We start from the raw sequence: 144,179 nt of genomic DNA on the forward strand, positions 1-144,179 counted from the left end.
ATCTTTAATCTAACACATACCTAGCTAGATTACTTACTAAAAGTTCTAAGACTCCATTCCTGGTCTATCCCCGGCAGAAACCAGCATATAGACCGACTATAGACAGACACACAGACCCTTTGTTTCTCTCCCTCCTCCCAGCTTTTGAAAGTATCTTGTCTCCTCATTGGTCATTTTGGTCAGGTGCCAGCGAGGTTACCTTTAGCTTCTTAACCCTTTACAGGTGAGAGGAGCTTTCCCCTAGCCAGGAGGAATTTCAAAGGGGTTTACCCTTCCCTTTATATTTATGACAAAGGGTCTTCCTACCAATGACATCTACACTTTTCCCTTCCTTATCAGAGGGAGCAGAGTGTGATTGAGCACCTCTTGACCTCTGAAAAGTCACCTTTGCAACCAATGGATTGGGATATAGGTGGGTGTGGAACGTCACCAAACTTTCTGAGGAAACTAGTACAGTTTTTCAGCCTTCTTCAATAAAAGTTGAGAAAATGAGGGATCCCATCTCCCAGTTCATTGGTTGTAAAGGGAGATTTACAGAGATCAAAAGGTGCACAATCCTTCCAATAAGGGAAGTGTAATTCTTTGTCTAGCAGCTGCTCCCAGTATATCAAATACAGGATGAGAAGATGCATCAGTTGAAACTAAGGAATATCCAATGTCTTTTCCATATGATCCACTAACTCATGGGATGCCACCACATCTTCTGAAGGTGACAAGACTGACTTGTCCCCTACATTCTCATCTGGGGATGTCATTTCTCCAGATTCTGGATCTGACTTCTGCACTTCCGTTGATTCCTCTTCTTCTGATAAAAAATCTCTCCCTGTTGTAGGAGATTTAGCAGGGCTTATGTATTCTATCTGATCCATATCATTTAGATCTGGGACGTGCTCATTTCTAACTGCAGAAAACCTATTCCCATACATAGGGAATTCTTGGTAAATTACTGGAGAAGGCCATTGTGACATTCGGATCCAAGGTAGTAATTGCCAGTTAGGCCCGAAGCCCACATCTAGATCCAGCGAAATATATATATGCCCGGATGGATCTGAGATATATAGGTGTATGTGTCCATAATACTATCTCTCTTTCTCTCTTTCCCTCCCTCTATGGATCCAGTCCACGATTCATTTTCCTTCTCTGATGTGAGAATATTCTTGGTTCAGATGGAACCAGAGATAGCAATACCTTTGGCTGAACAAGAGAAATTGGGGCTGGGGGGATTTCTCTGGGAAACCAGAAGGTGGTTTAGGTGATCGAAGGAGAGAAGAAAATTTAAATTCCTCTACATGACCTCCCCTTCCTGTGGAAACACACGTTTGAGCCTTTTTCACCACATCCTTCTTTTCATTTGTATAACTGATACAATTTTTAGTGGAGTTGGGGATGGATCCTAACTATGCACCTGTGTCTCAACTACTGTCTGCTGCAGTACAACACCACTATCAGTCTCTAGCAACATAGTATTCCCTGGCTTTGCTGATTCCTTATTCCTCCTTTTTTGACCAACTCATCCATATCGGAGAGTATTGGATCTGAGCAGAAATGTCTCCTCACCTTCCCAGGAGGAAATACATCACTGCTCAACTCCTTAAACATATCTGATTCAGAAGAGTCTTTCCCCTGTGGATTGGCTTTTGTCAGAGAAGCCAATGCCACTTCAGGCTGAATCCTCATGCCTGCCTTGCCCTTCCAGTTGTTATTAACAGGATTGCCTCTAGTCCTAGAGACTGACACCTCAGACAAATTCTTTTTCTGATCTTGACCTCTGGATCCTTTAGTATTATGGGTTCAGAAAGATGGTTTACTTTTCCTCCCTGTAGATTCATCGGGAGTCACTGCTAGTCTGTGAGCTTTCCTGGAACCTTGTGCTGTCCCAGTTCCAGATGGTTTTGGAACATAAGTGCCTGAAGCCTATTCTGTCTTTCTTTCTTTGCTCTCTTGGTAAATGTAAAGCAAACTGAACACTTGGAGGGTGAGTGTCCTTCACCTAAACATGTATCTGATGCTGGGAACACCACTAGACAAGATACACACCTTTTGAAACTGGGTTTCTTCTTCATTTCCGTTCAAGTAACTATCTAATCTCCTATCACTAAATGTTAACTAATTCCGAAATATTTGATAACCTATGTTTTAACACTACCCACTAATCACGGATGCAAGCTCCACATAAAACTATTCATCTGGTCACAGTGAGAAGGAGCTCACTGCCCCTTTTGTACCCTGGCCTTGGAATGCTCCAAGTTTACGGAGGGGAGAGGTGAGGGAAGTGCATGAGCACTTCAGTGGTTATGATTGGCTAGAACTCAACTGTTCAGGGCTGCACTGGTCTGGAGTGTTCCCATGAGTGAGAGTATGCAGAGGACACTTGAAGAAGAAGAATCTCTCTGTGGATGGTCCAGTATCCATGGATAGAGCCTGCTTTGGCTTCAATTTTTAGGTTTTCAGGCAGCACAATTTATCTCCTCTGTGAGCTGGGAAACCCATCCCCCTTGAGAGGACATTCCCCAGGAGAAGCTCATAGATTTCCCAGCAGATGTGCCAAAAATGGTAACAAACTGTAGCTTCCTGTGACAATCTAACACTCCCAACCCAGCACAAATAACAGCCACTCCCAACAATCCCCCGATGAATAATGATCAATGTAACCCAAGTACCAGCTGCAATAAACTTCTCAAATCTCCCTCCCGTTCAACACTGCTGCCCTTGGTTCCTTCAACAATAATATAGTTATATCTAGCCAATATCCTCTCTCCCCTCAAGAGTAGAAAGCTGCACAACTCGGTGCTAACTTACCCCTTTGTCTCTGAAGCTCATCTGTAAAAGAATGACACACATTTGAGTAATTATAAAAAGAAAAGGAGTACTTGTGGCACCTTACAGACTAACAAATTTGTTAGTCTCTAAGGTGCCACAAGTACTCCTTTTATTTTTGCGGATACAGACTAACACGGCTGCTACTCTGAAACTTGAGTAAGTATGTGATTTTTGCCCTTTTCTTCAAGCATCTTTTAAATTGCTTTATTTACCCCCTCCTGATAATTAAGAATGAAGGAGGATTCATGGACAGAAGTACTGTACTGAATTTGACTATCAACCTCTAGGTCCTTCTGGAGAATTTACTGTTGCTGGACATTCAAATACATGCTGCTCCTAAAGATTCCTTCTCAAATCTGCGGGTGGATAGGAGGCTGTGGGCAATATTGCGCATATGACTAATGAAATAATTACACCACCACCACCCCCCGTGCGCTGTAAACATCTGAATACAAATGGAGAAAAAATAGGTTGGAGTTTTACAAAAATCCTAGGGGCTAATTTACCCAAGTGTAACTACATTGACATCACTGTAGTTTCAGATGGGATGAATTTAGCCATATCTATGCAGTGGAATGTTTTCAGAGAGAACCGATTTCTAAACAACAAATACACAGCATCCACAATTCCACCATATAGCCTCTCTTTTTTTTCTTTTGCTTGAGTAGAAGGCTATATAAATCAATTAAAACTTATTCATTTCTCTCCGTTGTTGGTCTGCAAAAGAATGACAACTATTTGAGTAAGAAAATAATTTCCCTCTTCTTCAAAAAAATTCTTTTATAGAGGTTGAGAGGGGGTAGATGTCTGTTAGGTGAGAGTTATAAAAAGACAGCAAATTTTTTTCTTTATTTTTTAGAAAGGCCTAATTCATGATTAGGGCTTAAATAGGGTTGCCAATTTTCTAATTGCACAAAACTGAACACATGAGCCCCGCTCCTTCCCGAGGCCCTGTCCCCGCTCTCTACATTACCCCTCCCTGTGTGGCTCACTCTCCCCCACCCCCACTCACTTTCACTCTGCTGGGGAAGGGGGTTGGGGTGAGGGAGGGTGTGAGGTCTCTAACTGGTGGTGTGGGTTCTGGGGTGAAGCCAGAAATGAGGGGTTCAGGATGCGGGAGGGGGCTCTGGGCTGGGGCAGGGAGTTGGGGTGCAGGAGGGGGTGAGGGCTATGGCTGGGGATGTGGGTTCTGGAGTGGGGCTGGGGATGAGAAGTTTGGGGTACAGGAGGGGGCTCCAGGCTGGGGGGTGGGGCCAAGGGATTCAGAATGTGGGAGGGGGGTGCAGGTTGATGCAGGGGGTTGGGGTGTGGGAGGGGACTCCGGGTTTGGTGGGGGGCTCAGAGCTAGGGCAGAGGGTTGGGTCTCGGCATTGGGGCACAGGATTATCTCATGTGGCTCCCAGTCAGCAGCACACCCGGTCTAAGGCAGGCTAGTCCCTATCTGTCCTGGTACCGCGATGTGCCCCGGAAGTTGCCAGCACGTTCGGGTGCTGGGGTGTGGGGGCAGAGGCTCCACGCATTGCTCTCGCCCACAGGCACCACCCTCCCTTCTCCCATTGGCTGCGGTTCCTGGCTAATGGGAGTGTGGAGCCAGTGCTCGGGGAGGGGGCAGCACATGAAGCCCTTTGGCCACCCCAGCCTAAAAGCCGGACTTCTGGGGTGCAGCGCAGTGCCAGGACAGATAGGGATTAGCCTGCCTTAGACTGCCTGGACTTTTAATGGCCCGGTCGGCGGTGCTGACCGGAGCCGCCAGAGTCCCTTTTCAAACAGGCGTTCCAGTCGAAAACCGGACACCTGGTCACCCTAGGCTTAAATTACTGTGAGACTGCACTAGAAGCTCTGCATTTTCAGCAGGGATACATCTGGCTACGGCTGTGCAGCAGACTGTTCTGTGAGGGAGGGGCACTCCAGTCAGCAAATATAAAGCAAATGTAAGTCCATCATGAGCTCCATCTCTACATCAATGGAAGGTGTAGTAGGAAGAGGGCCTGAAACATAAGCCCATGTATCAACCATAAGCCCAGGTATCAAAGGCCTGGTATGAGGCCTGAGCTAAAGTAGTTAAAATCTTGCTGCTATAAAGCAAAGTTAAGTTGTGAGCAAGAGGCAGGCCCTGCTCACAGAATTGATTGCAAAGGTATAGCTTGTGTTATAAAAGACTTGGTCCCTACTACATTGTAAACAAACTAATTTAATCTGTGTATTAAATTTGGGTTACTGAAAACAAGAAAAAATGTAAAACAAATAAACAATTTTATTATGTTAACTAACTTAAGCTGTTTAAGGTTGCATCCCACAGATAAAAGAAAACAGGTGATATCACACCCCGAACACACCAAACTTACCCATTTCCCCCCGTAGTTGGGCTGTAAAGGAATGACACACATTTGAGTAACAGCAGAGTTTTTGTTCTATCCTGTAAACAAATGTTTTCTACATAGTATGGCTTGGCAAAGGTGGCTGTTAGGTGGGAGCTATAAAAAGGTGCAGGAAAAGCGTAATGGTTCAGGATGCTGATGGATAAGGAATTAGCTCCCCCTGCATCTTCTACTCATACCAGTCGCCCATGAATATTACTGTGACAGATATGGCAAATTCCTAAAATATCTTTGGGATATCTTACTGCAGTGTTTTCTCTGTAATGCTTTCACTTTCCAAAGAAATGTGTTTACAAATAAAAAGCTATGCAGTAACCGGTGCCTGCTGGCAATTCCAGCTGCACATAGCCTTTGAAGAGAAAGTAAAGTACAGATGCAGGCCAGTTTAGGCAGTCTGACTTGCTGGGGATATCACATTGTAGGCAGGGAACTGTGCAGCCTGGACAAACCCCAGACAGGAGGGAGAGAGACAGAGATCTCTGCCCTAGAGAGGTGATGGCTGATGAGCCCTCAAGAGACCACAGAGGGGTAACACAGGGAGAGTTGCCCTGAACTGTGATAATCATGTCACAGTTTTCAAAATGCAGAGCAAGTGGACAACCCATTCATTTAGCCTGGCTTTCCCATAGCTGCAAAAAGGAAAACAAAGAGAGAAGTAGGAAATTTGCAAAAAAATGTTTAATAATTATTGCTTGCTAGCTTCTGGGAGGCATATAGACAATATGAGACACTTTATCAGAGTGACAGGTTTCAGAGTAACAGCCGTGTTAGTCTGTATTCGCAAAAAGAAAAGGAGTACTTGTGGCACCTTAGAGACTAACCAATTTATTAGAGCATAAGCTTTCGTGAGCTACAGCTATACCCACCTGCAGAAGTAAAGAAACAGATTGATAGAGCCAGAAGAGTTCCCAGAAGTTACCTACTACAGGACAGGCCTAACAAAGAAAATAACAGAACGCCGCTAGCCGTCACCTTCAGCCCCCAACTAAAACCCCTCCAACGCATTATTAAGGATCTACAACCTATCCTAAAGGATGACCCAACACTCTCACAAATCTTGGGAGACAGGCCAGTCCTTGCCTACAGACAGCCCCGCAACCTGAAGCAAATACTCACCAACAACCACATACCACACAACAGAACCACTAACCCACGAACTTATCCTTGCAACAAACCCCGTTGCCAATTGTGCCCACATATCTATTCAGGGGACACCATCACAGGGCCTAATAACATCAGCCACACTATCAGAGGCTCGTTCACCTGCACATCCACCAATGTGATATATGCCATCATGTGCCAGCAATGCCCCTCTGCCATGTACATTGGTCAAACTGGACAGTCTCTACGTAAAAGAATAAATGGACACAAATCAGATGTCAAGAATTATAACATTCATAAACCAGTCGGAGAACACTTCAATCTCTCTGGTCACGCAATCACAGACATGAAGGTCGCTATCTTAAAACAAAAAAACTTCAAATCCAGACTCCAGCGAGAAACTGCTGAATTCATTTGCAAATTGGATACTATTAATTTAGGCTTAAATAGAGACTAGGAGTGGCTAAGTCATTATGCAAGGTAGCCTGTTTCCTCTTGTTTTTTCCTACCCCCCCACCCCAGATGTTCTGGTTTAACTTGGATTTAAACTTGAAGAGTGGTCAGTTTGGATGAGCTATTACCAGCAGGAGAGTGAGTTTGTGTGTGTATGGGGGTGGGGGGGATGTGAGAAAACCTGGATTTGTGCAGGAAATAGCCCAACTTGATTGTCATGCACATTGTGTAAAGAGTTGTCACTTTGGATGGGCTATTACCAGCAGGAGAGTGAATTTGTGTGGGGGGGTGGAGGGTGAGAAAACCTGGATTTGTGCTGGAAATGGCCCACCTGATGATCACTTTAGATAAGCTATTACCAGCAGGACAGTGGGGTGGGAGTAGGTATTGTTTCATATTCTCTGTGTATATATAAAGCCTGCTGCAGTTTCCACGATATGCATCTGAGGAAGTGAGCTGTAGCTCACGAAAGCTTATGCTCTAATAAATTGGTTAGTCTCTAAGGTGCCACAAGTACTCCTTTTCTTTTATCAGAGTGGTGATTTGTAAGGTGATCAGACACTCTAGAAATGAAACTGCTGGACATTTTGAGGTAAATGAGACAGAATAAGTAAGTCAATAAGTAGAAAGTTTAGAAATATAGGATACACATTGCAAAGCAGAAAAAAATCTGAATATCGCTACTTACAAATCAATGCAAACTTATCACAATCATTACGGAATTGGACTGCAACAGATTAAATTAGATTTTTTTTTTTTTATTCTTGAACGTTTGGTTAACAATACATTTAGCTGACTGAATTTTTAACTTTGTGAATAGCACCAATCAACCTTATTCAATGACCCACATAGGGACAAATATCTTGTACTATGTATATATTTTACCACCATCCTGCTGTTCCCATCACTGGTTCTTTCTCATGTCCTCCAAGAAAATGTAATTTTTTTTTTCACAATATACCATGGTCACTGCATTAATTACCTCTCCCACCTGTATTTAATATTTGCTTCTCATACGATCAAAGTTTAGCACATTATGCAAAGATTAGCAGAAATCCACTCTATGGATTAGCCCTCTTGCAAAAACTGTCATCTAATTCATCCTTGCTATAATCGCACTGACTTCACAACAGGGATGAATTTGGCAACTGCTGTGTAGTAGACTCCACTGATATGGAGCAACACTCTAGATAATAAATATATATCACATACAGTTCCTTCATGTCATGCCACAGCTGCAATCAGCAAAGAAGCTGAGGCTAGATCTCCTTAATATAAAGTTCCTGGGGCTTTGGAATACCCTCCTGACCTAGGTCTGAAATAGCATGGATTGCCAAACTTTCAGAGCATGCTTCAGAACTCACCAATATGTTGAGATGTTATCAGACAGAAGGAGTGAAATTTTTATCTGATTTTGTATTTTGAAATAATTTGCAGGGTGCTCACAGCTTGCACATGGGCACATTGTTTAGCTGAGATAAAATAAACACATTTTTACAAATATATTCTTGCTTTTTTGAGAGAAAAGGTGGGTGAGGTAATATCTTTTATTGGACCAAATTCTGTTGTTGAAAGACAAACTTTCAAGCTCACACAGAGGGGTTCTGCAGAGCTGTTCCCAGATCTGAAAAAAAAGAGCTCTCTGTAAGCTTGAAAGCTTGTCTCTTTCACCAACAGAAGTTGGTGCAATGAGAGACTTTACTTTACCCACCTTGTTGCTCTAATGTTCTGGGACCAATACAGCTTCAATAACTTTTCCTTGTCTTGGTAGCTTGAGTAGAAGCTTACAGAAATCAATGTAAACTTACCCCATTCCCTCTGCAGTTGATCTAAAAAGAAAGTACACAATTTTCTTTAGTAAAAAATGATTTAAATGGGAGGAGGGAGTGAGTTGGGATAGGGGTTTGTTAGCTGCGATTATAATAAGATTGCAGAAAAAACCTTGGGGCTTATTTTTCCCTGGTGTAACTACACTGACATTACTGAAGTTACAGCAGAGATGGACTTGGCCACCGCTGTGCAGTGGATTGCTCTGAAAGGGAGCACTGCTTTGATCAGCAAATATGAAGCACCTGTAATTCCATTATATGCTCCATCCCTTTCTACTTGAGTGGAAACCTACATAAATCAAGTCAAACTTACCCATTTCCATCCGTAGTCGGTCTGAAAAGGAATGACACAGATGTGAATAATGGAAGAGTTTTTCTCCTGTTCTATAGGCACTGACTTTTTTTTTTTTGGCCGGTGGGTGCTATCGAAGTGGTGTGTGTGCTGAGCAGGGTGGTGGTATACTCTGCCAGTTTTGGGGGGAGGCTATTTTCAGCATATTTATATACTTCTTACCTGTTCTAATTATTGAATGTGTCTATCATTGCTATCTTTACTATTTTAATAATGATTAAATTGTTATGAACTACATAATTACATTATCATGAATTACATTATATTAAAACCATTGCAATCACCTACAAGCTGTCTTAACTAATGTCCCAATTTAAAGACATTATGTCTCACTGTAGCTTTCTGGATGAAACTGTCAATCTTATTTACATCTAGTTCCCTGGTATTGTCTTGATGAACATTAGGACAGTTACATTATTCAGTTGTGTCTGTCCCACTGATGACTGGAGATAATTTTTAAGTCTTCTGAAGCTGGAGTATGAGTTCAGGATGATACAGGCACAATGAGAAGGATTCTTATAAATCTGAATTACTCTGGAAGCATAGTTATACTCCATATTCTTTATGAAAATATGCTTGTGGTAGGAATATGACATAATTAAGATATGCTTTATGCAAGATAACTCTTGTAAGGTATCATTGGAAAAGTTATAATGTACTGAATATGATTATCCTATTTGTATGCCTGTATCATTTCTGTATCTGAAATTAGGAATATTGACTCTGTGTCTATATTTCAACTATGCTACTTTGGATGACACCCCCTGCTAATACTTCAGGTACAATGATGAAAAAGCTGGACAGTGCTGATGGCCAACCAGCAAGAGACAATGGACTGTAAAAGAGCTTAGTCTTCCTGTGAACTTGTGGGTCAGCCTGTGAAGAATAGCCACAGGGGCCCAACAGAGGCATGTGACCATGTCACCTGGTGCTGGAACCCATCTTGAATTCTGTACTTTTCCAGGAGAAGCTGGTGTGTGTGTGTCAAACTAGGAAACAAAGGACTCCCACCTTATGCAAATACTATTTAAGGGTGGGAAGTGAGGTAATCCAGGTCATCAGTTCTCCCCTCCTACCCCATCCAAGATGACTGCTGGAAACAACTAATGTTGGGGGGAGGGATAGCTCAGTGGTTTGAGCATTGGCCTGCTAAACCCAGGCTTGTGAGTTCAATCCTTGAGGGGGCCATTTAGGGATCTGGGGCAAAAATTGGGGATTGGTCCTGCTTTGAGCAGGGGTTTGGACTAGATGACCTCCTGAGGTCCCTTCCAACCCTGATATTCTATGATTCTATGAACTGGGGGAAATAACTGGCCCCAGGCTAGAAGGGCATCTGGCCTGTGAATAAGATTATTAGAATCACATTTAGGGTGAGAGCTTACATACAACCAGTTTCTTTAGTGTATTAAGCTTAGTTTGCATGCTCTGTTTTATTTTCTTAGTAATCTGCCTTGTTCTGTCTGCTACCTCCTTAACGACTTAAAATACACCTGTTATAGTTAACAAATTTATTTCTGGTTTACAATATAACCCAGTTTGTGTGATTTTTAACTGGGGGGGGCAAGAAGTTGTGAATACCCTCCTCCACATTGAGGGAGGAGGCGAATTTCATATAATTTTGGGTTTGTACTCCAAAGGGGGTGGACATCTGGCTGTGGCAAGCCCCTTAAACTGAGCCTTCCCAGCGTGGATCTCTGTCCCTCTGTGCAGCTGTGTGTGGCCCTGCCTGTGTGCTTCGCTGGAAAAGCTAGCCCAGCAAGACCAGGTAAAAGGGGGCCGAGGCTGGCAGAATAGTCTGACTCAGTGGCATCCCTGTACACCAGGTGACATCCCAGGGGGTCTAGGCAGCTAGATCAATTAGACAGCTCAGTAAAATAGGATATACATTTCTGAGAGAGAAAAATATCTGAGATCAACTGCTTAGAATCATTGCAAACTTACCATAGTCATTGCGGGATTGCTCTGCAACAGATTAAATCAGTTCAAAATGTGCGTTTTGTCATTGGAAATTTGGTTTAACATTACAATTGGCTGATTGAATTCTTAACTTAATGAATGACATGAATCAGCCTTATTTAATGAGCCACATATGACGGAGTATTTAATCTTTAATACTTGTTTTATGTTATACATATATAGCCACTATTTCACTCTCTCACTATCTCTTGTACCATCAAGCAAAATTATCTATTCTTCACAGTGTAGGATCACTGTTTTCATAATATCTTCATCCAAATTCATGCTGTATTTGAAATCTGGCTCCTATCATATCATAGAATCATAGAATATCAGGGTTGGAAGGGACCTCAGGAGGTCATCTAGTCCAACCCCCTGCTCAAAGCAGGACCAATCCCCAACTAAATCATCCCAGACAGGGCTTTGTCAAGCCTGACCTTAAAAACTTCTAAGGAAGGAGATTCCACCACCTCCCTCGGTAACGCATTCCAGTGTTTCACCACCCTCCTAGTGAAAAAGTTTTTCCTAATATCCAACCTAAACTTCCCCCATTGCAACTTGAGACCATTACTCCTTGTTCTGTCATCTGGTACCACTGAGAACAGTCTAGATCCATCCTCTTTGGAACCCCCTTTCAGGTAGTTGAAAGCAGTTATCAAATTCCCCCTCATTCTTCTCTTCCGCAGACTAAACAATCCAAGTTCCCTCAGCTTCTCCTCATAAGTCAAGTGTTCCAACCTCCTAATCATTTTTGTTGCCCTCCGCTGGACGTTTTCCAATTTTTCCACATCCTTCTTGTAGTGTGGGGCCCAAAACTGGACACAGTACTCCAGATGAGGCCTCACCAATGTCAAATAGAGGGGAATAATCACATCCCTCGATCTGCTGGCATATCTAGCACTATGCAAAGGTTAGGTGAAATCCAACCTTCATAGTTATCCTCTTTCTGGGAATTAATGACATTACATTTGTTCCAATAGGAATATCCCAAATACTTTGAAAAAATGCTGCAACCTAGTCCTTCCTTTTTCTAACTGTACTGACTTCACTGGAATTACAGTAGGGATGAATTTCACCAGTGAAGTACAGTGGACTACACTGAGAGAGAGTTGCGCTCTTGTCAATAAATGTAAAGTACACACAGTTCCATCAGATGTACCATTTAACATTGGCCTGCTTAGAAGGCTACATAAATCAATACTAACGTACCTCTTTCCCTTTGCACTTGGTCTGCAATGGAAAGACAGAGTTGAATAAATACATATTTTTGCCTTCTTCTGTACACAAGTGTTCTGTAGGTGTGATCCTGAAACAAAGCTGGTCACTGAGAGCTCATGACCCTGGTACTTCACATTGGCACCCCATAAAATCCTGTCAAATTCCAGATCAAGACTCATCTTTGAGGAAGTTTTTGATATGTGCACAAGATGAGACAGAACACACTTGTCAACCTTACAGCAAGATCTCTCTTGAGGACTCCCACATGAACAATGAAATGGTCAACCACACATGTTGAACTTGTGAGAGCAGCAGCTGTAAAAAGACCAAGTAGCTGCCTCTAAAGCAGGCGAGAAGGCCTCAGATCTTACTGGTTCCAGAGCAAATGTAGTTTTCCCAGCCACAACACAGAGAAAGAAGGGAGGAGGAGAAAAAGATGTGAAAAAAATATTTTTGCAAAAAAGAGAGTTAGATTAGGTAGGCAGCTTATGTCGATAGCTCTGTGTGTCACCGCCTGCTTCTGTGAGGTACTGAGCACCCTCAATTCACATTTGGCCAAACCCATAAGTCTTATTCAGATGTAACTCAGATAAAATTCTCAAAAGCATAGATAGTTCTCGGAAAACATCTGCTCAATGTGCATCAGCAGTCAAAAAAGCTAACAGAATGTTAGGAACTGTTAAGAAAGAGATAGATAATAAGACTGAAAATAACATAATGACACTATATAGATCCATGGTATGCCCACACCTTGAATACTGTGTGCAGTTCTGGTCACCCCATCTAAAAAATATATATATGTTAACATTGGTAAAAGTACAGAGAAGGACAACAAAAATGATTAAGGGTATGAAACAGCTCCCATACAAGAAGAGAGTTAGAAGACTAGGACTGTTCAGCTTGGAAAAGAGATGACAAAGGGGGAATATGACAGAGATCTAAGAAATCATGAATGGTGTGGAGAAAGAGAAAAGGCAAATATTATTTACCCCTTTGCATAGCACAAGAACTAGGGATTACCTGATAAAATTAATAGGCAGCAGGTGGTTTAAAACAAACAAAAGGAAGTACTTTTCACACAACACACAGTCAACCCATGGAACTCATTGCTAGGGGATGTTGTGATGGCCAAAAGTATAAATAAGTTTTAAAAAAATTAGATACGTTCATGGAGGATAGGTCCATCAATGGCTATTGGCCAACATGGTCAGGGACACAAGCCTGTGCTCTGGGTGTCCCTAAGCCTCTGACTACCAGAAGCTGGGACTGGACAACAGGTAATGCTGATAAATTGCCCTGTTCTGTTCATTCTCTTTGGCACCAGCCACTATCAGAAGACAGGATAGTGGGTTAGATGGATCATTGGTCTGAGGCAGTGTGGCCATTCTTATGTTCTTCATGTTTAAGAAAAAGAATATTGTGCCAATAAAGACTAAATAAAACCAGCATTTGGTAAACTTAATCCAATGGACTATTCAGGTGGGTAAAATGAGCTTTCACCCAATTGAGCATTTGCAAAATCTGAGCCCTACAGTGAAAGGTTTTGGGGGTTTGATTGTTTGTTTGTTTTTGAGTTCCTCCTGCAAAGTGGATTATTGAGCGACTAGTGTGGAGAATTTAAATGATAGTAAATACATTTTTTCAATGAACCAAATAGAAAATTCAAACAAAATCTGAGTGCAACTCCTTAGAAATGAGGCCAGACTCACCAATCACATTCTGGAACTGGCCTGTAAAAGATTAAAATTGATCAATGTACTTTGTTCGTGTTAAAATTCACTAATTGTATTTTAAACATCATGAACATCATAAATTAGTCACCTTCAGTGAGGTTCATGTGGACAAATATTTGGATCCAGTAGTTTTGCTATCAGTAAATTTGACCAGCATTGTGTTCTCTCTGCTGCTTTCAGTCAGCTTCTCCTTGTTTCTTTCAAGGAAAATTAACCTCATTCACTTGCAATATGACAGTTTTTCCATTGATCCCAATGCCAAAAGAGACCATTCTAATAATGTAGTCTGATCACCTGTAGAACGCAAGCCAGAGAACTGCCCCAAAATAATTCCTAGAGCAGAGTTTTTAGAAAGGCATCCAATCTTGATTTAGAAATTGTCAGGGATGGAGACTCCACCGCAACCCTTGCTAAATTGTTCCAATGGTTAATCACCGTCACTGTTAAAAATGTACACTTCATGCAAATTAAACAAACAAAAAAGTAAGTTAACTTACTTTTGCATTTTCCAAAAAAATGTTCGACAGTCACAGCAATAAACAGCAAGAAACAGATTAAGAAACCTACTGAAAGATAGAACATGTTACTATCACCACAATGTAGCCTCAAACATGGGAGGTATTTCTAGGTGTTACAGTTTTGGACCTAAACAATGATGGACTTTTTTCTCATTCTCTAAAGTATGGTTGTCTTTATACCTTGATAGAGAATGAGAGAGACTATATTTCATATGGAATAATAGAGGCCTGCCTTCAGTGTCCCAGGGAATTATAACAAAATCCAAAATACATGTACTTACTTTTGTGTTGCTAATTGCTCTATCAGACTACGCTGTGAACATTTACATTAAGCTTATAAATGAGCTAAACAGCCAGTCCCAGAATGTTTTTTTTTCCTTCACACAGAACTGCATTCCCAATCTTATGTATTCTAATAACCTCCAATTCACTTCATAGTGAACTGGCCCTCATCTAGAATATTTATCATTCTTCTGGTTCTGTGTGAGACCTGACTCTCATGATGGAGAGTGTCTCTTCCAAATGTCTGTAGCCATGTAGCTAGTCTTTAGGTTTGGAAGGATTCAATTTTTACTGACAAATGTCAATAAACTTCGGTTTCATCGTCCACAAACAAACTGAGGGAAAACATTTCTACCAATAATAATAAAAATGTGTAAATAGACAAAGTAAGAAAAATGTTGCTTGAGAATTTATTAGAGTCTGAATAAGGATATTTTACTTGGTATATTTTGACATACAATGTTCACAATTTGTATTTTAATGGTTATAAAGCTCTATCTTTTTTGAATTTCAACATCTACTGTCATTAAATAATTATTGTCTGACACCCCCTCTCTGAACCCACCATAATTTTCCCTAAATGTGAAAATTTAAGTAGGTAAACATCTAAAAACCCCTTAAAATCCATAATTTTGCATAACTATGAAAATTTAAATGATAAAAATAAAAATTGCTTAAAAATAAACATTGATATTATACATCAAAATTGTAAAACAATAAAAAATCTAATTCTACCAAGCCTATTTATCTTTGGTATTACGATGGGCTATCACTAAAGATGAGTGAATTGTGAAGAATATTTCACATGTATTTGTTCAAATTTAAAGACTAATTTGGATTTGGCCATGGTCTCAACTCTCTCATGTTTCCTTTCTGAGAACTTTCAAGTTAGTATGAATACTCAGGAAAAACAAATTTTAAAGCTGAATGCTCTTATATTTATTATAAAGTGTGTTTCGAATTACAGAACCACTTATATTGAAAATATGCCCTGTGCTGATCACTTTACAAAAATCATCTATGCAGTGTTGTAGCTGTGTCGGTCCCAGGATATTAGAGAGACAAGGTGGGTGAGTAATATCTTTTACTGGAATGACTTCTTGGTGAGAAGAAAAGGAGTACTTGTGGCACCTTAGAGACTAACCAATTTATTTGAGCATGAGCTTTCGTGAGCTACAGCTCACTTCATCGGATGCATGCCGTGGAAACTGCAGCAGACTTTATTTATACACAGAGAATATGAAAAAATACCTCCTCCCACCCCACTGTCCTGCTGGTGATAGCTTATCTAAAGTGATCATCAGGTGGGCCATTTCCAGCACAAATCCAGGTTTTCTCACCCTCTACCCCCCCACACACAAATTCACTCTCCTGCTGGTGATAGCCCATCCAAAGTGACAACTCTTTACACAATGTGCATGATAATAAAGTTGGGCCATTTTCTGCACAAATCCAGGTTCTCTCACCCCCCTCCCAAAAACCACACACACAAACTCAATATCCTGCTGGTAATAGCTCATCCAAAGTGACCATTCTCCCTACAATGTGCATAATTAAGGTGGGCCATTTCCAGCACAAATCCAGGTTTTCTCACATCCCCCCCACCCCCATACACACACAAACTCACTCTCCTGCTGGTAATAGCTCATCCAAACTGACCACTCTCCAAGTTTAAATCCAAGTTAAACCAGAACATCTGGGGGCGGGGTAGGAAAAAACAAGAGGAAATAGGATACCTTGCATAATGACTTAGCCACTCCCAGTCTCTATTTAAGCCTAAATTAATAGTATCCAATTTGCAAATGAATTCCAATTCAGCAGTTTCTCGCTGGAGTCTGGATTTGAAGTTTTTTTGTTTTAAGATAGCGACCTTCATGTCTGTGATTGCGTGACCAGAGAGATTGAAGTGTTCTCCGACTGGTTTATGAATGTTATAATTCTTGACATCTGATTTGTGTCCATTTATTCTTTTACGTAGAGACTGTCCAGTTTGACCAATGTACATGGCAGAGGGGCATTGCTGGCACATGATGGCATATATCACATTGGTGGATGTGCAGGTATACGAGCCTCTGATAGTGTGGCTGATGTTATTAGGCCCTGTGATGGTGTCCCCTGAATAGATATGTGGGCACAATTGGCAACGGGGTTTGTTGCAAGGATAAGTTCGTGGGTTAGTGGTTCTGTTGTGTGGTATGTGGTTGTTGGTGAGTATTTGCTTCAGGTTGCGGGGCTGTCTGTAGGCAAGGACTGGCCTGTCTCCTTGGTGAGAGAGACAGGTCTGAGGAAGAGCTCTATGGAGCTCGAAAACTCTCACCAAGAGAAGATGGTACAATAAAAGTGTAACCGCCAAGGCGCTTACCTAGGTTCCTGGGGCTCTGTGTGCTAGTAATTCAGGGAGAGGCACTGTCCCTGAGAGGAAGGGGGGCCAAGGGCAGATTCAGAGCCTGTTGGCAGCTAAGAGAGAGACACTATTTAGAGCATCAGGAGCCTAGTCAGTGTGGGGAGAGTAGCAGCTCTGCCTGCTCAGAAGAGTGGCAGTGTCTGAGAGAAAGGAGGGGGAAGAGTCAAATGACTGACAAGTGAAAGCCCAGGAAAAAAAACTAACCTTACACATAGGAAGTGAGATGCCCTCCCCTGGGAGCCCTGGAGAGGGGAGGAGCCATTTTTGAGGAGTCTGGGGTCAGCCACAGAAAGGGTGGGACTGGCTGTGGGGGCTGGTGAGTCCCAGGCCTGCATGCAGAGCCCCCTGAGAACTGGCATCTGGGCACCTGGCAGCAAAATCCCACAGCTTGGTCCTTTCCCTCTTCAAGGTGACTCCCGGTCTGTAGCGTTCTGTTGGGAAAACTTACCACCCAGCCAGGCTGAGTTAGCCTTTCAGCTGACTCAGCCTGGGAAAAGCAGTCACCACATGGTATCTCTGCTCTGGCTGTTGGTTCAGGGCTGCCTCCTGCTGTGAGTGTGTCTGAGCACTAGGGTGGGAGACTTAAGTGAGGATTTTAGTAGAGCTGATGTAATCTGCACCTTGAGCCTTGCACCCCTTTGTGGTGAGGGGAAATCCTGGGACCAGAAGTAGCCCAACTCCTGCCAGCAGCGATCATCAGCCCCTCTGCTGTGACTGAGGAGGCCAGATCCATCTCTGAACCTGAGGATCATTCATGGAGTTGTGAGTGCGCCATCCTTTAGTTAGATAGTCAGGGAGATTGTTTGAGAGACCCCCTAGTCCCTGAACTGTGTCCTCAAGCCAGGGGGTAAGGGTTTGGAGATTTCACTACCTGCTGCCTATTAAACATGTGGAGGAACTTACCGCCTTATCCCACATGTGAGTCATTTGGGCTGCACTGAGCCCATTTAGCCAAATTGCTAACTGCTGCTGCACAGAAGATATCGTTGTCACAGGTCATCAAATGTCCCTACAAAGTACACATACTAACAGGACTCTAATTTTTATGGGTATTATCAGTATGGGGATAAAAAAATGAGGTCTGTTTGGGGAAATTCATGGATATTATCAGTATGGGCACCGGTGACTTGGAGAGTAGGGTTTTACCCAGTTATGTTATATTTACTTCCTGTTTAATATAATTACTTTGTTGAATATGTTGTGTGCGTTTGTGTTATTTCTTGGGAGACTCCAACTATCTGGCATGTAAGTGGGAGTTACTCTGTGGTTAGAATGTTCTTTCTAAGCTGCCCTGGTGACCTTGCCAGGAATGCAGGAATGTGTGAGGGGGACCAAATAAATTCATACAGGAAGAAAACAAAGAAGTTACACACTGCTGAGCTGGAGGTGGGATCCAGATGAACCCAGGCATGTCCATCAAAACTTGTAAGGAGACTAGCACTAAAGGAGGTAATTGGGTAGATAGAGGATATTATAGAAGATATTACCTCACCCACCTTGTCTCGTGAATAATCTAGCCACATAACATAAACAATACCACCTGAGTTATTTAACCAATATACCGTGGAAGTTGAAGCTCAGATATAAAATATTCACAAATGCATTTGTGAACATTAGGAATTCCCAATTTTGTTAAAAAAATCAGCAGTTTTGCCTGAAAAAAATTAGGTTTGGGGTGTCTAATAAAACATCGAAAAAGATAGAGGGAAGCAGACACTTTCGACACAAAAATTAATTTGGTCAAAACCCCAATTTTCTACCAAAAATAGTTTTGATGGAAAAAATTTTGACCAGCCCTAGTACAATATGAGTGATTTGCAGCATTTGACCAAAATATTCAAAGTTGGGACCTAAAGAGAGACTCCAAAATAAAAGGTTTCAGAGTAGCAGCCGTGTTAGTCTGTATTTGCAAAAAGAAAAAGAGTACTGGTGGCACCTTAGAGACTAACAAATTTATTTGAGCATAAGGTTTCGTGAGCTACAGCTCACTTAATTGTGAGCTGTAGCTCACAAAACCTTATGCTCAAATAAATTTGTTAGTCTCTTAGGTGCCACAAGTACTCCTTTTCTTTTTGCAAAATAAAAGCAGATATTCTTGAGTGCTGTTCACACGCTGCTCCCATAGACTTCCATGGCATATGCATGGGCGCAACAACTCCGAAAATGAGGTCACTTATCTGGGTACATAAATATGGCTGAAATTCATCCCAAAAAGTTTAAGCAATTGGTGTTTGTGATAAGCTCTAGGTTTTGAGGGCAGTGTGTGTGAGAGTGTATGTGTTTTTGAGAGAAAGAAATACACAGGTGATGGGAAGAGAAGTTGTAGTCGCTCTCTGATCCGACTGTATACATATATGTACTATTTACTATTCCAGTAGCTCCTTTCCTAGACCATTGATGAAACTGTTGGCAGGTAGCTACCCCTCCTTGGTGTGTACCCACTAAGCAATCTCTCATCCTGAGTGACCCCATAACAGAGGAAAGGCCAAATTCTATCCTGACTGGCAAAAGCTGCAACACTTTGAATGAGATTGAACAAATCCCTCTCGAAGTAGAAATGCCTCACCCATCATAGACATGCAGTCACATCTGAGAGGAGTGCAGATGCAGTTCTACATCAGAAACACTGCATGCTGTGGTGTGATCATCCTGTAAGCCCTTCATCTGTTAGACTCCCATAGATTTCAAGAGCATCCATTTGCCCCTTTAATCCATTCTCAGCCACAATCAAAACTAACACTGCAAGATGATACGATGGGAGATGAGGGTGCTGAGCAGGTCACAGACATGTGGTCAGCATCTTGAAGAATAGAGTCCTAACTTGTTACAGATGAATTATTTGGGGATAGATATGAGTTAAGATTCAGAATGTAAAGATTTGTGTTTGTTAGTAGGCAGGATGATGCCCCATAGACCAAATAAAAAAAGCAGTAACACTTGCTCAGAAGAGGGCAAGTTTTCTGGAATAATAATAATAACATACAAAGTTACATACCAAAGTCTTGAGCAGTTGATTGTTGAATCATCTCTGATTCTGTGTTGACGATGTCACAGGTAATCTCGGGGGTATCACATGACACAGCAATGGCGCTTGCTACTGTGAAAAGATTCTGCTCATCCTGCACTTCTGTTGTCTCAGCCAATGAGTTTATGCTTTGTCCTTTGTGATTTCTCCAGAAGACAATGGGCTTTGGATACCACCCTTTCCATTTACATTCATATTTGCAAACTTTCTGCAGATGCATTTGTAAAGAAGTTTCATTCCCTACCCCTGTAAAAAAGGCAGCATTATCACAATGGATGCATGTCTGACAATGCCGAGAGATGCTCAGAGAGGGTACAGTGTGAAAAGATCTCAGGGGCATCTACATATTTGTTCACTGTTTCATCTCAAAGCGAAGAGTGAATGTTTTGGTTAATATGATTTAAGATAAATCCCAGTGGAAACAATGGGAAATTGTTCTGCCTGAACAAAGATGAAGGTTCAAGTATTGCTCTCATTTATACCTTTACAACCTCAGTGAAGCTAATAGTTCTGCATGGATGGCAGAATTTGCCCAGAATATTTACACTGAGCAGAATGTGCTCCACAAAGAGAAAGACTGAGCTCCAGCCAAATCCCCAATCACTGCCCCTTTACATAGTGTCTCTCACCCTGAATAACCCATCACACTTTACAAACTTTAAAAGAAAAAAATAAACCAAAAATAAGCTTTAGTGTGAAAAGATGGACACATATCGCTGTTCTCTGTCATTAACAGATGGCTGCCATACTAACCCTGGCATAGTTCAGCAAAAAGGCACATGAAGGACTCATTTTGTGTAGGAAGAAGGGGGTTCAATTGCCACCTTCTGCTTATAGATAAATAGGTTATGTTAATAAGATGGCAGAAAAAGAAAGAAAATATGTGGAATTGCCACAGGACTCTATCTGCAGTTAAATGACCGTAACCTGCTGTACGCCAATATATTACACTAGGGTTACAGAATCCTATACCTGTTCCAACCCTGTTCTGAAGCCCTCTCCTTCCTGGCCCCTCAAGAACCAGTGTATCTTGTATATCTCTTTATTCTGAATTTTAACTTCACACACTAAGAGAAAACTACAATTCCATCGTAACTCATTTGCTACTCTCAGCCTTTGGTTTTGTGTATTTGCTTTTGTATCTCTTCAATAACACCTAGATCCATCAACACGTAGATAAGTGAGTTCAAGTTTCCAGATGAGCAATTCAGAAAACAAAATTACATGAATGGACAAAAAATGTTTGTGAAACAGCTAGATTAAAGTAGGGAAGGGACGGACAGAGAGTGGGCCAGGAGGAAGTGGCAGCAGAGGTGGATGGCACAGGGGCTCCTCCTTTGCTGCATGTGCTTCCACCTGCATTGATCTGCCTGTCTAGACATGTCATCTGATTCCTTAGTTGAAACTGAGGAAAAAAATGTTGTTCTTCTGAGGGCTAGTGTACACAAACTCAGGGATTTCAGCAGTGCCCTTGAATCTTTTAGTGTTGGCAGTGCTTTATCCATCTTCAAAGAAAATAAACTACAATCCATAAAGGGGAGCTCTTCAATGGTCTGTTGTATTTCTACAGAAATCCCCAATGACTGAAACCATGATAAGCAACAGATGGTAACTGCCATTACCATGACTCTGGCAGCTGACTTGGCCACATCCAGAGAAGCCAGCAATGCAGACCTTGCAACCAGTTGACCTTCCAGCAGGAGGGATCAGCAATTAAAACTACCCTTTAAGCTGTGGTGTGCGAAAGCATAGGTGTCTGGCCTCTAGACTGTTATGCCCTGAACAACTGAAACACCTCTGTGCAGTATGCCCTGTTTACAGCAAAGCTGCCCTTCTGCTTTTGCCCTGAGACCTGGACTGCTTCAAGCCAGAACAACTGTGGGTTCAAATTGAATGTGGTAATATAATGATTTTTTATCATATTCTTAGGTGACCATTTCATATCACCTCATGGAAGGCAGCTCCAGAAAATATCATGCTGACAACTGAAGCCTGAACTGCTAAGGAGAAAACAATTCTCACTAGAGAGTGGTTCTGCAAGAAGATGCTAGACTTGCATAAAGCATTCAGCATCCTGAAGGACAAAGTCCGAACTGACATGGGGTTGGGGATAGAGATAGAGATGACCTAAGTAGACAGCTCAGAATATAAGCCTCCATGGTTATTGGTAGGCATGATAATGTAATACGTAAGGGCCAAATAGAACAAGAACCCCATTGTATGCCTGGAACAGCCTGTAAACACTAGCAACAAGAATTAACAAAGTGAAAAAAATAGCTTGGTATAAAAAAGTTACATAGCAAACTGGTGGGTGCTTGATTCTTGACTGATCTTTAATTCTGTAAAAGGAAAAGGAGTACTTGTGGCACCTTAGAGACTAACAAATTTATTTGAGCATGAGCTTTCGTGAGCTACAGCTCACTTAGCTCATGAAAGCTTATGCTCAAATAAATTTGTTAGTCTCTAAGGTGCTACAAGTACTCCTTTTCTTTTTGCGAATACAGACTAACACAGCTGCTACTCTGAAACCTTTAATTCTGTGTTGATGATGGTGCAGGTAACCTCAGAGGTCACACATGGCACAGTAATGGAGCTCTCTGCTGTGAAAAGTTTCTGGTCATCCTCTCTTAGGGTTGTCTTAGCCTTTGAGGTTATGTTTCCCCCTTTGGGATTCCTCCAAAGGACTTTAGGTTTTGGATACCATCCTCCTGATTTACATCTATACCTACATACATTCTCCTTCTGATCCATTTGCAGAGATGGTTTATCCCCTAACCCTGTAAGAAAGACTTCCTTATCACAATGAAAAAACATCTTCTAGTGCAGAGAAATGGAAAAGAAAATGTTCAGGAAGGACACATTGCTAAGAGATCTCAGCAACATGACATCTGGATATTTATTCACTGCTTCACCCCAAATCAGTTTTCCTTTTTATACCAAAAAAGGTGTGTGTGTATGCTGGTGGATTATTTTAATAGTGATTTAACATAAACACATTGGGTAAAATATTGAGAAGACAGAAGTTGCTCTCGTTTACTATCGTATGACCTTTCTGAAGTCTGTAGTGCTACAGGGGTTTAACTAAGGGCAGAATTTGCCCATACAAGCTTTCACTAAGAAGAATGTACTCCACCAAGAGAAAATCTTAGCTCCCATCAGTGTACAAATAAAAAATCTCTCTATATATCACATTGTCAATCATTATTATTGATACCACATATTAATATTCATTAAGCACACAATTTCAATATAACATTATACTGTATACACATTTCTCGTAGTTACATGCCCAGAATGGACGTATGTATTTTTTATAATCCTGTTCATTAATGCTAACTATCCTATAATACTTAAAAGCTGACTTCAGTTTTGGCATTAGAAAATAAGAAACTTGTCAAAGGCAAAACACATTAATGTTTTGCCCATATACAAGCAGGAGACTGGTACCTGGAATGGTTGTATCCAAAACAAAGATAAGGAAGATACAAAACAGCTAGTTAAGGAACCGGGATGAATTGTTGGGTTGGATTTTAGTGATGTGTAAAGAGTTTTTTAACTTGTAAAATCATCTTATGAATACTCCAGGCTGAAATGTGTAACTTTGGAAACACAATGCGTAAGGCAAATTTAACAACAATGCATGAGACAGCGTCCCCAAAACAGGTACCACATTTTGAACCTTTCTTCCTGTGCACACTATTATTGACTTTTAGCAATTAACCTGACTGACATTGGTTATTTTGTATTTTGAATATATTTCATACCGAATCAAAGTGTGGTTTAGCAATAGACTATACAATTTACCAGCACTTCCCTTCCTAGATACAGTCACTTCATAATAACCTGTTATAGACAGTAACAGAAAAATAGCTGGTTACTGGTAGTAGAAATTTCCTCATACAAGGATGGCATGGGTCAACCATTGCTCTAGTGCTTGCTCCATAGGTAAAAAGTATTTTTTAAAAATATCTTAAAACTGATCAGAATTCTATAGAAAGGAAGGATGGGCTTACGGTTAAGGCTTTCATTGGACTAGGATGCAGATGATCTGGGCTCTGTTCTTGGTTCTACCACAGACTACCAGTGCGACTTGGGGCAAGTCACTTACTCTCAGTTCTTTAGTTCCCCTTCTATAAAATGGGAATTATAACACTTCCTTTCTTCCACCCATTGTCTGCCTTGCCTATTTCATTATAAACTTTTTGGGTCAGGGACTCTTTCTTAGCCTGTCTGTCTCGCACAAATAATAATAATAATAACCACTTTCAAAGGTGATTTATGTACTTCTGAGCCTAAAGGCAGGTCTGCACTTAAAATGCAGGATTGGTGCAGCTACACCGATGCAGCTACGCTGCTGTAGCATTTAAATGAAGACACTCCTACATCTAATTGGCATAGTTAATACATCTCCCCAAGAGGCAATGGCTATATCGGTGGGAGAAGCTCTTCCATGGACACAGCACTGTGTACACTGGGGGTTAGGTCAGTATAACTACGTCGCATGGGGTGTGGATTTTTCATACCCCTGAGTGACATAGTTATACTGACATAGATCTATAGTGTAGACCCAGCCTAAGTCTCCTGAAAAATTAATGGGATTTAGTCTCCAAAGTATCTAAGGGCTTGTCTGCTTGGGAACACTCAGGAAGGTTGATCTGAATCAACTTTTAAAATGGATTAGTTAAACCACAGTAAACCCATGTGGGTGTTCTTATTCAGAATTAAAGTGGCCTTAATTTGATTTAGCTTAGTTCACAAATCGAATTCAGGCAACTTTAATTCTGAATAGAGATGTCCACACAGGGGGTTAATGAAATTTAACTAATCCACTTTACATTCAAATTTTAGTTAATTGGGATTAATTTTCCAGAGTGCCTCTGTGTAGACAACAACTAAGTAACTTTTGAAAATGGGACTCAAGATCCTAAATCTTTTTGCCACTTTTGAAAATTTTATCCTCATGGAATAAAATGTATTTTTTCAACCTGAGTGTGGAAAGAAAAACATCTGTTCTCTGTTGTAAACAAATTGTTGCCATAATAACTCTCATAATAACTTCTTGAGGTCCTTTCCAGCCGTACATTTCTTTGATTGTATGTTGTTATGGCTTCTACTTCTTCTTATTATTATTATTATTATACTTCGAAAAGGCTTGTTAAAAAGTAGTTTAAATTTCACTCTCACATCCCTTTAATTTTTGGGAAATAGATTTACTAATACGGCTCCAAGAATTGTCATTTTAAAGGAAAATAAAGGGGAGAGTGATTATTATTGATACCTCTTCTAATAGCAGACAGTCTGAAATCACTTCTGAAATCAGGAAACTGATCTCACAGTGAGATGCATTAGACCATGTAGTAGCTTCCCAATGGAAGAAGTGGAAACTCCATTATTTAGGAGTTTTAAAGCAATAATAGACAAAGCAATAGAAAATGTGCTGTAGAGAAGGGACAAACCCATGCTGGCTCTTGGGGAGATAGAATAACAGAGTTCTGCTACATTTGCTTTCTCCAGTTCCAGGCTTTTCTTACCTATAACCAAGACTTCAATGATGATCTCTCTGTGAAAAAAGTTGGCTGAGGCAGAGCATACATATTTCCCTTCATCTTCCACCTGAATATTATTCAGTTTCAGAGAAATATTTCCTTTCCCAAACTCTTTTCCTTTAAAAACTTCTGCCTTTTTTTCATATTCCTTCCTGAGCCATTCTCTGCTGTTGTCTCCATTTGGAGACAAGTAGCTCATTGGGCATTTGTCACTCTGTGGATAAGAATTAACCAGGGGTCTGCTTTCATCATAGAGATAGAAATAGATTAGCTTATCCTTTCCAGGTCCAACTTTCCTCCATTGCAACTCCATGCTAGGGGGCAGATGTTTCGTAATCAGCTGGCAGGGAAGAATGGCATTTTCTCCAGTTACAGTGGTAATTATGTCATATTCTGCCTCCACATCAAAGAAACCTGAAAAATGTTCAGGGGGTTATATTTGTACCAGCAGCACATAATGCCTCATATTAATGTGCAAGAGAGAGAGTGAAAAAGAGGCAGCCCTAATTCTCCTCTTATTGATACTGTTTTTACAATAGTGTAAATTCATTAGCTTCAGGGGGTCAATCACATATACACACAGATAAGTGAAAAGAGAATCAGAGTTCTACTATCTTTTACATCTGTGGTGAACTCAAGAATAGTATTTGAAAAGAAATGCTGAGTTGTACAGGTCTTCACTATGCTGTACCAAAGGCTTGTCTACACAGTGGGGTAATGGGCACTACAGAAGTGTAATTAATAAAGTGCACCAATGTGTTGTTCATTAATTGCTCTGTGTAGACCTTGATGATGCACACTAAAAGTTCCCTAGTGTGATTTACCATATTACTGTTTCAAACAATAATACAGTAAAGCACTCCAGGGAAACTTTAGTGAGTACCAGCTGGATGTCTACATGGACTAATTAACGTGCAACCCATTAATACACTTTAGAAATCACACCCCAATAATGTGTGTTGGTGCTCCATGTAGGCAAGCCTTGAATGACATGGTTGGCCACAAGGCAGATGCGTTTAGCCCGATTTCGTAAGTAACAGCAGGAATATTTACTTTGACAGTACTGCATCTCTTACCTGAAATTGCAATAACTTGTTTGCGGTGCCTCTTCAGCAAGGGGTTTCTTATAGTGCATGAGATAGTGTCAGAAGCAGTATCTGCGACCCTGAGCGTACTGTGGATTTGATACAGATCTGTCCCATCTTTTTGGATTCTTGTTTCAGCCATAGCAGTTATGTTTTGTCCTGTGCTGTCAGTCCAGCATACTTCAGGTTGTGGGTACCACCCTTGGGACGTACACCTCAGAGTGACTGAATTATTCTGCTGATGGTCTATAGTTAGGCGAGGTGCAGATCCAAAACCTAGAGTGAAAACCAATTTCAGAAAATGTTAAACAGGCTGAAGAACTAGCTAACAAACCAAACAAAGAGTGCTAATGATGAATGATCACCACTATCATTACAGTCACCATGACCTATTGAATCTACACTATAATTTTGCATTTCCAAATATCTTAAATTCATGCAGAGAGATTTCCACCTCAAGAGATCACCAAACACTTCACAAGCTGATCCCAAACTGTATCTAGACATGACTACATCGTATGTATGTGACAGCTTCACTTTTGGGATGGTAGAAGGTCAATAAGGAAACAGTATTTTCAGAAAAAGGGAGATCCACCTTTGTGCTCCCCATATTTTGGACTCATTCAGGGGCTCTGCTAGGTCCCAATGTAAGTCATAGCAACCTTAGGGCTATTCTACCTTACACTTTGCTTCCCATGGTCCCCTATGATCCCTGGGTAGCAGAGCATAGCCAAAGCACAGTGAGCTCCAGCCATACCCCTACCAGCCCTTAGCCTGCTCCCTCTCTCCCACAACCCTGACATGCCCCTTACACCACGTCCAGAAGCAAGGCCACTATAGAGCCCTTACATCAGCGCTACACTGGCCAAGGAGAACCTTCTCTGTACAAGGGGTAATGTCAGCGGTTCATTTCCCTGTAAAAGGGCCTTTGTGTAACTGAGAATCAGGCACCGTGCATACAAACCACAGGTTGACAATGACCTCACAATCCCACCGGACTCTGTAATTTATTGCCTGGATGCATATGTGCGTGTGACGGGAGGTAATGGCCCAGCTTTGCCCCTGCGCTTTATTCATTTTATTGCTCTTGTGCAACAGCAGCACACACAAGGCAGGTGGATGAGGATTGCACATGCCACTAGCAAAAAGCCAGAGAAAAATGTACATGATGTGTTCATGTTGTGTGCATACACTGGGTATAATTTGCATATACTATGCGAGATGGACACCAAACTGCTGAAGCTTCCCTGACTCCCAGTCCTGCACTTCCTCTGCCCACCTCCCATAACATTGCACACACATGTGTGTTCATCTACAACAGATGCTGTTTCTCCTTCCCTTGCCAGCTGCTGAGCCCTCCATGTTGGGAGGAAAGGATTAAATGGAAATACAGCTGGCCACACACAGTGCACTGCAATGGAGAATTAGCGCCACTGTGATAAGTGCAGCATTGTTTACTGCCAGCAACACTTCTGTATGAACATATCCATGCTTACCTGCAACAATCACCTGGGCAATAGCTTCTTGATAGACACCATTGTTTGTCACCGCACACACATACTGCCCACTATCTTCTACTTGCACTGGAAAAAGCTTCACCCTAACGACTCCATTCTCATATTGTCCTTTAGGAGCATCACCCCTGTGCTTGTCCCCAGCCTGGCCCAGCTCAGTACCATTTTCTGTGCTGTTGTAAAAATATAACGTCATATTTTTGCTCCTTTCCCATTTATACCAATGCACTTGAACGTTAGTGGGGTTGTGGCCTCCGGGCTGGCAGGACAACATCACACCTTGTCCAACCAAGGCAATTGCAGGATCAACATGTACAGTGACAGTAAAACCATCTGCAAGAAAGAAAATAAATCATGATCATCAATTTTCTTCAAAGGCTTGACATTGGTGTTGAGAGAACAAAAGAAAAACTAGACACAATTACTGAGACACAACAGCAGAATTATGTTTCATGGTAGAAATGTACCTCATCTAACCTAATTATCCCCCTTCAGAATGGAGAGAGCATTTGAGGTTCTCACTAGTAGCTCAGCTATGCACAGATTTGAGCACGAGGTGGCGCAGACTGAACTTCTCAGGGGTCGGTGCAGGATGCATAGTCCCCCCTGAAGCTCCAGGCAGAGTAGGAGCCTGTGCCGTCATTAAAGATGTTACAGTGTGTTCTCCTCTCAGTGGCTGGCCAGCATGGGGAGGTGGACAGCAGAGCTAGGGTTAGACTTGGCAGAATTCTATTTTTTTAAATAATTTTGATGGATGATATCAATGTTTATTTTTAATCAATTTTTCTATTTTTATCTATTGAAATTTTAAGAGTTTTGCAGACTTATGGGTTTTAAGAATTTTTTTATTTGTATCAATTTAAATGTTCACAGATACAGGAAATTATGGAGGAGCACAGAATGGGGGCAGGCCAGACTATTATTTAATGACAGTATATTCTGGGATTCAAAAACTTAAAGTTTATAAGCATTAAAACACAATTGTCAACAGAATATATCAAAAGTGTAGCCTGAAATCAAACTCCAACTTCTTACTTTGTATCTCTGAATATTGAGCAGCAATGGAAGTATTTTTCATCGGTTTGTGTGCGTACAAAGCAATCAACATTTATCAACATTTACTGATAAAAATCTAAGCCTAGTTATTGTCCTGCTTTCTGCCCAACCCTTTTGGGTGGCTTGTGCCTCTGTAAGAAGTAGGAGGGAGAAGTCCCTGAGTACAGGAAAAGGAATTGTACCTGGCCACCATTGTGTGAAGTGTGGGTGTAACGATCTTTCTGCCACTTGGAATATTAACAATTATTCTGTTATTTTAGGCTTCTTCAAACAATACTCCTGGACAGGGTAAATGTCCCATCTAAGCATCAGTGTCACTGTGCTTTCATCCTGATATACGGCTCTCTGTACTTTTTCATAGGTTGAGGAGGTGACTAATGATAACTTTAGCATTGTGTAACAGACATGGAGTATGGTTAATCCCCCTGCTTAATGAAGCAAGGTCACTGAGACTTTACACACACCTGAGATCATGTAAAAACAACCAGGGAGGTAGACAGGCTCCAGCACACAATGATGTTAATCCCAGCTCAATGCCATTAGAGTTCCCAAATTCTCTTTGGGTTTCCCCTCTTCAGATTGCATCATGGTTTCCATACACACTGTTTACACAAGCAGCAATGTATACATTTATTTCCTGATCAGTAGTTAGGAAAAATGGTGCTCTTACCCCAAAGCCATTTCCCAATTATATAAACAAATGGGATGGCGATTGATTTGATCCATGCAGTCATTGTGAAGTGATTGCAGTCTTATCCATCCAACTCTCTGCTAAGGGAAATAAAAAACATTACAAACTGTAGCATGAGGTTTACACACAACTAGAGCTGGTCAGGAATTTTTCTACAGCGGGGCTGCATCAGAAAATGTTGATTTGTCAAAACCAAAATATTTCACGGAAACAGCACACCTCACCAGTTTCAGGAGAGTCTGGGCTTCCAGAATCCATGGTTCTGGGGTGGCTCCCCATGCAGCCCAGGGAGACTCCAGGAGTCGAGAGCACTCAGCTGCTTTATTTCATATTGGGAAAATTTAATCAAAACCATTTGATTTAAAAAAAATGTTTTTCTGAATTTCCTTTATGTGAGAAATTTCAAATTTTCCAGTTATGTTTCCAAATCAAAATTAAATTTTTTTCAAAATTTCAGAATTTACAATGGAATGGAAATTTTGAGTTTTGGCCAGCTCTGCACAAAACTGCATTCATTTTACATGGCCACTTCTACTTTCCTGAATAGTGAAACTCTAAGCTAAAATTATCTTTTGTGGAAGCAGATTGAGGGAAGAAAAGATAATTCATCTGATATTTAGTTAACCGGGGACACTTTCACCTGTCAGTGGCTGCATGGATCAAAAGCAGGCCAAGCTGTGGGTGACATAAATTCAGCACCATTCAATGACTCTTCTGAGCTATGCTGATTGTCCCAGACAAGTTTCTGATAGAAAAATGTTCCCATGAAAAAGTTAAAAAGCAAATGAGTAGTAATCTGGTCCTTTGCGGGACGGGGCTTATATAGACATGACATAACATTCCCCAAAGTGGTCTCTCTAGATCTCGGTTTGGGAATTTGTGCTTCTTCCTTTACTAATTCTGTTCAGATATTATCGAGAAATTTAGTCTCCATTAATCTCAAATGCACTGGCACTGATTTTTGGTTTTGCCAGTGGGTGCTCTGTCCCGAGAACCCGCTCCCACTCAGCTTCTTCCCCAGTGGCTCTGCCCCTACTCTGCCTTTTCCTGCCCCTGCTCTGCCCTCTCCCCCAAGTGCCTCCCACCTGCCACACGCTCCTTTCTGCCCCCTCCTGCCTTAAGGGCGAGTGATGGAGGAGGGGCGGAGAGGAGCAAGTGGTGGGAGCATTGGGAGAAGAGGTAGAGCAGGGGCAGAAAGAGGCGCAGCACGGGTGGGGCCATGCAGGAACAGGCCCAGTGGGGACAGGGCCTCAGGGCAGAGTGCAGGCCTCGGGTGCTGAGCACCCCCTATTTTTTTACCATGAGTGCTTCAGCCCTGGAGCACCCATGGAGTCAGTGCCTAAGCTCAAATGGGAACTTTTCACAAACACAAAAACCATTTAAAAGAAAAAAAATTCAACTTCAAACTCAAACTTCAAATTTGCTGTATTTTTCCCCCAGAAATGCTGACTCAATATCTACTCAGATGACAGTCATGCACCTGGTATAAGACCCTATTTAAAGAGGAAGTATTGTAGAAGTAAGGACTGAAAGTCCCTATGAGCGAGCCTGGAAGAATCAGGCCATGTAGTACAATTTATGTGTGGCTACTGCAGTACTTTTCACGTCAAAGACTTCACAAACATACCCAACACAAATATCAATTACTTCCTTGTTCAAAGAACAAAGTACAATGCTGCTAGAACAGGAATTTAACACTTCATTCACCTGAGACTACAACGGGAATTTGTGTAGACAAGCCCTGGTTAACACAATTGTAATTTGTCTAAGACAGCAGGGTTAATACACTGACCATTACAAGAACATACCACAATATATGTCACATCACGTCCAGTAGGATGTTACCCCTTCATACTGTGCTATAGTAGCAAATTGTATTGTCAGAGTGGGTACAGTCAATCTTCCTATTTCCAGTTACCCTAAATAAGAAAAGCTGGTTTATGCAATGATCACAATATTGACATTAGTGAAAAGTAAAAGGGCTGGGCTGAGACACTAGTTTCTCCCCCCGTCATCCCCAGAGCTGGCGTTAGACAACAGCTCCTCCCCCCATCACCCCCAGGGCCAGGCTGAAACATCAGTCCCTCCCCCAACCAACTGCCATTTACCACCTGCCATGGAACCACCCATCCCCATGTGTCTTTGGGCTGGTTCCACCCGTCTCTAGTCCAGGTCCCACAGGCTGCAGGGCCCAGTTCATACCCAGCAGCCCCTGCCCAGATACAGCCCACACACACACTCATCCCATGCAGACCCCCAACACCATGCAACACCCCCGCATCCCCCACCATGTGGAAAGGCATTCAGACCCACAGCCCCCCGCAGAGATCCCAGCCCAGAGCCAGATGCACCCTGGTCCTGATGCCAGGGACAGCACTAGCCAGGGGGAGATAGACACAGGGCAGGGCAGCTGCCGCAGTGTTACGGTGGCAGGGGCAGGAGCTGATTTTTGTGGATGGTGGGCAGTAAGTGCTTTTGGGGTGGTTGGGGGGAAGTGAGTAATTTTCGGGGTGGGAGGGGCAATGAGTGATTTTGGAGTGTGGTGGTAATGGGCAACAACTGATTTTGGGGAAGGGGCAATAAGTGATTTCTGGGGACAGGGCAGGGGACTGTGACTGTCTCATGGTGGGGAAATAAGTGTGTGTGTGTGTGTGTGTGTGTGTGTGTGTGTGTGTGTGTGTTAGGCTCCTAGAACATCACTGTAATCCAAAAGTCGGTGTTTGGCATCCAGGATCCACATTCAACAAATGGAGGGAGGGACACGCCTTAAATTGAGATTCCCAAAAGCCCATGCACTAGGTGGCTCTTCGTTTAAACTAGGCAATGGGGGAGGCCTAGGTGAGTGATGTGCGCTAAGCCTTCCCCTCTCTCAGAGACAGGTGCCTAAAACTGGTTTGCGGTCAGGATTTATTGGTGACTCATGGGGATAAATTTTAGACAGTAGATTTTCCCTTTTTATGCTTAAAAGTCTTGTATGTTGTGAAGGCTATTTGTTTAAAAAATCCCCATGATGTAATCATGAGGGATAATAAACATATATTTGGTTTTGTTTCATTTCAAATTGAACTGTTCCATTTCTTAATAACCAGAACATCTTTAAAAAATCAAACATTTGGATTTCTATTTCTTCCACTTTCTTTCTCTTTTCCCCTTTTTTGCCACTGAATGCAATAGACTGATTTAGTGAGGTATAGGGTTTGTTTGCTTGTTTATTTTTTTCCTATGATTTTTTTTCTGCACTCTGTAACTTTGCAAAACAGCTGTCAGAAATAAGCTATTAAGAAATTAAACTGATTCATTTTAAGTTTTTTTATCAGTTTATTTCTTCAAGAGAAAATATGTCAAATTTCACAACATGTAAAATAACTCATTTCTTCTCAGCAGTGGGTGAATGCATCCTCTTCATCAGAATTTTTGGTACTTGTGTCTCTATTAAGCAGAATTTATCCCTATATAACCCTTCCAGGATGCACATGCTCCCTGGTACAGTTTCCAATACGGCAACCAACCTTGTTTAAAATCACTCCAATTAAATGGACTAAACTGTTTCAGCTATAGTTAAATGTGGTTCTTTCTAGTATTTTCTTTTAACACACTTTGTTGGGAAAGGACTGGTAACAGATGGAAATCTTTATTTTAAGGCACAGAAAGGAAATGTGGTTTGGGTGCCTAAATCCCTTAAATCCCTTTAGAACTCCCAATCTAATGCATTCCTCCCCAAATGCAAATACAGGTCTAGATGCTGAGCTCTATTTTGCTGCTAAGTAAGGAGGGGAGGTTAGGGTCTCTTCTTTCCCACCAAGTCTTGATTGTGTAATGCACACAACATGTATAGACAGGGGAAATGCAGGGCTGCAAAATTCCGGGGGGAATGCTGGGAGAAGGGCTGACCAAAATTTGTCCATAAAAACATTTTTTTTATAAAAAATGAACTTTTTGAAAACACAAAACATTTCATAGAAAAGGTCTGCTTTCCTAGAAAAGTTCTGATTTTTCACCAGAATGCTGAAAATATGAAAACTGAACATTTTCATCGAAAACCCAAAGATTTCCCAGTTTGTGACCAGAAAATATTCAACCGTCAGCAGTTTTTGGCTGAAATATTTGTTTTTCAGAATTTTGATATTTTGGTCAAAAAATCAAATGTTTTCTGCTAAAAAATTACCAGAAATTATATGGGTTTTTTTCATCTTCACACTCATTTTCTGCTGAAGGGGGCAGATTGCCTCCTAGGACTCCCTGGTGCTCAGGGATCTAGCACTCCAAACTACACTCCTACACGGGATGCAGACTATTCCCCTCTGAATGACTGGCCCGCTGGGTTAAAAAGGGCCAGAACCATGGCAGGGGTAGAACCACCGCTGTAAAGATAGTGCTCAGTTTTGAATGTCTGTAGTAGTGCTGAGCAAATTATGCACAGAAGGTAACATATTTATATCTTTTTCTGTTGGTGAATTATCTGTGAGCATTTCTCACTTTTCACAAACCTATTCACTATTCAGAGTTATTTTCCAAATAATTGCAACAAAACAATTCTTGGCTGTGAGCTATTCAATGTGAGTAACTGACATTTGATATTTGAGCTGCCCTGGTTAGAATTGTTTGGACGGATAAGCATTCTGTCTTGATTGGGTCCCGGGTTCAGCAAACCATCCCTATTCTGCAAAGAAATAGGGTTCACTAAAGTCTAAGGAACTTAAGTATAGTCTTAAATTTTGCTGAAGAGGGATGGCCTTTGCTGCATTCTGCCCTAGATGATCATATCATTTGACATCAAGTTTCTGGTGTGCATATTTGCATTTACTCATTCAAAATTTACTTCCCAACAATATTCTGTCATCTTTGCTTACAATTTATCATTTCCATTAACATTGCTGGTAGTAAATTAGTTCACTAGATACCTGATGAAAGTGAACATAAAATGGACAAAAGCACAGCCCTCCTTTATTTATTTTTTTATTCAAGTCAATATTTACTGAAAAATTATTGGTCCATTTGACCAGTCGTAGTTTTTACTCAGGTCATTTCACTGGCAATTTGCCTGGGTTGGGGTTATGAAGTATCTGTTTCGGCCTTTGGGCCATCTTCAAACATGTTAAAATTTTACCATTCCCCCTTTCTCTCTCTCTCTCTTTCTCTCAGATTCTATATTAACTAATTAAACCCTTCCCTTTCTTCTATATTGGTTCAGGTTTCCTGGTTCCCCTTTCTCCTCTCTCCTCAGATGGAGTGAATTTAAAATTCCCATAACTATTATTATTATAATCAGCTGCAGCGGCACAGGAGCTAGCAAACAGAGCTGTAAACAGGGGAGTTTGAGTGGGAGTTCTGTTGGAGGAGAAGGTATTTGTGTTTGTTTGGTTTTGTATTGGTAGTATCTGTATGTGTAGAGGCTTGTAGGGGCTTTGTGCTGGGAGAGAAGCTGAGCCCTGATTAGGGGGCGGGGCTTCACTGACTAGGGGTCCTATAAAGGTAGCAGCCAGTCAGGCAGCAGCACAGGAGCTAGCAAACAGAGCTGTAAACAGGGGAGTTTGAAAGGGGAGTTTGTCTTGTGGTGCTTGTGTGGGGTTTGGTTTTGCTGTGGGTGGTGGTGTTTTGGTGTGGTTTGTGTTTCCCAGATTAACAGGATTTAGGTGGGAAGGCTATGACAGATTCAGAGGTGGCAGTGGGAGTGACCCATGTAGCAGATGACACAATGAAGATGACTGGATGTGGAAGCTGTGGTATGTACATGATCCTGGAGGGGGCACCTGGTAAGAGTTTTGTCTGCATGAAATGCCGTTTGATAGAGCTGATGGAGGAAAAGATCAGAGGTTTGGAGATGCAGGTGGAAAGTCTGGTAGAGTTTAGGAAGGGGTTTGAGCAGATTATGGAGCAAAGACATGAGGTATCTGAAGGGAAAAGCTCAGACTTGCAGATGGAAGCAGGACTAGGGAATTCTGAGGGGAGACTGGGTGAGGAAAGTGGTCAGTGGAAGCATGTGACTAAAAACTAGGCAGAGGAAAAGACGGGCTAGTGAAGGAGAAATAGAGCTTCAGAATAGGTTTGCAGAGTTGGAAAATGAAGAAGGGGCTCAGCAGGTAGTCACTGAAGGTGACAGGGCAAGGAAGAAGAGAAGAGCAGTTAGTCCTATAGGAAAAGGGGAAGAGTTAATGGAGATTACACCAAATATGAGCCCCAGGAGGATACAGGATGGGTTAAAAAGGATTACAAGAGAGAATGGGAATGGAAAAAACTTGCAGCCAGAGGGAACAGGGGAGAGACTGGAGAATAGCACCGTCACTAGGAAAAGGCAGGTCTATGTGATTGGGGACTCTTTACTGAGAAGAATAGATAGGCCTGTAACCAGAGCTGATCCAGAAAATAGGAGGGTGTGCTGTCTTCCAGGTGCTAAGATACGGGATGTAGACCTGAGGTTGAAAAGGATTCTAAAGCGAGCGGGAAAGAATCCCCTAATTATCCTTCATGTGGGAACAAATGATACGGCTAGATTCTCGCTGGAAAGTATTAAGGGAGACTATGCTAGGCTGGGGAGGACGCTTAAGGAAATTGAGGCTCAGGTGATCTTTAGTGGGATTCTGCCTGTTCCTAGAGAAGGGCAACAAAGGTGTGACAAGATTATGACTATCAATAGATGGCTTAGGCAGTGGTGCTATAAGGAGGGCTTTGGGATGTATGGCCATTGGGAGGCATTCATGGATAGAGGACAGTTCTCTCGGGATGGACTTCATCTGAGTAGGGAAGGAAATAGACTTCTAGGATGGAGGCTGGCACAATTGATTAAGAGAGCTTTAAACTAGGAATTTGGGGGAGATGGTTGGGAGATGTCCAGGTAATCTCCATGCCAGAATTTAGCATAGAGTGGAAAGAAAATGAAGTAAGAGTGGATACAGCTGTAGGTAGGAGGAAGGGCAGTGTAGATACAAGTCTAATAGGTTATACTGGTAGTAAAATAACCATGCCTAATAGGGTACAGAATGTGAGTGAGGCCAAACAGCAAAAATTAAGATGTTTGTACACTAATGCAAGGAGCCTAGGTAACAAAATGGAGGAACTAGAGTTACTGGTGCAGGAAGTGAAACCAGATATTATAGGTATAACAGAGACCTGGTGGAATAGTAGTCATGACTGGGCTACAGGTATTGAAGGGTATGTGCTGTTTAGGAAAGACCGAAATAAAGGTAAAGGTGGTGGAGTAGCACTGTATATCAATGATGAGATAGAATGTAAAGAAATAAGAAGCGATGAAATGGATATAACTGAGTCTGGGCAACAATTAAATTGGGGAAGAAAACTATTAGAGCCTCCCCTGGGATAGTGCTTGGGGTGTGCTATAGACCGCCGGGATCTAATTTGGATATGGATAGAGCCCTTTTTAATGTTTTTAATAAAGTAAATACTAATGGAAACTGTGTGATCATGGGAGACTTTAACTTCCCAGATATAGACTGGAGGACGAGTGCTAGTAATAATAATAGGGCTCAGATTTTCCTAGATGCGATAGCTGATGGATTCCTTCAGCAAGTAGTTGCTGAACCGACTAGAGGGGATGCCATTTTAGATTTGGTCTTGGTGAGTAATGAGGACCTCATAGAGGAAATGGTTGTAGGGGATAATCTTGGCTCAAGTGATCATGAGCTAATTCAGTTCAAACTGAATGGAAGGATTAACAAAAATAAATCTGCAACTAGGGTTTTTGATTTCAAAAGGGCTGACTTTCAAAAATTAAGGAAATTAGTTAGGGAAGTGGATTGGACTGAAGAATTTATGGGTTTAAAGGTAGAGGAGGCCTGGGATTATTTTAAATTAAAGCTGCAGAAGCTATCAGAAGCCTGCATCCCAAGAAAGGGGAAAAAATTCATAGGCAGGAGTTGTAGACCAAGCTGGATGAGCAAGCATCTTAGAGAGGTAATTAAGAAAAAGCAGAAAGCATATAGGGAGTGGAAGAAGGGAGGGATCAGTAAGGAAAGCTACCTTATTGAGGTCAGAATATGTAGGGATAAAGTGAGACAGGCTAAAAGTCAAGTAGAGTTGGACCTTGCAAAGGGAATTAAAACCAATAGTAAAAGGTTCTATAGTCATATAAATAGGAAGAAAACAAAGAAAGAAGAAGTGGGACCGCTAAAAACTGAGGATGGAGTGGAGGTCAAGGATAATCTAGGCATGGCCCAATATCTAAACAAATACTTTGCCTCAGTCTTTAATAAGACTAAAGAGGATCTTAGGGATAATGGTAGCATGATAAATGGGAATGAGGATATGGAGGTAGACATCACCATATCTGAGGTAGAAGCGAAACTCAAACAGCTTAATGGGACTAAATCGGGGGGCCCAGATAATCTTCATCCAAGAATATTAAAAGAATTGGCACAAGAAATTGCAAGCCCATTAGCAAGAATTTTTAATGAATCTGTAAACTCAGGGGTTGTACCGTATGATTGGAGAATTGCTAACATAGTTCCTATTTTTAAGAAAGGGAAAAAAAGTGATCCAAGTAATTATAGGCCTGTTAGTTTGACATCTGTAGTATGCAAGGTCTTGGAAAAAATTTTGAAGGAGAAGGTAGTTAAGGACATTGAAGTCAATGGTAAATGGGACAAAATACAACATGGTTTTACAAAAGGTAGATCGTGCCAAACCAACCTGATCTCCTTCTTTGAGAGAGTAACAGATTTTTTTAGATAAAGGAAACGCAGTGGATCTAATTTACTTAGATTTTAGTAAGGCGTTTGATACTGTGCCACATGGGGAATTATTAGTTAAATTGGATAAGATGGGCCTCAATAGGAAAATTGAAAGGTGGATAGGGAATTGGTTAAAGGGGAGACTACAACGGGTCCTACTGAAAGGTGAACTGTCAAGTTGGAGGGAGGTTACCAGTGGAGTTCCTCAAGGATCAGTTTTGGGACCAATCTTATTTAATCTTTTTATTACTGACCTGGGCACAAAAAGTGGGAGTGTGCTAATAAAGTTTGCAGATGATACAAAGCTGGGAGGTATTCCTAATTTAGAGAAGGACAGGGATACCCTACAGGAGGATCTGGATGACCTTGTAAACTGGAGTAATAGGAATAGGATGAAATTTAATAGTGAGAAGTGTAAGGTCATGCATTTAGGGATTAATAACAAGAATTTTAGTTATAAGCTAGGGACGCATCAACTAGAAGTAACGGAGGAGGAAAAGGACCTTGGAGTATTGGTTGATCATAGGATGACTATGAGCTGCCAATGTGATATGGCTGTGAAAAAAGCTAATGTCGTCTTGGGATGCATCAGGAGAGGTATTTCCAGTAGGGATAAGGAGGTTTTAGTACCGTTATATAAGGCACTGGTGAGACCTCACCTGGAATACTGTGTGCAGTTCTGGTCTCCCATGTTTAAGAAGGATGAATTCAAACTGGAACAGGTACAGAGAAGGGCTACTAGGATGATCCGAGGAATGGAAAACTTGTCTTATGAAGGAGACTCAGGAAGCTTGGCTTGTTTAGCCTAACTAAAAGAAGGTTGAGGGGAGATATGATTGCTCTCTATAAATATATCAGAGGGATAAATACCAGAGAGGGAGAGGAATTATTTAAACTCAGTACCAATGTGGACACAAGAACAAATGGATATAAACTGGCCACTAGGAAATTTAGATTAGAAATTAGACGAAGGTTTCTAACCATCAGAGGAGTGAAGTTTTGGAATAGCCTTCCGAGGGAAGTAGTGGGGGCAAAAGATCCATCTTGCTTTAAGATTAAACTCGATAAGTTTATGGAGGAGATGGTATGATGGGATAACATGGTTTTGGTAATTAAATATTCATGGTAAATAGGCCCAATGGCCTGTGATGGGTTTTTAGATGGGGTAAGATCCAAGTTACCCGGGAAAGAATTTTCTGTAGTATCTGGCTGATGAATCTTGCCCATATGCTCAGGGTTTAGCTGATCGCCATATTTGGGGTCCGGAAGGAATTTTCCTCCAGGGCAGATTGGAAGGCCCTGGAGGTTTTTCGCCTTCCTCTGTAGCATGGGGCAGGGGTCACTTGCTGGAGGATTCTCTGCTCCTTGAGGTCTTCAAACTACAATTTGAGGACTTCAATAGCACAGATATAGGTGTGAGGTCTTTTTTAGGAGTGGTGGGTGAAATTCTGTGGCCTGCATTGTGCAGGAGGTCAGACTAGATGATCATAATGGTCCCTTCTGACCTAAATATCTATGAATCTATTAGATCCAATGTTTGATTTCAGAGAGAGGTTAAGGGGCTGGGGACACTGACAGGGCAGATTCCTAGATATTGCTTATCACTGCCAGGATTGAAGAATGGGTACAGTTTTCCCTGAGACTCTTCAGTGATGGACACAACAGGGCACATTAGCTCTACATTATAGAATGAGAGAATTCCCTCTTCCCAGTCCAGAAAAATGCCAACCACTGGGCATTTTTTATCCTCAGAGGTGATTGTGTCACTTTTCCAACTACAATGATATTGACCCTCAGACAGCCGCAAACTCCAGTATTCCTTCTCAGGAGGTTTCTCCATCTTCTCATTTTTCAGTTTCCCTCTTTCATTCTGAGTCAGCACTCCCAGCTCCCACTCTGGCTTGTCCCCCACCTCCACCTCCCAGTATTGTTTCTTCTCTGAAAATCCTTCATTTGCCACCACTATCAAATCCCTGCAGGCTTTCTTCTCTGCAGTGGAAATGACTCGATTTTTATCCTTGAGTGAAAGTTTGGGATGTTTACAGTCAGAATCCAGAGTGATGTTAACTGGAGGGAGGAATAAAAATGTTCATTTCATCAGTAACTAGAGACTTAGTAACTCTCACTGAAATAAACAAACAAATATCAAAGCTGGTGAGGAAAATTAAAGACACAGTAGAGAGACAAACAATATTAAATATCTCAGCAAAATGCACTGCCCAGAACAGAACTGCCCAGAACAAGAGCATATGTAATATATGTAATAGCAAGGGCACATACAGCCCTGGATGGTTATAGCATGAATTAACAAACACTCCTGGCCCAAATCATCTCCTCTCATAGTAAAAGCCATGGGCACAGAGAAAAGAAATCTTTGATCTCATAAGAACAGTCATAAGGGGTCAGACCAATGGTCCATCCAGCCCAGTATCATGTCTTCTGACAGTCGCCAATGCCAGGTGCTTCAGAGGGAATGAACAGAATAGGGCAATTTTGAGTGATCCATCCCCTGCCATCAAGTCCCAGCATCTGGAAGTTGAAGGTTTAGGGACACCCAGAGCATAGGGTTCCATCCCTGACCATCTTGACTAATAGTCATTGATTGACCTGTCTTCCATGAACTTACTGAGCTCTTTTTGAGCCCTTTTATAGTTTTGGCATTCACAACATCCCCTGGCAACAAGTTCCATGGATTGACTGTGCATTATGTGTGAAGAAGTACTTCCTTTTGTTTCTTTTAAACCTGCTGCCTATTGATTTCATAGAGTAAACCCTGGTATTTGTCTTATGTGAAGGAGTAAATAACACTTCCTTATTCACTTTCTCCACAGCAGTCACAATTTTATAGACCTTTATTATATCTCTGTCAAGGTTCCTCCCCCACTCTGAACTCTAGGGTACAGATGTGGGGACCTGCATGAAAAACCTCCTAAGCTTATCTTTACCAGCTTAGGTCAAAACTTCCCGCAGGTACAAAATATTCCACCCATCGTCCTTGGATTCGCCGCCACCACCACCAAACTAATACTGGTTACTGGGGAAGAGCTGTTTGGACGCGTCTTCCCCCCAAAATACTTCCCAAACCTTGCACCCCACTTCCTGGACAAGGTTTGGTAAAAAGCCTCACCAATTTGCATAGGTGACCACAGACCCAAACCCTTGGATCTGAGAACAATGAAAAAGCATTCAGTTTCTTTTAATAAAAATAGAAGTAAATAGAAATAAAGAAATCCCCCCTGTAAAATCAGGATGGTAGATATCTTACAGGGTAATTAGATTCAAAAACATAGAGAACCCCTCTAGGCAAAACCTTAAGTTACAAAAAAGATACACAGACAGAAATAGTTATTCTATTCAGCACAATTCTTTTCTCAGCCATTTAAAGAAATCATAATCTAACACATACCTAGCTAGATTACTTACTAAAAGTTCTAAGACTCCATTCCTGGTCTATCCCCAGCAGAAACCAGCATATAGACAGACACACAGACCCTTTGTTTCTCTCCCTCCTCCCAGCTTTTGAAAGTATCTTGTCTCCTCATTGGTCATTTTGGTCAGGTGCCAGCGAGGTTACCTTTAGCTTCTTAACCCTTTACAGGTGAGAGGAGCTTTCCCCTGGCCAGGAGGGATTTCAAAGGGGTTTACCCTTCCCTTTATATTTATGACAATCTCCTCCTAGTCTTCTCTTTTCCATGCTGAAAAATCCCAGTCTTTTTAATCTCTCCTCACATGGAAGTTGTTCCATACTCCTGATCATTTTTGTTGCCCTTCTCTGTACCTTTTCTAATTCTAATATATCTTTTTTGAGACGGGGTGACCAGAACTGCACATAGCATTCAAGGTGTGGGCATACCAGGCATTTATATAGTGGCATTATGATATTTTCTGTCTTATCTATCCCTTTCCTAATGGTTCCTAACATTCTGTTCGCTTTTTTAACTGCCACTGCACACTGAGGGGATGAATTCAGAAACCAATCCATAATGCCTCCAAGATCTCTTTCTTGAATGATAACAACTAATTTAGACCCCATCATTTTGTATGTATAGTTGGGACTATGTTTTCCAATGTGCATTATTTTACATTTATCAACACTGAATTTCATCTGCCATTTTATTGCCCAGTCACCCAGTTTTGTAAGATTCCTTCGTAACTGTTTGCAGGCTGCTTTGGACTTAACTGTCTTGAGTAATTTTGTACTGTCGGCAAATTTTGCCATCTCACTAGTTACCCCTTTTCCCAGATCATTTATGAATATGCTGAGCAGTACTGGTCCCAGTACATACCCCAGTACATAAACAGGGGACACCACTATTTACCTTTCTCCATTCTGAAAAATTACCATTTATTCCTACCCTTGTTTTCTGTCTTTTAACCAGTTACTGATCTATGAGAGGACCTTCTCTCTTATCCCATGAATGTCTACTTTGCTTAATAGCCTGTGGCGAGGGACCTTTCTGAAAGTCCAAGATGTTTGTCCATTGGAAAATGCCAGTTTATCGAACTCTGAATTTTCTGCAGGAATGTGGAATTCTGCAATTCTGAAGAAATTTTGTTTTTGAAAATAAAAAAAGCTCATAAAGCACTTTCCACTTCAGCATTTTTATAATGGAATATTTTGATATTTGCCTTAAAATAATTTTCCCTTTCAAAATCTATTTCATTTTATAATGTAAATTTTAACATAAAATAAAAACTTTTAAAAATCAAAATGAAAATGAAATATTTTATCAAAAGGATAGGTTTCAACTAACCCAAAACAATTTTTAAAAAAATTCATTTCACAGAAGATTTTTAAATATGATTCTTTCTTTACAGGACAAAACCATTACAAGACAAAACCAAATCTCTAAATGTCAGTATTTGCCATTAAAATGAAAATTTGGCTTCCTGCACAGTTCTAGTTGTACGATGTGAGAGAGATGGAAGTTTTCCGCAATAAGAAAAGCAGTACTTGTGGCACCTTAGAGACTAACCAATTTATTTGAGCATGAGCTTTCGTGAGCTATGAAGTGAGCTGTAGCTCATGAAAGCTCATGCTCAAATAAATTGGTTAGTCTCTAAGATGCCTCAAGTACTCCTTTTCTTTTTGCAAATACAGACTAACACGGCTGTTACTCTGAAACCTGTTTTCCGCAATGTCCTTGAAAAATTTTATTGCATTAAGTTTAATTATCTTTGGAATCCATTGCATTATATGCAAAGATTATGTATTATTGTGGGCTGGGATTGCATGTAACCTCTACAAGGGGGAAAGTGAGGTGAACCCTGGGAAGTGTTATGAATTTCAGAGATCTGTATTGAACAATGTGCCAAGCAAGAATGGACTTTTAGGACAAACAAGTTCAAGTGGTTTGCCTGGGAAAACTCTGGGGGAAGATGAATGGAAATTCCCCACCTCTGGCTATACAAAAATCTAGGTTTTTGAAGCTACACCCAGAGTCAGGGACCATTTGTCTGCTGATTATCTGTTCCCAGAGACTCAGGATCAAAGCCGCCTACTGTATAAAGGAGATTTATGGATGTGCTAGTTCTTAATTAAGGTTGTTTTGAATTTGTAACCACAGGAAAGCTCCTGTGCATTTTGAATGACTGATCACCAACCAAAACCAGAGGCAAAAGTTGGGATGACCTCTAGTAAATTTATTAGCCTATTTGTAGGGTCTTTTTATTGTTTTAAATGTTGTCTCTGTAATGACAACCTTAAGAATAAATGTGCTTGCTTAGAAAGAGCTGTGTGGTAACTTTTGGCTGTGAGCAATTACAGCTGTTCATAGACTCTAAGGAGAAAGCAAAGTGCAGATGCTTTCAGGCAGTTTGGCTTGCTGGGACCAACACAGTGTAGGCAGGGAACTGTGCAGTCTACAGAATCTCTGGTCAGGAGGGAGAGAGACATGGGTCTCTGGACAAGCATCTTGATGGCTGAGAAGCCAGGAGCCTTGAGCAGGTGTCCTCAAGGGACAATGGAGAGCACATAAAAATGCAGTGGCCTTGAACTGTGACATAGGGTACCTTGAGACAGGGGCTTTCGAAAATATGAATAAAATAAATAAGCAATGCTCATGTGAATTGTGTAAGAGAAAAAACAGATGTGTATTAAAGGAATGGATCACATTTCAAAAGATTCTTCAAGGGAAGTTGCATGGCTAAATACATTTTCCTGAAGTGAACGGGAGCCAAAACATGAAGGTCCCTATTCTGCTTCCATTACTCACCTGATCCATGGATACCAATAGAGTTACTCACATGTGTAATGCCAGGAGCACTGGGTCCTAAGAACTTTCTTCACAATGGCAATTCATAGTCATTCATGATGGCAATGGAGTGTTAATGGACCAGGGAAAGAGAGTGGGAGAGACTACAGCCCAGTAGTTAGGATCTAGGAGTCCCAAGTTAAAGTCCCACATCCAATTACTATTTAATTATTTATAAGTGGAACAGCTACCTCCAACATGGGAGACCCAAGCTTGCATCAAGCAAAGGATGCAACTGAACCTAGGTCTCCTACCTCCCTGCTGAGTGCCCTAACCACTAGGCTATAGCCTACGAGAGGTACAAGGGCCTCCCCCTTCAGCCATTTTGTGAATCTGGTCCTCCTTTCCTTTGTTTTTGTCAGAATGCCTGAACATCTAAACAAAATTTTTCAGGTTGAAATGAAACATTTTGGCTTTTTCAATGAAGTTGAAATTCTTCAGCTAACTCAACACAAATTCATGAATAGTTTCAGTAGACTGGAAACTCCTTTTTTCAACTGTTAAACTATTTGTCCTTACTCGCTCAACTACAGTCACCAATTCTTTTATCAACAAATATCGTCCCTTTTTTCTGTAGCTAGGTGCCTAGTCAAATGTCTATTCAACATTGGTGAGGCCTCATCTGGAGTACTGTGTCCAGTTTTGGGCCCCACACTTCAAGAAGGATGTGGATAAATTGGAGAGAGTCCAGCGAAGGGCAACAAAAATGATTAGGGGTCTGGAACACATGACTTATGAGGAGAGGCTGAGGGAGCTGGGATTGTTTAGCCTGCAGAAGAGAAGAATGAGGGGGGATTTGATAGCTGCTTTCAACTACCTGAAAGGGGGTTCCAAAGAGGATGGCTCTAAACTGTTCTCAATGGTAGCAGATGACAGAACGAGGAGTAATGGTCTCAAGTTGCAGTGGGGGAGGTTTAGATTGGATATTAGGAAAAACTTTCACTAAGAGGGTGGTGAAACACTGGAATGCGTTACCTAGGGAGGTGGTAGAATCTCCTTCCTTAGAGGTTTTTAAGGTCAGGCTTGACAAAGCCCTGGCTGGGATGATTTAACTGGGAATTGGTCCTACTTCGAGCAGGGGGTTGGACTAGATGACCTTCTGGGGTCCCTTCCAACCCTGATATTCTATGAAATCCCAGTCACATTGCTCTTTCAGGGCTGTTGAGCAGACATTCTTTATTCCTTCTTTCAGAACTCAGGGCATCAAAAATATTTAATCAAAATATTAAACTTCTGGGAGAAGATAACCTGTGTATAATTCCAGATACAAGGCATCTTACCTGCATTGTTACGAGCCCTCCTGAAGTCTACAACAAAAAAAAAGAATTCAGAATTTCAGCTATAGCATATGGCTTATTTTACATTGAAATAATACAAGCTGTGTAATATTAAACATGGTCTTTCAACTCACCCAGCTCAGCCATGGCTTTTTCTGAAATGGAAAAAGATTGTTACATCATGCTGCTTCATTATTCCCTTGTTAATTCTGTTTTGTAGGAAATCTTTACTCCTTACATGGAATTACTCAAGTAAAATAGACTCAGGTGAGTAAGGGTCAGGTTCTAAAGCCCCAAACCTGCAAAAATCTACATCCATGCTTAATTTTAGATGCCATGAGTCCATTGTGTTAAATGGAACAACTCAGTGTGTGTACAAATTTAAGCATTTGTCTAAATCTTTGCAGGATTGGGTCTAAACATTTATCTTTTTGCCATATTAGCTGCAATACAATATCTACTATGGTATGTTCAATGGCATCCTCATACAAACTAAACTATGCAAAAACGGTGGCTAAATCTTGAAGTCCATGTTGCATTTAAACAATGAGAATTTGCCTGAGTAAAAATAATGTAATAAGAGAATAAGAGTCAGCTTCGTAATGATATTAAGCACCTAAAGATGCAACTAGGTACCTAGTCGGATTTTGAAAAGAGGTTAGGTGTCTAATTCCCATTGGTTTCAATGAGAGTAAGGCACTTAGCATGATTTTCAGAAATGTCAAGGTGCCTATCTGTGTCTTTACAGAGTAAATACTTTTTTAAAATCTAGCCCTGGATTCTTTAGGATTTGACCGGCTGACCTGCTGCTTTAAAGTTCTCAGCTTTTTTGATGTATGAATATAGTGTTTTGCTTTGGTTGTTTTGCACTTGTCATAAATATAAAGGGAAGGATTAAGAAGCTAGGATAACCTCGCTGGCACCTGACCAAAATGACCAATGAGGAGACGATACTTTCAAAGCTGGAGGGGGGAGAAACAAAGGGTCTGGGTCTGTCTGTGTGATGCTTTTGCTGGGGACAGAACAGGAATGGAGTCTTAGAATTTAGTAAGTAATCTAGCTAGATATGCGTTAGATTATGATTCCTTTAAATGGCTGAGAAAATAAACTGTGCTGAATGGAATGGATATTCCTGTCTTTGTGGCTTTTTGTAACTTAAGGTTTTGCCTAGAGGGATTCTCTGTTTTGAATCTAATTACCCTGTAAGGTATTTACCATCCTGATTTTACAGAGGTGATTCTTTTTACTGTTTCTTCTATTAAAATTCTTCTTGTAAGAAACTGAATGTTTTTTTTCATTGTTCTTAAGATCCAAGGGTTTAGGTCTGTGGTCACCTATGCAAATTGGTGAGGATTTTTATCAAACCTTCCCCAGGAAGGGGGGTGCAAGGTTTTGGTGAGGATTTTGGGGGGAAAGATGTTTCCAAACTACTCTTTCCCAATAATAAACCCGGTTAGACGTTTGGTGGTGGCAGTGAAAGTCCAAGGGCAAAAGGTAAAATAGTTTGTACCTTGGGGAAGTTTTAACCTAAGCTGGTAAAAGTAAGCTTAGGAGGCTTTCATGCAGGTCCCCACATCTGTACCCTAGAGTTCAGAGTGGGGAAGGAACCTTGACAGCACTGAATTTTCTTCTTTATGGAAAAAGAGATAAAAAGAGCTATGTGGATTTTTTTTCTAAAAGTGATGCTCTAGAAATGGTTTTGTGGAAGTTCTCTGGTCTATGTGATACAGGAGGTCAGACTTGATGACCACAATGATATCTTTTGGCCTTGGAATCTATCTATGAATACAGAGGGGGGAAACAAACCTGAAAAAAATGACAAAGTTGGGAGCTGGCCACCACCAAGGGGCCAGTAGGCTGCGATGTCTGTTACCAGTAGGATGCTAAACTAAAGAATAGAGCTGGTTGAAACTATTCCAATGAAACACTTACCAAATTTCTCCTGTATTGTCTGAATTGCTACAAAAAAACACAATTAAACTGTTAATCAAAAGACAAGAGGAGTCCGCAGATGAGAGAAACTAAACAGAAATTTTTAATATAATCAAAATACATTATGGAGGTCATTTTGGGGAGTGCAGAATGCATTGATCTGCATGTAGTGACCAATATTTGACAGATATTTGGCTTTCACAAACACTTAGGCTATTTCTGTACTCATGGTAGTGAGTACATACATTTCACGCCAAGCTAGCATGGGTATAAATAGAGATGTGGTCAGTGAGGCACTGTTTAGGCAAGTAAAGACACACTAGAACCTTAGGATATATTCCCTACAGGGCTCTCCTCATGCCCAAGAAGTTCATCCCACGTCTGCACTGCTACTTTTAGCAGTGAAGTTGTTACACCCCAACAGCGGGCGGGATTGAACCTGGGACCTCTGCAGCTAAATGCATGAGACTCTACTGCATGAGCTAAAAACCACATAGCTGTTAGCTAAGGCTGTAGAGCAGCCTCATTAATCTCTCTCTGTAAGTGGTCTCAGTGTCACTCGATGGGACAGAACACCATACCCAGGCGGTGTGTGGGTTACATACTTTGCCTAGCTGAGGAAGCACATCCCGAGCTTCAGAGACTTCCCAGTCGATATCCCAGATGAGCCCCTACTTGTCACACCGTCAGACCCCAGTCATCAGCAGGCAGGATTGAACCTGGGACCTCTGCAGCTAAATGCATGAACCTCTACTGCATGAGGTAAAAACCATACAGCTGTTAGCTAAAGCTATAGAGTAGACTCATCAATCTCTCTCTCTCTCTCTCTCTCTCTCTCATATCTCGGTGCCACTAGATAGGACAGAACACCACACGCAGGATGTGTGTGGGTTACCAAGTGTCTCACTGCCTCCCCGCTGCCAGAACCTTTCACTGCCATGTGTAGTTACACACTGCAGTGCGGACACAGCCTGCTTTTCACTGTGGTGTGTAGCTACATGTACCCAACACACCACTGCCAGCATAGACAATGCCTTAGTTTTATGAAGGCCAGGAATTAAAACAGTGCACTCATAAGAGCAGGAAAATATGGACTTTCCGGTATTGTAGAGAAAAAACATCACCTGTACTTTAGGTGAATTACCTGTACTTTTGATTTATTGTTTTCATTAATCTAGAAAGAAAAAAGGTAAAGTCTCCATGTGTGAAGTATAGTGTGTTTCTTCTTTGTAACATGCTGAATTTTCCCCAAAATGCCCCCTATTCCTGTTTATAAGACTCCTAGAAATTTCAAAACTCTAGCTGCTACATAGATACAGTAAATTCATCGCATTTATCCCGTTTATTTACAGTTAAGTCCTGGGGCAGAGGTTATCTGTATTTTTGTCTGCCATGATGGTGCCTATCAACAGGGCATTTAACTCTTCCTATAGTTGGTCATTTGCTGTCTGAGATTCACCTTCTAAAGTAACATTTTCACCTACATCATCTTCAAGCCTGAATCATCTTCCTCCCCAGTAGTGATATGGACACCCCATTTGAAGTCAAGCCCTTTCTTCGTCTCATCCCCTTTCCTTGTCTTGTGACAGTTGATTAATTCATTTCTCTATTAGCTCCACTCTTGCCTTTTCCAGCTATGTCTCTGGTCCTAGTACATTCCTGAGAACACTTTTACTCCATTTCCTTTCTGCCCCATAATATCGTACAGGTGTAGGCAGAAAATCCTGGCAGACATGTGGAGCTTTATCCCTTTATGCTGTGCTGCTTTTCAGACATTTCCTTTGTAATATCTGTGCTAAGTCAAATTTAGTTGGTAAGTGAAATTTAGTAATGACTCTGCTGGAGTTTGGTCAAAGTGTTTGTTATTATTAGGTGATTGAGAAGCAGAAAATAAAATCTTCAGGTTAAATTTTCATGTTTACTGTGGGTCTCAGATATAGGTGGTAAAAAAAGTAAAAAAAAGTGTATTTTTTTCTCATTTTTTCAAATATATCTAAACTTAAATCAAGGAATTATGATGTGATTGGAATAACAGAGACTTGGTGGGATAACTCACATGACTGGAGTACTGTCATGGATGGAAATAAACTGTTCAGGAAGGACAGGCAGGGCAGAAAAGGTGGGGGAGTTGCACTGTATGTAAGGGAGCAGTATGACTGCTCAGAGCTCAAGTATGAAACTGCAGAAAAACCTGAGTGTCTCTGGATTAAGTTTAGAAGTGTGAGCAACAAGGGTGATGTTGTGGTGGGAGTCTGCTATAGACCACCGGACCAGGGGGGTGAGGTGGACGAGGCTTTCTTCTGGCAACTCATGGAAGTTACTAGATCACAGACCCTGGCTCTCATGGGAGACTTCAATCACCCTGATATCTCCTGGGAGAGCAGCAGATTTTTTTTGGAAAGTGTAGGGGACAATTTCCTGGTGCAAGTGCTGGAGGAACCAAATGGGGCAGAGCTCTTCTTGACCTGCTGCTCACAAACCGGGAAGAATTAGTAAGGGAAGCAAAAGTGGAAGGGAACCTGGGAGGCAGTGACCATGAGATGGTCGAGTTCAGGATCCTGACACAGAGAAGAAAGGAGAGCAGCAGAATACGGACCCTGGACTTCAGAAAAGCAGACTTTGATTCCCTCAGGGAACTGATGGGCAGGATCCCCTGGGAGAATAACATGAGGGGGAAAGGAGTCCAGGAGTGCTGGCTGTATTTTAAAGAATCCTTATTGAGGTTACAGGGACAAACCATCCCGATGTGTAGAAAGAATAGTAAATATGGCAGGCGACCAGCCTGGCTTAACAGTGAAATCCTTGCTGATCTTGAACACAAAAGAAGCTTGCAAGAAGTGGAAGATTGGACAAATGACCAGGGATGAGTATAAAAATATTGCTCGGGGATGCAGGAGTGAAATCAGGAAGGCAAAATCACACCTGGAGTTGCAGCTTGCAAGAGATGTCAAGAGTAACAAGAAGGGTTTCTTCAGGTATGTTAGCAACAAGAAGAAAGTCAAGGAAAGTGTGGGCCCCTTACTGAATGAGAGAGGAAACCTAGTGACAGAGGATGTGGAAAAAGCTAATGTACTCAATGCTTTTTTTTGCCTCTGTCTTCATGAACAAGGTTCAGCTCCCACTGGGCAAAACAGCATGGGGAGGAGGTTACCAGCCCTCTGTGGAGAAAAAAGTGGTTCGGGACTATTTAGAAAAGCTGGACAAGCACAAGTCCATGGGGCCAGATTGCACTGCATCCGAGAGTGCTAAAGGAGTTGGCGGATGTGATTGCAGAGCCATTGGCCATTATCTTTGAAAACTCATGGCAAGTCCCAGACAACTGAAAAAAGGCTAATGTAGTGCCCATCTTTAAAAAAGGGAAGAAGGAGGATCCTGGGAACTACAGGCCAGTCAGTCTCACCTCAGTCCCTGGAAAAATCATGGAGCAGGTCCTCAAGGAATCAATTCTGAAGCACTTAGAGGAGAGGAAAGTGATCAGGACACTCAGCATGGATTTACCAAGGGAAAGTCATGCCTGACTAATCTAATTGCCTTCTATGACGAGATAACTGGCTCTGTGGAGGAGGGAAAAGCGGTGGACATGTTGTTCCTTGACTTTAGCAAAGCTTTTGACACTGTCTCCCACAGTATTCTTGCCAGCAAGTTAAAGAAGTATGGGCTGGATGAATGGACTATAAGGTGGATAGAAAGTTGGCTAGATTGTCGGGCTCAACGGGTAGTGATCAATGGCTCCATGTCTAGTTGGCAGCCGGTATCAAGTGGAGTGCCCCAAGGGTTGGTCCTCAGGCCGGTTTTGTTCAATATCTTCATAAATGATCTGGAGGATGGTGTGGATTGCACCCTCAGCAAGTTTGCAGATGACACTAAACTTGGAGAGGTAGATACGCTGGAGGGCAGAGATAGGATACAGAAGGACCTAGACAAATTGGAGGATTGGGCCAAAAGAAATCTGATGAGGTTCAACAAGGACAAGTGCAGAGTCCTGCACTTAGGACGGAAGAATCCCATGCACCGCTACAGACTAGGGACCAAATGGCTCGGCAGCAGTTCTGCAGAAAAGGACCTAGGGGTTACAGTGGACAAGATGCTGGATATGGATATGTGCCCTTGTTGCCAAGTAGGCCAGTGGCATTTTGGGATGTATATGTAGGGGCATTGCCAGCAGATCGAGGGACGTGATCGTTCCCCTCTATTCAACACTGGTGAGGCCTCATGTGGAGTACTGTGTCCAGTTTTGGGCCCCACACTACAAGAAGGATGTGGAAAAATTATCCAGTGGAGGGCAACAAAAATTATTAGGGGACTGGAACAAATGACTTATGAGGAGAGGCTGAGGGAACTGGGATTGTTTAGTCTGCGGAAGAGAAGAATGAGGGGGGATTTGATAGCTGCTTTCAACTACCTGAAAGGGGGTTCCAAAGAGGATGGATCTAGACTGTTCTCAGTGGTAGCTGATGACAGAACAAGGAGTAATGGTCTCAAGTTGCAATGGGGGAGGTTTAGGTTGGATATTAGGAAAAACTTTTTCACTAGGAGGGTGGTGAAACACTGGAATGCGTTACCTAGGGAGTTGGTGGAATCTCCTTCCTTAGAAGTTTTTAAGGTCGGGCTTTGTCAAGCCTGATGAGGTGATTGGATGATGTCTTGGATGATTTAGTTGGGGATTGGTCCTGCTTTGAGCAGGGGGTTGGACTAGATGACCTCCTGAGGTCCCTTCCAACCCTGATATTCTATGATTCTATGAAATGAATTTTTTTTTGTTGAAAATCTCAATTGATCTCAACAGGATTGGTTGAAATCCCCTTCCTCCACCAAATTGTCTTGATCTGACAATGCCATCTCCTGTAACATAATTGATAAAGTGCTAAAGACCTCAACCAAATCTACAGTTGTAATTGCAGGTAAATGAGAACTTGTATCAGTGTCTCCAAGGAGGAAAAAACACAGGTTGTCTCAAAATGATTCCAAATCTTTTAGATGAACACAATTCCCAACTCCTCCAGAAATCATCTTCATTGATCTTTTCCTCTTTTTTTGTTACACAGTACCACCACTTACAAGTATCTATAGGTAAAAAGTGAAATTCATTGAAGTATTATTTTTAATAAATTTAACAATAACCTGTCCTAAGTGTGGAGTTGCTTGGTAGAAATTAACTCCACCAGTGGGCAGCAGTGTCTTTTGACAATTTCACTATTTAACAGACTGATGGAGAATGCCATCTCTCTCTCTCTCTCTGACACCAGGTGGGCAAGGTAATAATTTTTATGGGACCAACTTCTATTGGTGAAAAAGACAAGATTTGGAACTTACACAGAGGTCCAAAAGGTACTTAGAGTGTCTCAGCTAAATGCAATGTGGAACAGATTGTTTAGCATATGGAGTTAACACATGCCTCAAGAGATCATTCAAGGTAATATGGATAGTTTGCACCTCTGTAGTCATAGGACGAAAGAGGGTTAGTGGGTTGCAGATTGTTGTAATAAGCCATAAATCCAGTGTCTTTATTGAGTCCATGATTTTTAGAGTTTAGCAAAGTTATGAATTTAAACTCCCAGGCTTGTCTTTTGCAGGTGTTGTGCTGGTTTCCCCTGAGGATGAGGACTGAGAGGTCAGATATGGAGTGATTGTTTTGTGACAAGTGTTTGGCCATGGGTGATATGGTGTTCTTGTCTTTTATGTTTTTTCTGAGTAAGTTCATTTGAGAGCACAGTAATTGTCTCATTTCACCTACATAGTTGTAATTGGGGCATTTAGTGCACTGGATGAGGTACACCACATAGGCATATGTGGGACTCATGGCTCTTGAAAGGTGTGTTGTGATGGGTATTGATCGTCTAGCAGTGGTGATATGTCTGTAAGTTTTCATCTGTTGTTGTGGCAGTGTCTGGTGCTGCTTTAAGTTGGTGTCCAGGTCTGTGGGGAGCTTGCTTCTGTTGTTGAACTTGGTGAGGTTAGGGTGTTTGTTTCAAGTCCAAAAGTGAGGATTCAGGAAAGATTTCTTTCAGGATGATGTTCCCATCGAGTTTGGGTTGTAACTATTTAAAGATATGCCGTATGGGTTCCAGTGTGGGCTGGTAGGTGACAGTGGGTGTGGTCAAAGGGTTTTTTCCATATTGAACCAGATTCTTTCAGGATATTTGGGTGGCCTGTTCTATGAGGTGATCTACTTCTCTGGTGGAGTGTCCTTGTTTCGTGAAGGCAGATTTAAGTGTGTTAAGGTGTGTACCTCAGGCTTTCTCCTCAGAACATAGTCTGTGGTATCTGAATGTCTGGCTGTAAATAGCAGAATTCTTGGCGTGTTTGGGGTGTTTACTGAATCTGTCGAGGTAGGTGTTGTGATCCATGTGTTTCTTGTATATAGTTGTTTGTAGGGTTCCATTGTTTAAGCTGATTGTTGTCTCCAGGATGTTGCTGCTGGTGTGGGAGTGTTCCAGAGAGAGTGGTCTAATCTCTCTCTCATGACCATCAGCATAGTATCTCATCATGGAATTTTCAAAGGTGCCTCTGGGTGTTAGGAGCAAAGCATGGACTTTCAAAGGGAGCAGTGCTCCTAAATTCCTTGGACACATTTGAAAATCTCATCCTAAAGACCAAATCCAATGCAAACTGAAGTCAATGGAAAGACTTTCGTTGCCTTCCATGGCTGATCATTAAGGCCTTGGAGATGGTTTTTCAAGAACAAGCTCAGTACTGATATAACTCTCCTCCCATTCAGATCAATGGGAGTTCTACCAGTGACTTCAACTGGGACAGAGTTAGGCCAATACTGAATGCTTTTGAAGATCCCACCTTGAGTGTTTAACTGTATAGCCTTTCAATGCAAATCCACCCCTTCATGCATAAGACAGTCCCTTCAATATGTTCTAAAGAGAGTTCAGATCTCACCTGCTTCTCATGAAGATTTAATTTAGTTTTGTCATATTTTGAAAAAGTTGAATGACATGAGAGAATAATGGACACTGTGAACTGTTCTGCAGATGTTTTCTTCCCTGCCACCTCCCCATGGATGACTGCCTTAATTCTGATATTGCTGATTAGCACAGCCCTGGTTATCGCTGCAATTTATAAGCTGAAAAGTACATTTTCCTATTCATGTTATTTCAGCAAACACTAAAGAGTCTAAACACTGTGATATGAAAGAGCTTGGGTAGAAGATGTGACTCATTCCCATGTACAGCCTGTACCCCTTGCAAACCATCCAAAATTGCTCAGTGAGGCTGTTCGGGCTAGATTCACAAAGAAACAGGTGGGGGGATGCTCACAACATCTAACTTTCAGGTGCCTGGATAATCAATGGTATTAACAAACCATGTGTGAGGTGCCCAGGCTCCCTGTATAGTGAATGGAAAGAGCTAGGCACCTCAGAATGGGATTCACACAAGCGAGCCCTCTACACATATCTTCACCTAAATCATGCCAAGGAGTGTATGCTGAGCCCTGCCCTTCATAGAATCACAGAATTATAGAATATCAGGGTTGGAAGGGACCTCAGGAGGTCATCTAGTCCAACCCCCTGCTCAAAGCAGGACCAGTCCCCAACTAAATCATCCCAGACAGGGCTTTGTCAAGCCTGACCTTAAAAACTTCTAAGGAAGGAGATTCCACCACCTCCCTAGGTAACGCATTCCAGTGTTTCACCACCCTCCTAGTGAAAAAGTTTTTCCTAATATCCAACCTAAACCTCCCCCACTGCAACTTGAGACCATTACTCCTTGTTCTGTCATTGGCTACCACTGAGAACAGTCTAGATCCATCCTCTTTGGAACCCCCTTTCAGGTAGTTGAAAGCAGCTATCAAATCCCCCCTCATTCTTCTCTTCTGCAGGCTAAACAATCCCAGTTCCCTCAGCCTCTCCTCATAAGTCATTTGTTCCAGACCCCTAATCATTTTTGTTGCCCTCCGCTGGACTCTTTCCAATTTTTCCACATCCTTCTTGCAGTGTGGGGCCCAAAACTGGACACAGTACTCCAGATGAGGCCTCACCAATGTCAAATAGAGGGGAACGATCACGTCCCTCGATCTGCTGGCAATGCCCCTACATATACATCCCAAAATGCCATTGGCCTTCTTGGCAACAAGGGCACGCTGTTGACTCATATCCAGCTTCTTGTCTACTGTAACCGCTAGGTCCTTTTCTGCAGAACTGCTGCCTAGCCATTCGGTCCCTAGTCTGTAGCGGTGCATGGGATTCTTCCGTCCTAAGTGCAGGACTCTGCACTTGTCCTTGTTGAACCTCATCAGATTTCTTTTGGCCCAATCCTCCAATTTGTCTAGGTCTCTCTGTATCCTATCCCTACCCTCCAGCGTATCTACCACTCCTCCCAGTTTAGTGTCATCTGCAAACTTGCTGAGGGTGCAATCCACACCATCCTCCAGATCATTAACGAAGATATTGAACAAAACCAGCCTCAGGACCCACCCTTGGAGCACTCTGCTGGATACCGGCTGCCAACTAGACATGGAGCCATTGATCAGTACCCGTTGAGCCCGACAATCTAGCCAGCTTTCTATCCACCTTATAGTCCATTCATCCAGCCCATACTTCTTTAACTTGCTGGCAGGTTATGGGTTTAAAGATTAAGAATTAGCATGAGGGTTAGCCTATGTGCTTGACCAGAGGTGATGGAATTTAGTAATATGTGCTTGGCACATGTTAAATAAACTGCAAAGGAACAAGAACACAAGATTGTACAAAATAGTAGATTTTTAGGTCCTTTTGCAATAAGGTAATTATGAATTTAACCACATTTACATTTTAAAACTATTGGGGCATTAATTGACAAAGGGAGATATTAACTGGCGGAAGCTTCACTATGGTTAGCGGGAATACCACAAATGGTTAGTCAGAATGCCACATATGTTCAAGAGTCAAATGCCGATCAGATATGAGCTCAAACATGTGTGGAGGAATAAAACGTGGTTATCCAGCCTGTTGTTGGGACACTAGAGATGACTGAATGGCAATTTCCACTTCCTTTTTCATCTATCTTTGTGGTTTAACAGGCTCTACGATGTTCTAAGTGCATCAGCATTGGGAATTGTTTTATCCTGTACCAGCCATAAGGCTATACCTATGCACGACCCAGGGGGTTATTTTCTTATCCTTGTCTTGCTAGATTTCATTTTTCTATTGTTTCAGTTATACTTGTCTGTATTAAATCAAATTTATAAGGTATCTATATGTGTCCCACCAATTTCATCTTTTTAATTAATTTTAAGTAACCACCTAGATAAAGAACCTGTTATTAGTAACAAGTGCGTTTAGAAACCCAAATTAACCAAGGCTTCAGACTGCTTTTTATTTTATGTTTGTACAGCACCCAGCACAGTGGGGTCCCAATTCTGAATGGAGACACTGGGTGAAACTGAATGCAAATGGTAACTAATAACAACAACAATAAAATCTCCTGATGCACACTGGAAAAAGAAAAACTAGGAATTAATGAAAGCAATAGGGAGAATGATTTTAGTTCCTTTAAAGATAACATGCATTTACCTCTCGGTCGATTTAAAGAATAATTCTATTTGCAAATGGCTAAATCCTGACTCATCTTCCCAGTGAAGCTGATGGGAGTTTTGTCTCTGTAATGTCTGAATAAAGAGCCCTTCATTTGGCCCTAGACATGTTATAGTTACAAACTTTGCATGCGACTTTCACAGAAACACACTTACTGTCTGATTCTTTTCCCACTTATAGAAGTCTCATACCTTTGTCACTCCCTTCATTACACTGGAGATACTGATGGTTTACTTTGGTGTAAATGAAATAAGAATCAGGCCGTTAGACCATAAATAAAAGGACCAGGATGCCACTAATACTGAATTTCCAGAGTGGCTCAGCACATTTAACTGGGACTAGGTTTCCAAAAGTGCTCAGCTCACAGTTAGGCACCTAGATAAGGGCCAGATGTTCCAAAGGGCTCAGCTCAACTCCCTCTGTGACATGCATGGCCAGATTTTCAAAAGAGCATCACATGGAGATGATTAAAAAATTGATTTTTTGTCTTACAGGAAAATCTGAGATTTGGATATTTGTTTTTCACCCTAAATTGGAACAAAAAGTGAAAATATCTAAACTTTCAAAAGAATGAAAAGTTCTGAATTTTTGATTTGATGAGATTGAAACGTTTCATGTTGTGTCAGTTTGAGCGTCTAGTGTTGCAGTTCAGATGCCTCATGCCCCATTCTCCTCTATGGACCACATCTCCCATGATCCATCAGGGTCTTGGGACTCCCATAGGACATCTCAGCAGCTCAGGGGGTCCATTAGTGTCAACCCAACCCAAAACAAAATGGTTCATTTCAATTTTTCTCAATGGAAAATTAAAGAAATAGGCAAAACTGACATTTTTCTACAGATAATTTAAATTTCACAGAAAACTTTTTTCTATTGGGAAAAAAAAACATTTCAATGGAAAATTTCCAACCAGCTCTCTTCAGCAGGTAGGGTGCTGAGGCCCTTTAAAATCTGGTTGCTTATTTTGTTGCTTAAATTAAAGCTGGTTTCATTTGAAAATATTGCCCTGCTTGAAAAGCGCTTGAAAAGCTGGCTCTCAGTTCTTTTAGGAATGGGGGCCTTGGATCTACACATTGCATGCTAGAGAGATCTATCACAGTGTTCACAGCACTATCCATCGGAGCAGATTTAAAAACAGAATGGCACACCACGACAAATCACAGATGTTCATCACTAAATTCAATTTTACCTGGAAATGACTGGGTTTTTCTTAATCTTAGATCAGGAATGGAAATTGAAATCATAGAAATCATAGAATATCAGGGTTGGAAGGGACCCCAGAAGGTCATCTAGTCCAACCCCCTGCTCGAAGCAGGACCAATTCCCAGTTAAATCATCCCAGCCAGGGCTTTGTCAAGCCTGACCTTAAAAACCTCTAAGGAAGGAGATTCTACCACCTCCCTAGGTAACGCATTCCAGTGTTTCACCACCCTCTTAGTGAAAAAGTTTTTCCTAATATCCAATCTAAACCTCCCCCACTGCAACTTGAGACCATTACTCCTCGTTCTGTCATCTGCTACCATTGAGAACAGTCTAGAGCCATCCTCTTTGGAACCCCCTTTCAGGTAGTTGAAAGCAGCTATCAAATCCCCCCTCATTCTTCTCTTCTGCAGGCTAAACAATCCCAGCTCCCTCAGCCTCTCCTCATAAGTCATTTGTTCCAGACCCCTAATCATTTTTGTTGCCCTTCGCTGGACTCTCTCCAATTTATCCACATCCTTCTTGTAGTGTGAGGCCCAAAACTGGACAAAGTACTCCAGATGAGGCCTCACCAATGTCGAATAGAGGGGAACAATCACGTCCCTCGATCTGCTCGCTATGCCCCTACTTATACATCCCAAAATGCCATTGGCCTTCTTGGCAACAAGGGCACACTGCTGACTCATATCCAGCTTCTCGTCCACTGTCACCCCTAGGTCCTTTTCCGCAGAACTGCTGCCGAGCCATTCGGTCCCTAGTCTGTAGCGGTGCATTGGGTTCTTCCATCCTAAGTGCAGGACCCTGCACTTATCCTTATTGAACCTCATCAGATTTCTTTTGGCCCAATCCTCCAATTTGTCTAGGTCCTTCTGTATCCTATCCCTACCCTCCAGCGTATCTACCACTCCTCCCAGTTTAGTATCATCCGCAAATTTGCTGAGAGTGCAATCCACACCATCCTCCAGATCATTTATGAAGATATTGAACAAAACTGGCCCTAGGACCGACCCTTGGGGCACTCCACTTGATACCGGCTGCCAACTAGACATGGAGCCATTGATCACTACCAGTTGAGCCCGACAATCTAGCCAGCTTTCTACGCACCTTATAGTGCATTCATCCAGCCCATACTTCCTTAACTTGCTGACAAGAATACTGTGGGAGACCGTGTCAAAAGCTTTGCTAAAGTCAAGAAACAATACATCCACTGCTTTCCCTTCATCCACAGAACCAGTAATCTCCTCATAAAAGGCGATTAGATTAGTCAGGCATGACCTTCCCTTGGTGAATCCATGCTGGCTGTTCCTGATCACTTTCCTCTCATGCAAGTGCTTCAGGATTGATTCTTTGAGGACCTGCTCCATGATTTTTCCAGGGACTGAGGTGAGGCTGACTGGCCTGTAGTTCCCAGGATCCTCCTTCCCTTTTTTAAATATTGGCACTACATTAGCCTTTTTCCAGTCATCCGGGACTTCCCCGGTTCGCCACGAGTTTTCAAAGATAATGGCCAATTGAGAAGGGCTGATTCCATGGACTAGTCTTAGAGTTGGGCAGAAAGTGGAATTTCTGTCCTGCAGGAAATTTTGCATTATAAAAAACAAACATTCATTCACATTTGGAACATAAAGCTGGAATTGCAAAATTCCCACGGAAAGGAACTTTTCAAAAATTTCCATTTTGGAAAACCTGAAATACAATTTTTTCAAGAAATCCCAGTCCCACCTCCCTGGGCTCCATAGCAGCCTTCCTGTGGAGCTGCTGAGCAGCCAGAGAACTTGGGATCCAAGGTGCCAGCTCCTTGGCACCCCATGTGCCTAGAAGACAGGCAGGCTGCTGATGGACCAGGAAGGCGGGTGAGCTGGCTGGGAAATAAAGAGGTTTCATTCTCCATCCTAATCAACACGTTCCCATGAAACGTTTCTATTTCAATGAAATGGCATTTTCTGGCAGAAAAAATGTTCCATCCTGAAAATATCCAACCAGCTCTAGTTAGTATTGAGGTAGCTGTAGGGATAAGAAATCCCAGCACAAAACCACTGTCTAGGAGCCTTGTCTTCTCAAATGCCTTAGGATGGTGGTTCACAGACTGGGAAGAGCACAGCATTTCCAGCTGCTCCATGGAGCAGCTTCTGTCCTCACAGTGATGGATCTCTCCAGTGACGCTGCCTGCTAGTTCTAGCCCAGTCCAGAACTTTCTTACGGTTGCTATTGACCTGCTAAATGAGGAAAAAGCAATGGCTTTTCTGCACACAGCACAGTTGCCTTATGTCTTTATCAGGTGCAGTATTGCCAGCTCCAAGAGTTCCAAAATCAAGGGAGTGGCTTAAAAATTATGAAAATTTAAAAATAATAATACATTTGGGGTTTTTTATTTACCTTCTGTTTTCGGACCTTTTAAATAATAGACTAATAGAACTAATAGAATATCAGGGTTGGAAGGGACCTTAGGAGATCATCTAGTCCAACCCCTGCTCAAAGCAGGACCAATCCCCAATCACACACACTCCACATTTTCAAGCTTTTCTCTGCAACCAAGAGGGCAAGAAACGTACTTTTTTTTTAGGAAAGTTGAGATCCTCGCAAAATCATAGGACTCCAGGAGCTGGAGATTTAAGAAAAACACCAAAATCACAAGACTTGTGATAAAAATCACAAGAACTGGCAACACTGACTGAGGTCTCTGCTGAAAATTCTATTGTGATCAAATTCACTGATTACACCTGCACTGGAGGGGCAGCAGCAAGTACGCAGGAGGAGCAGAGCTGACAATTGACCTGGCAAGACTCGAGCAGCAGGGGATGCAGACCCTGGGAGGGAGAGCTGTTAGAAATGAAAGTAAAGTCTTGCACCTAGGGAAAGAGACAAAATGGGAGAATGTAACTAGGAAGTCATCTCGCCACATGAAAACAATGTGTTTATAGTAGCTGGATTTTTCAGTGTGGTCTGGGGGAGTGAGGCACCCAAATCCCACTGAAATTAAATTAGAGTAGGGTGCCCAACTCACTTGGGCAGCTTTGTAAATCTCAGCTTTTGTGTCCTAAAGATACTCCTTCCTGTAGCCAAGCCAGAAGGAAGACATGGGATCAGGTTTCAGAAGCTGCACAAACTGTCTCTAAAAGGGCCTCTTGGTTAAGAACCAGCCCAAAGTTCAAGCACATCTGAGAAAAGCTGGCTTAAGAAGCACATGTGTTCTTCCCCTGTGGGGAGAGTGAAAGAATTAATTACACTGATCTCCAGTGATCTTTCTGGGCTGGCATGCAAACACTGATACTCGGCACAGGGCAGGCCTAGTTAAGTGGATAGAGAAAGACAAAAGAACTGGAGGGCTGACCCTCTCAGCTAGAAGAAAAGCTGGAAGATTTTCATAGTATCATAGAAGATTAGGGTTGGAAGAGACCTCAGGAGGTCAACTAGTCCAATCCCCTGCTCAAAGCAGGACCAACACCATCTAAATCATCCCAGCCAGGGCTTTGTCAAGCTGGGCCTTAAAAACCTCTAAGGATGGAGATTCCACCACCTCCCGAGGTAACCTGGGGAGGGACTGAAGAGTGGAAATGCCAAAATTAACCCTCACTCCAGAACAGAGCAATGCAATCGCAGCAGCCAGCAGCATGGGCCTGGCCTGGCTCTGAGCAGCACCCCAAATATTACTGTTGGGGCACTGGGCATGGCCACTAGGTAACTCGAGGGGTGGAAGTCCACGAGTGTCGATGAAGCCCCCTCGCACTAGGCCCAAGTGACCTTGGCCCCCTGGCCTGGAGGCACTCGCAGCAGTTATGCTGAGGATCTGCAACAATATGTTGCAAAGTCAGACTGTCTGAAACTAAACAAGGCCAGACAGGGCAGATATGGTAAAACACTGCTGAACAAAGCAGCTTTATATATGATTTAACAGATGGTACAAAGCAAAAGGGAACTAGCTGGTATCTGGATTGGCTGGCTATATGGATACTTAGGGCAGCTTGCTATTGGATAAGTATGCTGAAGAAAGGATGTATAAAAGTCTGTGTAACTTCCTGCTCTGTGTACAGGATTTGAGGTGAATATCTCCCTGTACTATATTGAAGCTTCAAATAAACTTTTCTGCTTCTCCACCCCGTTGTGATTATTGGGTGACGCATACTGGGCAACGAACCTTGCTGTTGCTTGACTCGGGCACTCTGTGCCGGCAACATTACCAAACACAGCTGAATTTTAAATAAGCAGAATGTACTACCTGGAAATCTGGGTCCAGTAACTCTGAGTACCTGGTGGCGCTGGTTATGGGTGTCTGCTATCTTTGAACCCCAGGACTGAGTAATTGCTGTTGGTGAAGCCAGAGCTGGCTTTTCCAAAAGTTATTTATTAACTGAGGAGTGAAAAACGAAAGCAGCTTTCTCAGTGTGGGGGGAAGGGAGCGGGTGGGACTGTGGGTTTATTGCTCTTTATGGGACAACTACTCTATTCTTCTGCTAAACTAAAGTAAACAGCCCTTAGGTTCCTTTGTAAATACCAGCCTAAACCCCATGCGCTGCCTTTAAAGCATCTCTGAATGGGATTAGAAGAGCTGGGTGAAAATTTTCAAATCTCAAACTTTTTTCGGTGAAAAACAGGGACAGGTTTGTGATGAGGAAGGTGAATATCTTTTTTTTTTAACTTCCCCTGCAGCACAGGCTTGGATCACCTGCTAGGGCAGCTGGGCGGATCTCACCTAATCTTTTCCCTGCCACTGCAGGAGCAGCAAGTGTAGAGATATGTTTGTACAAGATAATTATTTACAGAGGCTCGCTCAAAAGGGACTGTATTAGGACTATAGGAATTCTGAGCGGTCCCCTGGAAGCAGAGGTGCAGAACTCCGCATAGCTGTGCACAGCAGTTCACCACAGACACTCTCAGGTTTGTTTTAATAAAAGATTTATTCCTTTCTCATTCACTGGGTTGTTCTTTAATGAACCCCAAGACAAGATCTTGTGGGGGGAGGGATTTGAGTGGTTTGAGCATTGGCCTGCTAAACCCAGGATTGTGAGTTCAGTCCTTTAGGGGGCCATTTAGGGATCTGGGCCAAAAATTGGGGATTGGTCCTGCTTTAAGCAGGGGGTTGGATTAGATGACCTCCTGAGGTCCCTTTCAACCATGAGATTCTATGACCATTCCATGGTACCAGAAGGTCTGAATGAGAAAGAGACTGAGGTCATTTTGAGGTTAACTCCTTTGTTTGAAACTGAAAGCAGAGAAAAAAGAAGCCCGCAGAGGAGCAAATAGAAAAGAAACAAACACTTTTTTATGTATTGTATGAGCACAATAGTAGCTTGACTAGCTTAAGAAGGGAAGAAAGCCAAACCTGGATGTGTCGCAACCTACATCCAGTCTGTGAGTGTCAGGCAGTGTTGCAGAACACAAGAAAAAATTCTGACAGAAATTTGAATTGTATTTAGCAGCCACAAGGGAGAAAAATAATAAAGTGAAATCATCAATTTTTGCATGTTTTCAGGAAGGAAGCCTTGGATATTTAGAACACCTTTAAGTTTGAAGAAGGTGAAAGCATGAAGTTAAGTAAAATTCTGACTAAATTTGAGGAACATTGCATGCCAAAAAGGAATGAGAGCTTTGAGAGAGACATTTGTTTTACATGCACGAACAAAACTGATGCCACCATAGAACAATATGTCACATGATTAAGGCAAATCAGTAAAACCTGTAACTTTGGTGGACTGGCAGTGTCTGATCAGAGATAGACTCATTTGTGGCATTAAAGACAATGTGCTAAGAGAGAGAGACTGCTCTGTGAAGGAGATTTCATTTTCGGAAAAGATCTCCAGGTATGCAAGGCAGAAGAAACTGTGTCAGCACAAGCCAAAGAGCTGAATTCACCAGAAGGGCTTATCCACATACTAACTACAAAAGAATATAGCCAGAAAAGGTCAAATCAAAAAGTGGAAACACCCGCTATGAAAAGCACTGCTGGTGGGGAGACAGCGTACAGATGGCTATGTGGAAGGTGTGGAGAACAACATGGCCCAAACCAGTGTTTTGCATTTGGGACACTGTGTCATAAATGTTGGGAAAATAATGTCCCCAATGCAGAAAAGTCAAGTGCCTGGAGTTGAAGACAACCTGTTTGAGGAGTTTTACATAGATGGGCTGGGATCAAGCAAACCGGATGGGAGGGCCTGGATACTGCCTATGAAAGTGAATGAAACAATTATTCTGATTATTATGATGAAGGGGCTTCCACTACTTACCTAGGTAATCTATTCAAGTGCTTGATTATCCTTAGAGTAAGAGAGTTTTCCTAAAACCTAACTTTAGACCACCCTTTCTGCAGATTAACACCATTACTTCATGTTTTACTTAACAGACATGGAGAACAATTTATCACCTCCTCTTCATAACTTGCACCTACAGTTTTGGCTTGAGATATATTTTCTGGGTGTGATTTGGATTTAGCTTGACATGGAAGAAATCTTGTAAGAACAACTGATTTTGTGAGACTTGCACAATTGAGACCAAAATTGACCCGCAGCTTATCAGATTTCACCACTGACCCTGAGCCTAGACACTAGCCCTGAACTGACTTTGAGTCTGAACTTGGGAGCTGGTCAATATTTTTCAAATTTCAAAAATTGGATGAAAATCCACATAAACTAGAAAAACATTCACAAAACTTTTCTCTTGATTTTTTCTATCAACTCTAAGGTCATATGAAAGTATATGAATTTCAAAAATTTATATTTCAAAAAATCAGGAAAAAATCTAAAAGACTTTGTGAATTCTTCTCCACTTTTTTCTGATAAGCTCTGATGATCTCTTCACCTAGCCCTAACCCTAACCTAAATCTTAACAGAACTCCAGAAACAAACCCCTGTCTCCTTATCCCTTAAGTAGTTTGTTTAACTTCCTCTCCCTCTCATTGATATTCTGGGGAGAGGCAAAGAATTTTTCTCTAAACCTTTCTAATTTGTTTTTTTTCTAGTTGTAACTACAAGAAGAAAGGAAAGGTAAGAATTGGGTAATTCTATCATACCTCTCACGTTACAGACAGAAAGAGATTACTCCCACGTAATATATCAACTTGTGTCCAAGTCAGAGGGTTTGGTACTTACAGCAGCCCCCTCTAAATGGTGATGCTGTTGTGGGATATATATGGTACTTCAGCTGCCTACCTGGATTATGTTATGGCTGCCCACCATCACTATAGTATCTGAGGAAATGATAATGCTTGATAGCTAGTGACTTCATTCATGAAATCAGGGTCCCTTTGTGTTGGTCACTGAACACACAGGTAACAGAGAAGACTGTCCCTGCTCCAGACAGTTTAAAGTCTACATATTATTATTAATCATTAATTATATGTTTGCTCTTTTTTCAGAGTAGCAGCCATGTTAGTCTGTATTAGCAAAAAGAAAAGGAGTCTATTGCAACAGTGTCTAGAGGCCTCAAACAGGCTGGGCCCCATTGTGCTTGGTGCTGTACAAACACAGAGTATGACAGTCCCCAACTCTAAGAGTTGCAGTTTAAAAGGGGTGTGAACAAAGACAGAGTTTAGCTCCATTAGCGATCTGCAAAAAGAACAGGAGTACTTGTGGCACCTTAGAGACTAACAAATCTATTTGAGCATAAGCTTTCGTGGGCTACAGCCCACTTCATCAGATGCATGCAGTGGAAAATACAGTAGGATGATTTTATATACACAGAGAACATGAAACAATGGGTGTTACCAGGCACACTATAATGAGAGTGATCAGTTAAGGTGAGCTATTACCAGCAGGAATAATACCTGATCACTCTCATTATAGTGTGCCTGGTAACACCCATTGTTTCATGTTCTATGAGTATATAAAATCGTCCTACTGTATTTTCCACTGAATACATCCGATGAAGTGGGCTGTAGCCCACGAAAGCTTATGCTCAAATAAATTTGTTAGTCTCTAAGGTGCCACAAGTACTCCTGTTCTTTTTGCGGATACAGGCTAACACGGCTGCTACTCTGAAACCTGTCATTAGTGATCTGGTGGCCATGTCCATCTGTGAGAGTCCTTCCCCACCAAGAAAACTCCAGCTAGCCTGGGGCAAAATCCGCTAACAAGTGGTAAGCTTTGACCATGCAGTTCTGCACTAGTTGTTCCATGCAGGTTGTCAAGGCAGGGTTAAAATATCACAGTTTCCAGCAGAGGCATGGCCCTAGGATGATGTGGCTATGAGCTGCCTCCCACTCCAAGCCCGCTTCTGGTCAGAGGGAACAAGATAAGTTGCTTTCTCCTAATCCAGCAATACTGGGTTGCAAACCACTCATCAGAAAACAGAATTTCCATTGCACAGGAAATTCCAATATTTCAACATTTGTTTTCATGCCGAATAGGAATGAAAAATCAAAATGTTGACATTTTCTGCAACACCAAAATTCCTACAAAATAGTTTTGGAAACATTAAAAGGTTTTGTTTTCATAACATTGAAACATTATACTATACTATGACATATTAACTGTATGATTCATAAATATAGTATATATTATAAATAATTAAAATTAATATTTTAACAATATAAAAGTCACAGTGAAATGAATCGAAACAAAGTTGAAATGAAACCTGTTCGCCTTATTGAAGTGAAACTTTTGAAGTTATTGAAACAAAAAGTTTTAACAGTATTGAAATAAAATGAGAAAGTTGGAGTAATTCATTTTGACTTCCTCCAGTCAAAAATGTTGTCAAATCCACATGTTCCCATGAAACCCTTTCCAGTTCAACATAACTGAATTTTCCAACCAATTGCTAAGGCTGTGTGTGGCTCCATAGCAGCCTCTGTGTCACTTTTCTTGCATATACTTCTTAAAGGGAGATGGCTCTTAATTTCAAAATTCACTCCATAGTTTGGAACTGTGGTGCTTGGACTGCTTGGATGCAAGATTTCATTCAGCATCCTGATGAGACAGTGACTACTTGTGCAGTTCAGATGTGGATGCAGATTTGGATTCTAACTTACCACAGCCTCTATGTTCAGTCTGCATGAATTTCAGGATTTTGAGCCAGGTCCATCTCTTATTTTAGACTTTAAATATGACTCATGTCTCCTGTTCACTTGTGCAACTTTTCTCTTGCTTTTATTAGGTTGCAAAGCCTCCGTGAGAGGAACGATAATCCCACTGAAGATCAGTACATGGGTATGAAAATCAGACACATTAATCACTTATTGCTCTGAGCTACAGATGCATTTGCTGTTTGGTTTTTGAAGGAATGGGGAGTTTGGTGAAGTGTATGTAGTAATTCAGGGGCCAGGATCTCTGACAAGTCAGTTAAGAGCACATATTGGAATAAGTATGGAAATTATTTCCACCAGCAGCAATTTTTAACTACCAATGGTTCTGTCTACCTCAGTACTTAATTTATCAGCATGGTACCTAATGCTTTCCTCACTGATTAGAAAACATAACATCCTATTTTGCTCTCTATTAGCAGCTGAGTGGAAGAACTAGGAATAGTCGCAGGTCTCTTGATTTTAACTGTAGCGACCAGTTCTCTGGGCCACATTGCCATTTTAAAGCTATGTTGATTATAACTGATTTCAGAAGCAGCTCTCTATGAATGTGCATCTGGCACAAATCAGGTCTGGAGTACAAATCCATCCCAAATTACCTCTTCTGGATGTATAGCTCAACAGGTTGATTTCAATAATCAGCTCTGAGTTTAAATATTTAAAAAAATATTTTTGGGAACTGTGTTGTACCTATTACATTTGCTGAGACACCAGTTAAATGTATTGTAAGGGGACAAATTCACTTTTTAAAGCTCCTTACAGCAAAATTTTACCTGAAACCCTGTTATAACAAAAATTGTTATAAATGTGACCTTTTTTTACAGATAACAATGGGGTTGCATATTCCCATGGCATGGTAAGTGATTATGCTGTGCTGTTAAGCCATAATGATACACTGAAAGTCTGACATATTACACAGCAATGATTTCCTATTTCCATGTATTTTCCTTAAAACATTTCTAATAAATTATAATTTCTATTATGATAGTGCTTCAAGGTCCCAGCTGTGATCAGAGCCATTAGGCACTGTATAGATATATAATTAGAGACAGTAAGTTTGTGAAACTGCTTTTTCGTTTGAGAAATTATACACAAAATTAAAAATATAAAGAATGGTCAAAATTGAAACAAAGTGTTTCAGATTTATTGAAAGAGAACATTTTGTTTGCCCCAAAACAATGTTTCCCTAGAATTGTGTGTCACAGAAAATCTGCAACATTTTTGTTTTTCACCTTGATTCTGGAGGAAAAAAAATTGAAGTCTCAAAATTTTCCATAGGACAGAAAACCTGTTTTCCATTGGGATATCATGTGTTCAGGGGAATTAAGCAGTTTAGAGTTATATCTCTTGCTATTTAGATATGTAAAAATGATCCTACTGTAATAACAAGAAAATAGCACCCTGCTATAATTCCTCAAGCTACCAAAACATGTATTAGTATATTACCAGGGTTTCCATGACTAATACAAAAATTATTAACATTGATATCCATTTTGTGGCAAATGTTTCATAGATGGAAATGTTAATTTACTAGTGAATACATCTACAGGATGATCTAGGGTGATCTTAGTGATGGCATTTTCAAACATGTATGAAGACAACAGGTTAGGTGAGATTGAATTCCCTCCTGTCCAATAACTAGTACTTATCCACAGAGATTTTTTCACTTACACACCACGGCAGGACTATATTTTCTTATTTCATTTTTCAAGCAAGAAATATACAATCTGTATAGAGAAGAATCTCCTTCTGTGCTGAATTCAGCTGGATTCACCAAAAGATTGGGTGTTTATCTGGTTAACAAGGACACCTAGAATTACAGTATTCAGGGTTTACAAATCACCAAGACCTTTGGAAGAAATATAGCTGCCTGCTTCAGAGCATCAACCATCCTGGAACAATTAGGGTTAGAAGAGACTTTCCCCTATGGGCAGATTATTTCCTAGCTGCCTCTTGCAGGATTTGATTTTTATTATTATTATAGCTGGTTGAAAATTTTGTGACAGGACAGTTTTCCATCAGAAAATGCTGATTCAACAAAATCAAAATATTTCATGAAAATATTGAAATTTTTGAAAGAATGTTATCAAAACATTTCATTTCAATATAGTCAAAAATGTGTTTCAACTTTATGGTTTCAACTTTTATGTTAGAATAGAATAATAGTCTAGGCATTTAGACATTATATTATATTATATTATACTATATTATCATAGAATCATAGAATATCAGGGTTGGAAGGGACCCCAGAAGGTCATCTAGTCCAACCCCCTGCTCGAAGCAGGACCAATTCCCAGTTAAATCATCCCAGCCAGGGCTTTATCAAGCCTGACCTTAAAAACCTCTAAGGAAGGAGATTCTACCACCTCCCTAGGTAACGCATTCCAGTGTTTCACCACCCTCTTAGTGAAAAAGTTTTTCCTAATATCCAATCTAAACCTCCCCCACTGCAACTTGAGACCATTACTCCTCGTTCTGTCATCTGCTACCATTGAGAACAGTCTAGAGCCATCCTCTTTGGAACCCCCTTTCAGGTAGTTGAAAGCAGCTATCAAATCCCCCTCATTCTTCTCTTCTGCAGGCTAAACAATCCCAGCTCCCTCAGCCTCTCCTCATAACTCATGTGTTCCAGTCCCCTAATCATTTTTGTTGCCCTTCGCTGGACTCTCTCCAATTTATCCACATCCTTCTTGAAGTGTGGGGCCCAAAACTGGACAAAGTACTCCAGATGAAGCCTCACCAATGTCGAATAGAGGGGAACGATCACGTCCCTCGATCAGCTCGCTATGCCCCTACTTATACATCCCAAAATGCCATTGGCCTTCTTGGCAACAAGGGCATACTGCTGACTCATATCCAGCTTCTCGTCTACTGTCACCCCTAGGTCCTTTTCCGCAGAACTGCTGCCTAGCCATTCGGTCCCTAGTCTGTAGCTGTGCATTGGGTTCTTCCGTCCTAAGTGCAGGACCCTGCACTTATCCTTATTGAACCTCATCAGATTTCTTTTGGCCCAATCTTCCAATTGGTCTAGGTCCTTCTGTATCCTATCCCTCCCCTCCAGCGTATCTACCACTCCTCCCAGTTTAGTATCATCCGCAAATTTGCTGAGAGTGCAATCCACACCATCCTCCAGATCATTTATGAAGATATTGAACAAAACCGGCCCCAGGACCGACCCTTGGGGTACTCCACTTGATACCGGCTGCCAACTAGACATGGAGCCATTGATCACTACCCGTTGAGCCCGACAATCTAGCCAGCTTTCTACCCACCTTTATAGTGCATTCATCCAGCCCATACTTCCTTAACTTGCTGACAAGAGTACTGTGGGAGACCGTGTCAAAAGCTTTGCTAAAGTCAAGAAACAATACATCCACTGCTTTCCCTTCATCCACAGAACCAGTAATCTCATCATAAAAGGCGATTAGATTAGTCAGGCATGACCTTCCCTTGGTGAATCCATGCTGGCTGTTCCTGATCACTTTCCTCTCATGCAAGTGCTTCAGGATTGATTCTTTGAGGACCTGCTCCATGATTTTTCCGGGGACTGAGGTGAGGCTGACTAGCCTGTAGTTCCCAGGATCCTCCTTCTTCCCTTTTTTAAATATTGGCACTACATTAGCCTTTTTCCAGTCATCCGGGACTTCCCCGGTTCGCCACAAGTTTTCAAAGATAATGGCCAATGGCTCTGCAATCACAGCCGCCAATTCCTTCAGCACTCTCGGATGCAACTCGTCCGGCCCCATGGACTTGTGCACGTCCAGCTTTTCTAAATAGTCCCTAACCACCTCTATCTCCACAGAGGGCTGGCCATCTCTTCCCCATTTTGTGATGCCCAGCTCAGCAGTCTGGGAGCTGACCTTGTTAGTGAAAACAGAGGCAAAAAAAGCATTGAGTACATTAGCTTTTTCCACATCCTCTGTCACTAGGTTGCCTCCCCCATTCAGTAAGGGGCCCACACATTCCTTGGCTTTCTTCTTGTTGCCAACATACCTGAAGAAACCCTTCTTGTTACTCTTGACATCTCTGGCTAGCTGCAGCTCCAGGTGCGATTTGGCCCTCCTGATATCATTCCTACATGCCCGAGCAATATTTTTATACTCTTCCCTGGTCATATGTCCAACCTTCCACTTCTTGTAAGCTTCTTTTTTATGTTTAAGATCCGCTAGGATTTCACCATTAAGCCAAGCTGGTCGCCTGCCATATTTACTATTCTTTCGACTCATTGGGATGGTTTGTCCCTGTAACCTCAACAGGGATTCCTTGAAATACAGCCAGCTCTCCTGGACTCCTTTCCCCTTGAAGTTAGGCCCCCAGGGGATCCTGGCCATCCGTTCCCTGAGGGAGTTGAAGTCTGCTTTCCTTAAGTCCAGGGTCCGTATCCTGCTGCTTACCTTTCTTCCCTGCGTCAGGATCCTGAACTCAACCAACTCATGGTCACTGCCTCCCAGATTCCCATCCACTTTTGCTTCCCCCACTAATTCTACCCGGTTTGTGAGCAGCAGGTCAAGAAAAGCGCCCCCCCTAGTTGGCTCCTCTAGCACTTGCGCCAGGAAATTGTCCCCTACGCTTTCCAAAAACTTCCTGGATTGTCTATGCACCGCTGTATTGCTCTCCCAGCAGATATCAGGAAAATTAAAGTCACCCATGAGAATCAGGGCATGCGATCGAGTAGCTTCCGTGAGCTGCTGGAAGAAAGCCTCATCTACCTCATCCCCCTGGTCAGGTGGTCTATAGCAGACTCCCACCACTACATCACTCTTGTTGCACACACTTCTAAACTTAATCCAGAGACACTCAGGTTTTTCTGCAGTTTCGTACCGGAGCTCTGAGCAGTCATGCTACTCCCCCACCTTTTCTGCCCTATTATATTATATATGAGTCAAAATGATAAAGTCACAATGAATCATTCTATATCTATATTATATATATATTCTATATCTATTATATTATTATTATTAATATATATACATTATATATATATATATATATTCTATATCTATTATATTATATATGAGTCAAAATGATAAAGTCACAATGAATCATTCCAGCCTTTCAGAAATGAAGCATTTTGATAAGGCCATTTCAATATTTCTGGAATGAAAAATTTCAGATATTTAGTGTCTTGGTCAATTTTCCCATTTTGACTTTTCATTCCAGTTTTGAACAAAAAGAAATTTCAAAATGTCTCAATTTCCCAAGGACCAGAAATTCAGTTTTCTGGCCAGTTCAATGATGCAGTAATGCCTTGAAGCTCCGGGCATTGATCAGCATCCTATTAAACTACGCTCTGTACACACACACATTACAAACAGATGGCCACTGAGTTGAGGAGCTTACAACCTAAGGCCTCCATCCTGCAAATTCTTATGCACATGCTTAACTTGATGCTGTGTGTGCAGTCCTATTGAAGTCAATGGAGATGCTTGCAATGTGTAAAGTAAAGCAGTACATTCATCTCTGAGGACTGTTGGTTGGTCTGTGTAATATCCATTTCCTCCTGAAGCCTCTGCTGCCAGCGTCAGATTTGACTAGTTATAAAGTACACATGGATTTGTTGGGGCTGATTATCTATAGTTTGTACAGTATTCTGAGATCCGCAAGTGAAAGTCACAATGCAGTTTTGCCATTGACTTCCGTGGAACCACTATTTCACCCAGTATGTTCATTATTTAGTTATGATCAATTAACAAAATTCCCCCTTCCCATTTAATAATGGGTATGTTTGATCACTCTCTGAGAAGCTACTTTGGCTATGCTTTTAAATCTCAGCTTTCTGGCAGCATTTCAGTCAGAAAATAGCACCTTTGCACCCAGTTTAACATGCCCCCACTGATTTAAAGGGCAAAGAAGCCCCGGAGCCAATCTATCAAAATTTTGATCTAGAGGATGTGCCTCGTTCTACACTTCCCTCCAAACAGAAGTATGAATCTGCCTTTCCGCTATATGTGAATGGTAAGTGATCCACTCCACTCACGGCCTCAGCCCGGACTCAGCAAGGTCTTAAACACTCGTATACATTTCACCAGATATGTAATTAGTGGGATTGTCCATGTGCTTCAAATTATGCATGTGCTTATTTACCAGGGCCTGGATCCTTGTCACTTATTCATACTTATGTAGAGCTTTCTCCACCAGGAGAACTAGGGTGAAATTGACCCCTTCTGCCCTAAGCTTGAGGAATCTGATTTTCCATAGAAGTGGGGCCAGAAATAGAATGAGAACAATCAGAGGCAGAACCAGGTCTTTCTCCCTGACCCATGGAGGAGCAGCCTGAATTCATTGCATTCTAACATTCAGAAGGGTAAACTAGTGGGGAAAATGTTTCCTGTAGGCTGACTCCCACCAGTGAGAGATTTTGAAATCTCTGATTAAATGCAAACTGGAAATAAGGTTCTCATTTTGACAATGAGGGTGACTCACCCTTCGAACAAGGGAAGTGGTGGATTCTCCATCACTTGATATCTTCAGGTCAAGACTGGACTCCTCTGTGGAAGATGCTTTAGCCAAACAAAAATTATTGGGCTCAACTGAAAGGTAACTGGGTGAAATTCACGGGTCTGTGCTATACAGGAGGTCAGATTAGATGATCTAATGGTCCCTTCTGGCTTTAAACTCTATGAATCAAGGAAACTTTGACCCAAGAAAGAGAAGATAGACTAAAAATATCTGACTGAATGGGTTTTGCTTCCAGGCACTTGGAGTCTTTTGGTCAAGATCAATGGAAAGCCTAGCAATAATTTGAATGAGTCCTGGGTCAGGCCCGTTACCACTAGAAGTGTTGCAATTTCATATTAAGTTGAATTATGGATACCCTGGAATTTCATAATACAAAAACCAGCCTCCAAATCACAGATATGAATCTGCAATTACTATAATATCATAAAGTTTGTTCTATTGCCTTTGTGAAACTGGCTGGGATTCCCATGTCTTTTTTAGGGGCAGGTAAGTGGCAAAATAAGCCCTGAGCAAATATCTGAAAATGGTGGTGTTTGGTTGGTTGTTTTGGTTTTTTTTTTCAAATATTTGCTCAGAAAGAAACTCTGGATTTTCCTTGATGGCGTTCTCATCCTTCATACGTTTGCTTCCTGCACCACTCCATTGATGAGTTTGCTTCAGTATGGTCATGGAGTCAGAAAATCAGAAGTAAATGTTAGATCAAGAGTCAGAGAGAGAGAATTTCTAATTCAGCCGTGAGTGTTCACACTGCAAACCTGACTGAGTTACCCTCAACCAACCACTGAAGAGATTAAAATGACCTGTTAGATTTATATTATAAAATGCAATGAACTTAATGTAAATGGGCTACACACCAAGAATATTTTGTTGAAATTGTTTAATTAATAAATTCTTGTTGTTAATAAATTTGAGATAATCACAATCTGTTCAGCCAATTTGTAAAGAGAAAAAAATTGTCTAACAAGTTAAAACTAAAGGAGAACTTGTAGCACCTTAGAGACTAATAAATTTATTTGAGCATAAGCTTTCGTGAGCTACTGCTCACTTCATCGGATGTGTCATAAATATAAAGGGAAGGTTAAACCCCTTTGAAATCCCTCCTGGCCAGAGGAAAAACTCCTCTCACATGTAAAGGGTTAAGAAGCTAAAGGTAACCTCGCTGGCACCTGACCAAAATGACCAATGAGGAGACAAGATACTTTCAAAAGCTGGGAGGAGGGAGAGAAACAAAGGGTCTCAGTCTGTCTATATACTGTCTTTGCCGGGGATAGACCAGGAATGGAGTCTTAGAACTTTTAGTAAGTAATCTAGCTAGGTACGTGTTAGATTATGATTTCTTTAAATGGCTGAGAAAGAATTGTGCTGAATAGAATAACTATTTCTGTCTGTGTATCTTTTTTGTAACTTAAGGTTTTGCCTAGAGGGGTTCTCTATGTTTTGAATCTAATTACCCTGTAAGGTATCTACCATCCTGATTTTACAGGGGCGATTTCTTTATTTCTATTTACTTCTATTTCTATTAAAAGTCTTCTTGTAAGAAAACTGAATGCTTTTTCATTGTTCTCAGATCCAAGGGTTTGGGTGTGTGGTCACCTATGCAAATTGGTGAGGCTTTTTATCCAACATTTCCCTGGAAAGGGGGGGTGCAAGTGTTGGGAGGATTGTTCATTGTTCTTAAGATCCAAGGGTCTGGGTCTGTAGTCACCTAGGCAAATTGGTAAGGCTTTTTACCAAACCTTGTCTTTCCCCCCAAAATACTTCCCAAAACCTTGCACCCCACTTTCTGGACGTGTCCAAACAGCTCTTCCCCAGTAACCAGTATTTGTTTGGTGGTGGTAGTGGCCAATCCAAGGACAAAGGGTGGAATATTTTGTATCTTGGGGAAGTTTTGACCTAAGCTGGTAAAGATAAGCTTAGGAGGTTTTTCATGCAGGTCCCCACATCTGTACCCTAGAGTTCAGAGTGGGGGAGGAACCTTGACAGGATGCATTCAGTGGAAAATACAGTGGGGAGATTTATATACACAGAGAACATGAAACAATGGGTGTTACCATACACACAGTAAGAAGAGTGATCACTTAAGATGAGCTAATACCAGCAGGAGAGCAGGGGGGCGGGGAGAGAAAACCTTTTGTAGTGATAATCAATGTGGGCCATTTCCAGCAGTTGACAAGAATATATGAGGAACAGTGTGGGGTGCAGGGGGGAAATAAACATGGGGAAATAGTTTTACTTTGTGTAATGACCCATCCACTCCCAGTCTCTATTCAAGTCTAAGTTAATTGTATCCAGTTTGCAAATTAATTCCAATTCAGCAGTCTCTCACTGGAGTATATTTTTGAAGTCTTTTTGTTGAAGAATTGTCACTTTTAGGTCTCTAATCGAGTGACCAGAGAGATTGAAGTGTTCTCCGACAGGTTTTTGGATGTTATAATTCTTGACGTCTGATTTGTGTCCATTTATTCTTTTACGTAGAGACTGTCCAGTTTGACCAATGTACATGGCAGAGGGGCATTGCTGGCACATAATGGCATATATCACATTGGTAGATGTGCAGGTGAATGAGCCTCTGTTAGTGTGGCTGATGTGATTAGGCCCTATGATGGTGTCTCCTGAATAGATATGTGGGCACAGTTGACAACGGGCTTTGTTGCAAGGATAGGTTCCTGGGTTAGTGGTTCTGTTGTGTAGTGTGTGGTTGCTGGTGAGTATTTGCTTCAGGTTGAGGGGCTGTCTCCCAAGATCTGTGAGAGTGATGGGTCGTGCTTCAGGATAGGTTGTAGATCCTTGATGATGCATTGGAGAGGTTTTAGTTGGGAGCTGAAGGTGACGGCTAGTGGTGTTCTGTTATTTTCTTTATTGGGCCTGTCCTGTACTAGGTGACTTCTGGGTACTCTTCTGGCTCTGTCAAACTGTTTCTTCACTTCAGCAGGTGGGTAGTGTAGTTGTAAGAATGCTTGAAACTAAGTTAAAACTAATTTTTTAAAAGTGGATCACGATTTTGGGCACCTACACTGATGCATCTTAGAAAAACCCGATTTTCACAAAATCAGGCCCTTTTGAGGTGTCTTAATATGTGCTCCTAAAATCACTAGTCACTTGAAAATTTAGGCCCAAAGTTCTATAAATATCTGCCCCAGATTTAGCCATAAATCAGGAGTCCCACCTCCACATTCGGCATGATCGTTTGCAGTCTCAACAGAGAGTTCACACTTAGAACGGGCAAATGCACTGAAACAGGGCTAGATTCTGCCCTTTTACTTATAGGGAGCACTCATGTGCTACGCGCATAACTGCCTAGTAGAGTAAGGTACTTTTCAAAGTGACTAAGAGTGGCAGAACCAGGCCTGCAATTTCAGAGAATCATAGAACCGTGGGGTCAGAAGGGACTGCAAGGGCCACCTAATCTAACCCCTGCCAACATGCAGGATTTGTTGTGTCCAAACCATCCAAGACAGATGGCTATCCAGCCTCTTTCTGAAAACCTCCAGTGAAGGAGATTCCACAACTTCCCTAGGCAGTCTGTTCCATTGTCCTACTGTTCTTACCATTAGGAAGTTGTTCCTGAGATTTAATCTCTATCTTCTATGCTGTAACATCCCATCTGGTGGCCTCTCTGGGGGAAGGTTGAAGATAGATGGACAGATTGATAGATAGTGGGTTTGAACAGGAAATTGCATTGCTTCTGTGTTTCTTATGCAGAGAGAGGATTTCATTCTTGAGGGACTGCACCATGCACCAATTTTACATTCACCTCCAAATAATTATAAACCAATTGCCAGACTAATATTTGCAAAAACTGGGATTTGGTCCTAGACCAGAATTTATTGAAGAGGTGGGTGATTTGATGTGCACATGGGGTAAATAAGGACAGACACGGGGATGGATTTTGCATGGCAGGCTGCAACTTCATTAAACTTAACACAGGGGAGAGGCACTATCTGCCGTGTCGTCCATACTCTCACCCACCAGGCATTTTAAGTGGTCACAGTGTAATGGTTACAGGCTCCTGAGAGGAAGGCAACAATCCCACCAGCCTCTGCTAATTTGGCCTGATGGGAAGAAAAATTCCTTCCTGATCCCCAAACAGGCCATCGGTCAGACCCACAGCACTGGCATGACGCAACTCTGAAACTACTATTACAGGGGTGGGGCTGGGGCTGCTGAAATGGAGTAAAAAGAGTCTCCACATGGCCCAGGCTAGGGCTTAAATTAACCAAAGGTGACAGCAAGGGACCAATCAACTTCCCTCTGTCCCTGGCTGGCTAAGAGGTGGATAGAACCTCTGAAGTGAGTGCTCTCCTCCCCCTTTCTATTGGGGCTGTCCCAATCACCTCTGGCTCCATCAAGTTTTCCACCCATTGAGGCAGGTGGGTGGCACCATCTTTTTCTCATTTTTGCATGCCTGGAACCAGTGTCCAGACAGCCACTGCAGGGGTCTGAGAGTCCATCTCGTCCCCTATTCCAGTGTCCAGTCCAAGTCACAATTTAGCCTGTAACATTTACATTCTGTCTCTGGAATACAGGCTGTATAAATCATATCTCTCTCAGCAACCTTCACTTAAATCAATGGTGTGTTTTGTTTGGGATAGGGTGAAATTCCCTGGGGATCAATGGTGTAAGATCTGCAGGTGGCTAATATGTTTTCCATGTTTCCTTCTCATTTTCCTGTAGACTTGTACAATCCATGAGAGGTGCAGGATGTTGGAAGATAAGTGTCTCAGTTTAGTTTTTTCAAAGATTGATTTCAATTTGTCAGAGCCAGCAGAAGAGGAAAGAAGAGGACACTCAGGCAGTGAAGGGACGTTTCAGAAATTTGGAAATATGCAGAATTTTTGGTTTTTGAAGAGAGAAATAAAGAGCAACATGAGTTTAACCTACCTGATTTCTTAACTGGGGATGAGGATGTGTGTCAATTTCAGTCTAGTTCCTCCTATGCAAAGGGAGCATGTGAGTTTGATGTAAATAGATGGTGCTGTATTATAAATCATAATTTTATTTCTCTTACATGTATGCTGGACTGTAATGCATGAGAGGGCTCGCTTTATTATTGGATCATATGAGTCAGAATTTTCTTTTTGTTATCTTTATCTCTATACAACTATTACTTTCAGTTTCCTTTCTTTCAATATATGCAAAATAAAATTTAAAAAAGAAAAACAAGTATTGTGCAGTAATGTGTACAGAACTGAGCAAATCTTTAAAAAAGGGAAGAAGGAAGATCCTGGGAACTACAGGCCGGTCAGCCTCACCTCAGTCCCCGGAAAAATCATGGAGCATGTCCTCAAGCAATCAATTCTGAAGCACTTAGATGAGAGGAAAGTGATCAGGAACAGTCAGCATGGATTCACCAAGGGAAAGTCCTGCCTGACTAATCTAATTGCCTTTTATGATGAGATAACTGGTTCTGTGGATGAAGGGAAAGCAGTGGACGTGTTATTCCTCGACTTTAGCAAAGCTTTTGACACGGTCTCCCACAGTATTCTTGTCAGCAAGTTAAAGAAGTATGGGCTGGATGGATGCACTACAAGGTGGGTAGAAAGTTGGCTAGATTGTCGGGCTCAATGGGTAGTGATCAATGGCTCCATGTCTAGTTGGCTGCTGGTATCTAGCGGAGTGCCCCAAGGGTCAGTCCTGGGGCCGGTTTTGTTCAATATCTTCATTAATGATCTGGAGGATGGTGTGGATTGCACCCTCAGCAAGTTTGCAGATGACACTAAACTGGGAGGAGTGGTAGATACGCTAGAGGGTAGGGATAGGATACAGAGGGACCTAGACAAATTGGAGGATTGGGCCAAAAGAAATCTGTTGAGGTTCAACAAGGACAAGGGCAGAGTCCTGCACTTGGGACGGAAGAATCCAATGAACCGCTACAGACTAGGGACCGAATGGCTAGGCAGCAGTTCTGCAGAGAAGGACCTAGGGGTGACAGTGGACGAGAAGCTGGATATGAGTCAACAGTGTGCCCTTGTTGCCAAGAAGGCCAATGGCATTTTGGGGTGTATAAGTAGGGGCATTGCCAGCAGATCGAGGGACATGATCATTCCCCTCTATTCGACATTGGTGACGCCTCATCTGGAGTACTGTGTCCAGTTTTGGGCCCCACACTACAAGAAGGATGTGGAGAAATTGGAGAGAGTCCAGCGAAGGGCAACAAAAATGATTAGGGGACTGGAACACATGAGTTATGAGGAGAGGTTGAGGGAACTGGGATTGTTTAGCCTGCAGAAGAGAAGAATGAGGGGGGATTTGATAGCTGCTTTCAACTACCTGAAAGGGGGTTCCAAAGAGGATGGCTCTAGACTGTTCTCAATGGTAGCAGATGACAGAACTAGGAGTAATGGTCTCAAGTTGCAGTGGGGGAGGTTTAGATTGGATATTAGGAAAAACTTTTTCACTAAGAGGGTGGTGAAACACTGGAATGCGTTACCTAGGGAGGTGGTAGAATCTCCTTCCTTAGAGGTTTTTAAGGTCAGGCTTGACAAAGCCCTGGCTGGGATGATTTAACTGGGAATTGGTCCTGCTTCGAGCAGGGGGTTGGACTAGATGACCTTCTGGGGTCCCTTCCAACCCTGATATTCTATGATTCTATGATTCTATGAAACACTGGCATGCGTTACCTAGGGAGGTGGTGGAATCCCCTTCCTTAGAAGTTTTTAAGGTCAGGCTTGACAAAGTCCTGGCTGGGATGATTTAGTTGGGATTGGTCCTGCTCTGGGTAGGGGGTTGGACTAGATGGCCTCCAGAGGTCCCTTCCAACTCTGTTATTCTATGATTCTATGAAATATTTGATTTTTTTCATCTCAGGAACCAGACTAAAATGTCGTTATTTTGAACCAGAGCTGATTTTGTTTTGTTTTTTTCACCAAAGCAAAAAAAAAAAAAAAAAGTTGTTGTTGGGTTTGTTTGTTTGTTTTCCATTTTGGATAGAAAACATCCAGAACTATACGGAATGAAAAATCTGAAACTAAACTAATTGGGGTGAGGGTTATTTTTGTTCTTTTTTTTTTGTTGTTTTAATTCTGAGGTTTTTTTATTGGAGATGAAACTTTTTTTGGTTTTTTATTTAATTTAGTTTTCAAGTGATTTTCCACCCCTTAAAAATAAATATACCTAAAGTTCAAAATTAAAATGTTATTTTGAAGTGGAAAAGACACAATGTTTCATTTTGAAATGGTTGAATTTCAAACTATCGGGCATGTTTTCTAATTCTCAGGACTCTTCTGTAGCCTGACCCAAAGTTGGGTATTTATAATTGTAACTTGAGGATTAACAGGTTCTTGTCCCAAGATCAGGCCCAGTAAGATTATGTCAGCTATGTTCTGTGGGTGGCTGATGATGTCAGTATTCTGGACAAAATTCCCCCTCTGGCATGCCACTTTCAGGTCCCTATAACTTATGAGTTACTTAAGTTTATCTATGCCAAAGGTTATAGGCCTCAAGCCTCACACTATCTACTAAAGCCAAATCTTACAGGATAAAAGCCTGTAGCTTCCTTGCATTACTACTAAATATAATAAAGCAGAATAACAAAGCAATGAATATAATACAGGTAAGCTGGCCCACTGGGCTACATTTCTCTGACCCCTCTCCAATTTATCAACATTCTTCTTAAATTGTGGACACCAGAACTGGGCGCAGTATTCCAGCAGCCGTCGCACTGCCACCAAATTTAGAGGTATAATAACCTCTCTATTTCTAGTCAAGATTCTCCTTTGTATGCATCCAAGCTTCACATTAGCCCTATTGGCCATAGCATTGCACTGGGAGCTCATGTTCAGCTGATTATTGGTCCTGCTGGTGTTGGTGTTGGTCCTTCTTTGAGCAGAGGGTTGGACTTCCAACCCTAATAGTCTATGATTCTATGAATGGGGAGAAATTGATGTCAAGCAGAGAAAAGCACATTTTTGAAGGCAAGAAAACATTTGAGGAACCATTAGAAAAGCGTATATTTGGTGAAAGGGAGGGCAAGTTAATTTAGTGCTCTCAAAAAAAGAATGGCAGTAGAACTAGACAAAACATGGTATTATTGGGAAACAGGACTTTTGCAAGTTTCTTCCACACAGCTCTGCCAATCCAATAGCACCCTTACTATTCCAGTCTTGGATGTCTCCTAAAGAGAGAAGGCAGCCGCTGGAAGAAGGCAGCAGCAGCTGTTCTCAGTGATGGCAGATGGCAGAACAAGGAGCAATGATCTCAAGTTTCAGTGGGAGAGGTCTAGGTTGGATATTAGGAAACACTATTTCACTAGGAGGGTGGTGAAGCACTGGAATGGGTTACCTAGGGAGGTGGTGGAATCTCCATCCTTAGGTTTTTAAGGCCTGGCTTGACAAAGCCCTGTCTGGGATGAGTTAGTTGGTGTTGGTCCTGCCTGGAGCAGGGGTTGGACTACATGACCTCCTGAGGTCCCTTCCAACCCTGATATTCTATGATTCTATGATTATCCACCATGATCCCAAAATCTTTTTCAGTCACTGCTTCCCAGGAAAGAGCCCCCACATCCTATAAGTATGGCCAACATTCTTTGTTCCTAGATGTATACATTTACATTTAGATGATCCGGGTGTAATAGACCAGTGAGCCTTACTCGGAATGGAAATGATCATTAGAAATAGAATTATAGGTCACCTTCATGATCATGACATGGTAGGGACTAGCCAGCATGGTTTCTGCAATGGAAAAGCATGTCTTTCTAATCCACTAGATAGTAGATAAAGGAGAACCAATTAATATAATTTATTTGGCCTTTCAGTAGCCTTTGACAAAGTCCCTTTTAGGTGGTTAGTAAAGAAACTAAGTAGGGCTATCGATTAATCGCAGTTAACTCACATGATTAACTCAAAAAATTTAATCAGGATTTTAAAAATTAATCACGATTAATCGCAGTTTTAATTGCACTGTAGAATACCAATTGAAATGTATTAAATATTTTGGATGATTTTCTACATTTTCATGTACATTGTATGCTGTGTTGTAATTGAAATCAAGGTGCATATTATTTTTATTACAAATATTTTCACAGTAAAAATGATAAAAGAAATAGTATTTTTCAATTCACCTCATACAAATACTGTAGTGCAATCTCTTTGTTGTGAAAGTGCAACTTACAAATGTAGATTTTTTTTGTTACATAACTGCACTCAAAAACAAAACAACGTAAAACTTCAGAGCCTACAAGTCCACTCAGTCCTATTTCTTGTTCAGACAATCTCTTAGACAAACAAGTTTGTTTACAATTACAGACGACAGTGTGGCCCTCTTCTTATTTACAATTTCACCAGAAAGTGAGAACAGGCATTTGCATGGCACTTTTGTAGCTGGCATTACAAGGTATTTACTTGTCAGATATGATAAACAATCATATGGACCTTCATGCTTCGGCCCACCATTCTGGAGGACATGTTTCCATGCTGATGATGCTCATTAAAAAAAGAATGTGTTAATTAAATTTGTGACTGAACTCCTTGTGGGAGAATGGTATGTCCCCTGCTCTGTTTTACCCGCATTCTGCCATATATTTCATGTTATAGCAGTCTCGGATGATGACCCAGCACATGTTAGTTTTAAGTATACTTTCACTGTAGATTTCACAAAACACAAAGAAGGTACCAATGTGAGATTTCTAAGCGACCCAAGGTGTAAGAATCTGAAGTGCCTTCCAATATCTAAGAGGGACGCAGTGTGGAGCATGCTTTCAGAAGTCTTAAAAAAGCAACACTCTTTGCTTTTTTAAGCAGAAACTACAGAACCTGAACCACCAAAAAAGAAAATCAGCCTTCTGCTAATGGGATCTGATTCAAATGATGAAAATGAAAATGCAGTGGTTTGTACTGCTTTGGTTGTTATTGAGCAGAACCCATCATCAGCATGGACGCATGTCGTCTGGAATGGTGATTGAAGCATGAAGGGACATATGAATCTTTAGCACATCTAGCACATAAATATCTTGCGATGCCGGCTACAACAGTGCCATGTGAACACCTGTTCCCACTTTCAGGTGTTATTGTAAACAAGAAGCGGGCAGCATTATTTCCTGCAAATGTAAACAAACTTGTTTGTCTTAGCAATTGGCTGAATAAGAATTAGGACTGAGTGGACTTGCAGGCTCTAAAATTTTACATTGTTTTATTTTTGAATGCATTTGTTTGTACATAATTCTACATTTGTAAGTTCAACTTTCATGATAAAGAGATTGCACTACAGTACTTGTATTAGGTGAATTGAAAAATACTATTTATTTTGGGTTTTTTACAGTGCAAATACTTATAATCAAAAATAAATATAAAGTGAGCACTGTTCTCTTTTTTATTCTGTGTTGTAACTGAAATCAATATATTTGAAAATGTAGAAAACATCCAAAAATATTTAAATAAATGGTATTCTATTGTTGTTTAACAGTGTGATTAATCGCGCACTTAATCGCGATTACATTTTTTTAATCCTGTGATTAATCTTGATTATTCTTTTTAATCGCTTGACAGTGCTAAAACTAAGTAATCATTGGGGTGAGAGGCAAAGTTCTGTCATGGCGCAGAAACTGGCTCAAAGACTAGGAATAAATGATAAACTAAGGAGAATAGAGGGTGCCTAAAGGGTCTGTACTAGGCTCTCTGTTGTTTAATATGTTTATTAATTATCTGGAAAGGGGAGTGAACAGTGAAGTAGCAAAATCTGCAGATGGCACAATATGCTCAGGGTCTAGCAGGTTGCCATGAATGGGGTCAGGAAGGAATTTTCCCCAGCTCAGATTGCCAGGGATTTCGGCGGGTGGGGGTGGGGGTTGGTTGGTTTTTGTTTTTTCCATTCCTCTGCAGTGTGGGGTGAGGGTTACTTGCTGGGATTATCTGGGTATTTCTCATATAATCAGTTCCCAGCCATTGCAGCAGCCTTGGGTACTGATGCACCGCTATCCTTCCTATTCTCTGCTTGTGGCACACAATTTTCTAAGTCTCTTGCAGACTGTAATACTTTCATCTGATTTTGTTTGTTGCGTTTAGTGTGCTGGTGCTGGGTGGTGCTGGTGACCTGTGATACACAGGAGGTGAAACTGGATAATCTGGTGACTCCTTTTGGCCTGAACCTCTGTGACTCTTCTCAGAATAGCCAAGCCCAGAGAAGATTGTGTGGAATTTCGAATGGCCTGTCAGAGCTGAGGGAATGGGTGGCTCAATGGGAAATAAATTCCATGTTGAGGTCATGACTGGCAATGCTTGAGGGGAAACAAGGCAGTGCACATTGGAGGGAATAGCTGGACCCACTTATACCCTTCCAGGGAGCTAAATTAGCTGTAACCAGAGCCCTGGGCGTCCTTGGGCACAGCTCAACGAAGCCCCTGTTCAGCTTGCGCTCACAAAACAGAAGCAAATGTTACTCTGTGTAAATAAGTCGCTAGAAGAGAATGGTGAGAATATTAGAGTGTCACTCTATGAACCAATGAGATGCTCCCACCTTGACAGATGTGCCCAGGCTGGCAGGTCATGGGCATGGCATCTAAGTGGTGCCTGGGCCTGAGGTTGGGGGAATTTGATCCCTAACGAATGGAGCCCCTGTCTTAGTCTCTGATGGTGAAAAGCTGTTTCCATTCTCATCCCGAGACAGTGGCGTCCCTTCTGGTTCACACAGACAGCAGAAAAGCGGAGACGCTAGAGCACAGAGCAGCTGTGGCTTTCTGTCTATTTTAGCGCAAAGGAACAGAAACAACCACTCAGCTGCCACTTATTTGCTGGCTTGACCATAGCAAGAGAACAGGGAGAACAGTTGGGGACTGCAGCTTCCCCTTTACCTAGACCAGAATGAGCAGAGATGATCTGGGAACAGGGAGCCTGATTTTCTGATATCCTGATCCTTGTGCCGTCATTTGCGCCAGTACAAAGTGAATGTGAAACATTTCCATCCTCTTTTTTCAGAGAAACAGCCATGTTAGTCTGTATTCGCAAAAAGAAAAGAGTACTTGTGGCACCTTAGAGACTAACCAATTTATTTGAGCATAAGCTTTCGTGAGCTACAGCTCACTTCATCGGATGTATGAATACATACATACTTTCCATTCATACATACTTTCCACAGTATGCATCCGATGAAGTGAGCTGTAGCTCATGAAAGCTTATGCTCAAATAAATTGGTTAGTCTCTAAGGTGCCACAAGTACTCCTTTTCTTTTTGTAGCTCTTTGCCCTGATGCAAACACAGCACCAGGTGCAGGGCATCAATGATTCAGACCCGGAGACCCACTGCAGCTCGTCCCCTATCTAAACCCAAGAAGCAGAAGAGAAAGGTCACTGGAGAGAGCATCTAAACCTCAAGGAGCAAAGCAGAACACAGCAGCAACCAGCTGTGGCTTCCCATTGGCCTGACTCCTGCAGAGAAGAAGGTGACCCACAGCACTGAGTCACTGCAGCTCCTAGGCTGTGAGGAACATCAGACAGAGTGGAGACTGCAGAACAGAGCTTTTCCTTTGTCTGAGACCCAAGGACTTGGAGAAGATTCAGAGCAGATCCCTTTGTTCTTGGGGAGCAGAAGCCACTGCAGAATTTGAAGGCAGTTGAATGAATGCTGATTCCACCAATGATTCTCACACTGTGTCTGTGGCATGTATGTGAGTACTGGGCTTTGTTTCCCCCTTAAGAAAAGTATGAGTAAAATTGTCCTGTCATAGACAGAGCTGTTATATGCTACTGCAGAGCTGAAAGCTTGCCTCAGAAACTGTTCTGGGCTGTTAAGGCACAAGCAAGGCCCTGCTCTCCTTATCTGTTGTTCTGTGTGCTGGAGTGGCTCCCTTGTGTTTCTATAGCTTAACTCTTTTATGAAGATAGTTTGGCTTCTTGCTCAAACACCAAGGTGGAGGGACCAGTGCGCTACTGGTTCCTAGTCTGACATATTGAAAATTCTGCTAAAATTGTGGCTGTCATTTAAAATGTCAGGGGGGTTTCCTGGTCCTGATTGCAGGTAGGGGGATCTGTAGGGAAGTGTGCAATCTGGGTCCAGCAGCAATCAGTCTGCAAAGAGGCAGCCTAGACCAAGGTGGAGTGAGTTACGCCTTTCTGTCTCAGGGAGCAGTCTGCTTTTTCTCTCTCTGTTTTTCGTTCTTGTGTATTAGGGTTCTGGATTCTAATAGATAAATGGTATAATGTTGCAACCTTCCAACAAGAGTATTATGCCTTTATCTAATTTCTCTGTTTGTGTGCCATGAAACAGGACACACAAGCTTTCCCAAAGCATCTAAGTGTTGTCCCCAGGGAGACAGTTCCTGGAATGCCCAAGCAAGGATTCTCCAGCCTCATCCACAACTAACTTGAAGAGGAAAGGAGTCCAGGAGAGCTGGCTGTATTTCAAGGAATCCCTGTTGAGGTTACAGGGACAAACCATCCCAATGAGTCGAAAGAATAGTAAATATGGCAGGCGACCAGCTTGGCTTAATGGTGAAATCCTAGCGGATCTTAAACATAAAAAAGAAGCTTACAAGAAGTGGAAGGTTGGACATATGACCAGGGAAGAGTATAAAAATATTGCTCGGGCATGTAGGAATGATATCAGGAGGGCCAAATCGCACCTGGAGCTGCAGCTAGCCAGAGATGTCAAGAGTAACAAGAAGGGTTTCTTCAGGTATGTTGGCAACAAGAAGAAAGCCAAGGAAAGTGTGGGCCCCTTGCTGAATGAGGGAGGCAATCTACTGACAGAGGATGTGGAGAAAGCTGATGTACTCAATGCTTTTTTTGCCTCTGTTTTCACTGACAAGGTCAGCTCCCAGACTGCTGCGCTGGGCATCACAAAATGGGGAAGAGATGGCCAGCCCTCTGTGGAGATAGAGGTAGTTAGGGACCATTTAGAAAAGCTGGATGTGCACAAGTCCATGGGGCCGGACAAGTTGCATCCGAGAGTGCTGAAGGAATTGGCGGCTGTGATTGCAGAGCCATTGGCCATTATCTTTGAAAACTCGTGGCGAACCGGGGAAGTCCCGGATGACTGGAAAAAGGCTAATGTAGTGCCAATTTTAAAAAAGGGAAGAAGGAGGATCCTGGGAACTACAGGCCAGTCAGCCTCACCTCAGTCCCTGGAAAAATCATGGAGCAGGTCCTCAAAGAATCAATCCTGAAGCACTTGCATGAGAGGAAAGTGATCAGGAACAGCCAGCATGGATTCACCAAGGGAAGGTCATGCCTGACTAATCTAATCGCCTTTTATGATGAGATTACTGGTTCTGTGGATGAAGGGAAAGCAGTGGATGTATTGTTTCTTGACTTTAGCAAAGCTTTTGACACGGTCTCCCACAGTACTCTTGTCAGCAAGTTAAGGAAGTATGGGCTGGATGAATGCACTATAAGGTGGGTAGAAAGCTGGCTAGATTGTCGGGCTCAACGGGTAGTGATCAATGGCTCCATGTCTGGTTGGCAGCCGGTATCAAGTGGAGTGCCCCAAGGGTCGGTCCTGGGGCCAGTTTTGTTCAATATCTTCATAAATGATCTGGAGGATGGTGTGGATTGCACTCTCAGCAAATTTGCGGATGATACTAAACTGGGAGGAGTGGTAGATACGCTGGAGGGGAGGGATAGGATACAGAAGGACCTAGACAAATTGGAGGATTGGGCCAAAAGAAATCTGATGAGGTTCAATAAGGCTAAGTGCAGGGTCCTGCACTTAGGACGGAAGAACCCAATGCACAGCTACATACTAGGGACCGAATGGCTAGGCAGCAGTTCTGCGGAAAAGGACCTAGGGGTGACAGTGGACGAGAAGCTGGATATGAGTCAGCAGTGTGCCCTTGTTGCCAAGAAGGCAAATGGCATTTTGGGATGTATAAGTAGGGGCATAGCGAGCAGATCGAGGGACGTGATCGTTCCCCTCTTTTCGACATTGGTGAGGCCTCATCTGGAGTACTGTGTCCAGTTTTGGGCCCCACACTACAAGAAGGATGTGGATAAATTGGAGAGAGTCCAGCGAAGGGCAACAAAAATGATTAGGGGACTGGAACACATGACTTATGAGGAGAGGTTGAGGGAGCTGGGATTGTTTAGCCTGCAGAAGAGAAGAATGAGGGGGGATTTGATAGCTGCTTTCAACTACCTGAAAGGGGGTTCCAAAGAGGATGGCTCTAGACTGTTCTCAATGGTAGCAGATGACAGAACGAGGAGTAATGGTCTCAAGTGGCAGTGGGGGAGGTTTAGATTGGATATTAGGAAAAACTTTTTCACTAAGAGTGTGGTGAAACACTGGAATGTGTTACCTAGGGAGGTGATAGAATCTCCTTCCTTAGAGGTTTTTAAGGTCAGGCTTGACAAAGCCCTGGCTGGGATGATTTAACTGGGAATTGGTCCTGCTTCGAGCAGGGGGTTGGACTAGATGACCTTCTGGGGTCCCTTCCAACCCTGATATTCTATGATTCTATGACAACCCTAACTGAATTGGCACCTTATGGAAATTCTGCAGCTATGAATCATTTTCAGATGAAAGGAAAAATGATGTTTTTCCCTAAAGTAACTTTATTTTTTCTCCCAAAGCTTTGAGTTTTACATTCCAGCAGCAGCCGGCCTGCAACTGCATTTCCTCATCAAGGTGAGCACTGACTTGAGTTGACTATGAAAACAGGGCTGCCTCTTGTTTTCATGCCATCCTTTTCTGACCACAGCTACATCTGTGTAATTGTAGAGTGGCCCAATGACACCCACTAGCCCTGTTTCTCCACTACCTGGCATCTTGTGTCAAAGTTTAACCCTGAGAAAAGTGATTGTAAAATGCTGCCTTTCTGATCTGATAGAGCTTCATACCTACATCATACTTGTGTGAAGAGCTATATAAAAGAGACCCAGAAATGGAGAACTTACTTCAGCTAAGCTACAGCAGATTTAAATAATGTAACTGGGACATCCCTGAAAATCACAGAGAAGAATCTCAGATTTTGTAAATGTCACCACGATAATTGTGCAATCTTGACCAGCTATTCTAGTCTTTATAGGTTATTATACTATTCTCTGGCAGAGCATAGGGAAATATTATTTCTCCCTTTTACTGATTGAGACATTGTGACAGATTTCTGTTACCAGTCTGCCTAAGATCTCAGGCAATCAGTCTGAGATTGCAGGACCGTTCTGGGGAGGAGATACAGGAACACACCATGTGACTAAATTTTAAAGCTTTATTTAAATAATAAATGAACAGCGGTGAGTGCTGGAATCGCAGCCATGTCACTCGGAGGAAGGAAAAAGTGTTAGTGCCCAAGCTCTAACCCACTTCCATACTCACACTCAAGCTACCCCAGGCTGGCCAGGCCTGAGGTGTACTGTCAGAAGACGGAGGGGGATGGACGGGAGTCTTTCCTATGCACAGGTCATCCGGGGTTCCGCTGAAAAGTCTCCAACTTGCTTCCGCTCTTGGGAGGGTTTTTAAGCCCTGGGATGTCTTGGGGGCGTCCCCTTCAGAGACCTTTGTTCTCCATGCTCGGTGTACCAGTCCAGACTGGCCTTCTGTGGCTTCTTCAGCTTCCCCCAAAACACACCGGCTCCAGGGTCACAAAGGCGAACTGTTGAGTTTCACTGGGCGGCCAACCTTCGCGAATGTGTAATCTCAGGCCTGCAAATTGTTTTGCTTTTGTTTTGCTTCTGTCTTTATTTCTCACAGCCAGCTGTGTTTTTTGGTGCTTGACATGCAGAGCAAGGCAGACTGTTGATTCTTGACCCTGAAAGCAGAGCAGCTTTCTCTTTATCTATAGGCCAAGCTGAATTGTCAAATTAACCCGTTCCTTTCCCCCCTCAGCCACCTGAGACCCACAAAGGAACCTTTCATTCCACTCTCATACCTTTAACCCTTCCCAGAACATTTTGCAATGCCTGCAACAGCATTAGCAACATACAATACTGATCTGCTTCCCCAGGGGACTTGAGGGAGGGGGCCATTGGGTTGTGACAACATCAGATGGATTAAAAAATTTCCATTGTGGGATTTGAACCCACCTGGCTTGAAGCTATAGCCATGGCTTTAAGCACAGAGCCATCCTTCGCCCAGCAAAAATCCTAGTGAATATTTTTCAAATAATAGATTGGCAAAATATCACAAAAGTAATTGGAAAATCATTCAACAAATATTATTCAATCAATTCTGTAGTTTTCAGCCCTCCCAGCACCAGCATTGGCCATTGTTGAAGAGGAGATCCCAGAGTACATGGACATTTCAGACCCAGTCCTGCAAAGCAGCTGAATGCTGGGTGAGAAATATTCGTCGTCTGAAACTCCCTGGCCACTGTCCTGGCCCACCTTTTTGCATTATTTCAAAGGCCATCACTGATGGCAGAATTAGGACCGCAGAGTCGTGTACTGAATTTGGATATATTTTTAATCACGCTTAGCTGTTGTACAACACTTCCCATCTGTAGATCTTGTCGCACTTCAAACAGGACAGTGAGTGTTATTGGGAAACTGAGGCACAGAGAGGGAAAGGGAGTTGCTCAAGATCATAAAACAAAGCTAAGGTTGGAATCCAGGTCTGCTAATATCTGGAACACACCACTTCCACGTGGGAGGCTCTTGAGTGGCTATAACATTGAGTGCTGAGCAGGGCCAGGATTTACACTTTACGTGCCCCCTAGGATGTGAATTCCAGAAAAGCAGAGCTCCTTCCTGTAGGAGCTGTTATCTTTTCCTCTCACTCGCTGCCCTTTTTCTTGAAGAGTATACACACAGGACATCCATTGAATGGGCTGCATTCAGTTAGCCTGGTGCAATGGGGTATAAATCACCATCACTGCCATTCCCACAGTAAGGCTGTTTGTTTCCCAGCAGGATTCACCTCAAGGGAGTGCAGATGGTATTTCCCCAACCCCAGGTTTTACCAGGGTGCTCCATGGTAGCTCTGCCAGTGGGAGCTCTAAGGGGAGGGCTGAGTTAGAGCCTTCCTGGATCACTCTGAACAAGAATAAAGGACCTTGAGGCCAATTTGTGCTGCTACAGCCTCTGTCCCAAGCAGAGTTTCCAGTGCTAGAACCTCCAGCCAGATCTGGTCTGGCACAGAACTGGGCCTAGAATATGCACAGATAATCTTCCAACCTGGACAACACTGCTACTGAATTGGTTCTGGTTTCAGAGTCGTAGCCGTGTTCATGTGTATCAGCAAAAACAACGAGGAGTACTTGTGGCACCTAGAGACTAACAAATTTATTTGGGCATAAGCTTTTGTGGGCTAGAACCCACTTCATCAGATGCATGGAGTGGAAAATATAGTAGGCAGATATATATACATAGTACACGAAAAGATGGGGGTTGCCTTACCAATTTTAACAAGAAAATTTAATTAAAGTGGGCTATTATCAACAGGAGGAAGAATCATTTTTGTAGTGGTAATCAGCATGGCCCATTTCAAACTATTTGAACAGATGAAATGGGCCACCCTGATTATCACTACAAAAGTGATTCTTCCTCCTGTTGATAATAGCCCACTTTAATTGAATTGTCTCGTTAGAATTGGTAAGGCAACCCCCATCTTTTCGTGTACTATGTATATATATCTTCCTACTGTATTTTCCACTCCATGCATCTGATGAAGTGGGTTCTAGTCCATGAAAGCTTATGCCCAAATAAATTTTTTAGTCTCTAGGTGCCACAAGTACTCCTCATTGTTTTTGCTGAATTGGTTCTGTCCACTCAACGAGTCAGGAAAGGCACGCACACTCCAGTCATCAGCTTCTGAACTCTCCTTAGGCCTCCCACCTGACTTTGCCAGTTTACAATGTAAACGTCCACCTGTACTAAGTGCCCATCAGAACCAGGGACAGATATAGTAGCAGCTGTAGCTCGGGTTATCTCCTTGCTCTTTGCAGACTGGGTTGAAACCAACAATAAATCACTGGCCTCCTGGTACTACTGATGGAAAGGTCAAAGTTTAATTTGGGTTTTGTTTTTTGTTTTCTGTACCCAGCAGCACGTAGTGAGGTCCCATATTTCAGGATATTTGCAAATGGGAACATGAAAATAAATAGAGCTGGTTGAAACAAAACAAAACAAAAATACAGAACAGTTTTTCATTGAAAAATTCAGATTTGTCAAAATCAGAATGTTTCATGGGAAAGTATCAGTTCTGATGACATTTTGAAGGGAAAATGTCCAGATGAATCATTTTGACTTTCACATTATATAACGTTACACACATTATCATATAAATAAATATTGATTATAACATTTTATTTATATGACTTGTATTTAATATTATATTGAATATATTACGATGATTCAACCTATCTTTTACCTTAACAAAAACAAAATTATTTAACATTATCAAAACAAAATATTTCTCTAGTTTAGGGTCAATTTTTTTAGCAATTTTCTTTTGCAGGAAATTTAAAATTTGAGGCTTTTTATTCCAATTTGGAATTAAAACAAATTTTGAAATGTTAGACTTTCCCACAGAACATTAATTCTGGTGTCTGAGCAGCTCTAAAAATTCATTCTATCATTCAGTTAATGGCCTGTGACAGACATCTTTATAATATTAGATACTTATTTTTGGTCTGGCTGTTGAGGGACCAGCCATCTTCAAAGTATTCTAGTTTCCCTTTCCCTTTATTTCTAGCCTAAAGTTATTGTTTTCTGTAAATATTCATGTTTCTTTGGTCTTCTAGGACTGCAAATGATACTTGGAATTGCAATTCCTACCACCCTGGGTCTGTGCTTGGTTCTGTATCTAGTAATAACAAAAGGTATGTAAACACCTACACCTGTTAGAAGATAGATAGGACAAACTTCAGAAGAAATCCCCAGGTTCCATAATGTTCTCAAACAGGCTCAGGGAGCCAGGATAGAATCACTGTTAGATGTTTGCAGTACATTTCTTTCCGAGAAGGGCCAATGTCAGAACTTCACATGTGAATAAAGCCCAAATTCAGCAGTTTAGGATTTGAATCCTGTAACATTCTGGCAGCATTGGCCTGAAAATTCCACCTGTTAGCAGGTGAAGATTCCGCTAGAAAACATTAATGCATCTTTCTGATTCACTGTTGCACTGGGCTTTTTACCCCATCTAGATGGAACAGAAGTGGGACTGGCTCTAGAAAGAGATGACCTAGGGCGTGAACTGAGTGGTCCTTGTGGAGGAGGCCTGGGAGCAAAAAAGCTCAGGGAGGAGGCTTGTGCTAGATTTTGTTTATAATTTATGAATCAAGATGAATGCCAGGAAGGGGTTGCATTCTGGCCAACTGCAATCAGCATAAACTGTAGCTTTGAGGTGAAGTAACTTGATCACAAATTGCCAGTTTGGAATCTGTCCCTACAGCTTTGATTTGTGGAAAGAACCTAACCCAGAAGGGGGATGTCATAAATATAAAGGGAAGAGTAAACCCCTTTAAAATCCCCCCTGGCCAGAGGAAAAATCCTCTCACCTGTAAAGGGATAAGAAGCTAAAGGTAACCTCGCTGGCACCTGACCAAAATGACCAATGAGGAAACAAGATACTTTCAAAAGCTGGGAGGAGGGAGAGAAACAAAGGGTCTGTGTCTGTCTATATGCTGCTTTTGCTGGGGATAGAACAGGAATGGAGTCTTAGAACTTTAGTAAGTAATCTAGCTAGGTATGTGTTAGATTATGATTTCTTTAAATGGCTGAGAAAAGAATTGTGCTGAATAGAATAACTATTTCTGTCTGTGTGTCTTTTTTGTAACTTAAGGTTTTGCCTAGAGGGATTCTCTATGTTTTGAATCTAATTACCCTGTAAGGTATCTACCATCCTGATTTTACAGAGGTGATTTCTTTACTTCTATTTCTACTGAAAAAGTCTTCTTGTAAGAAAACTGAATGCTTTTTCATTGTTCTCAGATCCAAGGGTTTGGGTCTGTAGTCACCTATGCAAATTGGTGAGGATTTTTACCAAACCTTCCCCAGGAAGTGGGGTGCAAGGGTTGGGAGGATTTTGGGGGGAAAGACGTGTCCAAACTACGTTTCCCAGTAAACCCAGTTAGAGTTTGGTGGTGGCAGTGGATATTCCAAGGACAAAGGATAAAATTAATTTGTACCTTGGGGAAGTTTTAACCTAAACTGGTAAAAGTAAGCTTAGGAGGTTTTCATGCAGGTCCCCACATCTGTACCCTAGAGTTCAGAGTGGGGGAGGAATCTTGACAGGGGATCTGCCTCTGATTTGGCCTGAGAGATCAGAAATTTCACAAGCCCAATTGCTCTTGTGAAATTTGTGACATTTTGGACCAAATTCTTATGAGAACAGCTGGTGAAACTCACATCAATATCTGGTATGGCCTGAAACTTGCACACATGGTCCTAGCCTAAATCTAAATGAGGTCAGAACTCTAGACCCTGCCTCTTTACCTCATACCTAGTTTGCTTTATGTTCCCCTTTTTCTTTACTAATGTTGTAGCGAATCATTTCAGCCATTTCACTAACATTTTCTGTCTTTTCAGCTGCATGTCAATGTAAAAACCAAAGGTAAGAGGATACTATCTCTTAACACATCCCATAGTAGCTGCAGGAATATAGCATTTGATTTAGAATTACCCTGCCCTAAAGTTGAAGGTGCTGTTTCATGCAAACACTGATTACAACCGAAAAATAAAGCAGATAGATTATGACTCAAGTCAGGGATTAACCCCACTAGAAATCTGGTGGCCATGACAAATGAATCCCTCTGTGAAGGTCCTTTCCCAGCTAGAGCACCCTCAGATATAGTGGTCTTTACTCATGTAGCTCTGTGCTAGTGAGAGGCAGTGTTGCCTAGTGGATAGCACACTAGCCTGGGACTTAGACGCTGTAGGATCTGTTCCTGGTTCTGCTTCTGGGTGACCATGGGTGAGTTATTTGCCCTCTCTGTGCCTCAGTTTCCCTATCTATACAATGGGGCTAAAGATGCTGTCTTTCTTTGTAAAGCACTTTGAGATCTACTGAAGAAAAGCACTTTATAAGTACTAGGTGTTATTACCTGTTTGGGAAGCTGGCTCTAAAATTTCCAGGGTTTCTAGGAGGTAAATAAGCCCCAAAACTGGCTGTGCAAGGCAGTTCCTTTTCAGTCCCACTGGTAATTGGGGGAGAATAAGGCCTCACAACTTGTCGTGATCCAGCTGCTAAAAGGGACAACTGGGTTAGAATTACCATATGTGGCCACAAACTTGGCCCAGTCAATTTTTTTTGGCATGTTCTTAAATCCACTTTTGAAGATTTTAAAAGCAAAACAGGTACAGCCCTCAAAATTCAGATCTGGATCACCCCAAGTTCTGGATGTGTTTGAATCCAGGGCTTTGCTTAGATCTATTAAAAAATATATGAGCCATTTGTGAAACTGAGGTCCAGCCCTGGGTTTGGATTCCAGGTCCATCCTCCACCAAAGATCAGAGGCATTTGTGTAACCTACTGTAGACACATGGACATACTATGGTCACCAGTGAGGTTTGCACCCTGCAATGCCAGTGGAATAATTCTGTCCAGTTGAGCTAAAGGAAAAACCATTATCTTAAATAGCTAGCTGCTGGGAGCAGCCAGTAGAGGGAGAGAGAATCACATTTGCTAAGCCAAAGCATCACATTGGTAGCTGGGACTTTACCTCAGGCCTCTCTTGTTTCAACTCAATAAATACAAGTGACTTTTCACATTCATTCATGTCAAGGTTCCTCCCCCACTCTGAACTCTAGGGTACAGATGTGGGGACCTGCATGAAAACCTCCTAAGCTTACTTTCACCAGCTTAGGTTAAAACTTCCCCAAGGTACAAATTAATTTTACCCTTTGCCCTTAGAATTTCCACTGCCACCACCAAACTTTAACTGGGTTTACTGAGAAACGTAGTTTGGACACGTCCTTCCCGCCAAAATCCTCCCAACCCTTGCACCCCACTTCCTGGGGAAGATTTGATAAAAATCCTCACCAATTTGCATAGGTGACTACAGACCCAAACCCTTGGATCTTAGAACAATGAAAAGCATTCAGTTTTCTTACAAGAAGACTTTTAATAGAAGTAAAGGAATCACCTCTGTAAAATCAGGATGGTAGATACCTTACAGGGGAATTAGATTCAAAACATAGAGAATCCCTGTAGGCAAAACCTTAAGTTACAAAAAAGACACACAGACAGGAATATTCATTCTATTCAGCACAGTTCTTTTCTCAGCCATTTAAAGAAATCATAATCTAACACATACCTAGCTAGATTACTTACTAAAAGTTCTAAGACTCCATACCTGTTCTGGCCCCAGCACAAGCAGCATACAGACAGACACAGGCCCTTTGTTTCTCTCCCTCCTCCCAGCTTTTGAAAGTATCTTGTCTCCTCATTGGTCCTTTTGGTCAGGTGCCAGCGAGGTTACCTTTAGCTTCTTAACCCTTTACAGGTGAGAGGATTTTTCCTCTGGCCAGGAGGGATTTTAAAGGGGTTTACCCTTCCCTTTATATTTATGACAACTCATATAGCCTTTCTCTCATTTTCTACAGGGAGCAAAATCCATATAAGAACACAGACAAAAGTGCAGCAGGGAAGCTTATTGGTATGAAGTTCAAACACATTAACTTACTCCTTTGATCTACCCATTCATCTGGTATATGTGGATTTTCAAGGCAAAGCATTGAGAAAATGAGTATAGTCTGTTAATTAATTCACAGGCCCAGGACACTGTAATATCAGCCTGCAGTATAAACTTTTTTTCTCATCATCAATAAATTTCTAACCACTGATTGGAGGATGAATATGTTCTGCAATTCATGGTATGATGCATGTCTAGGAGCAGTGGCTGGAGGTTTAGTTTGGATATTAGGAAAAACTTTTTCACTAGGAGGGTGGTGAAACACTGGAATGCGTTACCTAGGGAAGTGGTGGAATCTCCTTCCTTAGAAGTTTTTAAGGTCAGGCTTGACAAAGCCCTGGCTGGGATGATTTGATTGGGGATTGGTCCTGCTTTGAGCAGGGGGTTGGACTATAGCACACAGGGAGTGGAAGATGGGAGGGATCAGCAAGGAAAGCTACCTTATTGAGGTCAGAACATGTAGGGATAAAGTGAGACAGGCTAAAAGTCAAGTAGAGTTGGACCTTGCAAAGGGAATTAAAACCAATAGTAAAAGGTTCTGTAGCCATATAAATGAGAAGAAAACAAAGAAAGAAGAAGTGGGACCGCTAAGCACTGAGGATGGAGTGGAGGTCAAGGATAATCTAGGCATGGCAGGATCTTAGGGATAATGGTAGCATGACAAATGGGAATGAGGATATGGAGGTAGATATTACCATATCTGAGGTAGAAGCGAAACTCAAACAGCTTAATGGGACTAAATCAGGGGGCCCAGATAATCTTCATCCAAGAATATTAAAGGAATTGGCACATGAAATTGCAAGCCCATTAGCAAGAATTTTTAATGAATCTGTAAACTCAGGGGTTGTACCATATGACTGGAGAATTGCTAACATAGTTCCTATTTTTAAGAAAGGGAAAAAAAAGTGATCCGGGTAACTACAGGCCTGTTAGTTTGACATCTGTAGTATGCAAGGTCTTGGGAAAATTTTTGAAGGAGAAAGTAGTTGAGGTTAATGGTAAATGGGACAAAATACAACATGGTTTTACAAAAGGTAGATCATGCCAAACCAACCTGATCTCCTTCTTTGAGAAGGTAACAGATTTTTTAGACAAAGGAAACACAGTGGATCTAATTTACCTAGATTTCAGTAAGGCGTTTGATACGGTGCCACATGGGGAATTATTAGTTAAATTGGAAAAGATGGGGATCAATATGAAAATTGAAAGGTGGATAAGGAATTGGTTAACAGGGAGACTACAGCGGCTCCTGCTGAAGGGTGAACTGTCAGGCTGGAGGGAGGTTACCAGTGGAGTTCCTCAGGGATCAGTTTTGGGACCAATCTTATTTAATCTTTTTATTACTGACCTCGGCACAAAAAGTGGGAGTGTGCTAATAAAGTTTGCGGATGATACAAAGCTGGGAGGTATTGCCAATTTAGAGGGAGAACAGGATATCAAACAGGAAGATTTGGATGACCTAGTAAACTGGAGTAATACTATTAGGATGAAATTTAATAGTGAGTAGTGTAAGGTTATGCATTTAGGGATTAATAACAAGAATTTTAGTTATAAGCCAGAGACGCATCAATTAGAAGTAACGTTGGAGGAGAAGGACCTTGGAGTATTGGTTGATCATAGGATGACTATGAGCCGCCAATGAGATATGGCCATGAAAAAAAGCTAATGCGGTCTTGGGATGCATCAGGAGAGGTATTTCCAGTAGAGATAAGGAGGTTTTAGTACCATTATACAAGGCACTGGTGAGACCTCACCTGGAATACTGTGTGCAGTTCTGGTCTCCCATGTTTAAGAAGGATGAATTCAAACTGGAAAAGGTACAGAGAGAGGCTACTAGGATGATCCGAGGAATGGAAAACCTTTTCTTATGAAAGGAGACTCAAGGAGCTTGGCTTGTTTAGCCTAACTAAAAGAAGGTTGAGGGGAGATATGATTGCTCTCTATAAATATATCAGAGGGGTAAATACTGGAGAGGGAGAGGAATTATTTAAGCTCAGTACCAATGTGGACACAAGAACAAATGGATATGAACTGGTCATTGGGAAGTTTAGACTTGAAATTAGATGAAGGTTTCTAACCATCAGAGGAGTGAAGTTTTGGAATAGCCTTCCAAGGGAAGCAGTGGGGGCAAAAAACCTATCTGGCTTTAAGATTAGACTCAATAAGTTTATGGAGGAGATGGTATGATGGGATAACATGATTTTGGCAATTAATTGATCTTTAACTATTCATGGTAAATAGGCCCAATGGCCTGTAATGGGATGTTAGATGGGGTGGGATCTGAGTTACTACAGAAAATTCTTTCCTGGGTATCTGGCTGGTGAATCTTGCCCATATACTCAGGGTTTAGCTGATCACCATATTTGGAGTCGGGAAGGAATTTTCCTCCAGGGCAGATTGGCAGAGGCCCTGGAGGTTTTTCGCCTTCATCTGTAGCATGGGGCACAGGACACTTGCTGGAGGATTCTCTGCTCCTTGAAGTCTTTAAACCATGATTTGAGAACTTCAGTAGCTCAGACATAGGTGAGAGGTTTTTCGCAGGAGTGGGTGGGTGAGATTCTGTGGCCTGCGTTGTGCAGGATGTCAGACTAGATGATCAAAATGGTCCCTTCTGTCCTTAATATCTATGAAAGGAAGCTCTGTAGCCAGTTTGTATCTGGTATCAAAATATGACATGGTGTCAAAAGTAAACTAGAGCCAGAGGAGAACAGAAACAGAAGGAAAACAGCAACAAAGGTTGCAGGCAGAAGGAACAAAGCAACATAGGTTGCAGGATCTCATCAACATTACTCTTCAATGACCCTAAGAACTACACCTGTGACAAACCTTCACAATGGACAGACTGGCCAATATTTTACAAGATATTGAATTGCAAACTGGTTCCAAAAAGGAACTGGAGATATCTGGGTATCTTCTGTAATGTCTGCTCTGGGGAAGCCAGCAGAGCACATCTTTAAATCCTTTGACTTTACTGAAGACCGTCACAAAGGTGACTGTGAAAGGATTTTGGCTATGCTTGATACCTCCGAGAAATGTGGTTTATGAAAGAGTACATTTCCACCAGAGAATTCAAGAAGCAGGGGGGAATGTTGACTGATAAGAGCTCTGAATAAATTAGCTGAAAACTGTGACTTTGGGAATGGAAAACATGCAAATATCACAGACTGTCAGATAATAACCTTGAACAAGAGCTACAGCCGAAGAGAGATTTAACCCTACACATAGATATACAGAAAGCAAAGCAGTCTGAGCTGGTGAGACGGCAAAAGCAAGAGCAAATTGTTACACTTGAAAAAAAATCACTAGCTCAGAGTCTGTTAACAGATGCAACATGAGCACTAAAAGTCATTGCCATAAGTCCCCTGAGGCAAGGAGAGAGAAATCCCAGGCTAAACGGGACAAATTCTAGCCTACACGCACAAAATGTGGAAAAGTTGTATCCCAAGAGATAATGCATCTCTATCCAGAGGCACATGGTGTAATACATGTATGAAATATGGACATTTTGCAGCTGTTTGCACCAAAGCAGTCAGAGAGGTGACTCATATTATAGACTATCAAGAGCCATTAGTTCTGGGATCTATGCTTTGTCATGACACACAATCTGCCTGGAGAGTGAATCTGAATATTCATGACAAGACTCTTAACTTTAAATTGACTCATAAGCAGATACCTCAGTCATCTCAGAAGGAACTCGCAATCACCTTTAACCCTTCCCAGAGCTGAACTCACCCGACAGAGCTCTGACTAGCTCTGGAGGTATTCTAAATTGCATGGGCCAGTTCACCACAGGAACAACTTACTAAGACAAAAGACAAAGAAAGTGCTAAACTGACTACATTTTATCACATCCTTTGGGAGATTTTGCTTTGGAAGATTACCTTGTGGGGTTACCTGTTCACCTGAAATTTTCCAAAGAAAGATGGCAGAATTATTCATGAACACAAATAGCATTTTAGTTTTCATGGACAATGTTCTGATATATGGCTCTTCTGTAGAAGAACACAACAGAACCTTTGGTGAAGTCCTAAGCCTAATCAGTCAGTCTGGACTGAAGCTAAACAAGAAAAAATTCATTTTCCACCCACCCCAAATCATGTTTTTGGGACAGACAATAAACAAAGATGGAATCGTCCTAGCCCTGAAAAAGTACAATCAATAATGTACTTCAAAGACAAAACATGTTGCAATGTTATCAGAAACTGAAGTGCACTTTTGCTCATTTCATTACTCCATTACTGATGGACAACGGAACACAATTCACTGCAGCAGAAGTCAAATAATTCCAAACAAAATATGATTTTGATCATATTACTAGCAGCCTGTAGGATTTTTCCTGCTGTAAGATTTTCTTGACTGTCTGTACAGCTCTCTCAGCCTCTATGGATGGAGAGGCTGAGAGAGCTGTACAGACAGTCAAGAAAATCCTACAGCAGGAAGATCCATTCTTTGCCTTTCTGAGTTACATATCAACACCAATAGCAGCTACTGGATATAGTCCAGCACAACTCCTGATGGGAAGACAACTCAGAGTTACTGTTCCAACTATGAAAAAGAAACTATCTCCAAAGTGACCAGACATGAAGCGAGTAGGCCAGATCAGATAAAAAGGCAAAAAGAGCTTATAGGCCTTTTTACAACACCTGTCCTCAGAGAACTGTCAACTCTAGAACCTGGTGGCTGTGTTTGTGTGAAACTGGATGGAGAAAAAGGCTGGACAACTCCAACTGTCGTAAAGAAAAAGAATTCTGCACCCAGCTCAGATGTGATCGAGGCCGACAGTAGGGAGTTCAACAGAAACTGTCAACATCTACAGTTTGTTCCTGAGAAAGAACAATCAACAGAGCAAACTCTATTGATAAGGGAAGATTGAAAGAACTGGGTTTGTTTAGTGTGGAGAACAGACGACTGAGCGGGGACATGATAACAGTTGTCAAGTACCTAAAAGGTTGTTACAAGGAGGAGGGAGAAAATTATTCTCCTTAACCTCTGAGGATAAAATAAGAAGCAATGGGTTTAAATTGCAGCATGGGATTTTTACGTTGGACATTAGGAAAAACTTCCTATCAGGGTGGTTAAGCACTGCAATAAATTGCCTAGGGAGCAGGTGTCAAGGTTCCTTCCCCACTCTGAACTCTAGGGTACAGATGTGAGGACCTGCATGAAAAACCCCCTAAGCTTCTTCTTACCAGCTTAGGTTAAAAACTTCCCCAAGGTACAAACTTTGCCTTGTCCTTGAACCCTATGCTGCCACCACCAAGCGTTTAAACAAAGAACAGGGAAAGAGCCCACTTGGAGACATCTTCCCCCAAAATATCCCCCCAAGCCCTACACCCCCTTTCCTGGGGAAGGCTTGATAAAAATCCTCACCAATTTGTACAGGTGAACACAGACCCAAACCCTTGGATCTTAAGAACAATGAAAAAACAATCAGATTCTGAAAAGAAGAATTTTAATTAAAGAAAAGGTAAAAGAATCACCTCTGTAAAATCAGGATAGTAAATACCTCACAGGGTAATCAGATTCAAAACATAGAGAATCCCTCTAGGCAAAACCTTAAGTTACAAAAAGACACAAAAACAGGAAGATACATTCCATTCAGCACAGCGTATTTTACCAGCCATTTAACAAAAGGAAATCTAACACATTTCTAGCTAGATTACTTACTAACTTTTTACAGGAGTTCTGTATTCCTGCTGCATTCCTGATCTGTTCCTGGCAAAAGCATCACACAGACAGACAGACCCTTTGTTTCCCCCACTCCAGCTTTGAAAGTATCTTGTCTCCTCATTGGTCATTTTGGTCAGGTGCTAGCAAGGTTATCTTAGCTTCTTAACCCTTTACAGGTGAAAGGGTTTTGCCTCTGGCCAGGATGGATTTTATAGCACTGTATACAGAAGGGTGGGTACCCTACCCTTTATATTTATGACAGCAGGTTAGACAAACACCTGTCAGGGATGGTCTAGATTAGGGGTGGTCAACCTGTGGCTCCGGAGCCAAATGCAGGTCTTCAGAAGTTAATATGCGGCTCCTTGCATAGGCACCAACTCCAGGGCTGGAGCTACAGACACTAACTTTCCAATGTGCCAGGGATGCTCACTGCTCAACCCCCTGCTCTGCCCCAGGCCCTGCCACCACTCCACCCCTTCCCCCAGGCCACTGCCCCTTCCCCCAAGCCTGCCATACTCTCACTCCTCCCCCTCTCTCCAGAACCTCCTGCCAAGGGAAACAGCTGATTGCAGCAGGCAGGAGCTGTGGGGAAGGAGGGGGATGTGCTGATTGGTGGAGCTTCCGGTGGGCGGGAAGCACTGGGAGCAGGAGGGGGAGCTGATGTGGGGCTGCTGACATATTACTGTGGCTCTTTGGCTATGTACATTGGTAAATTCTGGCTCCTTCTCAGGCTCAGGCTGGCCATCCCTGGTCTAGATGGTGTTTGGTTCTGCCATGAGTGCAGGGGATTGGACTTGGCCTCAGTCCTTTGATTTTATGATAGCGGATGCAGAACAAGAAGACTCAAGGATTCCAGACCGACCAAAGCCAGTTGTTGTAACTAATGGACAGGCAGATGGCTAAGCTGTTACAGGTTAGGGTCGTGTAATTAAAAAAAAGAGCACAATTCAGAGACACTTGATGGACTGATCAGTACTGAACTTCAAAGACAGAGTGATAATGTGAATATTGCAAATAGTAGGAATTTAGAACTTAAAGGGGGAGATGTAATGGATGCTAAACTGTATGATACTGTTCAGCCACTCAGTGGCTCTGTGTGTAAAATACCTTGTTTAAGCCAACCTCAGCCACACTGGGCAGAGCATTAAAGTATCTTTTGATAAACACACCTGGTGTTTACCTCATTAAGAAGCAAGCTCTTTATCCATTCCATATCTGATATAGAACCATGATGGATCATGTCCCCCGCTCATTGCTGGTGGTAGTGAGGAGCACCAAGCCTCTAAAAACATTACCCCGAGCACTATGCCCCTCACGTTAGCCCTGGGAAATGCTGCCAGCTGTAGGTTGAGAGTGGGGAGCTGCTGGGTCCACTCTGGCCTCTCATGTGTGTGCTACTCTCCCCACACGCCCTCCTGCGGGGAAGGTTGGAGCAGGGCTGCTCAGGGACAGTCCTAGAAGGGGACATGACCTTGCACTGAACATGGGAGACACCCGGCATTCGACTCTGATCCACAGCCCACTGGACTGAGTGCCAGGGTCACTGAGGGTGAAATTTTGAAGAGCTCTGGACCAAACGTGTTCTCAGGATGCTGAGTGCTGTGGAAACCAGCCCATTCCACTCACCTTCTAGAGCTGGAGTTTTCTCAGGCTGGCCAGTGACAGGGCTGCCATCAGGGGGAGCCTTCCTGTCTGGGCAATAAACATAGGAAATATCACAGTGTCTTAGCTAAGAATGAGTTAAAGGGGGTCTGCATCTTACTATGCCTGAATACCTTTACGCGTCTGGCTCCTGGTTCTCCTGTGGCCATAACTCGGCCGACCTACACATGTGACATTGCCAAATTGTCTTGTCTTCACTACAGTTTTAACTCGGGTTAGTTAGTTCTAGTGGAGAACACGGCTCTTTTCCTACTGAAGGCACAGCTTTGGGGCAGAAAATGACACAAACACACCTGAGGTGGCCGGAGGGGGAGGGGTAGCATGGAATAACTTACTAAATGTCTGATACTTGCCATTTGAGCCCTTTTCCCTCCTGCCCACATAGTGTAGCTTACAGCCGCTCACCTGTGAACTTCAGTTGCAAGGGGGCACTGAGAGCAGAATTGGACACCTGTTTTTTCTCATCCTTGTGTAGATACCCAAGGAGTAGCGCCCTGCACTCTTCATGGAGGTCGTAAGGAGCAATGTAGAACTAATTTGTCCTGGATTGACTTTTTGGCTGGAAAGCTGCACTCCGTCTTTGAGGAAAATAACTTTGGTAACATGGGAGTTTGAAAGATCTGCACATTGGGCTAACACTGGCTCCCCCTCCTGAGCTGACGTCATATTCAGGAACAACATAGGCGCGGGGAGGTCTCCTGGAACAACAAAGAGACATGGACGTGTGTGCCTGAGAGGGGAATGACAGGGAGCCGAGCGATAGCGATCACTGAGATGAGAAATGCAGTGACTGATGAAAGGAGAAGGGTTTGTTCACTTGGAAACTCACAAAAAAATGGAGTTTAAAGCAGCAAAGCCGGATGTCATTTGGGACAACTCCCTGTTTGCATTCATACACCAAGACACATGTCAGACTTGCTTATTTAGTCTGTTTTATTTTGGGTGGGTGTGAATCCCTGCAGTATTGGGCCAGATCCCCAGCTGCTATAAAGTGGCATCACTCCACTGGAGTCAATGGGGCCTGATCCCAGCCGGTATAAATCAGCCACATCTCCTTTAGGATCAATAGGACCAGAGCCCCAGGCTGTGTAACTCAGCCATAGCTCAGTGGCGTCAATGGGGAAAATACCCAGCTGGTGTAAATTGGCCCCCATTCCATTGGAGTCAACAAAGCTACACCCGCTTACACCATCTGAGACTCTGCCCCAAACATTTCCTTTTCGTTAATGTTTATGGTCGCCCACTGTGAGTATTAATTGCTTAATTAACTGTGTAATGAACAGGATTTCAGGCAGGGATTTCACAGAAGGTTTCTCCCCTCCCATCTCCTCCCATTGCAAGGGCCTGGGGATTTTGTTCCTTGCTCTGCCATTCTTTTCCTTCCCATGTCTCTTGTGCTCGCACACTCACCTGGGGAGCTGCAGAACTCCTGGCCTGTGACCCCAGCACCTGCACCAAACAGCAGAGATGGTGAGTAGCAGACAGAGCATCTCAAACAATAACTAGCCTGCACTGGGGAAATGCTAATGGTGACATCTAAGCAAATAACAGAAAATCCAAGCAATCAGAGGCCCCTGCCCTGCAGTGAGATCCATGCTGGTGCAGTGTCCTCACACCCAGACCTGACTCCAGGATCTGAGCCTTAACTGTGCCTTGCATATGTATACTCACCACACCATGACTTACAGGATCACACAATGCTCACGGCAGTAAGAGACATGCAGGGTTACAGCATCCTGTCCATCCCTGCCACCCATGGCCAGAGCAGAAAATTCTCTAGGGTTTCGGCCATGTCACTGTCTCTGCCCCGTCACCATAGCGTCAAAGCACCAAACATTAATGAATTGAGTCTGGAGAGAGGAGGAAGATAATTATCTCGGCTGTTACAGATTGGGACACAGGCACAGAGCAATCCAGGGTCATTCTGGGACTCAGTGGCAGAGAACAAAATTCACCCCAGATCTCTCGGAATCCCAGGCTGGGCATTAAGAACAACCCCAGTTGCCTCCCCTTTCTCAAAACAGTTTTGAAAAGTCCCAACCGATGGGGTCACAGCCATGTGCAGCTACAGCCCTAAAGGCTGGATGCCAAAAACCTCCATTCACTGAACTAGACCTATGAACGCTCACTATTTAGAGTTTGAAGAACTTGGACTTTTGTAGTCATTTCATATTCCGCTTGCTGCACAACAGACTAATTTTAACTATTGTTATTGTAATTATTAAGTAATATTAGTATTGAGATAGCACCTGGAGATTCCACCTCATTGTGCCAGATGCTGAACATAGTCATAACTGGGTTTGGCAGAATGCAAACTTTATTTTTTTTATAATTTCAATATATTTATTTATACTATAATAATATATTTATAATATCAATGTTTTCATCATTTTTTTCAATTTTTAATCAATTTAAATGTTCACAGTTGTAGGAAATTATGGGGGCAGACAACCAGAGGTTCAGCCAATAATTATTTAACGACAATCAATGTTCAGACTCAAAAAATGAAAGCTTTACAGCGATTAAAGCACAAATTGTCAACAGCACATGTCAAAATATACAGAGTAAACATCCTTAAATCAAACTCAGTAAGGTCTCAAGCAGCACTTTTTTTACTGTGCCCAGCCAGACATTTGTATTATTACTGATGGAAATATTTATTCATCGGTTTCTATGTATGTGCAGTGAAATTGACATGTATTGTTAGATACTGATAAAAATCGAATCCTTCCAAGCCTAGTCGTAATAAAAAGACAATCACTGCCCTGGAGAGCTTACAGCTTAAGTAAATGAAACATAACTTTAGCCCCTGGTCCTTCACACAGTTAACTACATGCATAACTTTATTCATGGGAGTCACCCTGTTATCTTCAATGGGATTACTCACAAAAGTAAAGGTATGTATGTGCATAAGTGATAGTAGGTGCAGGGTCTCAGTAGTTAGGGGGTGTTTTCCTTCCAAACTAGCAAAGCCAGGGTTCCTCATTGGGATGTGGCCATGTGGAAAGTTTGACATTTTAAACTTCCTCCATTTAAGCTCAAACTCCATTGTAACAATTGTTTTTGAAGTGAGAAATGCAACTTTTCCCATCTTGCCTGTCTCAAAAACAATTGAACAGCCTTGTAATATTAATTAGGGGGCTCTTTGCAAAGTCTCTTGGTTGATGTAGAATATTCCCAGATTACTTTTCAAAATCATATCCCTTATCACATAAGGAAGGTAATATGGATGGGGAGTGTTCAGCTGTTGAACCTGCACTGTTTCCCCATCTCTACAATGGGGATATGGACGCTGACCTCCAGTGATCATAGAATCATAGAATATCAGGGTTGGAAGGGACCTCAGGAGGTCATCTAGTCCAACCCCCTGCTCAAAGCAGGGCCAATCCCCAACTAAATCATCCCAGCCAGGGCTTTGTCAAGCCTGACCTTAAAAGCTTCTAAGGAAGGAGATTCCACCACCTCCCTAGGTAATGCATTCCAGTGTTTCACCACCCTCCTAGTGAAAAAGTTTTCCTAATATCCAATCTAAACCTCCCCCACTGCAACTTGAGACCATTACTCCTCGGTCTGTCATCAGCTACCACTGAGAACAGTCTAGATCCATCCTCTTTGGAACCCCCTTTCAGGTAGTTGAAAGCAGCTATCAAATCCCCCCTCATTCTTCTCTTCCGTAGACTAAACAATCCCAGTTCCCTCAGCCTCTCCTCATAAGTCATGTGTTCCAGTCCCCTAATCATTTTTGTTGCCCTTCGCTGACTCTTTCCAATTTTTCCACATCCTTCTTGTAGTGTGGGGCCCAAAACTGGACACAGTACTCCTCGGTGAGGCCTCACCAATGTCGAATAGAGGGGAACAATCATGTCCCTCGATCTGCTGGCAATGCCCCTACTTATACATCCCAAAATGCCATTGGCTTTCTTGGCAACAAGGGCACACTGTTGACTCATATCCAGCTTCTCCTCCACTGTAACCCCTAGGTCCTTTTCTGCAGAACTGCTGCCAAGCCATTCGGTCCCTTATCTGTAGCGGTGCATTGGATTCTTCCATCCTAAGTGCAGGACTCTGCACTAGCCCTTGTTGAACCTCATCAGATTTCTTTTGGCCCAATTCTCTAATTTGTCTAGGGCCCTCTGTATCCTATCCCTACCCTCCAGTGTATCTACCTCTCCTCCAAGTTTAGTGTCATCTGCAAACTTGCTGAGGGTGCAATCCACACCATCCTCTAGATCGTTTATGAAGATATTGAACAAAACCGGCCCCAGGACTGAACCTTGGGGTACTCCACTTGATCCCGGCTGCCAACTAGACATGGAGCCATTGATCACTACCTGTTGAGCCTGACAATCTAGCCAACTTTCTATCCACCTTATAGTGCATTCATCCAGCCCATACTTCCTTAACTTGCTGGCAAGAATACTGTGGGAGACCGTGTCAAAAGCTTTGCTAAAGTCAAGGAACAACGTGTCCACTGCTTTCTCCTCATCCACAGAGCCAGTTATCTTGTCATAGAAGGCAATTAGATTAGTCAGGCATGACTTGCCCTTGGTGAATCCATGCTGACTGTTCCTGATCACTTTGCTCTCCTCTAAGTGCTTCAGAATTGATTCCTTCTTGTTGCTAACATACCTGAAGAAACCCTTCTTGTTTCTCTTAACATCTATTGCTAGCTGCAACTCCAGGTGTGATTTGGCCTTCCTGATTTGACTCCTGCATGCCTGAGCAATATTTTTATACTCTTCCCTGGTCATTTGTCCAATCTTCCACTTCTTGTAAGCTTCTTTTTTCGTGTTTAAGATCAGCAAGGATTTCACTGTTAAGCCAAGCTGGTTGCCTGCCATATTTACTATTCTTTCTACACATAGGGATGGTTTGTCCCTGTAACCTCAATAAGGATTCTTTAAAATACTGCCATCTCTCCTGGACTTCTTTCCCCCTCATGTTATTCTCCCAGGGGATCCTGCCCATCAGTTCCCTGAGGGAGTCTAAGTCTGCTTTTCTGAAGTCCAGGGTCCGTATTCTGTTGCTCTCCTTTCTTCCCTGTGTCAGGATACTGAACTCGACCATCTCATGGTCACTGCCTCCCAGGTTCCCATCCACTTTAGCTTCCCCTACTAATTCTTCCCGGTTTGTGAGCAGCAGGTCAAGAAGAGCTCTGCCCCTATTTGGTTCCTCCAGCACTTGCACCAGGAAATTGTCCCCTACACTTTCCAAAAACTTCCTGGATTGTCTGTGCACCGCTGTATTTCTCTCCCAGCAGATATCAGGGTGATTGAAGTCTCCCAAGAGAACCAGGTCCTGCAATCTAGTAACTTCCGTGAGTTGCCGGAAGAAAGCCTCGTCCACCTCATCCCCCTGGTCCAGTGGTCTATAGCAGACTCCCACCACGACATCACCCTTGTTGCTCACACTTCTAAACTTAATCCAGAGACTCTCAGGTTTTTCTGCAGTTTCATACTTGAGCTCTGAGAAGTCATAGTGCTCCCTTACATACAGTGCAACTCCCCCACCTTTTCTGCCCTGCCTGTCCTTCCTGAACAGTTTATATCCATCCATGACAGTGCTCCAGTCATGTGAGTTATCCCACCAAGTCTCTGTTATTCCAATCACATCATAATTCCTTGACTGTGCCAGGACTATGATTCTATGATCCAACACGTTGCTGGCATGAAATCCCCAATGGTGACAAAGTGGAGAGGCAATGGCTTATGTACTCAAAAACCCAGAATGCTGCATACTGTTTTTGTTACAAACTCTTCCAGTCTAATGTTCCAGCCACATTGGGCTCTACAGGAACAAAGCACTGGAAAAATCTGGCTAGAAATCTGGCATGCCATGAGAAGGCAGCAAATCACCAGAAAGCATTCCATAGGTGGAAAGAGCTTGAGATGAAACTAAGGTTAAAGGCCACCATAGATGATCAGCATCAAGAGAAGATTGCATCAGAGTCTCTTTACTGGCAAAATGTTCTGAAAAGGCTCGTTGCCATTGTGAGAATGCTTGCTACCCAAAACCTAGTACCATGTGGCACTTCAGATCAGCTGTATGTGCCAAACAATGGAAACTTCCTTAAAATTGTGGAGCTGATGGCTGAGTTTGATGCTGTACTCCAGGAGCATCTAAGAAGAGTCATCACCCAAGAAATGTACACACACCACTACCTTGGAAAAACAATTCAAAATGAGATCATACAGTTAGTGGCAACAAAAGTCAAACAGAAGATTGTGGCAGATCTGAAGTCAGCAAGATATTACTCTGTTATTCTGGACTGCACACCTGACATCAGCCATACGGAACAAATTACTTTAATGGTGCGTTTTGTAACAACAGAAACTTGTGAAATTGTCCCTGCAATGGTGACTGTCAGAGCATTTTCTAGAATTTATTGACATTGATGATACTACAGGAGCTGGTATGACAAATGTGCTTCTTAAAAAGCTGGAAGAGACGGCAATTGCGATAGCTGACAGGAGAGGTCAGGGCTACGATCATGGTGCCAACGTGAGAGGAAAGAACAGAGGAGTGCAGACACAGATCCGAGAGTTAAACCCTCGAGCTTTATTTGTCCCATGCAGTTCTCATTCATTGAACTTGGTGGTCAGTGATGCAGCATCAGCTTCTAGTGAGGCTGCTGAATTTTTTCATGTAATTCAAAGCATCTATGTATTTTTCTTTGCATCAACTCATTGATGGCAAATTTTGAAGCAACATCTGGGAACATCCTCTCTGACACTGAAACCACTGAGTGCCACACAATGGGAAAGTCGAGTGGAGGTGATAAAGCCTATTAAACACCAAATTGGGAAGATAAATGATGCCATAATGGAGGATAATGCTATGACAGGAACTGTTAGCGGGAGAACAGTGGCAGAGGGAAATGGAATCACCAGAAACATACATAACACCAAATTTCTGTGTGGCTTAGTGTTGTGGCATGACATACTGTTTGAAATAAATGTTGTAAGCAAGAGACTCCAAGGTGTTGACCTTGGTATATCTGGAGCAATGGAACAACTGGACAAAGCAAAGTCATACCTGCAGTCTTACTAGTCAGATGAGGGATTTCAAAACGTTCTGAAGAGTGCACAGAGGTTGGCAGAGGAACTTCACACTGAAGCTATTTTCCCACCCATTCAAGAATACAAGCGTCACCGAAGAAGAAGACATGTTGATTACGAGGCATGGGATAATCCCATAAGAGACCCCAAACAACAATTCAAAGTTGAATTCTTTAACCAGGTGCTAGATTGTGCAATACTGTCAGTTGAAGAACGTTTCATGCAGCTCTAGGAACACAGCAGTATATTTGGGATGTTGTATGATATTCCAAAACTCTTCACTATACCTGAAGAAGACCTACACCAGCAATACAGGGCAGTAGAGACAGTGTTGACACATGATGACATGCGCGATATTGATGCGACTGATTTAGGTGATGAACTGAAAGCCCTTTCAAGATACATTTCAGCAGGATCAACTCCAAAGGCTGTTCTGGAATATAAGTGCACAAATAAGATGACCACTCTCTTTCCAAATGCTTTTGTTGCTCTGCGCATACTTCTAACACTTCCTGTAACAGTTGCCAGTGAAGAACGCAGTTTCTCCAAGCTGAAGTTCATAAAAACACATCTACGCTCTACAATGACACAGGAGAGGCTGGTCAGCCTTGCAACCATCTCAATAGAGCATGAGCTGGCCCAGACTGTGGACCTTCAGGAAGCAGTTAAAATCTTTGCAACCAAGAAGACATGGAAAGCACCACTTTGATTATTCAAACAGATAAAAATGCCAGTGTTTACTATGCAGACAAGAAAAGTTACATTTGCTGTTCAGGCGTTTGAAAGTTAAGTGTTACTTAAAATTTTTGAACAAGGCATTTTAAGTTGTTAGTTCCCCTTTATTGGGGTAGGTAGCAGAGCAGTACCATGAGAGGAGTAGAACAGGAAGAAGGCAGAATTGATACCTTTCAAAGTTTTGGCCCAAGCAAGGGAGCATGGGGGCGTCATTTGAGCTCCCCACCTCAGTTGCCAAAATGTTGTGGGCTGGCCCTGCACCAAAGATAGGAATCAAAATTTCCGTATGGAAATGGAAGCATAAAGTCACACTCCTCTGGATGCCCTATTTCCTAGTAATGTGGCTATTTTTGTACTAGATTTCTAGAATTCTTTACCTTATCAATGTGAAAAATTAAAACAAGCGTGCGCGCACACACACACACACACACACACACACGTTTCAATTGTCCTGTTTGGACTAATCACATTTCACCATAATAGGAAACCACAAGAAAACATAAAGAGAAAAAAAAATATATTGAACAGACCATTGAAAAATAAAGTATTTTTTTCCACGAAATGTTATTGTAATGTATTATTAATTCCTTTATCATTTTCAGGTTTCAGAACTGATCCTAAAACATCATCAACTCTTACCTTGTTATAATAACACAATACCCAGAACATTTTCAAATGCTGTGTTCCCTCTTAACTGTGATATAATGTGGGATAGAAAATAAATTAATTCAAGAATCATTTTCAGTTAGAAAGAGCCAAAATTGCTAGTAAAGTAAAAAAAAAATCTAATTTGTAAGTGAATCACACTAATACTGTAGCTATTTTAAGAAACTGAACTGAAAGACAATGGCAGAGAAAAAGAATTATTTTTAAAAGGAGGAGGTGAGCATTTTGGAATTTCAAAAGTCTGCTTGCTCAGAAGCGATTGACAATTGCAAATGTTTTTTTTTCCAAGTCAGCATTTTTTAAATGTCAGCCACAAACAATGCAATGTTGGCAATTACAAATATAACTTTCTTATTATGAAACTAAAAGGCCAGGCCACAACCGCCTGATCTATGGCAAGGAGGTGCGTGGAGTGATAGATTTAAGCCTCATATTAGCACTCTAGCACCTTTCCATAATTAAAACAGTTAGGAGCCATGCTATTTATAACAAGTCAATTAAAACCACAAACTTAGAATAAACAGTGATAAAGCCCTGAGCCCAATGCAAGGGCTGCTGCAGTGCATTCGCTTCTGCACTGCCTCTGGAGGTGCATCTGATATTCCCAGGGAGAGCAGCCATGCAGGGGAAGTCCTGTCCCCAGCCCAGCAGACAAACAGCTAGGAGGCCCCTACTGGGGTGCTTCTGGCTGGGGGGCTCCCAGCAGGATGAGGAGATGTGATTTCACAGGGCAGGGCTAATTTACGATCTGTGACACATTGTTCACTGCCGTGACATTGGTAGGGTCCTAGCTATAGAATAAGATCGAGAGGTAACTGGGTTATGGTGTAGAAGTCCCTTCATGAAAAAAAAAATGAACAGGGAACAAAGAGTAGGAATAAATGGTAAATTTTCAAAATGGAGAGGGGTAACTAGTGGTGTTTCCCAAGGGTCAGTCCTAGAACCAATACTATTCAACTTATTCATAAATGATCTGGAGAAAGGGGTAAACAGTGAGGTGGCAAAGTTTGCAGACGATACTAAACTGCTCAAGATAGTTCAGACCAAAGCACACTGTGAAGAACTTCAAAAAGATCTCACAAAACTAAGTGATTGGGCAACAAAATGGCAAATGAAATTTAATGTGGATAAATGCAAAGTAATGCACATTGGAAAAAATAACCCCAACTATACATACAATACGATGAGAGCTAATTTAGCTACAACTAATCAGGAGAAAGATCTTGGAGTCATCATGGATAGTTCTCTGAAGACGTCCATGCAATGTGCAGCAGCAGTCAAAAAAGCAAACAGGATGTTAGGAATCATCAAAAAAGGGATAGAGAATAAGACAGAGAATATCTTATTGCCCTTATATAAATCCATGGTACGCCCACTTCTTGAATACTGCTGTCAAGGTTCCTTCCCCACTCTGAACTCTAGAGTACAGATGTGGGGACCTGCATGAAAGACCCCCTAAGCTTATTCTTACCAGCTTAGGTTAAAAACTTCCCCAAGGTACAAACTTTGCCTTATCCTTAAACCCTATGCTGCCACCACAAAGCATTTAAACAAAGAACAGGGAAAGAATCATAGAATCATAGAATATCAGGGTTGGAAGGGACCTCAGGAGGTCATCTAGTCCAACCCCCTGCTCAAAAGCAGGACCCATCCCCAATTAAATCATCCCAGCCAAGGCTTTGTCAAGCCTGACCTTAAAAACTTCTAAGGAAGGAGATTCTACCACCTCCCTAGGCAACGCATTCCAGTGTTTCACCACCCTCCTAGTAAAAAAGTTTTTCCTAATATCCAACCTAAACCTCCCCCACTGCAACTTGAGACCATTACTCCTTGTCCTGTCCTCTTCCACCACTGAGAATAGTCTAGAACCATCCTCTCTGGAACTACCTCTCAGGTAGTTGAAAGCAGCTATCAAATCCCCCCTCATTCTTCTCTTCTGCAGACTAAACAATCCCAGTTCCTTCAGCCTCTCCTCATAAGTCATGTGTTCCAGACCCCTAATCATTTTTGTTGCCCTTCACTGGACTCTCTCCAATTTATCCATATCCTTCTTGTAGTGTGGGGCCCAAAACTGGACACAGTACTCCAGATGAGGCCTCACCAATGTCGAATAGAGGGGGACGATCACGTCCCTTGATCTGCTCGCTATGCCCCTACTTATACATCCCAAAATGCCATTGGCCTTCTTGGCAACAAGGGCACACTGCTGACTCAAAGAGCCCACCTGGAGACGTCTTCCTCCAAAATATCCCCCCAAGCCCTACACCCCCTTTCCTGGGGAGGGCTTGATAAGAATCCTCACCAATTTGTACAGGTGAGCACAGACCCAAACCCTTGGATCTTAAGAACAATGAAAAAACAATCAGGTTCTGAAAAGAAGAATTTTAATTAAAGAAAAGGTAAAAGAATCACCTCTGTAAAATCAGGATGGTAACTCCCTTACAGAGTAATCAGATTCAAAACATAGAGAATCCCTCTAGGCAAAACCTTAAATTACAAAAAGACACAAAACAGGAAGATACTTTCCATCCAGCACAGCTTATTTTACCAGTCATTAAACAAAAGGAAATCTAATACATTTCTAGCTAGATTACTTACTAACTTAACAGGAGTTGTGAGGCTGCATTCCTGATCTGTTCCCGGCAAAAGCATCACACAGACAGCCCAAACCCTTTGTTCCCCCGCTTAAGATTTGAAAGAATCTTGTCCCCTCATTGGCCATTTTCGGTCAGGTGCCAGCAGGGTTACCTTAGCTTCTTAACCCTTTGCAGGTGAAAGGATTTTGCCTCTGGCCAGGATGGATTTTATAGCACTGTATACAGAAGGGTGGTTTCCCTTCCCTTTATATTTATGACAACTGTGTATAGATGTGGTCCCCTTATCTCAAAAAATATATACTGACATCAGAAAAGGTTCAGAAAAGGGCAACTAAAATGTTTAGGGGTTTGGAATGGGACCCATATGAGGAGAGATTAAAGAGGCTAGGACTTTTCAACTTGGAAAAGAGGAAACTAAGGGTGGGATATGATAGAGGTATATAAAGTCATGAGTGGTGTGGAGAAAGTGAATAAGGAAAAGTTATTTACTTGTTCCCATAATATAAGAACTAGGGGCCACCACATGAAATTAATGGGCAGCAGATTTAAAACAAATAAAAGGAAGTTCTTCTTCACACAGCGCACAGTCAACCTGTGGAACTCCTTGCCTGAGGAGGTTGTGAAGGCTAGGACTATAACAGGGTTTAAAAAAGAACTGGATAAATTCATGCAGGTTAAGTCCATTAATGGCTATTAGCCAGGATGGGTAAGGAATGGTGTCCCTAGCTTCTGTTGTCAGAGGGTGGAGGTGGATGGCAGGAGAGAGATCACTGTTAGGTTCACTCCCTCTGGGGCACCTGGCATTGGCCACTATTGGTAGACAGGATATTGGGCTGGATGGACCTTTGGTCTGCCCCAGTATGGCCATTCTTATGTTCTTAATACCAAAGTGCTCTTCAATCTAGCCAAGAAAGACACAACAAGAACCAATGGCTGTTCGCTGAAGACAGAGAAATTCAAATGAGAAGTAAGGCGCACAAATTTTTGACAGTGAGGGAGACTAACAACTGGAACAAATTACCCAGGGAAGAGGTGGATTCTCTGTTTCCTGGTGTCCTTACATCACAACTGGTTGTCATTCCGGAAGGTGCCTTTTAGTGAATTACAAGCTATTGAGCTTAATATGGTGGTAAGTGTGTGAAATTTCATAGCTCGTGAAATAGAGGCCGGATTGGGAGATCAAATTGTTTCACAAACTATGCCTCTATGGAAAACTCAGTGTGGGGTGAGGAACAGACTCTGCTGAGTAGTCTGCTTGCTCCTCAGAATCAATAATGAGCAAGTGGGGCGATCCAGGGTGCAGCTCAAACATCCAACCAGGCTGGCCAGGGGCAGACATCAGGCCTGCAAGGGAAAGGTGAGTGTGACAGTGACTTCACAAAGGCCTTTGGCAGGAATTTAGCCTATTGGGCAAAGGTGTTAAGGTGGCTGTGACAACAGCCAGGCAGGACAGGGATGTGAGGCAGGGGGAACCTTGGAAACCCCCGTAGCCTTGCTGCAGCACGCCTCCATCTCGCGGTCTCTCTGTGAGGACAAAGAGAGGATTGGTGTGGAGGAGATTCTTTGGGAGTTTTTACATTTCTCTGTGGATTTTGTTGAAAGAAGTCATCTGTGTAGAAGGTAAGAAATATAGGCTATATGTATATGATGGGGGGGGGGCTCTATCCTGGGAAGCAGTGACCTGAAAAAGACTTGGGGTCATGCGGGATAATCAGCTGACCATGAGCTCCCAATGGGACGCTATGGCCAAAGGGGCAAATGTGACCCTTGGAGCCGTACATAGCAGAATCTCAGGTAGAAGTAGAGAGGTTCTATATCTGCTATACCCACTCTTTCTGGGCTTGGAATTTATGAATTTGTGACTCACTGGGGGCATTTGAAATTTGTCCCTTTTTGCTTCCCTCTTCCTCCTTCCCTCTTGTGGGGCTGTGCTCCAGCTGTCATTGCAGGAGGCCCTCAGAAAGAGGTGGGGCTGGAATTGTCTGCGGATGGTGATCTCCACTAGGGTGATCTCCCGTGGTGACGAGTGCTGTTTTTTGCCCGTCTGTTGAGAATGCTCAGCCTCCAGGCCCTGAGAGTCTCCGCACTGATCCGCCAAGTGTGGGGTTATTGCTGAGTTAATCGGAAGGAGACTCATGCACTGTTGGCTGAGCGCAGTGAGGCCTGAGGCTCAATTCAATGTCATTTCTTTGTCTGTAACACAATAATTTTTGACAACTGCATCCAACTGATTCCAAAATTTCAGGAAATTTCTAGGCATCAGTGGGAAAAACCTTGTTGATTTTAGTGACAATTGGAAAACAACAATGCCAGAAAAGCCTGATTTCCACACTGTGCCCCTTACATTGGTGCTGTAAGCTGAAGAGCATTGTGACTTTAGAGTTAATTCAGCCAGTCAGTGCTAACTCTCCAAGAGTGATTTGCATAAGTCAGCCAATGAACCTGCAGGTTTCAGTGGGAGCGATGACCAAGGGAGGCCACAGGGTTAGGGTTCATGCTCAGGGTTAGTGGAGTGAGTGAGTGACAGTTGGCTGAGTTACTCCTGATGTCACAGTGTTACTGCTCAGGCTCCTCTGCCTGCAGCACTACCTGGGCAGTGACTGTCCAGGGGAAGGTTTTGTTGATTTGAAACATATAAAACAGGACACGCAGAAGAGGAATGGCTTAGACGATTTGGCAAGCAAATGTAGGTTTTGTGGCAGCATCCTGTGCAATTACTACTGGTTCAGGGAGGGAGACAGCATTCCTGCGCCTCCCCCCACCTCTTAGCTGGGCCTACATAAACAAACAAGTGTCCAAAACTCTAGTTAGTCTCTTTTAAGACTGAGCAAATAATTCACAACAAATTATCAATATGATGAATTTTGCTGCCTCCTCTCCTTTAATAGAATACGAGCAGTTTATGATTCTCTTGAATGAAGTAGTTCTTCTAAAGTCAACGTGAATACACATCAATAGCTGTTTCAAAACCAAACATACCAAAAGGCATTTTTAAAAATTTAAATTGGATTTTTAAAATGTAAATTTAAAAGCAGTTTTATTTGTTTTAAAAACCAAATCTATCAGGGATAAATTTTGAAACTATGACAAGCTATCTTAAGGCCTACAGTTGCTATAACCGATTAAACTAATTTAAATTAAATAAATATATGAAGAAGTCCATGTTTGCTGCCAAGTTTCAGAGGCAGTCAAACCACTGAACTGTTGGAAGTCATTGCCTAAGCACCTGGGTCCAGAGTTTGTTGAAATACTAAGCCAGATTTTGGCAGCAGTAACCTCTTCTGCAGGTGTAGAAAGAATATGTTCTTCATGTCAATTGATGCAGCTACTTCATTCAAATTTAAGAAACTGATTGGGAGTTGAAAAAGGATGAAAGCTTCTTTTCCTCTTGTAATATATGAATAAAGGCTAGAGAGGAGGAGATGTGAGCTACTACTTCTAAAATCTGGAAGGACATTATGACCAGGAACAATCAGTTCAATTCACTAACTAGAGATACTTCTCTACCTGAGTTTGTTTTAAATAATAAAAAAAAATGTTTCAATCAACCTTTTTGGTTTTATGTATCCTGCAAAACCAGCAAGTCAACATGTTTTAACAGTTACCTATTCACAGAATCATAGAAGATTAGGGCTAGAAGAGACCTCAGGAGGTCATCTAGTCCACCCCCTGCTCAAAGCAGGACCAATCCCCAACTAAATCATCCCAGCCAGGGCTTTGCCAAGCCTGACCTTCAAAACTTCTAAGGATGGAGATTCCACCACCTCCCTTGGTAACCCATTCAAGGGTATCACCACCCTCCTAGTGAAAAAGTTTTTCCTAATATCCAACCTTGGCCTCCCCCACTGCAACTTGAGACCATTGCTCCTTGTTCTATCATCTGCCACCACTAAGAATTTCATGAGAATCAATCTTTCATTGGGAAAATAACTCAAAAATACAAATGCAAAACAATTTGAATGAAATCAATCCACCCTGATCTTTAGTGTCTGGGGGTCTGGACATCTGAGGCCAGACTTAGATCCTCATTGGCTAGGAACATCCAGGAGCCAGTAACAAATTCCAGTCCTGTTAGCATCCAAGCTTCTATAATCCAAGGAACATCTGATGGCAGCGGGAGACAGAGGGGCACTGAGAATTTCTAACTCATGATTGCAAACACAGAGATGTGTTCTTGGCTTTGAATGGGGGACAAGTAGTAAATCCATCGGGATTCTTGCCCCAAACAACAATCACCCATTGTCCTTTTGAGCACAAGAGCTCTAAAACTCCTGATGTGCTCAAATCTCTCTCCTGCTAAGACTTAGAGAATTTTTTCCATCCCCATGATACAGAGGTAAAGAGAAAGGAAGTGACCTATCTTTGGTCACACAGCAAGGTCATGCCAGAGCTAGAAAGAGAAGCCTAAGAAAAGAGTTGTATCAAAAATGTTTTGCATTTAAAACTAACTGATTTCTTAAACAAAGGAAATGTGAGGTGCAGTTAGTGAATTGAAATGATACATTCTGGTCACTATGTGTTTCTAGATTTATGAACTAATAGATCCACAGATTATCCATAGATTGAAGGAGGAAAGCAAGTTTGCCTGTTTTGTGAACTCCCAATGGTGTTGTTAAATTTCAACAAACTGATCAATTGAATGGAACTATTTGAATAAACTGTGTAACCCTTCTGCCCGTCAGAGTCGGCAGCAACAAGGGCTGGGTTCAGTATGTAGGGGTTCCATTCCAATAACACAGTGCAAAACTGGCTGGAGCCCCCACGCAGTGACCTGGGACAAATATATATCACACACACCCCAGGCGCCTCTAAGAGGCAATATTTTCCCTCTCGCAAGCACAGAGTCTGAGTGTAGCAAAAGCCTTTTAATAACAGAGAGAAACAATGTGGCATTATGTTGGGGAAAGACCACAAACAGGCTTCATAACACAAACAATGAGCAAAAACCCTGCCCCCAGCAAATTGGGCCATGCTCCTTCCCTTTGGTTCTCGAGTCCAGCAACCCAAAAGTCACCCAAAGTCCCAAAAGTCCAACAACCCCAAGGTCTCTGTCCTGGTCAGTGCAGCCCCAGAGTTCAAACATTCATCTGCAGAGTTTTACACACACACACACACACCCTGGCCAGTGTAGAAGTGTGGGGGGGGGTAGGTAAAGGGGCACCTTACGTGCTCCAACAGCCCTACCTCAGGTTCTGCTGTATCCTTCACTGCAAGCCACACCTCTCCACCAGCTGCTCCTCTCCAGTAGCCATCCTACAAACTGCTCCACTCCACTAGCCACTCAGCAATATATTTTCAGGCTCTCCCGCTACTTAACACAGCACTCAGTGATTTCAGCTCTCAGTAATTTTAGCTCTTCAGTGATCTCAGCTTGCAGTAGGAGAGCCTTAGTGAATTCAGCTCACCAACCTGTAACTAGATTTCTAATAGAATCAAAGTTAGCTCTGATATGCCATAGTGAAGAGGAGAAGAGTACAATAGACATTTAGGGCCCTCAGAAGGGTCTCATACCTCAAAGTACAAATGCCTATCCCCAACCTCTTTCAACTCACTGGGTTTTGGAACCCATATCCCTTGCCTAGCGAGTGCTACTTAGTTGATGTAGAGTTCCTCCATCATAAAAGGCCAAGTACAGTTCCACTGTCACATAATCAGGATAACCACACTCTATTCTTCCTGCCCCAATAACAGACAAACTGGGGATCCCACTGCAGCCAAAGTGACCATTTGGGCTGCTATGGGCTCATGCTAGGTGGGGTGGGTGTACCTATGCAAATGACATCTACCCCTGAAGTTCTTTTCCACAACTTGACACAACTCACCACCAGATATCAGGGTAGAGCTCATCCTGACTCTGCTTACAACTGAAATGAAGAAAATATTTTCTGCACCTTTCAAGGAAGCTACTGCTGTCCAAAGATGGGTTAGCATGTCAGCTAACTTTGGTTCTAGGGGCTTAGCTATCACATCATTAATTTTAAGTAGATGATTTTTAATAAACAAGCCTGTTGTTAATTTAATTACAAATCCAGTTAATATTTTTAAAAAATAATCATAGAATATCAGGATTGGAAGGGACCTCAGGAGGTCATCTAGTCCAACCCTGTGCTCAAAGCAGGACCAATCCCCAATTTTTGCCCCAGATCCCTAAATGGCCCCCTCAAGGATTGAGCTCTGGGTTTAGCAGGCCAATGCTCAAACCACTGAGCTATCCCTCCCCCCAAAAAAAAGAGATTCCACAGTAGAGAGAGGAGGAAGTGCAATTAGCATGTAAGGCCCTCACCAGGGGGCCCATACCACCAAGTATTAATACCTGTCCACAGACTCTCTCCTAATCTATTTTTATCCACCCCGCTAGGGATGAAATGGCCTCTTAGCTCTTCTCTCAACCCAGGAAGGTCTGATCCTCCTCCATCCGAACTCTAGGGTGGGCTCCTCTCTCTGTCATAAAAGGCAATTCACTGGGCTGAACTGAAAGCCAGGATCCAAACACTCCTCACTCTAGGATCATAGAATCATAGAAGGTTAGGGTTGGAAAAGGCCTCAGGAGGCAATTTTGTCAGGACCAACCCCAACTAAATCATCCCAGCTAGGGCTTTATCAAACTGGCCCTTAAAAATCTCTAAGGATGGAGATTCCACCACCTCTCTAGGTAACCCATTCCAGTGCAGGAATTTGGATCTGACCTTTGATGGTCCAGTGCTGCATAGAACTTAGAGTGGCTCTTTCTGGGTAAATCTCACAGCGCTTTACAATAATGGGTAAGTATTAGATCCTCATTGCTGGGGACTGAAACATAGAGAGGGGGAATGGCTTGCTCAAGGTTCCTTAAATCAATAGGAAAACCACCTATGAAAGCCAGGAGTCCTGACTCCCAACACCCTGTCTCAGTCACTACAAGAAGTCACACTTGGACCAGGAAGACTGGAAACAGGGTCCTGCTTGCACTTCCCAGCTTTGGAAGGGAGTGTTCCTCTAGTGGCTAGTGTGGGAGCCTGGAGACAGGACTCCTGGGCTCCATCCCTGGCTCTATCACTGACTCCCAGTGCGACCCTGAGGCAGTGGCTTCTCCTACCCAGGCCTCTGTTTCCATCAATGGGATGGGTCGTCATGCTTCAGGAATGCATGTGAGGTACTAGGAGACCTTGAGATGGGAGGTGTCCTGCTGGCCATCAGTCAGTGGTCTGTACCCCTGGCTGCTAGTCTGAGTTTATCCATCCCCCAGTAATAAAACATCATCTTGTTTTCATAGCCACTTTTGATCTCCTGGTTTCTACACCCTGCCCTGCTGGCAGGGCATTGTGCAGCACCCTTTCCAGCCCACCTGGGTGCAGGAGATCAAGAAGGAGGGAAAGGGACTGACCATCGGTGAGCATCTGCCACCCAGCTCTTTCCCATCTAGAGCAAGAGAGTGGCATGTAAGCATTTCCTCAGAGGCTCCTCTGTTCCGCTTGGGGAGGGGCAGAAATGGGAGGACTCTCCTTTTATGAGACTAGATTTCCTAACACAGACTCCTGCAGCCCTTCGCTCAGCCTGGGCAGCTTGTTTCTTGCAGGGTGTTCTCCAGAGCCGACCCCAGTGTGGTGGGAATGGCCCAGCAATAGGGCTCCCAGCCCTTCCCTTGTCGGAGATTGTTCCCCAGGTTGAGAGTCTTTGGGGAGGGCAGAACCTGCCACCTGCTGAACCCACAACCCCAATCAGTGAAATCAGTGGGAACTGAGGGCGACTTCTGCCTCCTAGGATTGGCACCTTGTCAACTTTCGCTGGGGACTATCCGGGTTCTGCTCTTTCTCTGGCCTGGGTGGGAGCATGGCCTACTCGGGTGGAGGGAGCTGCTTGTCCAAACTAACTGAGAGCCCCACTGCTCTGAAAGGACGAGGCTCCCCCAGTGTCACAGGGCCCAGTGGTGAGGGGGAACATTGAGAGCAGCCTAAAAAAAAGCCCTTAAAAAAGGGAAGAAGGAGGATCCTGGGAACTACAGGCCAGTCAGCCTCACCTCAGTCCCTGGAAAAATCATGGAGCAGGTCCTCAAAGAATCAATCCTGAAGCACTTGCATGAGAGGAAAGTGATCAGGAAAGGCCAGCATGGATTCACCAAGGGAAGGTCATGCCTGACTAATCTAATCGCCTTTTATGATGAGATTACTGGTTCTGTGGATGAAGGGAAAGCAGTGGATGTATTGTTTCTAGACTTTAGCAAAGCTTTTGACACGGTCTCACACAGTATTCTTGTCAGCAAGTTAAGGAAGTATGGGCTGGATGAATGCACTATAAGGTGGGTAGAAAGCTGGCTAGATTGTCGGGCTCAACGGGTAGTGATCAATGGCTCCATGTCTAGTTGGCAGCCGGTATCAAGTGGAGTGCCCCAAGGGTCGGTCCTGGGGCCGGTTTTGTTCAATATCTTCATAAATGATTTGGAGGATGGTGTGGATTGCACTCTCAGCAAATTTGCGGATGATACTAAACTGGGAGGAGTGGTAGATACGCTGGAGGGGAGGGATAGGATACAGAAGGACCTAGACAAATTGGAGGATTGGGCAAAAAGAAATCTGATGAGGTTCAATAAGGATAAGTGCAGGGTCCTGCACTTAGGACGGAAGAACCCAATGCACAGCTACAGACTAGGGACCAAATGGCTAGGCAGCAGTTCTGTGGAAAAGGACCTAGGGGTGACAGTGGACGAGAAGCTGGATATGAGTCAGCAGTGTGCCCTTGTTGCCAAGAAGGCCAATGGCATTTTGGGATGTATAAGTAGGGGCATAGCGAGCAGATCGAGGGACGTGATCGTTCCCCTCTATTCGACATTGGTGAGGCCTCACCAAGGAGTACTGTGTCCAGTTTTGGGCCCCACACTTCAAGAAGGATGTGGATAAATTGGAGAGAGTCCAGCGAAGGGCAACAAAAATGATTAGGGGACTGGAACACATGAGTTATGAGGAGAGGCTGAGGGAGCTGGGATTGTTTAGCCTGCAGAAGAGAAGAATGAGGGGGATTTGATAGCTGCTTTCAACTACCTGAAAGGGGGTTCCAAAGAGGATGGCTCTAGACTGTTCTCAATGGTAGCAGATGACAGAACGAGGAGTAATGGTCTCAAGTTGCAGTGGGGGAGGTTTAGATTGGATATTAGGAAAAACTTTTTCACTAAGAGGGTGGTGAAACTGATAGAAAAAAAAACCAGAAAACGACCCTATAATCATGTAAAGCTACGCTGCTGTCTTTTTTCTATGCTTATCTGTCCTTTCTACTTTGTTTATGGATAGAAAGAATGTGAACTGTGTGTAACCTGCACTCCCTGCTTTTGGGAAGAGAATTCCTTATAGAGATAAGCCTCCATGCTCGTACCTACCCCAGAACTTCAAACAGACTGGGTTAACCGGTTCGAACTGGAAGAGATATCACAATGTATGTTGAACCAAGCTATAAAAGCTCATCCCTGTTCTTTGTTCGGGGCTTCACCATTTTCCTCTGAAAAGGAATTGGTGAGCCCTTCAGCTGTCGTATTTGCTAGCAATAAAGTGCCTCACTTTATCAAAGAGCCAAGACTCTGTGTTTTGTTTGGCTAATACAGAAGTCCAGGGAAGGCTACCCTCCTAACCCTAGACGGGAGGGGAACCCTTTTTCCCTAACAAAACACTGGAATGCGTTACCTAGGGAGGTGGTAGAATCTCCTTCCTTAGAGGTTTTTAAAGTCAGGCTTGACAAAGCCCTGGCTGGGATGATTTAACTGGGAATTGGTCCTGCTTCGAGCAGGGGGTTGGACTAGATGACCTTCTGGGGTCCCTTCCAACCCTGATATTCTATGATTCTATGCTGTGAGCTGCTGCCAGTGTGTGTGGATGGCAGCCCCCATGCCCTAGGGTGTGCGGTGTGGGGGAGTTGCCTCAGCGGAGGGGAGGTGGGCAGGGGATCAGTCAGGCCCACTAATGAGCAGCTGCCTCAAGCCCAGACTCATGGCTGCTCCCCACTCAGTTCCAGAATGGAGAGGCTGAAGCAGATGCTGAGGAGAAAGGCTGGGCAGGTGGCTCCAGAGCCCGTGGGAAGCAGCAGCTGGTTTGCCCAGGAGGAGTGTGAACCCTCTGTCCCCGCGGGCGGGGAAGAGGCTTGTGGCCAGGCAAAGAGGAGGAGCTGACTTACATTCTGGAGAAGGAGGAAGACACCAGCTCCCATAGCAGGCCCTGAGGCACCTTCTGGGCCCAAATGGAGGTGGCCCAGGGTGAAGCTATGCAGGAGGGACCCAGGAGAGGGCAGGAGCCGGGCAAGGTGGCTCTGGGGCTTCCTTTACAGGAAGCAGAGGAGCCAAGAGCCCCGCCCCAGGGCCCAGCAGGAGCCATCCACCAGCCTGGCCACTGAGGAGCCCCCAGCCAGCCCAGAGCAAGAGATGGGTGACTCTGGCACCAGCACCAGCAGCTCCGCCTACTCCCGAGGGGCCAGAAGCCCCTCAGTGGGGTCTGACAGCCCTGAGGCTGAAGGCCCCCTCTTTACAGGTGAGGGGAGACCCAAGGGAAAGGGAGGAGGACTGGGGAGGTGGGGGACTAGTAACACCCTGTGCCCATGGGCTCGCCAAGGCGCCATTCTGGAACTGAGTGGGGAGCAGCCATGAGTCTGGGCTCGAGGCAGTGAGCCACGTGAGCCACGTGACACCAGTGGGAGTGGCACAGCCATGCCCTCTGGCAGGGGATGCTGGGCAGAGTCAGGGGAGCTCCAGTCTCCCCTAATGATGGTGGGGGCGGGGGGTGGCTGATTGCCACGGGGCCCTGAGGCTGATGGGGCTGAGGGTGTCTCTGGGAGGGGCAGGGTGGGGCCCTCTCTGCCACGGGGTTCCTTGCACAGGAGGGGGGAAAATTGAGCCTTCTCTCTCCACTGCATCCCCCCAGCAGCAGCAGGACTGATCCTTTCTCCTTCTCTCCCAGGGGCAGAGACCCCCAGTGCCCAGCTGGAGGAGATGGAGAAGAAGAAAGATATGTCCCCAGAACAAGCCACCATCAGGGTCATCCAGCAGCACCTCCAGGGCAGAGATGAGGTACAAAAATCCCCCAGCTGCACTGCCACTGAGTCTGTCCCGCCCCTTGTTCCATCCCCACCCATGCAGGGGGGTCTTGTCCCAGCTGGTTGGGGGTGAGGGTGATACTGGCAGTTTGGCCTCCTCCCTGGGAAATGCCTGTGGGTCTGCGGGACCTGAATCTCACATGTGGTTTTGTCTCCTTGAGGTCTCCCAGGAGCTGATTGAAAATCTCCCCATGGAGTCCGAGCCAAGCTCCATCCTGTCCAGCTCCATGGCCTCGGTTTGCAACCTCAGGTACCAGGACCCTCCCATCCAGCTGCCCTCACCTTGGTGCTGATCCTCCCCCACCTAGGTTACCCCCAGTTTTGGCTGTTTGCATCCCCCAGCAGAGGAGGTGGGAATGCCCCCTCTTTCCTGGCCGGGTGGTTGATTTCATTCCAGTAACGTTACAGTGGCCTTATGGAGGGGATCACTGCAGGGGAAGGGGGTCAGGTCCAAGGTACTGTCACTCTGGTGCTGCAAAGTGTAAGACAGACTCCTCTCTCCTGCCAGCAAACTGAAGCTGCCACTTGAATTAGAGCTGGAATCACACCTCCTGCAGACTGTTTTTTATAGCATTTTCTCAATGGGCACTGGGAAGGACACCACCCGCTTCCAGGTAGGTCATATCCTACTTCTCTGTCCCAGGAGCAGGAGCGGCCTCTGGTCCCTGCTCCCTTGGTTTGATGGAGCTGCTGAGAATAGGGGAGGGGTGAGCAAATCTGGGAACAGGCCCGGTGGTGGGGGGGACAAACTGGCAGGGAGAGCCCCTTCCCTCCAGAGGGGATTGCGTTGCCCATCTGTGGCTGATCCCAGCCTCCCCTCCTCTCCTCATTCTGGGCTCTGCTGCCTTGACTCTCCCGGGAATCCCACCTCCCACCCATTGCAGTTTGGCTGTTCCAAACTCTGCTGGGTACCAGCCCTGTGCAGAGAACTGCTAAAGGCAAGGATTGAAGAGCCAGAAGGCATCCGGCCATGAACTCTTGCTAAGTGTCCCTGGAGTGATGTGAATGGGAGAGGCCAGGCTGTGCCTTTTGGGTCTTGCCAAGGTTCCCCAGAAAACCCCCCTAATTGTCCCCTGACTGGTGTAGCTCCAGAAACAATGACTGACAGGTGCTCCCTCTTCTTGCAGGCTCTACACAAGACCTATTCACAGAGCCTGGACACCATGCTCAGGAGCCTGCTGACAGAGATCCCCACCACAGACAAGCTGCAGCACCTCTTGGAGGTGAGCAGAATGGGAGGGTCTGGGGTGGAATTTCCCCTTAACCCCGTGAGAGGGCTGCAAAGGAGAGACTAGAAGAGCCATGTTTCCATTGTGTCCTCCCAGCTTGCACCCAGCCAGCCACGCTTTCCCAGAGCAGAGCAGTGCAATGTTGGGGCCCTTCTGCCTCACGGCGGGTTATGGGGGACAGAGGGAAGGAACTGGGACTATAAGACAGAGCTCTACATAGTTCCATTAAGCACTAACAGTGAGCACCAGTCCTGGCTGGGGACTGAGAGACTGAAACCCCCGTGTGATCAAGGAAATGGGCCTCTGAGAAAAGTCACTGGCTCCTTTCTAGGGAGACCCTGAGATACAGAAGGAGCCTCAGGGCATCAGCTCTTCTGTCCTACGCATACTGCAGTTCCCAGAGGGATTGTCCTCATGGCCACTCCATCCAACCTACCAAGGCCTTTGTAGCTGTTCATGGATCCAGGGTTCAGAGCAAATAGATCAGCCTCAAGGCCGAACATTGTTCCACCCTGTAGAGAAAATGACAGCTTGTGCCCAGCAAGATGTGGGCAGTGTCATGAACCCCCTTTTTTAAGCTCTGTGACCAGGGGTCAGCTATTCTACCCTGAGCACCAGTCTCATCCCCTTGGGGAGGGGGAGAGGCTCATTTGTAGAGCATGTACACCTGCCCGTTGACCCTCTCCGCCTCCTTCTCCCGCAGCATGTCCATTTCTGTCTCCACTCCAGAGAGACCAAGGAGAGAGCTAGGGCCATATGGAGCAGCGCTGCCCTGCTGCGATTTGCCACCTCCCTCACCGGATTTGACTTAAGTGACCTTTGACCCCAGCATCCTGCATACACAGGGCTGGCTCTGACAGGCTGTGGGACAAGCCGCTTCAGGGGTTGTAAATAGAGAGGGCCCCTGTGGGGAGGCAGAGTCAGAACTGAGCCTCAACTATGCTTGAGTCAAGTTCCTCTTCCCCTGGCTAAGTGGTTCCCCCTGGGTCCATAAGGGACTGCCGCATTCCATAGGCCACTGGCTGGCAGGTTTGTGCCTGGCCTCAGTGCCCTTGTTATTCTGGAGCAGCTAGGCAGCGAGTGCAGATAGGGGGTCCTTGCCCTGGTCCCTTTGGTCCAAGCTCCCTTGGGGACAGAGAGAATGAGGGCTCTCGCTCCTCTCCCCCAGCTCCTCCTACAGATGGAGTGGGAGCAGAGCTCTGGCTCAGGGGACCTGGAGAGCTGAAGGGAGAATGATCATGGATTCCCCTCTCCTCCTTCCACCAGAGCTGCTCTGACTTCCCCAAGGTGGGCAACTTTGTGCTGCAGCTGGGTTTACATATATCTGACCCAGCCAACGACATCAGCCGGCAAGCCAGGGGTGGGATTTATTGGCTGTACAGGCTCCTGCTGCAGAAGTGGGGTAAGAAACTCAGTTGGGCAATGGGACCCCACAGAAGTGAGCCCCTCAGATACTAGCTCCAGCTGGCCATTGGGAAGCCTATAGAACTAAGGCCTCACCTTCTAGACCAACTGTAGCGGAGCAGAGGGACCCCCAATAGAAACAAGGCCCCTGCTTTGGTTCCCGCCTTTGCTGGGCAATGGGACCCTACAGAAAGAAGCCCCCTCCTCTAAGACCGATCCCAGCTTAGATGATGATTCACACTCTTCTCCCTAATTCAAGGAGAGGGGAAGAGAAAGAAAGTGCCAGGGAAATTGGCTGCTTTATCTCAGAGCCCAGCTCTGTTCCCCAGCCCAAAGAAATCAGCCCACCCACGGGGCTCCCAGCTGGTGAGGGGACAGGAATGGCACTACTGAGACACATTGTCATAAATATAAAGGGAAGGGTAAACCCCTTTAAAATCCCTCCTGGCCAGAGGAAAAATCCTCTCACCTGTAAAGGGTTAAGAAGCTAAAGCTAACCTCGCTGGCACCTGACCAAAATGACCAATGAGGAGACAAGATACTTTCAAAAGCTGGGAGGAGGGAGAAAAACAAAGGGTCTGTGTCTGTGTGGGTGATGCTTTTGCCGGAGACAGAACAGGAATGGAGTCTTAGAACTTAGTAAGTAATCTAGCTAGGTATGTGTTAGATTATGATTTCTTTAAATGGCTGAGAAAATAGCTGTGCTGAATAGAATGAATATTCCTGTCTGTGTGTCTTTTTTGTAACTTAAGGTTTTGCCTAGAGGGATTCTCTATGTTTTGAATCTAATTACCCTGTAAGGTATTCACCATCCTGATTTTACAGAGATGATTCTTTTTTACTTCTATTAAAAGTCTTCTTGTAAGGAAACTGAATGCTTTTTTCATTGTTCTAAGATCCAAGGGTTTGGGTCTGTGGTCACCTATGCAAATTGGTGAGGATTTTTACCAAACCTTCCCCAGAAAGTGGGGTGCAAGGGTGGGGAGGATTTTGGGGGGAAAGATGTTTCCAAACTATGTTTTTTTCAGAAACCCAGATAAAGTTTGGTGGTGGCAGTGGAAGTCCAAGGGCAAAGGGTAAAATTAGTTTGTACCTTGGGGAAGTTTTAACCTAAGCTGGTAAAAGTAAGCTTAGGAGGTTTTCATGCAGGTCCCCACTTCTGTACCCTAGAGTTCAGAGTGGGGAAGGAAGCTTGACACACGTGGAGAGAAAGAGCCCATCACGAGGGCAGGGGCAGGAGTAGGGACCACAGGGGAAGGGCAGAACGCTTGTAGGATGTCACCAGTTGGGTAGCTAGGGGCCAGATCCTGACTTCAGTGGGCATGGAGGGGTCATAGAATCATAGAATATCAGGGTTGGAAGGGACCTCAGGAGGTCATCTATTCCAACCCCCTGCTCAAAGCAGGACCTAATCCCCAACTAAATCATCCCAGCCAGGGCTTTGTCAAGCCTGACCTTAAAAACCTCTAAGGAAGGAGATTCCACCACCTCCCTAAGTAACCCATTCCAGTGCTTCACCACCCTTCTAGTGAAAAAGTTTTTACTAATATCCAACCTAAACCTCTCCCACTGTAACTTGATACCATTGCTCCTTGTTCTATCACCTGGTACCACTGAGAACAGTCTAGATCCATCCTCTTTGGAAACCCCATTCAGGTAGATGAAAGCCACTATCAAATCCCCCCTCATTCTTCTCTTCTGCAGACTAAATAATCCCAGTTCCCTCAGCCTCTCCTCATAAGTCATCTGTTCCAGCCCCCTAATCATTTTTGTTGCCCTCCACTGGACTCTTTCCAATTTTTCCACATCCTTCTTGTAGTGGGGGACCGAAAACTGGACACAGTACTCCAGGTGAGGCCTCACCAATGCCGAATGATTACGTCCCTTGATCTGATGGCAATGCTCCTACTTATACAGCCCAAAATGCCGTTAGCCTTCTTGGCAACAAGGGCACACTGTTGACTCATATCCAGCTTCTCCTCCACTGTAACCCCTAGGTCCTTTTCTGCAGAACTGCTGCCTAGCTATTCAGTCCCTAGTCTGTAGCAGTGCATGGGATTCTTCTGTGCTACGTGCAGGACTCTGCACTTGTCCTTTTTGAACCTCATCAGATTTCTTTTGGCCCAATCCTCTAATTTGTCTAGGTCCCTCTGTATCCTATCCCTACCCTCCAGCATATCTATCTCTCCTCCCAGTTTAGTGTCATCTGCAAACTTGCTGAGGGTACAATCCACACCATCCTCCAGATCATTTATGAAGATATTGAACAAAACCGGCCCCAGAACTGACCTTTGGGGCACTCCACTTGATACCAGCTGCCAACTAGACATGGAGCCATTGATCACTACCCGCTGAGCCCTGCGATCTAGCCAACTTTCTATCCACCTTATAGTCCATTCATCCAGCCCATACTTCTTTAACTTGCTGGCAAGAATACTGTGGGAGACCGTGTCAAAAACTTTGCAAAAGTCAAGGAATTACATGTCCATTGCTTTCCCCTCCTCCACAGAGCCAGTTATCTCATCATAGAAGGCAATTAGGTTAGGTTAGGTCTCAGAATTAGACGCCACCATTAATACTCACCCACTCCCAGAGCCCAATGACCTTAAGGGTCACATAATTACTGTGACGAATGAGACAAATCCCCCTTCAGGTACTAAACCGCCTGGTGGGAACCCTGCGATTCCATTTGGCCATGGATGCCATGAGGACTCAGTGTGCACCCAGCAAAGGGAACAGAAGGAAACAGGCACTGAAAGAGGAATGCCAAACCTCACCAATGGGTTTGTCTTTCTCCTCCAGAGCTGAACATCAGAGAGGGAAGTGAGCTGTGGTGTCGGGACAGGCTCCAGGACACCGAGTGCCTGGGCTACTGGAACATGGCCAGGGTGTGGGAGGTAAGGACTCTCAACCGGTGCATTGCAGCAGCTCTGGTGTGGAGCTGTCTCCCCCTGCAGTGAGTGTGTCATGGATACGGGGCAAGAGCCTGCTACTTATTTCCAGCTGACAGTGTTCGTCTGCAAGAGGCTGAGGATCCTGGGTTGGAGCCTTGCTTACGGCCCCGGTTTGTGTGTCTTACATGGATCCATGGCTACATGGCATAAAAGGGATCCCCTGGGGGTTTGAGTTAATGGAGGATTGTATCTCAGGGGATCAGGCTCCGCTCAGTGTCTCCCTGGTTGACACCCTAGTGTCTGAGAGGGGAGCCACTGGGTCAGTGAGTTAGGAAGCTCACACCAGCTATTGCCGGACCAGATCCTCGTTGGATTCCCTGCACCCTTTGGAAGCACAGGCAGGGTTTGGGGTTTGTCCAGCACCATTGCAAGTCAGGAAGCAAAACCTGCCCCTGCGCTAGGCGTTGGGTTAGGGACACTGAGCTATTACCCTGGGCTGAATTACTGCAGCATATGTGAGACTTGTGGGGTGGGGCATGGGAATGGAAGCAGATCTAAAAGGCCCCTACCTCTAGTGGGTGAGCTGCAGGAGATATTGCTTCTGGGAGAAGTAGGGGGTCCTTTGTTGTCTTTGTGAGCTGCATACCAGAGCTCTCCAAGCTCATGCACACAGACACATTCCCAGCATGCCATGGCACCTGTGGTGAATCTTTCTCCAGAAAGAGCTATTTGAGGCCTCGGTGCCTGCAACCTCTTACTGAAGGGGGTTCCTTGGTCCATGGGACCCCAAAGGTTGGCTGCAGCAGGACTTTTATCCTCCTTGTGAGCCACTAGAGGGATTTGGAGCCTAGTTCTGGGCAATTGCCAAGGGCTCTGGTGCTGTTGGTTTTAGGTCTTTGGAGAGATCTTCATGGAAGGCCAAAGAAGAACCTTCCTCCAGGCAGCGCTGCTAGCCATACACGACCCCCAGCTCTGTGTCAGCCAGGCTGGGCTGGTGCTGAGTATTCCATCCTGGGGGAAGCTGGCCAGCTGATAGTGGATGAGGTCACCAAAGAAGGGCCAATTGGGGAGGGACCCCCAGGGCTTTTCACCTCCAGGCCATTGAAAATCATTCCCATCCCATCCCCATTCACTGACCAGGGAGCAAGGAGAGGAAGAATCCAGGCAGGTGCCATTGGTAGGTGAGGAGCTTGTTCCCTGAGCAGCTCAAAGCAGTGCAGACCCAGCTCTCCAGCAAGGCTATTTCCTAACAGACATCACATCAAGATGACACACTGCCATTGCTCATGCTAGGGGCTGCAAACTCCCCGAACAACCTCTGTGAGCCTGTCATATCACTCGGAGCCTCAGGCAGTTTCCTAGTGCTCTGGTATCATGTTATGCCAGCCACCACCTGCTCTGGGAGAACTGGAAGATTCAGTCAGCAGAGGCTGCTCAAGTGCCCCATTCACCAGAGTAACCATCCATGGCATCACATTAAGGATGGGGGGGTCCCTTGGGGAAAAGTGTCCACTTCCTCTGACCCCACTGCACAACTGCCCTAAGCCTCCCAACCCTCAGCTGGAGGGGGAGAGGGTGGCTGAGGGGATTCTGGGGAGCTGAGCTAAATCTCCAGCTGGATTTGGAGCTGGAACAGCTCTCACAGGGGGGCTGAGAGGAATGGGGGCAGGAGTTCATTCCATAATGGCGGGAGTGGGCTTGGAAGTCACTAGAGAGGAGACAAGATTTCATCTCGGGGGTTGGGTTGGGGAATCCATCCCTCAGATGTGCTGAGGGATTGGGTGGAAATTTTGCTGGCTCCCGGTGCCGTTAATGCCCTTCGTTACCATGGGTGTCCAAATCTCTGACTGATCCCTGTTCCCTTGCAGCAGGAGGATGTTACAGCAAACATCATGGCTTACCTCTTCTATATCATATATATACATAATTTCTTCCAGCAATATGGAAGAAATATATATATTGCCGGAAGAAAGACTATATAGATATAGTCTTTCTTCCGGCAACTCGCAGAAACTACTAGATCGCATGCCCTGGTTCTCATGGGTGACTTTAATTTTCCTGATATCTGCTGGGAGAGCAATACAGAGGTGCATAGACAATCCAGGAAGTTTTTGGAAAGCGTAGGGGACAATTTCCTGGCGCAAGTGCTAGAGGAGCCAACTAGGGGGGGAGCTTTTCTTGACCTGCTGCTCACAAACCGGAAAGAATTAGTGGGGAAAGCAAAAGTGGATGGGAATCTGGGAGCCAGTGACCATGAGTTGGTTGAGTTCAGGATCCTGACACAGGGAAGAAAGGTAAGCAGCAGGATACGGACCCTGGACTTCAGGAAAGCAGACTTCGACTCCCTTAGGGAACGGATGGGTAGGATCCCCTGGGGGACTAACATGAAGGGGAAAGGAGTCCAGGAGAGCTGGCTGTATTTCAAGGAATCCCTGTTGAGGTTACAGGGACAAACCATCCCGATGAGTCGAAAGAATAGTAAATATGGCAGGTGACCAGCTTGGCTTAACGGTGAAATCCTAGCAGATCTTAAACATAAAAAAGAAGCTTACAAGAAGTGGAAGGTTGGACATATGACCAGGGAAGAGTATAAAAATATTGCTCGGGCATTTAGGAATGAAATCAGGAGGGCCAAATCGCACCTGGAGCTGCAGCTAGCAAGAGATGTCAAGAGTAACAAGAAGGGTTTCTTCAGGTATGTTGGCAACAAGAAGAAAGCCAAGGAAAGTGTGGGCCCCTTAATGAATGAGGGAGGCAACCTAGTGACAGAGAATGTGGAAAAAGCTAATGTACTCAATGCTTTTTTTGCCTCTGTCTTCACTCACAAGGTCAGCTCCCAGATTGTTGCGCTGGGCATCACAACATGGGGAATAGATGACCAGCCCTCTGTGGAGAAAGAGGTTGTTAGGGACTATTTAGAAAAGCTGGATGTGCACAAGTCCATGGGGCCGGACGAGTTGCATCCGAGAGTGCTCAAGGAATTGGCGGCTGTGATTGAAGAGCCATTGGCCATTATCTTTGAAAACTCGTGGTGAACGGGGGAAGTCCCAGATGACTGGAAAAAGGCTAATGTAGTGCCAATCTTTAAAAAAGGGAAGGAGGAGGATCCTGGAAACTACAGGCCAGTCAGCCTCACCTCAGTCCCCGGAAAAATCATGGAGCAGGTCCTCAAAGAATCAATCCTGAAGCACTTACATGAGAGGAAAGTGATCAGGAACAGTCAGCATGGATTCACCAAGGGAAGGTCATGCCTGACTAATCTAATCGCCTTCTATGATGAGATTACTGGTTCTGTGGATGAAGGGAAAGCAGTGGATGTATTGTTTCTTGACTTTAGCAAAGCTTTTGACACGGTCTCCCACAGTATTCTTGTCAGCAAGTTAAAGAAGTATGGGCTGGATGAATGTACTATAAGGTGGGTAGAAAGTTGGCTAGATTGTCGGGCTCAACGGGTAGTGATCAATGGCTCCATGTCTAGTTGGCAGCTGGTGTCAAGTGGAGTGCCCCAAGGGTCGGTCCTGGGGCCGGTTTTATTCAATATCTTCATAAATGATCTGGAGGATGGTGTGGTTTGCACTCTCAGCAAATTTGCGGATGATACTAAACTAGGAGTGGTAGATACGCTGGAGGGCAGGGATAGGATACAGAGGAACCTACAGAGGAACAAATTGGGCCAAAAGAAATCTGATGAGGTTCAACAAGGACAAGTGCAGGGTCCTGCACTTAGGACGGAGGAACCCAATGCACAACTACAGACTAGGGACCAAATGGCTAAGCAGCAGTTCTGCAGAAAAGGACCTAGGGGTGACAGTGGACGAGAAGCTGGATATGAGTCAGCAGTGTGCCCTTGTTGCCAAGAAGGCCAATGGCATTTTGGGATGTATAAGTAGGGGCATAGCGAGCAGATCGAGGGACGTGATCGTTCCCCTCTATTCGACATTGGTGAGGCCTCACCTGGAGTACTGTGTCCAGTTTTGGGCCCCACACTACAAGAAGGATGTGGATAAATTGGAGAGAGTCCAGCGAAGGGCAACAAAAATGATTAGGGGTCTGGAACACATGAGTTATGAGGAGAGGCTGAGGGAACTGGGATTGTTTAGTCTGCAGAAGAGAAGAATGAGGGGGGATTTGATAGCTGCTTTCAACTACCTGAGAGGTGGTTCCAAAGAGGATGGTTCTAGACTATTCTCAGTGGTAGAAGAGGACAGGACAAGGAGTAATGGTCTCAAGTTGCAGTGCGGGAGGTTTAGGTTGGATATTAGGAAAAACTTTTTCACTAAGAGGGTGGTGAAACACTGGAATGGGTTACTTAGGGAGGTGGTGGAATCTCCTTCCTTAGAAGTTTTTAAGGTCAGGCTTGACAAAGCCCTGGCTGGGATGATTTAATTGGGGATTGGTCCTGCTTTGAGCAGGGGGTTGGACTAGATGACCTCCTGAGGTCCCTTCCAACCCTGATATTCTATGATTCTATGATCAGATGCTTGCACCAGGTGCCCAAAGCATTGCAGGGGCTGTGCTCCATGGGACACCTTTGAAGGGCCCTCCCTTCATATGACCAGAAGCTCCCACTCCCTGCCGCAGGTACTGCCCTTTCTCACTGTGCATGCGGGAGAAACAGCCCAGAGCACTGAGAGAAACCCAGGCCAAACATCTCACTCTCACCACCCTGCCCCACCCTGACCCCTGGAGTTGGGGCCAGGCCAGGTACTGTCCCTGCCCCCATGCCCAGAGGCCAGTTTCAGAAGTATCAGGCTGTCAGGGCTGTGGGGTTGGCCCAGAAATGGGAGCATCCACAGAACCAGGGTTTATCCTCAGTAAACATTGCAGTCTGGGAGTGGTGGCCTGATGTGGAGGCCCTCCCCATCATCACTGCTTAGACCTCCCCATGACCCGTGTCACCCCTGATGCAGTGAATGTCTGACCATCCCCCCACCTGGGGCCCAAGCCACCCACCTGGTATCTGAACCCTTCCCAGGCAGGAATGAAACTCCCTGCTAGCACCCTGGGGCAGGGAAGGATCCTTCCCATATGACGGGTGGGGACTGAGACACAGAGGAAGGGCTGTGGTCCTGGTCACAGAATCCTGGGTAGAGATCTGGGAACTGCACTGGGTCCCAGGCTAGTGCCTTTCCCCCAGGGGCACCTTCACTTTCTGCCCTTTATTCTCCCCTCCTACTAGAGGGTCTCTGAGTGTGAAATGAACAGGGAGAGTGATGGGGTCCTGGCACATAGCCTGGGTGGGAACTCCCCTTGGCTTGGACCCCAGGGTCAGAGACATCTTTGTCATCCTGCTGTCCTTCTTTTATTCCTAGGAAGGGAGTCCCCCGATGAGGGGTCTCTAAGGCTCCAGGTGGGCAGTGCCTAGGAGTACCTATAAGTCATCCTGGTTCCCGCCTGCATGCACCACCCTGCCCTGCCCTGCCCTCCGGTTCCTCGCTATTGAATCTGGCTTGACCCTTGGCTCTGGTCTCTGGCTGTGACTTTGGCGTGAACCTGAGCTCTAGATGTTGGCTACCAACGCTGACCCAGTATTCTCCTTGCCCTTTTCTAGCCTCACTCCAGGCCCTCCACCAACCCGCTCCAGCATTGCCTCCTCCTCCTGATGTTCCCCAAGCCCTCAGATTTTGACAACCCGGCTTTGACCTTTGGCCTGTATCTGGACTCTGGCTTGACATCGACTTGGCTGATCTTTGGTTTCTCACCACCCAACTTCGACCTCTGGCCTCGATTTGGACTCTGGCTCTAGTTCTCCTTCTGCTTTGTCGATGGACTCTGATGGATCCTACTGTGTCCCTGGACCTTGATTCTAGCACCACTCTTAGCCTAGGCACAATCCTGCACCTCGCTGTGACCTACGCTCCAATCACTGGACCTAATTATTAGATGCAGCAGGTGGTGAAACTCTTTCAGAAAAGCAGGCTCTCCACAAGTAAGTGACCCATATCCAACAGGAGACACATCACACCAGGTGTGAACCATGGCCTCACTACATGAGCCTGGCCCGGTGATGCTTCTACTGGAGTTATGCAATGGAAGTGACTGAAAATGTAGGGGTTTCTCTAACTAACCTCCGCCCCTGGACCTACTCCACCATTCTTGGCTTGGAAACCTGGCATTCCTGATAAACACCCAGATTACATGGATACCTTTGAAAGAAATGTGGACTCGTTGCCTCTGCACCAGGACTATGACTGCCCTATTGACCTACAACCTTGGTTGAAAGTTGCCTTTGGCTGTATTTACACGTTGTCGGAACAAGAATTTGTGACTATCCCTGCATACAGTCATGAAAACTGGTCCAAAGGGTTTATTAGCTACTAAGCATTTCCCACGGGTGCCCAGGCCCTTTTTGGGAAGAAGAAATGTGGGACTCTACTATGCTTATGTTTAGACAGTCAGCCCCTGAACAAAGTGATAGTTTGGAACCATTACCCCCTGCTGTGAATCCCACAATTGTTGGCTCACAGAAAATCTGCAAAGGTTTTCATCAAACTTCATCTGCAAGGATTTCCAATCTAACACTCATTTGGGCTGGGGACAAATGGAAGACAGATTTCAAAACACACTAGGGACATTTTAACTGTCTGGTATGCTATTTGGGCTCACTAACGGTCTCCTGGCCTTGCAACACTTCATCAGTGATGTAGCTGGGGACATAGTGGATCCATACATTGTCATCTATTCAGGCGACATACTTCTCTTTTTGGAGAACCCAGAGCAGCACGTGCCCCACACCTGAACCTGGAGAGGTTTCGGCAGCATGGTCTCTCCCCAAAATTGGAAAAGCGAACCTCCAGCCAACTCTCCACAGAGTTTTTGGGGTACATCCTCTCCCCAGAAGGTGTCACGATTGATCCAAAGAAGGAGGAAGCCATTCACAAGTGGGAGGAAGTTTGAAGTCCTCAGGAAGAGCAGTGCTTCCTAGGCTTCACAAGTTTTATCACTGCTTCAGCCCAGCGTTCTCAGAGCCTGTAACCCCCACGAGAGCTCTCCCCCACAAGACGGCCACATTCGTGTGGTCACCCAAGGCCCAACAAGCCTTCACACAGCTCAGAATTGCCTTCACCACTGCATCTATTCTGATGCACAGCATTCATCATGGAAGTAGATGCATCTACTATGACCATCAGGGCCTGCTTTGTTTGGTGGTGCCAGATGTGGGCTGAAATTCAGATTTAGCTTGACTCATGTGACTTCTGCCCTTGCACAAATGCACCATGAACCAAACTTCTTGGCATCTCATGCCTCTGGAGACCCTGCCCCGGCCATAGAATCATAGAATATCAGGGTTGGAAGGGACCTCAGGAAGTCATCTAGTCCAACCCCCTGCTCAAAGCAGGACCAATCCCCAATTTTTGCCCCAGATCCCTAAATGGCCCCCTCAAGGATTGAATTCACAACCCTGGGTTTAGCAGGCCAATGCTCAAACCACAGAGCTATCCCTCCCCCATTGCCATGGAATTTCACTATTGATCTCCCTGAATCAAATGGCCACAGGGTGGAACTGACTCTCATAGGTCACGTGACCAAGATGGTGAGCTTCATCCCCCTGTGAACGCGTACCTTTGGCTGAGAGGACAGATCAACTCCAAATTTCCAAAACCAAAATGCCAATGACACCTTTATTTTGCTAACTATAGATTTCCCCCTGATTCCATGCCACACTACCAATGGCCTCTCCATACTTCCCGGCCATCTACCTGGTTCAACGAATCCACCACATTCAAGAAGAACGAAGGGAGCCCCTCGAGGACACCAGGAAGGACTTCAGATAGTATGCGGATTGCTGAGTTCAAGAGGGGCCAGTCTTTTCAGTAGGGAAGCCATTTGCTGAAGGGAGGCACTGAGCCCCTGGCACTCACAGAATCCCTAAGCTCCATCTGTGGCATTAGTTCCTGACCCAACTCCTTTGGCTGACCTTCTGATCCCATCCTCCTCTCCTGGCTCTAGGGAGCAAAATCTGGGTCCCTTCCCTCACTGTGGCACAATCCATGCCCAGAATGTCCAAGCCCCTCGCAGACAATGGGACTGTCCTCCCCATTCCTCCTTGTGGGGGGACTACAACCCCCATTTTACAGACAGGGGATGGAGGTGAAATGACATCTCCAAGGCCAGACCTAGAAATGTGGGGGAGATCTGGGAACTGGACTGAGTTCTAAAGTAGTGCTCTCCCCACAGGGGCAGCTTCACTTTCTGCCCTTCATTTCTCCTCCCCTCTTGGCCCCTGATCAATGAGGGCTCTGAATGGGAAATGAGCAGTGGCTTCCTCCCCACTCTGTCTTCCAGGCTCTGGGAGAGAAGCTGAGCCCTGATTAGGGGGCGGGGCTTCTCTGACTAGGGGTCCTATAAAGGTAGCCAGCCAGTCACGCAGTAACACAGACAACCACAGCGGCACAGGAGCCAGCAAACAGAGCTGTAAACAGGGGAGTTTGTAAGGGGAGTTTTGGGGAAGACTAAGAGCCAGGCAAAGGAACAGACAGGCTAGTGAAGGCAGTGTTTTGGTGCTCATTGGGGGTTTGTTTTGCTGTGGATGGTGGTGTTTTGGTTTGGTTTGTGTTTTCCGGACTAAAAGGACTTAGGTGAAAAGGCTACGACAGATACAGAGGCAGCAATGGGAGTGACCCAAGTAGTGAAAGACACAATGAAGATGACTGGATGTAGAAGCTGTGGCATGTACATGATCCTGGAGGGGGTACCTGAAAATAATTTCGTCTGCATGAAGTGCCTCCTGATAGAGCTGATGGAAGAGAAGATTAGAGGATTGGAGATGCAGGTGGAAACTCTGGTTCAGTTTAGAAGGGGGTTCAAGCGGATGATGGCGCAAAGACATGAGGAGGCTGAAGGGAAAAGCTCAGACTTGCAGATGGAAGCAGGACCAAAGAACTCTGAGGGGATAGTGCTGGGTGAGGAAAGTGGACAGTGGAAGCATGTTACTAAGACAACCAGGCAGAGGAAAAGACAGGCTAGTGAAGGAGAAATAGAGCTCAGGAACAGGTTTGCGGAGTTGGAAAATGAAGAAGGGGCACAGCAGGTGATCACTGAAGTGAGAGGGCAAGGAAGAAGAGAAGAACAGATAGTCCTATAGGAAGCGGGCAAGAGTCAATGCAGATAACACCAAATATGAGCCCCAAGAGAATACAGGATGGGTTGCAGAGGATTGCAAGGGAGAATAGGAATCAAGAGAACTTGCAGTCAGAGGGAACAGGGGATAGCCTGGAGAATCACACCATCGCCAGGAAAAGGCAGGTCTACGTGATTGGGGACTCCTTACTGAGAAGAATAGACAGGCCTGTAACAAGAGCTGATCCAGAGAACAGAAGGGTGTGCTGTCTGCCAGGTGCTAAGATACGGGATGTGGACCTGAGGCTGAAGAGGATCCTAACGGGAGCAGGAAAGAATCCATTGATTATCCTTCATGTGGGAACAAATTATACAGCTAGATTCTCGCTGGAACATATCAAGGGAGACTATGCCAGGCTGGGGAAGACGCTTAAGGAAATCAAGGTTCAGGTGATCATGGAGCAGGTCCTCAAAGAATCAATCCTGAAGCACTTGCATGAGAGGAAAGTGATCAGGAACAGCCAGCATGGATTCACCAAGGGAAGGTCATGCCTGACTAATCTAATCGCCTTTTATGATGAGATTACTGGTTCTGTGGATGAAGGGAAAGCAGTGGATGTATTGTTTCTTGACTTTAGCAAAGCTTTTGACACGGTCTCCCACAGTATTCTTGTCAGCAAGTTAAGGAAGTATGGGCTGGATGAATGCACTACAAGGTGGGTAGAAAGCTGGCTAGATTGTCGGGCTCAACGGGTAGTGATCAATGGCTCCATGTCTAGTTGGCAGCCGGTATCAAGTGGAGTGCCCCAAGGGTCGGTCCTGGGGCCGGTTTTGTTCAATATCTTCATAAATGATCTGGAGGATGGTGTGGATTGCACTCTCAGCAAATTTGCGGATGATACTAAACTGGGAGGAGTGGTAGATACGCTGGAGGGGAGGGATAGGATACAGAAGGACCTAGACCAATTGGAAGATTGGGCCAAAAGAAATCTGATGAGGTTCAATAAGGATAAGTGCAGGGTCCTGCACTTAGGACGGAAGAACCCAATGCACAGCTACAGACTAGGGACCGAATGGCTAGGCAGCAGTTCTGCGGAAAAGGACCTAGGGGTGACAGTGGACGAGAAGCTGGATATGAGTCAGCAGTGTGCCCTTGTTGCCAAGAAGGCCAATGGCATTTTGGGATGTATAAGTAGGGGCATAGCGAGCAGATTGAGGGACGTGATCGTTCCCCTCTATTCGACATTGGTGAGGCCTCATCTGGAGTACTGTGTCCAGTTTTGGGCCCCACACTTCAAGAAGGATGTGGATAAATTGGAGAGAGTCCAGCGAAGGGCAACAAAAATGATTAGGGGACTGGAACACATGAGTTATGAGGAGAGGCTGAGGGAGCTGGGATTGTTTAGCCTGCAGAAGAGAAGAATGAGGGGGGATTTGATAGCTGCTTTCAACTACCTGAAAGGGGGTTCCAAAGAGGATGGCTCTAGACTGTTCTCAATGGTAGCAGATGACAGAACGAGGAGTAATGGTCTCAAGTTGCAGTGGGGGAGGTTTAGATTGGATATTAGGAAAAACTTTTTCACTAAGAGGGTGGTGAAACACTGGAATGCGTTACCTAGGGAGGTGGTAGAATCTCCTTCCTTAGAGGTTTTTAAGCTCAGGCTTGACAAAGCCCTGGCTGGGATGATTTAACTGGGAATTGGTCCTGCTTTGAGCAGGGGGTTGGACTAGATGACCTTCTGGGGTCCCTTCCAACCCTGATATTCTATGATTCTATGATCTTCAGTGGGATTCTGCCTGTTCCTAGAGAAGGGCAACAAAGGTGTGACAAGATTATGATGCTCAATAGATGGCTCAGGCTGTGGTGCTATAAGGAGGGCTTTGGGATGTATGGCCGCTGGGAAGCATTCATAGACAGAGGACTGTTCTCTCGGGATGGACTTCACCTGAGTAAGAAGGGAAATAGACTTCTAGGATGGAGTATGGCACAACTGATCAAGAGAGCTTTAAACTAGGAATTATGGAGAGATGGTTGGGAGATGTCCAGGTAATCTCCACACCGGATTTTCTCTTTGAGAGGGAAGAAAACGAAGTAAGAAAGGATACAGCCGTGGGTAGGAGAATGGACATAAGGAAGAAGGGTAGTGTACATACCAATCTAATAGGTAATATTGGCGGTAGAATGTCTGTGCCTAATCGGGTAAAGAATGTGAGCGAAGCTAAACAGCAAAAGTTAAGATGTTTGCACACTAATGCGAGGAGCCTAGGTAACAAAATGGAGGAACTAGAGCTACTGGTGCAGGAAGTGAAACCAGATATTCTAGGGATGACAGAAACATGGTGGCCTAGTCGTCATGACTGGACTACGGGT

At 43.6% G+C, this 144,179-nt stretch overlaps 2 protein-coding genes and 1 long non-coding RNA gene across 7 annotated transcripts; 1 reads left to right on the forward strand and 2 right to left on the reverse strand.

The window, feature by feature from the left end:
- Positions 1-2,798: 2,798 nt before the first annotated feature.
- LOC311512041 lies at positions 2,799-8,917 on the reverse strand. The gene is made up of 4 exons (XR_014709380.1): positions 8,895-8,917; positions 8,561-8,581; positions 5,166-5,186; positions 2,799-2,820 (listed from the first exon to the last, which is right to left on the reverse strand). It is a non-coding gene; the product is annotated as an uncharacterized lncRNA (long non-coding RNA).
- A 4,852-nt stretch (positions 8,918-13,769) lies between these two features.
- Positions 13,770-31,795, reverse strand: LOC311511973 (butyrophilin-like protein 2; the record flags this gene model as incomplete). Its single annotated transcript, XM_084612945.1, has 8 exons — positions 31,770-31,795; positions 29,941-30,041; positions 28,197-28,547; positions 26,692-26,976; positions 25,601-26,029; positions 20,040-20,315; positions 14,338-14,403; positions 13,770-13,837 (listed from the first exon to the last, which is right to left on the reverse strand). Exons 2-8 carry the CDS (start codon positions 30,002-30,004, stop codon positions 13,770-13,772), a joined length of 1,539 nt encoding a protein of 512 aa, XP_084469071.1. The 5' UTR covers positions 30,005-30,041; positions 31,770-31,795.
- A 31,814-nt stretch (positions 31,796-63,609) lies between these two features.
- On the forward strand, positions 63,610-107,419 carry LOC311511651 (uncharacterized protein). Of its 5 annotated transcripts, XM_084612417.1 has the most exons (10): positions 63,610-63,703; positions 64,299-65,053; positions 65,781-65,805; positions 67,913-67,965; positions 68,663-68,694; positions 73,682-73,793; positions 89,791-89,845; positions 93,897-93,974; positions 97,699-97,751; positions 105,595-107,419. In XM_084612417.1, the coding sequence occupies exons 4-10, from the start codon at positions 67,962-67,964 to the stop codon at positions 105,732-105,734; spliced, it is 474 nt and encodes a 157-aa protein (XP_084468543.1). In that variant the 5' UTR covers positions 63,610-63,703; positions 64,299-65,053; positions 65,781-65,805; positions 67,913-67,961; the 3' UTR covers positions 105,735-107,419. The 5 variants fall into 5 exon arrangements, 3 of the variants coding, with proteins under 3 accessions (XP_084468543.1, XP_084468542.1, XP_084468544.1); XM_084612416.1 differs by lacking the exon at positions 64,299-65,053; XM_084612418.1 differs by lacking the exon at positions 64,299-65,053 and having other exon boundaries at positions 67,913-67,957.
- The last annotated feature ends 36,760 nt before the right edge of the window (positions 107,420-144,179 follow it).

The sequence above is a fragment of the Lepidochelys olivacea genome (genome assembly GCF_965140295.1).
Source record: "Lepidochelys olivacea isolate rLepOli2 genome assembly, chromosome: 23".
Taxonomy (NCBI): Eukaryota; Metazoa; Chordata; order Testudines; family Cheloniidae; genus Lepidochelys; species Lepidochelys olivacea.

Excerpts from the sequence above, each read along its gene's own strand:
- LOC311511651 (XM_084612417.1), top strand. Across the intron at positions 89,846-93,896 it reads AACTGCATTTCCTCATCAAG|GACTGCAAATGATACTTGGA; the intron begins GTGAGCACTGAC and ends TTGGTCTTCTAG. Across the intron at positions 93,975-97,698 it reads GTATCTAGTAATAACAAAAG|GGAGCAAAATCCATATAAGA; the intron begins GTATGTAAACAC and ends CATTTTCTACAG.